Consider the following 144,179-nt stretch of genomic DNA (forward strand, 5'->3'; position numbering starts at 1 on the left):
AATTTTGCATATTTTTGAACTGTAAATAAATGACATACTGCATCTCTCTACAATGTCCTTATTGTATTCAATAATACATTTTGAGACTTACACAGGTTGACACATATAGCCATAGTTTGTTCCTTTTTTCACTGCTTTATAATAATCCATTGAACGAGTATATCACAGTGTGTTTGTTCTCCTCTTGAGGGACATTTTGATCATTTCCAGTCTGTTTATACAAGTATATTACATTGGTTGTTCTTGTTCGCATCCTCTTGTGCACGTATGTGAGGATTTCTCTAGGCTTTTTATCTAGGGTGGGGTTGTAGGGTAACGCTGTGTGTGCCGCTTGAATTTTTCTGGAGATGTCAAAGGTGGTACACTCTCTCCAGCAATGATGAGAGTTCCTGTTGCTTCACACTCTGGACAAGGTATTGTTAGAGTTGTTTCACTTTTGCCAGTAGTGATAGGCATGAAATGGTATCTCTTTGAGGTTTTATTCTGGTTTTTAATAAAAACAGTTTTTTTTTGTTTAGTTGCAGCGTGTGAACTCTTGGACTTCCCTGGTGGCTCAGATGGTAAAGAATCTGCCTACAATGCAGGAGACCCATGTCAGGAAGATCCCCTGGAGAAGGGGATGACTATCCACTCCAGTATTCTTGCCTGGAGAATCCCATGGACAGAGGAGCCTGGTGGGCTACAGTCCATGGGTTCGCAAAGAGTTGGACATGACTGAGCGACTAACTTTCACTTTCACACGTGAACTCTTGGTTGCGGCATGTGGGATCCAGTTTCCCGACCAACGATTGAATCCAGGCCGCCTGCACTGGGAGCTCAGAGTCTCAGCCACTGGACCACCAAGGAAGTCCCTCCTTGTGGTTTAAAATCCCATTTCCCTGATTATCAGTGAGATCTGCTTACAGCTCCTTTGCTGTGAGGTTTTCTTCTCCTGTGGCCAAGAGCAGGGCATAGCCCAGCTGTTTGAAGGTGGGGGGCAGACACAAGAGTTGGAAGGAACTGATAGCTTCAACAACATACAAAGGATGAATTTTGTTTTGTTATCCTGTGAGTATACAGTGGCTGCCTTGGCAGCAGGAGGGTCCACTGCCACTCTGTTGCTTGTCTATCTTTTCCTTATCACCCCTGCACTTCCCTCTCCAGCAAAGCTTCACTTTCCTAGTCGTCTATAACTAACCCGGAGTATTAGATGAGGCTTACTTGCCAAGGGCTGGGAAATCCTCGGCTCCACAGGTATGGTACCTGCATAGAAAGATCTTTATCTCCAATCAGTGAGCTTTGTTTGGGTATCAGTTCCAGGTTGGAGCCAATTTTGTGGGATAAGCCCTGCAAATCTTGACATTCCGCCTCTAGATTTTTTTAACAGCATGTAGGATCTCAGTTTCCCTGAAGAAGGATTGAATCTGCATCCTCTGCATTTGAAGCACAGAGTCTCAACCACTGGATAACCAAAAGAGTCTCTAAAAGCTAGGATTCTAAATACACTAGACTCATTGGAAAAGACCCTGATGCTTGGAAAGATAGAAGGCAGAAGGAAAAGGGGATGACAGAGGATGAGATGGTTGGATGGCATCACTGACTCAATGGACATGAGTCTGAGTAAACTCTGGGAGACGGTGAAGGATAGAGAAGCCTGGCATGCTGTAGTACATGGGGTCGCAAAGAGGCGGACACAACTGAGTGTAAACAACAACAACAGATACTCAATATTTCCTGGGAAGATGTGAAGACTTTCATGGAATTCTAACTCTTGGACAGTGTCACTTTTTTATACCTATAGATTTTTTAAAATTGTTATTTATTTAACCGGAGGATAATTGCTTGACAATATTGTGATCATTTTTGCCATACATCAACATGAATCGACTATAGGCATACATATGTGTCCCCTCCCTCCTGAACCACCCCTCCACTTTCCTCCTCACCCCATCCCTCTAGGTTGTCACAGAGCGCTGGCTTTGGGCTCCCTGCTTCATACATCAAACTCTCACTGGCTATTTTACGTATGGTAATGTATATGTTTCAATGCTGTGCTCTCAAATCGTCCCACTCTCTCCTTCTCCCACTCTGTCCAAAAGTCAGTTCTTTACGTCTGTGTCTCCTTTGCTGCCCTGCACGTGGGCTATACCTGTTGATTATATGACTCCCTTCCCCACTGACTGGGGCCATTTCTTTTTCACAGAGAAACAAAATGGTATTAAAATTTCTATCACTTCTTCTCTATCTTAATGTACAAACGCCATTAATGCCTTGTGAGTATAAAGGAATCTAGCTGGCATCTGGTCTTCTCATTTGGTCCAAGAACTCCCTTAAGTATGCCAGTTTCTTGACTTGTGGAATTCAAATTGGGCCCCAGCAAATTTTAAATAATGGCATGTCTTCTTCAGTACGCTGCATGAATATTCAAAACCACGAATGTGAAAACTTGAATGGTAAAGGTTTATTAAGCATGTTCACGTATTCTTTTTTAAAAAGAACTTCACTGAAATAAAATTTATGTACCATACAAATCACTCATTTAAAGTATGTAATTCAGGAAATTTCCTGGTAGTCTAGTGGTTAGAACTCGGCGTTTTCACTGCCAAGGGCTGGGTTCAATCCCTGGTTTGGGGACCTAAGATCCCACAAGCTGCACGGTGTGACCAAAATTAATAAATAAATAACGAGTACAATTCAGTGATTTTTAGTCTATACACAGAGTTGTTCAACCAACGTCAAAGTCCATTTTAGAGCATTTTTATCACATCAAAGAAAAACTTCATGCACTTTGGCCATCACTGCCCAGCCTCCATCTCTGTTCCCAGTTGTAAGCAACTGTTGATCTAATTTCTGTACCTACAGTTTTGCCTGTTCTGGACATTTCATACAAACAAATGACATGGCAATGTGTCATCTTTTGCACCTGGCTCCTTAGAGTAATGTTTTCAAGGCTCATTCAAGTTGAAGCCTGTAGAGCACATTCATCTGTTGATGGAAACGCATATTGTTTCCGCCTTTTGACTATTGTGAATAGTGAGTGCTACAATGAACATTCCTGTACAAGTTTTCACTTAAATACCTATTTCTAAGTCTTTGGGGTATATGCCTAGATGTGGAATTGCTAGGTCATGTGGCAGTTCTTGGGCTTCCCAGCTGGCACTAGTGGCAAAGAACCCACCTGCCAATGCAGGAGACATAGGAGACTTGAGTTCGATCTCTGGGTTGGGAAGATCCCTGGAGGAGGGAATGGCAATCCACTTCAGTATTCTTGCCTGGAGAATCCAATGGACAGAGAAGCCTGGCAAGCTACAGGACATAGGGTCACAAAGAGTCAGATATGACTGAAGTGACTTAGCACACACACACCCACGGTAATTCTTGGTTTAAATTTTTTAGGAACTACCAAATTGTTTTCCACAGCAGCTGAACCATTTTACATCCCCACCAGCAATGTGCAAGTGTACCATTCTCCCACATCCTTGCCAAAATTTGTTTTCTGTTTTTATTGTTATTTTTATTATGATAGCCACTCTAGTGGATGTGAAGTGGTATCTGATTACGATCTTGATTGGCGTTTCTCTAATGACTCATGACATTGAACATCTCATGTGCTTGTTGGCTGTTTGCAGATCTTTGGAGAAATGTCTATTCAAGTTCTTTGCTCGTGTTTTAATTGGGCTGTTTGGTTTTATACAGTTGAGTTGCATGTGTTCTTTCTGTAAACATTTTCTGAGCATAAATTTTGTGTGAGGCATGGGGGAGTTACATGGGAGGAGAAATACAAAGATGGATAAAGTAAGATCCCTACCTTCTAATTGCTTGCAGCAGAGATGTGAACAGTGAGTACCCCAGCACAGACCTGGCACTCGGAGAGTTCAGTGGAGAGAAGGAGACTGCACTTCTGGTGGAGCAATTTGGGGGCCCCATGGAAGGTGTGAGCCTGGGACCCCACATTGAAAGTGGGAAAATGGTAGAAATGACCTGGCCAAAGCTCAAAGATCCCCATGTGGCCCGCATGCTCAGTCATGTCCGACTCTGCCACGCTATGGACTGTAGCCTGCCATGCTCCTCTGTCCTTGGGATTCTCCAGGCAAGAATACTGGAGCAAGTTGCCATTTCCTCCTCCAGGGGATCTTCCAGGCCCAGGGATTGAACCTGCATCTCCTGCACTGGAAGGTGGATTCTTTACCACTGAGCCACCTGGGAAGCCCAAAGACCCCCAGGGAGATAGTAAATCCAGGAGAATGTTGGGGACAGAGGTGGGGGGAAGTATGTAGGGGAGGAGGGATACATGAATGAGATGATACACATTTAAAAATCGACAAGATGAGGAGAAGGAAATGACAACTCACTCCAGTATTCTTTCCTGGAAAATTCCATGGACAAAGGAGCCTGGCAGGCCAGTCCATGGGGTCACATGACTGAGCATCCACGCATAAGGGGGGGTGGAGGGAGATGGATTGGTAGCAATAAACAGGTAGAACTAAAACAAGAAAAAAATGGACAAGATGAAGCTACAGAACACAGAGTAACAACAACATGAATGGAAGTTTCGTCTGAGGATTTTAAGTGTTCGGAAACTGAGTACCAACCTATCAGGAAGTGTCCTCTGGATGCGGCAACAGAGCGGTTGTACCAGTTTGTGGTGGGGCTGCTATGACTCAGGTATGTGAGTGTGGCTGAGAAAAGGCTGCCTGAAGACCTTGGAGCCCAGAGAAGTCCTGTTTCCTACTAGGGGACTTCTGTCTTAGCACCTGGACCACTCTGCAGAGCCAGGATAACTGGTGGTCTGCCCCTGCCTCTGGGTCCCCTCTCTGTTTGTCTGAGCCCACTCTGTGAGCTGTCAGTCCTGGCCGGGCCTCAGCTTAGTGGTTTCTGGTCATGCCTCAGGTCACTTCCAACCCAGATGAAGGGCCAGGACTCCTGAGAAAAACCACAGTGGCCTCATTACCTTCCACCCCAGACCAGTGAGAGAGCTAGCTCCCAACTTGGAAAACTCTTTCCTCAGTTTGGGAAGGAAAATAGTGGTGCAAAGCAATAGCTCATGTGCCCTGAAGGCCTTCTCGGTGCCAAGCCTTGGGAGGAAACCAAGACTCAACCCTGATTTGCAGAAAGCCCTGGTCAAGCTGGGATCAACCACATAGAGGTGTAAACAGCAGCTGAATTCCCAAGGTTGCTCAGAACCGGCTGTCCCTCAGGACTGAGGGGTGTTCCTGATGACCTGGGAACAGTCTCTGGCCGTGAGCACTTTCCTAGGAGCATCTCTAGAGACTCGTGGGGAAAAGGTGCTGTATTTCATGTGAACATGTTTGATGTTGTGAGTGGGGTGCAGTCTGGGAGCTGGAGAAGTCACTGGAAACTGGAGCCGGCAGTGTTAGAGGCTTAGAAAGTACACCTGGCAACAGCCTTTGCAGTGTTCATACAGCAGTCATTTCCTCTGAGTGTCTGGCCTTCCGTCCCCTAAGGATGTGTGTCCTGGTCACCTTTGCATCCTCACTGCTCAGCATGGGGCATCAGCTTGTAGTGCTTGCCCTGTGATTTCTTCCTCTCTTGTCACAGGCAAAGATAGCATCCCATAAGGAGAAAATCTGCTATGGTCACTTACGGGTGAAATGTCACCTTCTTCATAGTGGCCCCAAAGGCCGGGCCATCCAAGTGCTTTTTGTTTAAATTGTAGTAAGATACACAAGTGGGGTTCCCCAGTGGTTCAGTGGTAAAGAATCTGCCTGCAATGCAGGAGACTTGGGTTCAATCCCTGGTTCGGGAAGATCGCCTGGAGGAAAGCATGGCAGCCCACTCCAGTAGTCTTGTCTGGAGACTTCCCATGGACAGGGGAGCCTGGAGGGATACAGTCCTCAGGATCATAAAAACTCAGACATGACTGAGGTGACTGAGCACACACACACACAGATACACGGTTCAGATCAGTTAAGTCACTCACTCAGTTGTGTCTGACTCTTTGTGACCCCATGGACTGCAGAACACTAACTCCTGGAGCCACGCAAACTCATGTCCATTGAGTTGGTGACGCCATCCAACCATCTCATCCTCTGTCGTCCCCTTCTCCTCCCACCTTCAATCTTTCTCAGCATCAGGTCCTTTCAAATGAGTCAGCTCTTCAAATCCAGTAGCCAAAGAATTCGAGTCTCAGCTTTAGCATCAATCCTTCCAATGAATATTCAGGACGGATTTCTTTTAAAATGGACTGGTTGGATCTCCTTACAGTCCAAGGGATTCCCAAGAGTCTTCTTTAACACCACAGTTCAAAAGCATCTATTCTTCAGCACTCAGTTTTCTTTACAGTCCAACTCTCGCATCCATAAAGGACCACTGGCAAAAACCATAGCCTTGACTACACGGACCTTCGTTGGCCAAGTAATGTCTCTGCTTTTTAATATGCTGTCTAGGTTGGTCATAGCTTTTCTTCCAAGGAGCAAGCCTCTTTTAATTTCCTGGCTGCACTCACCATCTTCAGTGATTTTGGAGCCCCCAAAAATAAAGTCTGTCACTGTTTCCCCATCTATTTGCCATGAAGTGATGGGACTGGATGCCATGATCTTAGTTTTTTGAATGTTGAGTTCTAAGCCAACTTTTTCACTGCCCTCTTTCACTTTCATCAAGAGATTCTTTCGTTCCTCTTCACTTTCTGCCATAAGGGTGGTGACATCTGCATATCTGAGGTTATTGATATTTCTCCTGACAATCTTGATTCCAGCTTGTGCTTCATCCAGCCCTGCATTTCTCATGATGTACTCTGCATATAAGTTAAATAAGCAGGGTGACAATATACAGCCTTGACATACTCCTTTCCCAATTTGGAACCAGGCTGTTGTTCCATGTCTGGTTCTAACTGTTGCTTCCTGACTTGCATACAGATCTCCCAGGAGGCATGTCAGGTGGTCTGGTATTCCCATCTCTTTCAGAATTTTCCACAGTTTGTTGTGATTCACACAGTTAAAGGCTTTGGCATAGTCAATAAAGCAGAAGTAGATATTTTTCCGGAACTCTCTTGCTTTTTTGATGATCCAGCGGATGTTGGCAATTTGATCTCTGGTTCCTCTGCCTTTTCTAAAACCAGCTTAAACATCTGGAAGTTTGCAGTTCATGTTCTGTTGAAGCCTGGCTTGGAGAATTTTGAGCATTACTTTACTAGCGTGTGAGATGAGTGCAATTGGGCGGTAGTTTGAGGATTCTTTGGCATTGCCTTTCTTTGGGATTGGAATGAAAACTGACCTTTTCCAGTCCTGTGGCCACTGCTGAGTTTTCCAAATTTGCTGGCATATTGAGTGCAGCACTTTTAGGATACACGAGTATGGTACAATTTACCATCTTGACCATTTATAAGTTTCCAGTTCAAAAAAATTTTTTTCTGACCGCCCTACATGGATTTGTGGTATTTTAGTTTCCTTACTTCCATCTCGGATTGAAACTGGGCCCTGGCAATGGGAGCATGGAGTCCTAACCACTGGACCACCAGGGAATTCCCAAGTTTACAGTTTAATAGCATTACACATATTCACATCGTTGTGCAATCAGTCTCTAGACTTTTTTGTCTTGCAGAACTGAAACTTTGTACCCATTAAATAAATTCCCATTTCCTTTCCCCGCATCCTGGCCTCCTAACCATTCTCTAACAACCAACATTCTACTTTCTGTCACCGTGAATATGATTACTCTAGGTACCTCGTATGAGTGGACTCATACAGTATTTGTCCTTTTGTGACTTGTCTATTTCACTGAGCATCATGTTCTCAAGGTTCATCCCTGTCGTAGTATGTCTCAGAATTTCTTGTCTTTGTAGGGTGGAATAATATTCCATTGTATGTCTATACCAAATTTTGTTTATCCACTCATCTGTCAATGGACATGTGGGTTTCTTTCACTTTATCAGTCAATCAGTCAGTCAGCTCAGTCGCTCAGTCTCTTTGCCACTCCATGGACTGCAGCACACCAGGTCTCCCTGTCCATCACCAACTCCTGGAGTTTACTCAAACTCATGTCCACTGAGTTGGTGATACCATCCAACTATCTCATCTTCTGTCATCCCCTTCTCCTCCTGCTTTCAATCTTTCCCAGCATTAGGGTCTTTTCCAATGAGTCAGTTCTTCACATTAGGTGGCCAAAGTACTGGAGTTTCAGCTTTAGCATCAGTCCTTCCAATGAATATTCAGGACTGATTTCCTTTAGGAAGGACTAGTTGGATCTCCTTGCTGTCAAAGGGACACTCAAGAGTCTTCTCCAACACCATAGTTCACCATCAATTCTTCGGCGCTCAGCTTTCTTTGTAGTCCAACTCTCACATCCATACATGACTACTGGGAAAACCATAGCTTTGACTAGACGGACCTTAGTTGGCAAAGTAATGTCTCTGCTTTTCAATATGCTGTCTAGGTTGGTTGTAACTTTTCTTGTGAATAGTGCTATGAACATAGGTTACAAATACCTCTTTGAGGCACTGCTTTATTTTTAAATTTTTATTTATTTTTTTGTATTTGGCTGTGTTGGGTCTTCATTGCGATGCTCGAACTTCTCATTGTGGTGACTTCTCTTGCTGCTGGTGGGCTTTAAAGCATGGGTTCAGTAATTGTGGCACAGGGGCTTAGTTGTCCCAAGGCATGTGGGATCTTCCCAGACCAGGGATTGAACCTGTGTCCCTTGCATTGGCAGGTGGATTCTTTACCACTGGACCACCAGAGAAGTCCTTGAGACCTGCTTTTAATTTTTTTGGATATATATAGAGAAGTAGAATTGCTGGATCATATGAAAATTCTATTTTTAATTTTTTGAGGGACCATACTTTTTCCATAATGGCTGCAGCGTTTTACATTCCAGCATGCAGCTGTTTACAATAGCACGCAGGTGTTCCAGTCTTTGAAATACCTGTTCTTCTAAGACTGAGGTGTGCTCTTTAAATAACTTATTTGAACTTAGAAATACAGAAACATTTTCTTTCTTTTCCTTTTTCATCTTCCCACCTCCCAGATTGTAGCTGGTGTGGTTGCAAATGAATCTGGTTTTTGGAGATCTTATACAATGAGAAAATACTAGAAATCCCAAGGCTGATTAAGGAATCTGCTTCAGGCTACAACACTCCACTGCCTGGGAGGGCCAAGTAGACTGGCCTGGGGAATCCTACAACTGTGTGCATGTTTCTGTAGTCCACCATCTCCTCCTCCCTTCCTCTTAAGCTGACAATGAACTGATCTGTGAAGTTTTTTTCTCCCATCCGTAAAGCACTACTTCTTCCCTTCTAAGAGAAGTAATTTCAAATGGACAGTTCTTCATTGAGAACCCAGATTGTGCACCCTTTTTATCCTGTGGCTCTCGGAGCTAAAACCTAGAATTGCGATTGAAACTTGTTCCTGAAACCTCCATCCCAGAGAGGGGATCCTGCTGGCCCCTCTCTCCAGAATGCGCTGCGTTGCATCTGGAGCAGGTAAGAAGGGATGGTTTCTGGCTTTCAGCTGGCCTCGGGAAGGTCCTCGGGGACAGACTCCAGGCGGTGGTGGAGCAGGAAGTCAGAGCAGCTGGAGGAACTCTGGTTAGGGAATCTCCCCCGGGGCCACAGCTTTTGCTCTGTCTAGTTCCTTCCGTGACAGCCGGATTCATTTCTTCACTCCCTGGCCAGGTTCTCTGTTTCCCCGGCTCACAGTCCAAGGTGGGCGGGGGTAGGGGGGTGGGGAGATGGCTTGAGGGGGCAGGGCAGGGGTGGGGGGAATCTCCCTCCGCTGCTTCAGGAATGCTGAGGGCAGCAAGTTGGACTCCAAAGGCTGTCATGAGAAAAGCATCTTCGGTCCCCTCCTGGGAATGTGGCAAAGATCCTCTAGCATCCATCTTGCTGTAGCGCCCAGAAAAGTCTGACAATGCTGTTGCCAAAGTCAGACCAAAGCCATAGAAAATGAAAAGTCAGATTCTGGACAATAGAAGCATCTATTTCTTCTTTCTCTTTTTCTTCTTCTCCTGAAAAAGATAAGCTTTCCATTGTCACTTCAAGACAGAAGAAAATGATGTGTTAGGGGTCCGATTCAACTTCTCTGTGTCTGCCTTAATGTTCATCTTTTACAAAATGTGGCTAACTTTTGTTTTTCTTTCTTGACTTTCCAAGCCTGGTGAGATACTCAGAGGGGTTGGGAGGCCAGCATCGGTGGAACAGCATCTATAGGTGCTTCACAAACTTTTCTCGTCTTTAGAACCTTATGTACTGGTGAGGTTGATTGGAGTAAAGTCTACCAAGGGCACGTGAATACAAAATTCCTTTGTCCTCATAATTCCTTTAGAAGCAATAGAGCAGGAAAACAACTGCTTTAATGCGCACAAGATTTGGGAAAGTTCCTTTTTATTGCATGGATGAGATGGCCACCAGGTAAGATGTGAAAAACACAAAGGTCATTCAGTCAACATTAACTGAGCGTCTAACTCTGTGCTTGGCTCTATTTGATCTGCTAGGACTAGGACGGTTGAGATGAATAAATAGGACGGTTGACCTCAGATGTACAAATAATTGCAACATAGCAGATTCCATGGGGTTACAAAGAGTCAGACAGGACTTTAGTGACTAAAACAAACAAAACAACAACAGATTTTTGTGTTATAATAAAAAGACATATATATTTGTTCTTTGCCCCCAGTTCCTGGCATAGAACTCTTAAAACCTTTGGAATTTCAGGAGTGAAGTGTCTTTTGTTATTCATAACAAGCCCCTTTCAACTAAGCCAGAGTTTATGCTAATGAGTTGACTCGAAGTTGGCAGTTAGATGGTTTCAAGGAGGGGGTTGGCCTTGCCTAGAGAGTTGGAAGTTTCAACTGCCATTCATCCCCTCCTACCAGCAACCTCTTGGGTAGGAAGAGGTGATGGAAATTGAATTCATCAGTGCCAATGATTTAGTCAATCTTGCCTACATAATAAAACCACCATAAAAGTTCTTTTTCTTTTTGGCCATACCATGTAGCTTGGGGGAATCTGAGTTCCCTGACCAGGGATCGAACCCCTCTGTAGTAGAAATACCGAGTCCTAACCATTGGACTGCCAAGGAATAAAAATTTTTTTTTTTTTTTAACTTTTTATTTTGTATGACTTCCCAGGTGGCACTAGTGGTGAAAAACCTGACTGCCAATGCAGGAGACATGGCTTCAGTCCCTGGATTGGGAAGATCCTCTGGAGAAGGAAATGGCAACCCACTCTGGTGTTCTTGCCTGGGAAACCCCATGGACAGAGGAGTCTGGCGGGCTACAATCCATGGGGTCGCAAAGAGCTGGACAGGACTGAGCTTCTGAGCAGGTTAGCCGATTAACAATGTTGTGGTAGTTTCAGGAGAATAGCCAAGGGTGAAAATTCTGGAACTATGAGATTTGGAGAGCCTTCAGGTGAGCGTACACCTTGAATGCTGGAAGGGCGGTGTGTCTGGAGAGGGTACCACCTTTCCCCTCTGCATCCTTCATCTGTGCAACCTTTTCATCTGGCTGTTGATTTGTATCCTTTATAATAAACTGTTATCTTAAGTACAGTGTTTACCTGAGTTATGAGTTCCAGCGAAGTAGCAACCCCAAGGGGGTGTTGCAGGAACCCCTGACTGTGGAGTCAGCTGGACAGATGTGTGGGTAACCCAGGGCTCCCATTTGCAGCTGGCATCTGAAGTGGGGGCAGTCTTGTGGGACTTAGCCTTTAACCTGCGGGTCTGTGGTCACCTTGAGAGGTGTCAGAATTGAAACTGAACTGTAGGATCCCCAGTTGGGGTCAGAGAGCTGAGAATTGCTTTGGAAAAACCAAACGGCATTACAAACAAGGCCTCTGTTCTTACCACCATGACTATCATTACTGCTAGGCTGAACCCTATGAAATTGCCTTTTTTGTAAGTAAAAATAATTGTCACAGCATTTTGATATAATTCAACCTAATGCCTTTTCTTCAGCATTTATAATTGGTAGCAGGCACAATACTGAGTGCTTTACGTGAGTCCGCTTGAATATTCCTCACAATATTCTTGAGATCAGTACTATTGTTATTCCCAGTTTATACTTGAGGAGACTGAGACTTCCAGAAGTTAAGGAAAAGGCCGAGGATAAATGGCCAGTGAGAGGCAGACCTGGTTTTGATCACAGGCTGTATGTCAGCAGACTCTGATATGCTCCTTTCCTTGGGCTGCCTTAGCAGAGTGTCACAGACTGGATGCTTTTTTTTTTTTTTTAATATTAGGAATGAGAGTAAACTTTAATAATAGTTCACTCGTTAAAAAGAGTAAATCTACGATGAGTACATTTCTTTGTGTACCTAATGAAAAAACACACAGGGACTTCCCTGTAGTCCAGTGGTTAAGAATCCGATCTGAAATGCAGGGGATCGAATGTTTGATCCCTGGTCTGGGAACTAAGATCCCACTTGCCACAGGGCAGTTAAGCTTGGGAGCATCCAGGAAAGATCCCACATGATGTAACAAAGATCCTGCATGCTGCAACTAAGATCTGACACAGCCAAATAAATAAATACAAATAAATATTAAAAAGAAAATATATACAATGAAGTGAAATTTAAATACATATACAAGGCGATTTTTTGTGCGCTAAATAAAACACATCATTTATAAATAAATGTACAGCATGTGGGATCTTAGTTCCCCAACCAGGGATCGAACCCATGCCCTCTGGAGGGGAAGCATGGAATCTTAACCATTGCACCATCAGGGAAATTCTTTTTATGCCTCTTTAAAAAATATATTTATTTATTTGGCTGCTCCAGGTCTTAGCTGTGGCATGTGAACTCTTAGTTTTGGCATGTGGGATCAAGTTCCCTGACCAGGAATCGCCCTCAGACCCCTTGCATCGGGAGTGTGGAGTCTTAGCCACCAGGGAAGTCCCCCTTTTATGTATTTTTGACCGAGAGGTTTATATTCTATATTAAATCATAAGATAAAAGAAGTTATAGATGGTTTTGGTTAAATGTATTCTCTCACAATTTCAGAGGCTAGAAATCTGAAATCAGGGTGTTGACAGGCTTGATTCCTTTTTGTTAGGCTCTGGGGGGAAATCTGCTCCTCCTTTCTTTCTCACTGTCCTTGCTGGCAATCCTTGGCATTCCCTGGCTTGTAGCCGTGTCCCTCCCATTTTCGCCTTTGTCATCACACAATCTTCTCCCCATAGGTTTCCATCTTTCTCAGAAGAACTCCAAGTGATTGGACTGAGGGTGTCCCTTCTTATAATACAAACTCATCATGATTACATTTGCAAAGCCCCTATTTCCAAATATGGTCACATTTACAGGAACCAGGGGGTTAGGGGAGAAGGAAATGACAACCCGCTCCCATATTCTTGCCTAGAGAGTCCCGTGGACAGAGGAGCCTGGTGGGCTGCTGTCCATGGGGTCGTACAGAGTCGGACATGACTGAATCGACTTAGCATGAGTGCATGCATTGAAGAAGGAAATGGCAACCCACTCCAGTATTCTTGCCTGGAGAATCCCAGGGACAGGGGAGCCTGGTGGGCTGCTGTCTATGGGATTGCACAGAGTTGGAGATGACTGAAGCGACTTAGCAGCAGCAGCAGGGGGTTAGGAGTTCAGCACGTTATTTTTTGGGGGGGTTGGGGGACACATTTTGATCCACACAACGTTGAGCTTCCATGGGGAATCTATGGCTTCAGGATGCTACATGCCTGTGTTGCTGCCAGGATTCCAACCTGCCCATTGGCCTCCTGGATCACACATGCCCTTTACAGAACCAGGCTAGCTGGGGTGCCAGCGTGGGTACAGGCAGAGGGCTGGAAAGGAGGAGCCAGGCTCCTTCTCTGTGGGGGAGGGGAGGTTGCAGAGGAATCCAGGTGGACCACCCAGGACGTGTGGGCAAGGCAAGGGGGCATTTTTCATGGCTGTTGTGAACACACATCTCTCCCTGCAGTATGGTTTAAATCACCTTGACAGGAAAACCTCAAACGTAGAATCTGAGCTGAAGATGCTTTGTTTTTCTTGCTAATCAGTTCTCTTGCTTTCGGTGAGTGGTTAGAAAGATTTCAACATTTGACAGCTGAAAAGCTTGTTGGAAGCTCTTGGAAGACATCTTGGGAATGCTCTACAGAAATGCAGCAAGTTAAATGAGAACTAGAGACCCAGTGAGTAGAATTCATGACTACATATCCTCAATACTTGTCCAAAGAGACAGGGAAATGTGTTAAGCACTGTTGTATGATAGAAACTGCAAGGCCCAGGAAGAGTCACGAGAGAGTACCTAGGACTGTGGTCACAGACAGCTCTGGCCTTGAATCCTGGGAGAACTGGGGAGTCCCCGGATGTTCATCTTGATCTTGGGGACCTGCCTGGAGTAGATCTTGTGTAAGAGTTCAGTACTTGAGGGAACCAGAGAGGAGACTCTCTCGTTGAGCAGACTGATAGAAGTTGGTTCTGTCCCATCTTTTTTGGCAAGTCACAAGGAGTTCACTTGAACTAACAAGTATCCATTTGGTGATACTTGGAAAGCACTTTGGTTTTCCCCCGGGTTCTCATGAAACATGGCCTCACGCATTTAAGCAAGTCATGCTTCTGAGGCCAAGCCAACAAAATGGTCAGACCACAGTCTCCAGCCTTCACATAGAAAGAAATTCTCCTCTGGTCATTTCAACAATGACTCAGTTACTAGGAGCCCAAATACTCCGGTAGATAGCCGCCATGTGCTATCTGTTAACACTGCCCTTCACCTTCTGGGCTTCTGCCCCAGGGCTGGCCACACAGACTCTTTTTCTTGGGCCAGACGGAGGTTTCTTAAGTGTGACTCAGACTGGAGATTAGGTCCAGGCAGAGGAGATAATTGTTTCTAGTCTGGTTTCTCCTTGGGAGGAGGAAGTTCCCGTTGGAACTTTGCTCAGACGTCAGCCTTTACGACTCTCCCCTCAGTTGCTCTCTCACGTTCCCCAGGTTTTGAGCCCTGGACCTTCTCATTCTGTGCTTCCCCACTCCCAGTTTCCGTCCAGAGTCCCAGCACCCACTTCTCTCCTGGGGGCCAGGGCTAATGTCCCACTTTCTGTTGGGAATGGAGTGTCAGCTCAAATGCAGTTTTTCTTAGATTCCCTGCTGGCTCGGCTGTTCCCACTTAGAAACGACCTGGCTCTGTCTGACTTACTTCACTTAGTATGATAATCTCTAGGTCTGATATTCAATGTCTTCTGAGCTTCCCAGGTGGTACAGTGGTAAAGAATCCACCTGCCAATGCAGAGATGCTAAAGATGCGGGTTTGGTCCCTGGGTTGGGGAGATCTCCTGGAGTAGAAAATGGTGACCCACTCCAGTACTCTTGTCTGGAAAATCCCATAAACAGAGGAGCCTGGTGGGCTACAGTCCATGCGTCTCAAGGAGTCGGACATGACTGAGCACAGCAGTGTATAATGGAAAATCATATGAATAACTACATCTAGGCCAGCTAGAAGTCCAATGTGCTCTCCATTGTGCCACACAGCCAGTTAAGGAAAAGCATATGAAAAAGAAGATATATAGGTGTGTATAACTGAATCACTGCTGTACACCTGCAACTTATGCAACATTGTAAATCAACTAGACTTCAATTTAAAAAATTTTGTAAGTTAAAAATAAAAACAGGGACTTCCCTCGAGATCCAGTGGTTAAGACTCTGTACTCCCAATGCACAGGGCACGGATTTGATCTCTGGTCAAGGAATTATTAATAGATCCCACATGCCACACAGTATGGCCCAAAGATAAAAAAAAAATAAAAGTAAATTAAAAAGTAAAAACAAAACTAAAAACAACCTGGCTTTTGACTCCAGAGGCTCCAGTCACTCGAGCCTAAGCCAGATCTTGTGGGCAATCAGCTGTTCGGTCTTACAGAGTTCTCCTACCTCCTAAACTCTCACTGTGTTATTTTCCAGTCTCACTGCCAGGCTGGCTCGCAGGCCCGTCACCGCTCAGCACCACAGCTTCCCTCCTGACCGCTCTCCTGGCTCCCAGCAGCTCAGAATTCTTACAACAACTTGATTGATGCTCTTAACTCCCCAACTCTGCTCCTGTCACTTCCCTGCAAAAAAAACCTCCCTGGGCTTCCCTCTTCTCTCCATCAAATGAAGCACCCCTTCCTCCTCCCAGAATGAAGGCTTCTTTTCAAAATGGGCCTTTTGTCATGGGGTTGCATGGCACTCCCTTCATATGTTGTTTCAGGCATGATGAGTATTATATTTGTTTTTCAACCCCTGGGCCTTTCCTGATCATTTAATTTATCCCTTGCAGCATCACGCTCTCACCCTCATCTCCATCTGTTGCATCACCAACCTGCAGGGCTTATCTCAGGTGCCTCCCCACCTCACTAAGACCTTATCACACCTGAGGTTAATCTGTGGTATATGCCCAGAAAGGTACATGTATTTGAACTTGCGTGCAAACTGTATGCTACTTGAGTCCCTGGGCCTAGTAGATGCCTGGTTTATCTGTTAACTGAGTGTGGACAAATGCTGGCTTTATGCTCCCCGCCCCGTCCCAGCCACTTCTGGCCCATTACAGCCTTGCTTTCTCTACTCTTTTTAATCAGACACAGGCAATAAATTTGGCATGGAAAGGACTACACCCGCAACCCCCCAACCAGCCCCCACTGATTTTATATTTTGTTGGAGGCAAAAGCAAATTTCCAAGATTCAGGTCAATACCAATTTCAAATTCTTTCTGCCAGTTGGAAAAGAAAACTTTGAAAAAGACATTTGACTTTTTTTCTTCAACTTGGGGAAAAATTTGAAAGCTGTTAGCCTTTCAAGGAAACAGGATACTTAAAAACAACAACAACAACAAAAACCCACCCACCAGCCTGGCTTTATGTAATTCAATCCTGTCAAGCTCATTTAATCTTTTGTGACAGAACAACAGACCTGGTAGATCGAGGGGGAAACAGTAGTTGGAATTTATCTTTGCTGCCTTCGAAACTTTTGATTCCTGGGTTCCACTCAATATGATTATTATTAAACTGCTTGAGAGGTTAGAGAGAACCAGTTCTAGCTAGGGGACAGAAGTGGCCTCCCTAGGGGGTCAGCCTTGAGCCCAGTTGCCCTAAACAGTGCCTGAAAGGGCCAGACAATGGAAAAAGGTAACGTATTCCAAGTCAGCATTAATCTCAAAGTGGAATTGGGGGTGTCAATGAATAATCAGCCAGAAAAGCAGCCTTGGCAGTTACTTAAATGATCAACAGAAGTGGGCAGGGTTGACTAGAATAGAGTTCACTTTTGGGGAGAAGAGCATCATTAATGTACCTATAGCTTAAGAACAGGAGACTGAAGTCAAGCAGTGCAATAGGTAGGAATCCTGCAGCCCTGAGCTTGCTCTGACTCAGTCCCCTTCCCAACTTCACAGCTAAAGATGGGAAAGAGAATTTGGATGACATTCAAGGAAGAGTCACAGAGGTAACTGAACTAAGGCCGGGACATGGGAATTGAAGACTTATACCAAAAAGTTAACTAAATTTTGTTTATTGAATTTAGAGACGGACAACCTTGTCAGGGCAACAACAAACAAGAATAGAAAAAGGTTTAAATTACAACATATGAGAATGAAATTAAATGTAGGGCAGACTTGCTTTATTGGAACAGATATCTCATAGGATGGTTGGAGGGTGCTAGGAGTTAACTGACAGGCACACCTGGAGAACCCCTGAAAATACGTCTCCACCTCATGTTGTTATATGAGGTTTACTTCAAAGCACAGTTGACTCTTGAATAACGTATGTTTTGAACTGTGCCAATCTACTTACACACAAATTTTTTTTCAGTAGTAAATTCCATAGTACTACACAATCCATGGTTGGTGGAATCAGTAGATGGGGGTTGGGGGAACAGAGGAACCATGGATACAGGGGGCTGATTATCAATTATACATGGATTTTTCACTACATGGAGGGTTGATCCTCTAACCCCCATGATGTTTGAGGGTCAACTGTACTTAAAATCCAAAATGGAAAATAAGAGATAGTCAGTGCCTCAGTGGCTTCAAGTTTAGTTATCATTTATACAAAGAAATTTAAACACTGAATAAAGCTATTTCTTAAGACGAGTGCTGGGGACACTAGCGGTGAGGCAGTACTTTCCTATGTGTGGATACATGGCAGAACTCATCTGTGGTGCAGCCAGACAACACACAGGTAATGGGGTTCTTTCTATTTCCCCACCTTTAGTACCAACAAGCCCATGATAAAGTATCTAATCTGGGAAGATGGTAACATGGGAAATGTGAGTGCAGGGCTCCCTAACCTACCAGTGTCCCTGAACACAAGCCCGTTCAAACATGTTTCATTACTGAGTGATATGGCAAAGAAAATAAGGACACAGTGTCTGTCCCAATAACACTGCTGATAACTAATGATCACACAGTCATTTGTATGTAAGTTGTCTTTAAATTTAATCACTCCTTTATAAAATCTCCCAATTAATTAGTAAAAGATGGCTTATTTGAATAGCCTAAAACATTGGCCGCTATTTAAACAAGACATTCTAAAAAAGAGAGCAATCACATAATAGTTTATAGTAATTTACAAGTGGATGGTATACATTTAGATACAGAGGTAGAAGTTCACTTTTACAACGTTTCACTAATACACATTTACCAAATTCAAGGCACAAAATAGTTTGCTTTACAAAAAAATACTGTAAAAATGTCATTTGCTGTTCTACAATGTGAATAAAACTTTCAAAAGAATCTTTACACCTTTCCGTATGTATTCCATAGTGTAAGATTTTTTCCCCCTTGCTAATCATAGTTGGCACAAAAACAGGGACGTTTTTAAGTGCACAAGTTCTCACTTTTAGAAACTGTTTCTTTGCAGAGCTGCTATGTATTCTAGATCAAAGTCCAACCAAAGAAATGAAACACAGCAACTGTCTTGGGAAAGGGCACTTTCTGTATGCAGCAAAATTCACAGGTAGAAAATCTATGATTTTTTTTTTTTTTGGATAAATAGGTCTCCGTAAGGAAAGACCTCAGATATACATTTTAAAATTCGACCAACAATTCGGTCGTTGTGACTTTAACAAAGAGACCTGATCACATGACTTTACTGTAACAATCAGACATCCTCTACTTCCAATTGATGGAGATTTCAAAATGCCTTTTTAAAAGGGCTGTATATATACACACACCATGAAAGAGCCACACAGGCTTTGCAAAGCTGAAACTTAGAAAACATGAGAAAATACAGCACTGTCAGTCCTTGAAGTTGCAAGGGTGTCAACTTGCTAGAGATTAATTACAAGAATTAATAAACTCTATGGGAATGAAGGAAAACAAACACATGAAACACAGTCATTATCATCTTGAGACTTCCTGTTCATTCCAAAAATAATAATAATAATGGTGGCCTGGCGACGTCACACAGCCGTTGTCTAAAAGACTGGACTGGTCTTAGGGTTCTGCCTGCAAAGGACCCCGTTGGCAACGACCTAAGCTCACTTCTGCTGATCACGATTTCCAAGTACTCTAGTCAGTTAATTTACACTTTATTTATTCTTGTAAAAAGCTGATTTGAAAAAAAAAACAAAAAAAACATGGATGTAGAATCCAGAGAGTATCAGTCAAGCTGATGTGGGTCGGACTAAGATATCCTGATCGTCTTCTGGTAGAAATGATATTCCATACAAAAAAGACCCTCAGATTCCGTTTTTCGCTTCGTTGTTGTTTGTGGCTTGTTTCCTTTGAGCGATAAAGGGGTACATACACTTGTCTGCTCCTAGGAACCGATACATGCACACAACTGCTTCAAAAGGGAGGATGCTGGAAAAGGAAGAGTCACAGTTAGCAAACGTGAGATATGGTGTGTTTGTTAAATTACAGGGTGGGTGTGGGAAGGCCCGCCGAGGGGGGAGGCCCTCACACTCACCTCTTCATGAAGGTCACGATGTACATGAGGCGGGGCGTGCAGATCATGGGCTGGTCGGTGAGGATGGCCTTCATGGCCTGCTTCACGCAGTAGTCGGGCTTCAGAGGGGGCAGGAAAGGCTCGATTTCTTTCCTGGGAGTTACACATTCAAGATTAAATTAAGAATTCACATAAAATATGGAAGGCTGGAAATACGTATCAAAACACCAAGGGTGATGTTACCTGAGCAATAGGATTTACAATCGGTTTTGTTCACTTCGTTGTGCTTTCACTGTATTTTCCAAATTTTCCTACTGTGAACATATTTTATTTGCATTGTCTGGAAAACAAGTTTTGTTTTGTTTTGTTTTTTTAATAAAAGAAAAGCAGAATTGGTCTGCTTTTCTGTAAAGTGAGAAAGTTGTGTTTTCAAAATGCCTTGGAATGTATTTCAAATTATTATTATTTTTTTCTTTCAATTGAAAAAAGAGAGGGTGTCTGACATAATAAACAGTAAACCCAAACAGGATGCCAAATTAGCATTAAGTGTAGTTCAAATGATGGTGTGTAAACACCGACATAAACCTTCCTGAGAGAAAGAAAATTCAGCTGTGTGCCTCCCTGGATGCCTGGAGAGGAAAAGCCCGGGGCTTTTTTGGGGGGTGGGGGGAGGAGTGAGAGGGGTGGTGTCTCTGAAATGAAGTGCACGGGAGACAGCCTACCTTCAGCTGAATTCATCCAGTTTCCCGTAGAAGTAACTTAACAGAATTTACCCCCCCCACTTTTCATTGTCCAGCCCCCAGAGCTTTGGACACCCGCTGTGATGCTAAATAGGAGACAGAGCTCCTCAGACTCTCTGCAACTGGTTCTTAAGTTTGTAAGAGGCAAAAGCCAAACCAACACACACACACACACACACACAGAAAAAGAGGTGGGGTCCAGTCCACTCCCAGTCTGGACCTGGACTCAGCCTGAGATTGAAATGATTCAAGCCACCTCCACTTACTTCACAGCAGGGCCAGGTTCAGGATGTGTCAAGATTGGCCCTGACCCACGGGGAACTGGCTCACTTATCTCACTTTGTCTTTCAAATTCATCTAAGCAAAGATCTCGCAGTGAGCATGTCTCCGCAAGTGTCCTCTTCGTGAGTCACGGCTTTGTTTATTCTGTGTAGCTCGAGTCAGATGTGACTTGACATGGCTATTCCCACGTGCCTCCTTTCAAAGTGTGGGGGTGTTTTATTTCATTTGTAGAAAATCTCAATGTTTCTTCTCATTCTGTCAGAGTGACTCTAGCTACAGACACTCTCTGCAAAAAGGAAGTTCCCAAATGTGGGAAGGGTCTTTTTGGAAGAAAGGCCACCCTCCTCAGTGGCAGTGACACTGTTCTGTATCCAAACCAAAGTCACATTTATGTGCAAACATGGATGTTAAGGGGCTTCCCAGGTGGTGCAGTGGTAAAGAACCCTCCTGCCAATGCAGAAGATGCAAGAGACGCGGGTTCAATCCCTGGGTTGGGCAGATCCCCTGGAGGGCATAGTAACCTGCTCCAGGATTCTTACCTGGAGGATCCCACGGACAGAGGAGCCTGGTGGGCTACAGTCCATAGGGTTGCAAAGAGTCGGACATGACTGAGGGACTGTGCACTAACTACATTGATGTTAAAGAAAGAAAATCACTTCCAAAGTAGTAGCTTCTAAGTAAAATCCTAGGTATTTGCTCCCTGAAGGACAGAGAGGTCGTTTCCTACTGATGCTCCTTGCCTTCTGCAAATTAATACCAGCCCTTGCTTGTCAATCACACATGCATCAACTTGACAAACCTTGACCAATGAAAACTACACGTGAGCTAAAATGTCAGCTGTGGAAGTGCTAGGCTGCTTACGGTTGGAGATCTGACTGATTTCACATAGTCTCCCAAGATGAAAAGATGGTTTGTTAGAACTGCTAATCGTCAGCATTGAGGCGGGTCCTTTACTGACCTGATTCGGCAGCCCCTGAACATGCCAGTGTCCACCAGGTAAGGGCAGACCAACGTTGTTTTAATTCCATCCTTCTCTGCGGCCTTTAACTCATGGCTCAGGGATTCATGAAAACCCACGACTCCAAATTTACTGGCGCAGTAGTCCTGGGGGCAAAGCACAGAGGGCAGAGGTACTCAGCATAGTGCACATTCCGGACCAAGCCCCAGGCTGCCCCGTTACTCAGGTTACAAGTCTGATACAAAAGGTTACAGGTGACTAAGCAAAAAAAAGGAGAGCATTCTAAAAGACGGGTATCTGATGTGGTTTGGTGCAGAAATAATATTTTCAAAGCAACAGCAGAAACAGATGAACACTTTTTGCCACATCAACGAAGTATCAGATTACTTTGGGGGAAGTTACCACAAAGGAGTCTATGAAAGCTAACAAGCTGGGGCTAAAAATGGAGAGAGGCTCACTTTGAAGTGTCTGGAAAATTTACAAATGGCCTCTTGTTCAGTAAAGGAGACTGAAAAACCAGTTTGTTTAAATTAATGCTAGGAGAACAAAGGAGACTAGAGCTGGAGTTATGAGCTGTTATGATCCAATTTTCTTTTTAAGGGCCAAGTGAAAATGGAAATGATAACTCCACCTTGTAAAACTTCAACTAGAACTCAACCTAAGGACTCACGGTATAGAAAAGAAGTTCTCCATTATCCAACTTTAAATGTAGGAATGGAAATGTACAATACAGAAGCCGTCCTTGCGCATCCTTTTGCATATTCGCATGGGCTGATGTTTCCTATTTTCTGCTACAGGCACCCGTGGGACAAACACGGAACAACACACACATGCATGCTTTGTAACTTGAAGTTGGTGAAGAACAGGGTCTGATTAAGCCCAGTTCCACAGACTTAACATGCGGACACCTCATACCCACCCTAACCATCTCATCTGATGAGATAACACAAGATAGCTCACTTTTGACAAGCTGACCAAAACAGAGTGTCAACCTTTAGCCTCATTTATCTGTTCTCTGGGGCACTGCCAGTGCCCTCCAGTCTCATCTTGACCCTGTGTCTTCCCACTGTCGTCAAGTAAAACTGCTAATGAGAATGGGGCCACACTGAGGACCGGCCCACCTACTCCTGCTGCTGCCGCTGGTCTGTCAAACTAGTGTAAGTTTATGGCAGAATATGTGCAGGTGGTGGGTGCTGGGGTGCACTCCACAAACAGCACACAGGTAGCTTCCAGGGGCTCGTAGGAAAATGAGGGCAGCAGGCATGCTTCTAGGACTGTAGTGTATTTGTGACGAGATGAACTGATTGAAAGAAGGAGATGCTTTATAATGACAAACCTCAACTCCAGCAGTGCTGAACAATCCCAAGGAACTCGCAACTGTCACAATATGACCATGATTAATCTCCAGCATGGTAGGAAGAAAAGCCTTAGTGGTCTGCAAGAAAAGGAAGACGTAAGCTTCAGAAATGACCTATGGATTTCACCTAAAAAACAAAAAAACAACGAAACCAAACCAAACCCCACCAACTCAAGATCATGAAACAAAGTTTTATCCATATAATGCTACATTCCCTAATTTGTTTTAAAATATTTCCCATTTATCAAAAACAGACGATCCCTGAAGCGTCCTGGTTCACTTAGCACCGTGTCATTGGCATGGCAAGCCTATCACAAGCCGTGACCCACAAGACTGTAACACAAGCGCTTTCGGGGACCATGTCCAGAGATGAAAAGAAAGCCATTAGGAGAGGCTCTTTATCACCTTTCAAGTGAGTTATCTGCTAATCTAAACTACTCCTGGGTCAGAGATCTTTTCATGCTTGTGACAGCTGAGTGCAGCATCTCATGGTCTGGGAGGGACCTCCCGCTGCCCACAAATAGGAGGCTCCTGTAATGTTTGCCTCATGACTACGTCTACTCAGCAACAGACCCATGAAGGCTGAGATATTCCAGCAGCATCTTCAAACATCCAAGCTGTATTATCAGAGTCTACTCACAGGAGGTAAAGTATTTTAGGTGTAAAGAAAGAGGGTAAAAGTACAGAATAGTTTTAATGAAAACTGTGTCCTAACGCTAACTTTACATGACAACAGCTCATGGCATCTGACTGACCCAGCTCTGCTGTGGGGTTTCCTGGGGAGTGTCTTTCCCGTGGAGGCAGGTGACCAGCCCTAGGGGGACAGAGCATGTGGCAGAAGCTCCAGGGCAGTGGACCCAGAGGTGGCATCCATTTCTCATTTCACTAAACTTCTCTTTTCCCTCTAGCTTTCATGCCTTCAAGACACAAAGCTGTAATTTTTCTTTTTTTAAATTACTTCAAATTGCTTAAGATAATCTATTAACTACTCCACTAGGCTCCCAACAGTTTTATAACCTGCTTCCTAAAAGAAAGCAGCAAAGAGCAATCCATCTACTGCTGAGTTATATCCCACTGCCAACACAGCTTCCCATGATTTATGAAGTTAAAAAAAAAGCCCAAACACTACCCAGTGGACTTAAAGAAGAGTTGCATTCCCTCCTCAGAGGATTTTCTGGTTAAGACATCACTGAATTTTTGCACACGTATATGATTTGCTCTGATAACTTTTGTGTGGACAAGATCAAACAGTCATTCCATTAATTTTGAAGTTTTTTCCATGTTCCAACCCGTGATGCATTGTCAGATGAAATTTTGTGAAGCAGCCCAAGGTCTTCCCCAGTCTGACTCCTGATCATCATATAACCCCTCGGTCCCCACTTATATCCATGGTGGGCTCTGCACTGTTGTTCCCTGAAAGTCGCTCAGTCATGTCCGACTCTGCAACCCCATGGAATTCTCCAGGCCACAATACTGGAGTGGGTAGCCCTTTCCTTCTCCAGGGGATCTTCCCAACCCAGGGATCGAACCCAGGTCTCCCTCATTGCAGGCGGATTCTTTACCAGCTGAGCCACAAGGGAAGACCAAGAATACTGGAGTGGGTAGCCTATTCCTTCTCCAGCGGACCTTCCCAACCCAGGAATCGAAGAGGTGTCTCCTGCATTGCAGGCAGATTCTTTATCAACTGAGCTACTAGGGAAGCCTGGGTCATGCTTATTCTCATCTGTACAGTTTTACCCGTGAACTCAACTCTTTTCTGACAATCTGCCCCCAAAGTCTTCTTATAAAACTCAAACTGTAATATCAATCACGTATTTACATAGCCTCTCATGCTTTTCAAAGTGCTTTATGTTAATTATGTCATCGGAGCCCCTTAAAAATTCTCTAACACAGGTAGTTAAGAGTGTTAAGTCTTCAATGTTATTCCACTCACCTTGACTTTGTCCATATAACCAGTATCATTCACTGTGACAAATAATTATATGTTCTGTGGTAATTTGGTTTTTTTAATTGTTTTCAGTTTACAGCACCTGCAAACTCTAGGCTTTATAACTTGTACATGAGCACTATATCACAGAATTACAATAAAGTAACATCACAGGGAAACTTATCTACATCAATCTAAACTAAAAACACATCCTTCAGTACTCATGCCTATGAGCCTTCTTTTAAATATCTGATTATAATCAATTGTTTCTAGATTAGCTCAAAAGTATAAAATTTAGTCTTGACGTTATTCAGAGATCACTTCTAAGTATTAATAGTTTCCCTCGTCTTGGAAGAGAAGGATAGATTTAGCATGAAGGTCCTATTTTTAAGTTAAGAAATTAGAAGGACTTGAGAGTAAATCCTAAGCGATTACACACAGTACAGAATACTAGCAGGAATCTGCTATGTGGTTATAACAAATCCGAGTCGCTGACCGTGGTCATCCCCAGCCTGTGTCCATGCTAACTCTACCAGGTGGCCAGCCCTCCCCAGAAACCCAGATGCCCAGTGGGCTGGCTCTAATAACTTCTCCATGTTGGTGCTTGCAGGTGTTAAAGGACTAATCCATATCCCAGCACATATGAAGGCAGGTAACTGTTTTAAGTTCCTCACTGTTTTTAACTTCTTGCAAGGTTCTAAAACGGATTCATGTCCCCTCTAGCCCTGCTGGAATTAACTTATTCCTTCAACCGGTATTTCTTGAACACCTATTACATGCAGGACCTGATTACGATCTGGCCAAGCAATGATGGGGAACACGTGAGCAGGTCTCATTCCTGTCTCTAAGCAGACTTTTATACTCAGATGGCACCAGTGGTAAAGAACCTGCCTGCCAATGCAGGAGACAGAGGAGATGTGGGTTCGATCCTTGGGTTGGAAAGATCTCCTAGAGAAGAGCATGGCAACTCACTCCACTATTCTTGCCTGGAGAATCCTGTGGACAGAGGAGCCTGACGGGTTTCAGTCCATGGGGTTGCAAATAGTTGGACATGACTGAAGCAACTTGGCATACTCACCAGCACCAAACTGTGTTACGTCAGTACAACAAATAGAAAACAGTTCTGGTTCATCCTTCACAAAAGTAGCGTGCTGCAGCTGCATATGCTAAAAAGTCTGATTTGAACCTGCTTCCCCTCCCACCCCACAAAGCAGTTTGGAGGGACATTTAAGCTGCTGGGTTTGTGCTTAAAGGAAATAAGAAAAAAGAACAAGAGAAACAAAAGGATCCAAATATAGCTATGTGACTAAAGTCTTTTCCAACTGTGTGTTGTAAACATATTTTTTAGGGAAACTGGCTTCATTTTAAGTAGCTAGTAAAGTGTGACACAGGTTTGTTTGTTTTAGTATGAAACTTTCTTTAGAGGGAGGGGTTGATTTTTTTTTTTAAAGGGGTGTGGCAAGTCAAAGATTCTTGTAAAATATGTGACTTCTTTTCCCCATCCAGGGACAAATTTGGCCTTCTATAGAAACAAAACCCAGTGTGTCATTATGCTTTTTTACCTTCCAAGGCAAAGGCCTATGTTCATCTAGAAAGGCTCACTACTTACAGGTCTAACACTACAGTTACTACAACTCCTAGCAGACCAGGGACAACACACCAGGCGCTGAGGAAACTGGGAGGGGAAGTGAGCCATTCAAGGGCTGGGTGGCCTTGGGACCCCTACTGATTGCCTTCCAAAGCTGGTGGCCACCACTCAGCTCCTCCTGGGTGCTGGGCGGAGGCAAGCCTGGGGGAAAAGCTTTCATACCAGGGCCGTTCAGGTTTCTTTTTAAACCCAAGTTTGCACGGCTCAGGCTGGAGCCTGATCCACGTGACTGAGCACTGAGGCTGTTAATCATTTCCTTTGCTGCCTGAATGGAGGCGAGCAATTACTGCCCAGGCGTTCTTTCCACAACCAAACCCCTGCCTTGTGTCTGGGGCGCATTACCACATACGCTTTGATCAACACGAAGCCTGGTCCTCATGTTAGGAATAAAAAAAAAAAAAGGCTGTAAATGGGTGGCGAGAAAGCATCGTGTTCTCAGGAACTTTCCAGAGTAACCCGACAAGTTTTCCTTTCTAATTACTCTTGCCCTCGACAGTCTGGTGGGTGACATCTGAGATAGCACATCATATTCTGTCCTTGACACGGTTTGACAGCACAAAGAAACCTGGCACTTTGTAATGAATTACTAATGTGCACAAATATCGTAGCACGCGTGAGGGGGGACCAGCAAGAGGCAAGGCGCTGGTTGCCATGACACCAGTCAGTTCAAGCTCAGGTTCGTGATCTTCAACTTTGTCTCAGACTCGTTAGAAGAACATAAAGAGCAAATCTGCGGCTCACACCCAAAAGGTTTGAGTGTAAATTCACGCACGGGCTGCTCACAGTGAATCTGAGAGGGGCAACTCAGAGAGCCTGCTGAACACCGCTGAAGGATGAATTATCAGGAGTTACCAGCTAGTCAAGGGATCTCTAAAGGAAGTACATTTCATCAGTCACCAGAGTTAGCAGGTCCCAACGGTAGCTGGCAAGGTTAGCCTGATGCTTAGCCTAAGCCTGACTGTGCTGATGGGGACTTCAGGTCCTATTTGGTGGTGATGGTATAATCGCTGAGTCTCTTTGTGATCCTATGGACTGTAGCCGGCCAGGCTCTTCTGTCCAGGCAAGAATACTGGAGTGGGTTGCCGTTTCTCTTCCCCATCCAGGGATCGAACCTGGGTCTCCTGCACTGTAGACAGATTCTTTACTGACTGAGCCACCAGGGAAGCCCGCACTCCAAGATCTGTCCTCTTATTCAAATGTCTGAGACACGGGGGAGGACATCTAGTTTGTTATCAGGAAAACGTGGTTGACTCTTGAGCAGGGCAGGGGTGGGGGGGCTGAGTCAGCAACCAGTATATACCAATTTGTATGTTCAGTGAGACAACTTAGAGTTGGAAGGGACCCAGTGGGATTAGTTTATCTGCAAAAGAGAAAACTTTTAGTAATGGACTCTGGCTAAAAAGTGTGATAAGAGACTTTTGATTACCTGTGTTGAATTTTATCACAAGACTCCAATATCATAACCTGCAACTGGCTGACAGGGTTGCTATGTGACTAAAAAGAAAAGAAAAGAAAGAAGAAGGATATTCAAATGGACACTGACATTGCTATGAAAACATGCTTCGCAAGTTTAATATCTCCATAGCTCCTCAGGGTTCCTCTTCAAAGCATTGGGACCTTTGAAAGATAACTGTAAAGGTCATATTTATAATATAAACAAGAACTTCTTAAACAGAAGTGTGACTGGACATAGACATGACATGTCATATCTTGAGAAATCTTTGAGTGTTAGGTTTACGCCAAATTAACTCCCAACAGTTCCAACCCTCCAGACCATTCTTGGTGCTCTTAATGACAGACTGCAATGCAGAGCCTGCAGCTGCACTGTCAGGACAAATTAACCTAAAGTTAAACAAAAGAGAATGTGAAGAAATGCGGTATCCGGCAAAGTCTGACTCGAGAAATTTCGAGATTGATGACATTTTAAAGGTATAGGTAAAACACTCAGAATATGTTTTCCATATTTGCGAGTTTTTCGAGGTTAATGGACACTGAGCGAGGAGCAAAGCTCATTTCTCACAGTAGGAAAAGGCTACATCCTCTATTTTTGTGCATTTACCTGACTGTCCTGCGGTTAATTCAAGAAAAGGCATCTTAAAAAAAAAATCATTTTGAAGTATTTCTCTCTCACCTGAATGTCCAAAAATAACACAGAAAACTTTCATTTCTAAGTGAAGTCGCTCAGTCGTGTTCGACTCTTTTAGACTTTATGGACTGTGGCTCGCCAGGCTCCTCAGTCCATGGGATTTTCCAGGCAAGAGTACTGGAGTGGGTTGCCATTTCCTTCTCCAGGGAGTCTTTCTGATCCAGGGATCAAACCGGTGTCTCTAGTGTCTCCTGCACTGGCAGGCGGGTTCTATACCACTGCGCCATCTAGGAATCCAACACAAATTCAGAAATTCATGTAATGCGATGACAGCCCTTTTTCCCCTTTCCTGTTTGGGTATGTTTGTAGAGACAAGAAAGATCTCCTGACAAACTGTGCAATAGAGTCTCAAAGATACTGAAGGCTGGAATGAGTCTCAGACTTAACAAGATCAAAGTCTCTATGTGCTTGATATAAAATATTCTCTCTTTAGCTATAGAGAATATGTCATAATCATCAAATTCCTATCAATGTTACATCTACTGTCCTTTTTCTGATTATTCTGAGCCCACAGGGATTGGTTTAACATTTAGAGGCATCAGCAGTTAATACCTAACACACATGCATGAGTCTACTCCTGCAGTTGCCCTGCAACCAAGAAGCTAATAAAAGAGCTGGGCTTTTCAAAGGAACACCTAGATGATGACACCATTAGTTATTCAGCAAAAATAAATGCTTCATTAACTTGCCTTCCCACTGTTAAAACATAGGATGGATCTAGCTTGAGGCAGGGATTCAGATATCAACATTCCCTGACACTTCAGAGTTCACTGTGCAGAAATGCCAGAAAGGAAAGGACTTAAAAACTCAATGTGTCTGGAAAGTACACTGGCCTTTACTGTCCAGAGACCACATAGTTCTGTCAATCACTTAACCTTCCTTGTTAATTGACCTCTCTTGGCTTAACTCATTTGGGAGACAAAAAGGAGATAGCCAAGATTTCTTAGCTCAAAAGTGTGATGATGGCTTATATCCAATCATTCATCCTTCGATTCCCACCACATGTTCAATACACAAGTCTTAACACTGAGGTATTACTTGCCTAAGACTCTCATAAATGACTCAGTAAGGTATCAACTCCATTAGCGCAGTTGCCAGCATCTGGTGAGCAGCAAAAATATCTGTTCATTAAACATTTATATGTTGTCACGACTGTGCCTTTTATAGTAAGATAATTTGAATCCATGCCTCTCATCTAGTAAAAAAAAATTACAATCATTTTTCTGTCTTTTACTTGAGTCCACAGATGCCCAGTGTGTTAAAAGAAACGATGAAAAAAAAAAAGAGCGAGACAATGAATGCTGCCCACTGGTTCCGAAATGCTACATTCCCTGACCCTCCCCCAGCTGAGTCCTAGATGATCAAAGGAGTATGCCATGAGCTCCAGTTCGCGCCCCTTCCCCGATTTAATAACTCTTTATAGAACAGTGAAAATCGCCCGAAAAATTGCAAATAGTCTGCTAACAACAGGTTGTCATTAATCCCTTTGCTTTGCTTTCACATCACCGAAAGTGTAATAAAGACAGATCTTCCCAAGGGCAGGGGCTTCAATTCTGCTCCAGAGACTGGTAACCACTTCCGGGAGGCTCATCCACAGGCACAAGGGCTCAGCCACTGCCTAGGTGGCAGGACGCCCCCCACCCCCACCCCACCCCCGCCGCCAAACCACAGCCCAGCAAGGCCCCCATGATCACTTTCTGTCATCTCTTGTACTTCATATGTGCAAAGAGTTCAAATTCTTCTCTACCTTCTAGGGTGCTTATTGTAGGAGTCTTTGTAAAAAATCAAATCTTTACCTAAACTCAAGGTACATCTCATCAAGAGCTTACTCCTAAAAACTTTCCTTATTCTTAGGCATGCACTGTAACAATTCAGAACTCACTCACTGTGTATGAGGGTCTATGAGGCACCTGTATTGTGCTAGGTATTGTTTAAAAACATCTTTGCAATCGCATGGACTGTAGCCTGCCAGACTCCTCTGCCGATGGGATTTACTAGGCAAGAATCCTGGAGTGGGTTGCCATCTCCTCCTCCAGGGGATCTTGCTAACCCAGGGATCAAACCCACACATCTTCTGCACTGGCAGGCAGATTCTTTACCACTGAGCAACCTGGGAAGCCCTTCTGAAACAAACTTAAGGATTGTAAAAGCCATGTTTTCTAGAAATCGGTTCTCAAACTACGCTATACATTGGAATCATCTGGGGAAGTTCCTTCTGATGCTGGGGCACACCCTGGACCAGTTATATCCTGGAGGGAGTCCAGCACCGGAGCCAGCGTTCCCCAGGTGACTCTGTTGTGCAGCTGCATTTGAGAGCCTAAGAAGAGAGTCATCTTGCCCTTAGCGCCACTGACATTTTGTGTTGGATGATGTTATGCTGTGGGAGGGCTGTCTTGTGCATTGTAGGATGTTAGGCAGTATCTCCGGCCTCTACCCACTAGATGCCAGAAATAACCGCACCAGTTCTGACCCAGGAAAATGTCTTTAGATGTGGCCAAATGCCCCTGGTGAGGAAGAGTCCCCATGAGAACCACTCTTTAGAAGGAATTCGCACATTAGTAAACTAGGTTCCATGTGGTCCAGTGATGATTTTTTCTGAGCTCTAATTCTCATACTGTCATCACATTTTCTAGCTTTGAAAGACATTCTAGACTTTAAAAAAAAAATCACAACTTAAATTCACAACTTATATTCAATCACTTGTTGATTGGGTTAGGCTCAAAAGCCCATTCTTTCTGGTTTACATGTCAAAACCTTCACCACTCTAGCACTCACTTCAGAAATACTGTTGAAGGTAAATAATGCTGACAATTTGCAGGGACCAGGAGTGGAGGAGGGGGATGCACAAGAGGCAAGGCCTCTGCCCTCCTGCAACTTGTTTTCAGTTGTTTTGGTCCTAGGCAGGAAGAACATAGCTCTTCAGCACACTGTGAAACTCCACCCTGGGCACAGCAACCAAGGGGAGGAGTGGGCAAGAGAGCATCTTTTAACAATGGCCTGGAACCACAAAAACAAAACAAACAAAATCCTAGACAAGGATGGACCCCAGCATCCATGGTCTGGCATTTTTCTAGTCTACAAAATTCCTAAAGGACTAACTAGCTCTGGGGAAAAAACATGCAGAGACTACTGAGAAGGTGGGAACGGAAATACACGCTCAAGAGCAGCTCCTCCACTAACTGTGGTGTGACAAGAACCACTTGGCATCTAAATCAAGGGCAGACCCTGACCCAGGAGGTCCGGGAGAGGCCTAAGCCTCCTAATGTGCAGCCTGGCAGGTAACACTACTGCTCTGGACCGCAGGCTGAGCAGAAGGTTGCAGTGTGAGCCAGCTAATGTCTACTCCAAATGTCAAGTGGCTTCAAATAGATTTCTCCTAGAAATTCAACAAAAAAGGCAGACTAATTTCTCTGCCCTCTCTCCTATCTGTGTTCTCTGAACCAGGGTATCTGGGGTTGAGAGGTCCTGTTCTTCACTCCACACATCCTTTCCCCAATAATGTTTTGTCAGACAAACACCAGTTCATATTGATGTCAAGAGCCCTGGGAGATTTGTATGGACAACGATGGGAGCTTATAGGTTGACTGTTTGGTTTGAATGTGTGTGTCCCTCCAAAATTCATGCTGAAACCTAATGCCCAATGTGATGTTGCTGGGTCATGAGGGTAGAGCCCTCATGAATGGGATATGTGCCCTTGTAAAAGAGACCCTTCCCCCTTCCACCATGTGATACAGCAAAGACAGCTGTCTAGAAACCAGGGAATGGGTCCTCACCAGACAACCCATCTCCCAGAGCCTTGACTTTGACCTCGTCCAGCCTCCAGAACTGTAAGCAAAAAGTTCCTGTTCTTTATATGCCCCTTAGTCCATGGTACTCTGCTCAAGGTGCCCAAATGGACTAAGACACCCCCATCCGCATTAGAACAAGCTCTCAAAAAGAGATCCAGAAGACTTCAAAATCCTTTCCCCTTATCTACAGAGCTTTGATGGCTTAGTTTTCAAGGCAAGGAATTTAGACCTTTTTAGCCTCAGTATTCACCTTTAAAAATTTTCCACATTTAGTTTTTGAGGTTTTCATGCTTTGATTAGCCTACGAGAAAACCCTAATAGGAAAAGAACTATTCCTTTAAAAATCAGATGCTTAGTCCACAAGTTGGGACACTATCAGCTGGCCAAAGCTGCACAATTTTGAGAATCCATGATTACATTTTCTAAGCAAAGCTCGTGGAGTTATCTGGAATTCTGATCTCATAAGATTATTATATAACAGAATAAAGGTTTTACATTTTCCAGGAGATAAGCCTAGAACAAACCAACAAAAACCAAAACTCAAATCACACTGTTAATTGACATTTCAGTACCAAGTATTTACAGAACTTTCTTCAGCCGGTCCATCTAGAAGAGCCCTTTTTATTCATTACTTTCTGTGTCTGTCAGTGCTGACCTGCAAATTAGGAAGAGAAGGAAGCTGGGTGGCTAAGGATATACCACACTCTCCTTAATGAAGTAACCACCTCAGCTACAGACGACAGAAAATTATGGAAAAACACATGAACTGGGCTTTAGTAATAAAATTGTAGTGTGGTACTGGTTCTTTATAATTTTACATGCTTATCTAATTTATGGAGCAGACTTTTGGGGATATTAGGGTTAATTAGTCATTGCTAAACTAACCATGCTAATAAAAAAAAAAAAAAAAGAACATTTAAAGGTGTATTCATACATTATACCACAGGGCACAAGCCTAAGTGACTCACAGGAGAATTTACCTTAGAACATGTGGCCTGGAGAAGTATCTGCAGAGCTACTACACTGAGGTCCTGGGCTTCCCTAGTGGCTTAGATGGTAAAGAATCTGCTTGCAATGTGGGAAGACCTTGGTTCGATCCCTGGGTCAGGAAGGATCCCCTGGAGAAGGGAATGGCTATACTCCAGTATTCTTGCCTGGAGAATTCCATGGACAGAGAAGTCTGATGAGCTACAGTCCGGGTCGCAAAGAGCCTGACATGACTGAGTGCTCACACACAAACTAAGGTCCTGGGCTGAGGGTCTAGGTCCTAGATTCTTCCTTCCCCAGTGGAGCCCTTACGCAAGTCCCATAGCCTCTCTCGGTTTGTCTCCTCATCCATAAAAATGTGGATAATGGCTCTACTTAATTGAGAGTTGCTGTGAGGAGCAAATGAGAGAAGAGCGTTCATGAAAGGGTTTTGTAAAATTTAAGCGCTATATAAAAGTACAGTAAATGCACCCAAGGCTAATCAAGCATATATTTATAGGGTACTTGGGTTAGAAGTGCTATCTATTTTTGGTTATGTTGTTTCTTCAAGTTCCTGCCAGTTCCAGGTTCTTACCATGTATGGTTCCCAGGCCCCCTGCCCTCCGGGCAGTGTCAGACCACACTTCCGGCAAAAACCCCGCACTGGACCACCAGAAGCGGTCTCACACACCCGGGGCTGAAAGCTGCCCGCCCTCTTCCTCCAGGATCCTGGGAGATGCTCAGAAACAACAGACACTTTCCAGTAACACTTCTCTTCCTCCAGAATCCTGGGAGATGCTCGGGAACCACACACACTTTCCGGTAACACCTCTTCCCTTCCTCCAGGATCCTGGGAGATGCTCAGAAACAACAGACACTTTCCAGTAACACCTCTTCTCTAATCCTTTTCTTCAGTTCTGTTCTAAGGGTCAGAGAACCACCGTTTCAAAATACAAATGACACTGCTTGATGAAGGGGAGTCCAGCAAATATAAAAATACTAAAAGTCAGTCTGAACTATTTAACAATAATTTATCAGACCTGAGGTTTCTCTTTCCAGAGAGATTACAGAACTATCCTCATTAAAGAGAACCTTGAGAAATCAGTAGGGGGCAGTATGTTAATTACAATTTGCAGGTGGGAAAAAATTCAGGCTTTGAATTTGAAGTTTTCACTTGTCCTCAAGCTACCCATGTGCTTACATAAGTTACACCACAAATATTTTCCCAGTTACACTGATTTGGGAAGTGTTATTTTGAGCCTCATTGTTTAGAGTAACACTGAGAAGCTGAACCGTGTTAATATTCAGCAATTCCAGTACTAAGCCATTTGAAGGCAAGGCAAGAAATTCACATTTTTATGCAAGCGGCAAATGAGAAACACTTTGGTTTCCACAAGCCCCCCAAAATGCCAGTGCTTCCAATTTTAACACTGCTGCCACCTTTCACACATCTTTGTGGGATCTTTGGAAGTTTCACCCACCAAGTCATGTTGTGTTTCCAAATGTGAATTCACTGTAAGTGGCTTGTCAGTTGGGCTCATTTGACAGCACTCAAGTTTGCGGCAGTAATTGCCCTTCCTTGTTCAATATTCTAGCAGCATTTGCTGCCGTGTTGGAAGTCTTATCATCATTATGAGAGGATATTTTTTTTTTTTTTTCTCCCCGTGGTTCACTTAATTTTAGCTTCAGAGCATTTAGGAAAATGGTCCCTGACAGGTGTGAACTTGAGTTTTGAGGGACTTGACAAATAAAGTGAAAAAGAAAAAGAAACACCCCGGGAGCAGGCCATGCTGGATAAGAGCAAGTAAAAGACAGTGGCATCCTTTTGTCAGAAGGCATGTCAGAAGGCATGCCCGCCGGTGCTGTGATGGCGTAAGCCTGTGCAAACCCAGAGGTCCAGGTGATGGGAACTGGCTGGCCAGGTATGGCAGGGTGAACGAGATTAGGTCCTAAGGCCATGCTCTGACAACAATTACTCTAAACAGTGGTGTCTGATCAGGGTTAGACCACAATCTGGGAGGTTCTCTGAGACAGCCCTATCATGGGGCCCAGCTGTATGCTTTACCTGTCTACTGTATATTTTCAAAGAAAGAATTAAAAGATTCCATCCTCTGAGTAACTTTCTGGTTATGCTTACAAGGGGTCTCTGCCTAGGTCAGTTGATAGAACTTTAAGAAGGGGTTAGTTCTTTGAATAGCCAACTACACCAGTAACTTCTGAGATAAGAAATCACTAATTAAACCAAGGGAGATTAACACATTTTAATCCGATCCCTGGAGTTACAGGCTCAAAACACTGGATTTAACCCCTGCAGCTGAGGCAGGGAACAGGTCCCTATTTCTTAAGGACTCTCAAGAGTTTGTCACACTCCAGAGATGAACAACAAAAGGCCCTTTATCTTGGAACAACTAGTGGCTCTGTGTGGGGAAGGAAGACATAAATTCACCCTGCCAGGACACCCCCTAGTGGAATTTCAGCATAGTACAATTTGGGGGTCCAAAACCATCCCCGGTGTTTTGGACTTAACACAGCCTCTGGAGCACTTTTCCAAGTCCAGAGGCTGTAGCTGCACCATCCACGGTCAGGAGCCTTCTTCCTCACTGAGCACTCCCACACAAGCGCACGAACCACACACATCATCTCTCCATCCAGTCACATAGGCAGATTGCCGGATTAGGCAGAGACAAGTTGCCTACTTATCATTTCAGTTTCTGAAAGAACTAGAACAAGAATTTTAGATGAATCTGCTATTAATATTCCTTAACTCAAGGGGGAAAAAAAAACATTAAAAAAGAGTTTCCTACTGAAAAAAAATTATTCCCCCTCCCTATTGAGGGTATTAAACTGCTTGGAAGGAGTTTTCCGATTGTCACATCTTACGTATGTTCAAATTACTCAAGTCAATTCACTAGAATTTGCCAAAGATCCTGAAAATCTGAAAAATGGTTAAGGTAAAGATAAATGTTGTTTTCAAACTGTGGTGCTGGAGAGGACTCTTGAAAGTTCCTCGGACTGCAAGGAGATCAAACCAGTCAATCCTAAAGGAAATCAACCCTGAATATTCACTGGAAGGACTGATGCTGAAGCTCCAATACTTTGGCCACCTGATACGAAGAGCTAACTCACTGGAAAAGACCCTGATGCTGGGAAAGACTGAAGGCAGGAGAACGGGTGATAGAGGATGAGATGGTTGGATGGCATCACCGGCTCAATGGACATGAGTCTGAGCAAGCTCCAGGAAATAGTGAAGGATAGGGAAGCCTGGCCTGCTGCAGTCCATGGGGTCCCAAAGAGTCGAAGACAACTCAGTGACTGAGCAACAACAAAAGACAAATGTAGAAGAGAATACACTGAGAATGTGAGCAGTTAAGCATTTAAGCACAGGGTCTGCAGCCACGCTCTGGGCCACGGTGACCTGATCCTGCAGCCAATCGAATGGCTGAGGACTCTGCCAGGTGCTCCCCACTCAGTCTTTCTGAAAAAGCTAGTCCGGCAGTGTCAGCATTAGCGCAGGTTAACGAATGCTGCCACTCTGACGTGCCCTGTAGGTTAATGTCTACTTGGGCAGATACTGGATAAAGCCCTGGATGTAGAAATAATGAAGGAGAAAAGAACATCAATTTTGCTTCCAAAAACCAAGATTAAACAGCACATAATCAAACAAGAGAGTGCCATTCCCTGAACAAGGAACATGCAACTATTCTATTTCACAAAGACTGCCCCCTTTGGTATATCAAGACCCTATGAAGTTAATGTGAAAAGATTTCAAATGTGTTCATTTTTCTTTCTCAGGAGTAGTGATACATTTTGTCTGAACTATTCAACTTTTGTCCCCGAGGAAGACGGGACCCAAATGGTAGGAGAGGTGAGTGTGCCGGCCCCTTCAGGCCCAGTGAGGCGATGGGCTTGGCAGGCAGGTGGAAATCGGCTTTGGAAGGCTGGAGCTGCCATGCTAACGAACCTGGACTTCACTCTGTGAACAATATGGTCACGCAAGGGCTTGGGGTAAGGTTCTAGTCAGCATAATCTTTAAGTAGGCATACGAGCAATTCAAGTCTGCTTAGGTACCCTCAGGTTGGCGAACAAAGGCTGGAAACAGGAAGAGAAGTTCACAGATTCTTTGCAGAGACCAGGCAAGAGGTGACGGAAGCACAGAGGAGGATGTGGCAATGGAAAGGAGAGGATCAAAGTACACAGTTTGGTGACCCACGAGTGTATGCAGGATGGAGGATTAAAGACATTGCTGATGTTTCCAGGCCTGGCATCTGCCACACACCAGGGGATTCAAGACGGGGCAAAGAGGAATCGCTTTCCATTTTGAGATTTGCTGGTTTTAGGGAATGCGTGGAAGAGGCAAGACAGTTGTATGAACTGGGAACTCTCAGAAATCACAGTCAAAGCCACTGAAATAAAGAGACTACCCAGCTTGAGGAGCACAGTGAGAAGCGGTCTGAGCATGCCATACTAGACAGCCCTCAGATCTTGGAAGCAGGGAGAAGAGAGAACTGGGAAGATGAGAGGAGAAGCAGGAGAAAGTGGGCTTATCATGGCAGCAAGAGCGCCAGCATCTCAAAGAGATGCTTGACGGGCTCACTTTCGGTAGAAAGGTCATGCCACACACTGGATGTGGCCATTAAATAAGTCCCTGCCATTTTCTCATATGACATCGGTTACTTGGCAGTTGTTTTCCAAACAACTGAGATAACCAGATTACAACATATATCAAAGGTGCTAGGAAGATTTTTGTAGGATGGTTCCCTGCTCACACCGGTTACTTATCATGTCATAGATGTTTATTTCTAGTAGCACTAGATTTGGGTCCAGCATGTAATGTATCAAATATAGACACTTGAGCTCAATGAGCACGTGATCTTATTTTATGTTAGGAAAGAAGGCTATGAAATGACCCTGATAGGAATGTACAGAGTTCCAGGTACCCAAGCAGTTGCTATCTAAGAGACATTTTACTCGGTTTTTAACTGTGACCATGAGAATAACATGAAGTATGCTGACCCTATGTCAGTTTACAATTCGGTCCAAGACACAAAAAGTTTATTGCAGAAGCTCAAAACATTTGATGTTTATGCATATGAATTTATTTAATAACAAAAGCCAGCTTTAGTACAGACTTGAAAATGCATTACGACTTTCACATTTTTAGTCGCTGTCCTAAGACAGGAAAACAATACTCTATAAAATATTTACCCTAAGAATTCTTAATATTACATTTTGGAGGAGGAAGTATCAGCTACATAGTTTTATAAGAATACTTTAGAAGTGATTTTTTTTTTAAATTCCAAATCCAAGAAGCCACAAACAAAACTAGATTTCTCTAACCAGAGGACAGAGGAATACAGTATTTGAGATTAAAAACCAATAAATCACGTAAGAACTTCAACATTAATGATTAGGGACCATTCATGAGATATTAGGTACAACCATAGCACTAATGTCTTTAAGTGCTACATTACTCAGATCTAACTGGTAGGCTTTTACTTTTCCTGGATGGATTTTAACTAAATAGACTTTAGACACTTGGATATAGATAAATGCCCAATTCAGTAATTAGTATTTTAAAACTGTGAAACCTTTTAAGTTAAGTGGTCTATTAATTAACTACCAATTATCTTGTCTGACTATCATATCAATAGAAGTAAATTACCGACTAGCAATTTGACAGATTTAGCCCTTTACCATGCAAAATTTCTTTAGAACATAAAAAGGCCTGGAGTTAAATGCTTTTGCTTCCCCCTTTTGGTTAATCGGGGATCAATTTGCTGCTCATGTATAAATGCCAAATGCAGCTCTTTGGTCAAAAAGGACCTACAGATAAATTCTGTCTTTTAGAAATGACAAGTTATGATTTTTTTTTTCCTTTTAAAGATTCCCTTTAAAAATAACAAGTGAAGCAAAATATTAATGTTTTTTGGAGAAACATGGGTTTGTAGCTCCTATGTGGAGGCCAGTTCTCCATATTTCAAAGGATACTAGAGAAGTATTTTCAAGTTTCTGCCTCTTACCCAGATACAGAGTGAGTCTGAATAGATATGGTTTCTCTGATTTATGCCAAAAGTCAAGAGCATTGTATTGCACACATTCCCATGTTCTTGTCCTAACTGAATCTTGCACAACAGATGATGCTGATTAAAACCTACCCACTAAATCTATTACTTCTTGACTGGTAACCAAGACAAGGTTCCGAGGAGAGCTGCTGGGCTAGAAGAACCCTGAGTATCATAGCTTTGTGAGCCCATGGACTGTAGCCTGCCAGGCTCCTTTGTCCATGGGATTCTTCAGGCAAGAATAGTAGAGTGGATTGCTGTTCCCTTCTCCAGGGGATCTTCCTGACCCAGAGATCAAATCTGGGTCTCCTGCATTGAGGGCAGATCTTTCACTGTCTAAGCCACCAAGTAAGCCCAGAGCAGACCGGAGGGCTGTGCAAAATAATGCTAAGTACTGCAAACACTTCTAATGGGTATGGAAATAGGTCCAAGGCTGAGAAGCAAGAAAGGAATTGCATCACAGACTTAGAGAATGAACTTATGGTTTCCAGGAATGGGGGAAGGATGGGGGGAAAGGATAGTTAAGGAGTATGGGATGGACATGTACACACTGCTGTATTTAAAATGCAAAACCAACAAGGACCTACTGTATAGCACATAGAACTCTGCTCAATGTAATGTGGCAGCCTGGATGGGAGGGGAGTTTGGGGGAGAATGGATACATGTACATGTATGGCTGAGTCTCTTTGCAGTCCATGTGAAACTATTACAACCTTGTTAATTGGCTACACTCCAGTATAAAAGTTTAAAAAAAAATCAAAAAAGAAATGAACCATGGCCAGAATCCTCTCCTTGAGGCTCAGCTAGAAACAGGAATGACTGCCATATATTCGAACTGAGCTGATTTAAACTTATCTATCAACCACCAGCCTTGCACCAACAAGCAGAGTCAATATACTATAGGAAAAAGCAAGCTTACAGGTGGGCCGGAGAATGGAAAAGTTGTGGATGAAAACAAAAGGAGAGACACGCGGTAACAAACATAAGATCCCTCACTTTGAGATCCTGTCAATCTTCCGCAGCTTGAATTAGTCCAACATAATGCTTACCTTTTGAAACTTCAGAAGCCAGACTCATGGGAGCATTCTCTGAGTAGGTGATCTTCTAAATATTTAAGCAGAAGCCTAGCCTCTACTATCAAACATTTACTAAGTGACTAAGAGTAGAGTTCTGTTCCTGGCAGAGGAAAACAAACAGAGGTCCGTAACAAGTTGCCTTCAGACAGCGTGCCATCTACCTGGGGCTCCGGGGGAGCAATGGATCAGGAGGTACCCCAGAGAGCACACAGCAGGCACAAAGGACGAGGACGACAACAAACAGCGCGAGAGATCAACAGAAAGAAGAGCTCAGTTATTCAGCTGCAGCTTCATCAGAAAACAAAGGGCTGGACAAGATGGTCTCTCAGGATCCTTGTGGCTCCAACACATCAAAACACGAGAAAAGGGCCAGAGTGAGGATGCAGGTCATAGGAAGAACCTGAGCTAGCTCTGAAAAGATGTCTAGAGCGGAGCAGACGGCCTTCCAGGCCGGGGGAGTGGTACAAGGGGTGGTTTGAAATCGGAGCACCCACAGTGAACATCCACTCGGTTTCTAGTTCATTGCCTATGACTGTAGAGCTGGGTCAGGATCAACACACTGCTGATTATGTTATGAACACAGACATCAACTGCTACTTAAAAAGTCTGGCTCAAGGTGACCTGTTCCAATCACTGAACGAGTCTTGGCTCAGATGATCCACTCTTTAAAATGTATGGGGCAACTACTTTTCCCCACCCGGATGCAGTAAAAAGACACTGTGCTAGTTACCTTTTTCTGGAAGGAAAGCAGCACATGACAGTACATCTTGGAACAGTTACCACGAACATTTTCACCTAAGGGGACTACTGGAAGGGAAGCTGAATTCAGGTGGTTCTTAGACTACTCGATGCCCTCCCCCAAAGAAATCACTATAAAATTATAGTAAGTTGTCTTCTAAATGTTGGCTTGCTAGATTTCTTCCTAAATGGTTTGTAAGTCTTGGCAAGAAGTCAGAAACTCCAACTCTTAAAATGAATTTTCTGACTCAATTTTGAAAATAAATTCTGAGGTTTAGATGCTTAAGGGAAAAACAGCTGGAGAATTCAGGAGCCTCCCATAGTTTAATATGAAGTGACGTCATTCCTGTCAAAGCATCCAAGAACTCCCTAAATTGTGCAGTTAAACAACATTTCCAAGCAAAGGAAGGACTCTGGGAAGGTGGCACATTCCTCATTGGTAGAGAGAGAGATTTGGTGCCACAAAAATTTTTCTGTTCAAAATTTAATTTCCTCCTTAGGTTAGAAAGTCTATCAACTGATGTGCATTTTTAAAGCTGAGGCTATGGATTTTTTATGCCTAAGATACTTGACTTGGCTCTCTTTTTATAGGATGTCTGACAAAAAGAAGCTTTCCTCTTACTAGTACCTAACTTCAGATTGTACAGGGTTTTTCTAAAAATCTGGTTATGTGTGACATTGTACAATTCAGCAAAATAATCAAGCAGGGCAATTGGGCACGGTGGTTAAACTTCAGAGTACTTTGTGGAGGTAAAGGTTCACAGTTTGGAAATGCATCATCTCAGAAGTGACTGGGAAAAAAAGAACAATCCTGGTGCCCATGGTTCATAACTAGTCAACTGATGGCTAGAGCTCTGTTTAAGAATGACAAATGGACTGAAATCAGATGCAGTTGCTAAGGCAGCCTCATCCTCACCAGGTTTTAAATATGAAAACTACAGTCTACCTGCAATTTATGTACATCTTTTATTTCAAGTGGTGGCTATTTGATTTACTCCAAATTATAAACACACAAGATTCCTGATGAACTGTGTTGCCAAGTTTATTCTCTTGCGCTGGCTTTTACCCACCTGATCAGCTGCCCCATTTCTGCGGCCCCCACGGGAACAGAATTTTTATTCAGTGTCCCATTCCCACTGCGCACCACACATACGCATCTACATGTGTGCACGCGCACACACAAAACACACTTGAAGCCCTCCAAACTGTATTTGGCAACCTTACGCGCTTAAAACATAGGTATGAGTTAGCGTCTATCATTTATACATTCATTTTTAGAGCTTTGGAAATGATTTAAAGCTCACGCTTGAATATACAACACTGAAATGAGCTTCTGCGGGGATCAGAGAAATGGCTTACTGTTCAAGGAGCAATGTTTCAACGAGTACTTCTAAAGCCAGATTAAGTTTTTAAGCAGTTGCTAAAAAATTAATGAGGTTTAATGTGACCTATTTAGGAGAAACAGTTCTTTATTGTGTTCTGTTAGAAGACTAATCCGCCTATGAGACAACAAATAAACAAAAATCCTATTTCCTTATCCCTTCTTTATTGGATCCCACCTGCCTACAAAAGTAAAAGGGGGTTAGAAGACCATAAAGTGGGTCAAGAGCGTACAGTTAAAGGGGAGAGCGTCACGCCTACTGTTAGAAAAGGTCAGCTGGCACACCGGGATAAGTTATGCCCCCGAGCAGAAGGCCCTCTCTCTCATCTATTTAGATGAGGTAATAGTTCTATGATGACTGGAGGCTGAAATGGTTCAAGTCCCTGTTTTGCCAGGTCTCAACCCCTCTGCCCCCTACAGAGGGACTCTGTGGTCCTTTCAGAGTGACTTCTTAGAGATATATCTTCTAAGCTGAGAAAGTTCTGAGATATGCCCCAATATGCCACAGACCCTGGGGATAGTCAGTGGATGGTAAGTGGCTGCCAGGGTGGCCTGACCACTCCCACCGGACCACAGATGCTGATCTCAGAATCTTTGGCGCTTTCTGAAATGTGGCTCAGCAGTAATTTGGAAGCCTAAACTCTGACTTTAGGAATTCATAAGAACAACTGATGTTTTACAAACTCAACAGAAAGTAAAATAAACAAACCCAGGGTTTTATACTCCCTCTTGTTATTTTTATGGCAATCTTTCAAACTAGTTCAAAATGTTCAGTCCTCTACCCTCTCCAGAAGTTCTGAATTGGGAGTGGGGGGCGGGGGGAGGAAAACAACCACTTAATAGTAACCAGCATACACTGTAATTCACCAGGGGGTGAAGAGAGAGTTGGAAGGAAGCTTTGTGGGTGAAAGAGTGCAGGTGGCTTTCAGGCTGGTACTGAAATCTCGCTCTTTCCCAACCTTCTTGCTGAGTATGGCCCAATAATAAAAACAAGGATGTTTATATTTACCCAGAAGTGTGCGTGGCAATTGACCATCATGGTTCTCTCAATGAGCTCATCGGGACATTCCAGGAGGTGATGCCCAGACACCACACCGGCGTTATTGACCAGGACAGAGACCTCACCGACTTCCTTCCGGACCCTTTCCGCTGTCAGGTACACGTTCTCCCTCTTTCCCACATCACAGGTGTAGGTAAAAACCTGCAAGTTACAGTGGGGCAGAATTTCTTCCTCACCATTCCCAGCTGTCCTCAGAAGTCCAGATGAAGGGAAAAAAAATGGAACAGAGAAGGGACAGGAGGGGGGGTGCAAAACATGAGTCACGTGGCCATAGTAGGACAAAGATCACACAAAACAAAAATACTACAGTGAGCTTCAAGTTTCTAACACCATAAGGCTTGCCAATGACTGCACTTACAGCTGCCTTCCTCCCTCTAGTCTTTGGGAATTATAGCAATTTACTGGATAACTTTGCTTAGGGGAAAATCATGTAATTGTGACCAGCCCAATACAAGTCAGACCTCATGGGACTGGCTTTCTGGAGCTAAAGACACCTGGAATGAACAGATCTCAGCCCAGAGAGTAACACCTCCTCCTCCCAAACACACACACACAGACTCCTCTTTGGGGGGAACAGTGGTCAGAAGCAGCTCTTACTCTATTTAGTCTGTCTGCGAGCCCCGAGGCTCACAAATCAAAACTGTAATTAATAATCTGAACTCAGCCAAAGTCCAGAAATGAACCGAATTTGTTACAACAAAGTGAGGATCACACTGATTGGTCCTATCTGGAGTAGCTAAAACCCCCAAGCAGCAGCCTTACATAAACTGAGTTGACAGGTAAATGTGTGATTTTCCTGTATAAGAACTCAATCTAAAAACCTGATCTCTTCTCTGGAAAACAACCACCTTTCTCTTTTAGGTTTGGGCAGGGAGCACAGAAATCTGTTTGCTACCCTCATACCAATGGAGATGTACCAGTTTTAACCTTTGATTTTCTGACATAAAAGACAGGTGCCAAAAATTTTGGTGACAAATGATCGATATCGGGGAGGGGTGGTGTACAAGTTAATTCTCCCAATATAATTCGGTGTTTTCTCTGGAAATGAAAAAACTGTCAAAAAGCAAGAGCCATTATCAAATCCAGACCGATACTTATGGTCGGTTATGTTTTCCACTTTGGCTTTTTTTTTTTTAAGTCTCAGACTCAGGTTAGTTAATAAATACCCAGAAATGCAGATTTCCTAAGGTTATCAAAAACATGGAATTAATTTTACAATAAGGCTTAAATCCTTCAAGCGTTTTCCCTTAAGAGGCCGGGTGTCTTTCAATCGGGCTGAGTATGTAACTCAAGCACTGACTTAACATCTCCGGTGCAACAATGTTAATTATTTTCCCGTGGCTAAACCTATAGTGAAATCATCAATGCTGCCCTCGTCTCAGCCCTTCAGACAGCAGTAACTTACGCGTATGTATCAATGAGAGAGTCTGAGAACAACTTCCCAAAGACACTAGTTTCTCCTTCCCAAACGAGACTGAGACATCTCTTTAGGATTCAAACCGGGGGTCCCAAGTTCCCTTGCCCTGCTTAGACTCTGAGGGCTTAGGAAAGCCCACAGTCTTCCCCAAAGGGACTGGACCTCCGTTAAGACCGGGCTTTGGCACACTTTCTCCCTTCTGATACAGAAGGGCTCATGCCCCTGATCAGGGGGCAAATTCCACTCGCGGAAGCCTGGGCTGCAGGGGGTAGGGTGCTCTTCCTCGAGAGCAGGACCGGCTGTGACAGTGGGGTTCCGGCGCCCTCAGGGGGAGGGCGCGGGGGTGGGAAGAGGCTTGACCCAACAATGCCGCGGGCGCCGGTCCGAGTTACCTTGCAGCGCCGCGGCGTCGGCCGCCTCCAGGTCGCGGTAGATGTGGCGCACCATGCCCGCCGTCTCCTCGTTGCTCTGGGTGTTGATGTCCCAGAGCACCAGCAGCGCCCGGCGTCGGGCGAACTCGAGCGCGAAGAGGCGGCCCAGGCCGCTGCCGGCGCCCGTAATGAGGCACACCTGGCCGGCCACGCTCTTCTCCTTGGGCCGCACCAACCAGCGCGCAGCGGCCAGCACGAACGCCCAAAGCACTTTGAAAGTGACCACGAAGAACTCCACCACGATGTTCATCGCGACGTCCCGGGGGAGCCCCAGTACGAGCCCAGCGCCTGCGTCCGCCCCCCTCCCCGAGCTGCCCCGGGGGCGCTGGTCAGAGCTGCTGGGACCCGAAGGCTGCGCCCCGCGCCCGCCCTCGGGGTGCCCGCCGGGCTGGAGTGCGCGGCGCCGCTCCCCGCTCGCGCGGGGCCACTCCCGCCCGGGCTCGGCGCGGTGGCCCCAGGCTGTGCCCGGCTCGGCGCCTCCTGCCGGCTGCCGCCCGCCGCTCCCGGAGCGCCCGCCCCGCCGGCCGGTCCCGCTGCAGCGGCGGTGACAGCCGCGAGTTAGGCGGCGCGCGCGGCTCTCATGGCCAAGGCGCCGCCGCGGGTCCCTCTCACTCCGGGCGAGGGGCGCGCGGCGAAGACGGCACGGGTCGGCCGGCCGCCGCGGGAGTTGTCAACTTGACCCAAGTTGCGAGAGGATGGGAGAGTGGGGTGCGGGGCAGCGGGAGCGCCGGGAAGAGGGGACTCGATCGGCGCCGGCGAGCGCTCCCCCCGGCTTGCGGCTGCCTTCGCGGTCTCGTGGACCCTGGCCCTGCGCCCCCCCGCGGCTGTCACTCGGGCACCGGGTTCCGCAGCGCAGCGCCGCTGGCGAGTCGCTGAGCCGCCAGCCGCCGCTGAGCGGGCTCCACGCTCCGCGATATATAACCCGCGACCGGGAAGAGCCGGCGGCGGCATCGGCCCTCCCCCAGCTCGGCCCTCCCCGCCCCCCGGGCGCACCCCGCCCCCGGCCCAGCCCCCCGCCCGCCCGCCCGCCCGCCGTCCGCCGAGCTGCGGCGGGGCAGCCCCTCTCACATGGCCGTGGCCGCAGCCTCCAGCCCTCCTTGCACCTCCCATCGCGGTTCACGCCCCCACCCCCACCCCGCCGTGGGTTGTCCCGACCTCCGCCCGCCAGGCCGGACAGTCGGCAGTGCCCGGGCTGTCCTCCTCCGGCCGTCCGGTCCTCGCTTTTCCCCCGTCTAAGTCACTTTCGTTAACCCAGGGGTTCTGGACGGCTCCGCCGGCGATCAGGCGCTGCGGAAGACAGCCCTGCTGTCTGGAGGAACGAAGACAAGGACCTCGGCAGCGCGGCAACTAGCGCGCCGGTCGGCTGCTGGTGTTAGCGAAGGGCCGGGAAGGCGGCCAAAAGCCGGGAGCAGCCTAGAATCGTAGCTGGCCCTTTGGATCGAAGGCCTAGAGGCTCCCCATTTACCCGGCTCGGACCACCACCGCCGCGCTTCCCTTCAGACGCTGACCGGCGTTGCCCTTTCGGCGGGCGGGCCTTGAACGTGATGCATGCCGGGATTTGTAGTTCGCGCCCCGCCGGCGTGTCGTTCGCATATATCACTGGGTAGAAGTCGAGCCATATCCTGTCGACGCAGCCTAAAGATTAGGACCCCGAATAGTCAAGGAATCGGCACTCTTTGCTCTCATCGTATCGATTAGTCTAGCCAATGCATTCATTTTTCCCATACACATTTAACCCGAAACTTGATCGTAAAGAGGCTGAGTCAGGCAGTTCTTGGTTCTGCGTCTGCGAGTCGAGCTCTTAGTTCCGAGTTCTTTTCTGGCTTATCTCGAGACACCTATGAGTCGTGGGGCTTCACGCTCGCTGTCTTTAAGTGGACAGCGCGCATGCGCCAACTTCCTCTTTCCCAGCTGGAACCATGGAGGGTGCAGAGTAAGTTTCTCCTCGTCGTCTCGAGTATCCTCCTCCATCCCCGAAACCAGAGCCCTCCAGTGTCTGTCTCCCTCGATCCGTCTGTAGCCTGTATCTTTGACAACATATCTGTGTGTTTGTGACGCGCTGTGACACTACTGGTGGTCTCAAGCTAAAATGGGATTCAGGAGGCCTTGGGGAGGAGGTCTTGGAGGTACCGGGAACAAGGTGTGAGAGCTGAATATATATGGGGTTGGCGGATTATCCAGTTCCTCGTTCTAGGAGGGAGGATCAGAACCTCTGAATTGGGTTCTTCCTTAGCTGGCTTTTGCCCTAACCGTCCCTGGTATCAGGCCTTTGCTTAAACATGTGGAACTTGAGGTTTGAACCGGGGTGGTGGTTGGTGGTTTGCGAGTCGCACTAATAGTCTAGGGATCAGTGTCTTGGGGCAGTCTTTTACTCTGTGTTTCGCTGTCGCTATTTTTGTTGTCTTGGGACCCCGGCACTGATTGTAGGTTAAATGGGAGTTTATTGTCTTTATGACTCGTTTTAAAGACAGTGGCCCTTGTTAGACGTAAAGATTACAGGCTAGCATACTAGAACAGTTGAAGGTACGTTGAGAGCGTGCTCAGTACTGAACGGGGAGTGATGTAGTGGTGTGGGCCTTTTAACTCTTTCTCTGTCTGCTGTTGTCAGAGAGAAGAAAAAGAAGGTTCCTGCTGTGCCAGAAACCCTTAAGAAAAAGCGGAAGAATTTCGCAGAGCTTAAGATCAAGCGACTGAGAAAGAAGTTTGCCCAAAAGATGGTAAGTAAACTTTTTGACGCACCAGTGAGGAAGAGGTCCTGTGATTGAAAATCAGTTGGATATTTTTAACAAGGCTTATTTCAGCTACTGTACCAGTGTGGTTAACTTTTAGAATGATGTTTTCTAATGAAGTTGGTGTCTTTCTCTTGGAATGTTAATATATATGGTGGTGAGAAAGTTTCAAGAGAAGAGTATTCTCTTAACTGGTATTGCTAATTGTGTTTGGGAGCCAAAAAGCAAATGAATAAGAATAATGTTGGTTTTTCAGCTTCGAAAGGCAAGGAGGAAGCTTATCTATGAAAAAGCTAAGCATTACCACAAGGAATACAGGCAGATGTACAGAACTGAAATTCGAATGGCTAGGATGGCACGAAAAGCCGGTAACTTCTATGTACCCGCGGAACCCAAATTGGCGTTTGTCATCAGGATCAGAGGGTAAGTTCAGTTTTTATTGCATTCTATTCTTAAAGGGAAAGCTGTCCACTCAGCAAAATTTCACATTTGTGGGGACCTTGGTTCTCATACACTGGAAAAGAAACTTGAATGGTAAGTGGAATGGGGTAGGGGAGTATTTTAGTGATGATAAGCCCTGTGCCCAAAGCATCTGTCCATTCTCTGAGCATTTGATTTCAGTGTCCTGGAGAATGACTTAAAAGAGATCTATACAAAAGGAAGTAATAAGAGCATTGGGGAAGTTTTTGAATATGAAAAATACATATCAAAAGACTGTTTCCTTGCAGGGGAGGCAAGTTGACAGGTGATAGAATACAGCTATAACTAAAGGAAAAAGTGGTCTTGTAACAGGAGATTATTCCTATTTGGGTGTGACGTGTTGCCCCAAAATGTTAGTTCCCTGTCTTTTTATTGTAAAAGTTTTGATAAAAGCTAAAGGAATTTTCTGTGTTTTTCCTTGCAGTATCAATGGTGTGAGCCCAAAGGTTCGAAAGGTGCTGCAGCTCCTTCGCCTCCGGCAGATCTTCAACGGCACCTTTGTGAAGCTCAACAAGGCGTCAATTAACATGCTGAGAATTGTGGAGCCATACATTGCATGGGGGTAGGTGTCTTTGACTTCTTTTTTGGTAAACGAATTATAGAGGTTTTGACAGTGATAGTCTTATTTAGTCACTATGTCTATTTTTCTTTTCATATTTAGGTACCCAAATCTGAAGTCTGTAAATGAATTGATTTACAAGCGTGGTTACGGCAAAATCAACAAAAAGCGAATTGCCCTGACAGACAACGCATTGATTGCTCGATCTCTTGGTAGGTTCTGCCTTTTTGGGGAAAGGTAATTATTATAAAATTTATTGTATCAGACAAGCTGTTTTTTGGTGTCTTGAGAATAGCCTGGCTATTCTTACTGTTTAAGAACCTTCCCTTATTCCGTATACTGTTTATGGGAAAAGGGAAGGTGTGATTTTACTGGCTTGAGCTGTATCTTTGTATGTAAAGCCTCATATTTCCTTCTTTGTTAATTTCACTCTTGATTTACCTTTAACTCTGTTACAGCCTATATATACTCTTTAATGCTTAAAATGTAATAGTCTCAAAATAAACAATTTTAATAATCTTAAATAATTTTAAACACGTTCAGGGAAATATGGAATCATCTGCATGGAGGATCTGATTCATGAGATCTATACCGTTGGAAAACGTTTCAAAGAAGCAAACAACTTCCTGTGGCCCTTTAAATTGTCTTCTCCACGAGGTGGAATGAAGAAAAAGACCACCCATTTTGTAGAAGGTGGAGATGCTGGCAACAGGGAAGACCAGATCAACAGGCTTATTAGAAGGATGAACTAAGGTGAGCAACTACATCCAGAAAGAAGTTTACTTAATGCTAGAGTAAATTGAGGAGAAGGCAGTGGCACCCCACTCAAGTACTCTTGCCTGGAAAATTCCATGGACGGAGGAGCCTGGTGGGCTGCAGTCCATGGGGTCGCTAAGAGTCGGACACGACTGAGCAACTTCGCTTTCACTTTTCACTTTCATGCATTGGAGAAGGAAATGGCAACCCACTCCAGCATTCTTGCTTGGAGAATCCCAGGGACGGGGGAGCCTGGTGGGCTGCTGTCTATGGGGTCGCACAGAGTCGGACAGACTGAAGCCACTTAGCAGCAGCAGCAGAGTATTGATCTAAATGCTGATAAGGATTTCATTGAGTTGGCATTTAGTGGGGGAAAATCAACCATGTAATATGATCACAGTTGATTTGGTTTTCCCTTTTGAGGACATTATGGAGAGAAGAAAAGGCCTGTTTCTTTTTTCTGTTTCCACTTTTAAGTAGGAAACAATTGGTATTGATAACTCCTGGTATATGTTAATTTTTAATTATTATGTTTAATGGGGTTTTTTTCTTTCCTTTCAGGTATCTACCAGGATTATTATTGTAATCTGGTTAATAAACAATCAAAACAAATTGAAATGTACTGTCTTGGTTGACTTTTATCTTTCCTTTGCAAATCTTGGTGCGAGAAGATTAAGTCAAATCAACAGCCTAGCCTCTTGGATGCAAAACTTAGGGTCCAGCCTTTGTCTTGTGAAAAACATTCCTTGGGTTTATTGAAAATTTTCCTGTACAAAAAACAATCCTGATTTTCCATTTTCAGTTGGCCAAACTGGGTCTAATCTAAGAAAGCCTATGTCACAGACTTTTGTGCAAGATAAAAAGTTCAGTTTACAGATTAAAAATGTTGCAGAAATTCCATTTTCTCAGGTTTTGACTTGCTTATAAAATGGTAATCTTAATGTCAGTTTTCTTCTTGCATTTCACTCTTATTTTTGCTTTGCATCTTCTACCCATACTTCAGTGAGTGTTTAATATTTCTACTATGTATTGTGTGTAACAAGAAGAAAGGAAATTTGTGCCTGTGAATGTAATTTATAAATAACACTCCCTACATAACATGGAATACATATAAGTAAAAAGTTTTACTATCCTCACTGATTGAGCCAAGGGTATGATGCAGTATGAATTTTTATAATATTGTACCAGAATCATTACTTTTTAGTATGTGAAAGTTAAGTATATTTAAATACAGTCTTGGGTCTTGAAAGCTGTTTATCTGTGAGTTTAGGGTCGATGAATCCTTGAAGGAAATTAAGAAGGTTGTTTATAACCAATGTTACATAATGAGTATCAGATATTTTGCAAGAAATTTAATGTTTTGGTAAACAGTTGGATCTATGTTTAAAAATCATTAATTTCTTGGTGGAGCATGAAAGTCTTAAGCTCTGAAATTACCTATTTCATTTTACTGCCTTGATAAGTAAATACACCTGATAGTCCCCAGTCTTTGCACATCCCAGTATCCTGAAAGGTTGAAATGGCTCAGAAGAAAACGCCTGGTTACTGTGACAGTGGTTCAGGTGGCGTTTGGCTAACTACCTTAGGCATGGGAGGGTGGGAGGGTGGAGGGAAACAATGTAGGATTTGCAATAGTAATAGGAATGGTGTTCTATGTGGGATGGTATTTTAACAATGCCTCTTATACAAAAAAAAAGCAGTTTGGGGTTCACAGCAAATTTCCCATGTATCTTCCTATGCCCAATACCCAGTCTCCCCCACTATCAACACTGAGGGGCATGTGTTACAGTCCTTGGATGTTGACACATCTCCCAAAGTAGCCAGGTTTTTGAAGCTGGTGAGGATAGGAAGATCCTAGATATATGGAGAGGAAAGAAACTGTTTGGGCTGTACAGGTCTTCTGCAGACAATCAATCCTAGAAATTCAACTCTCCACATAGTTTCCAAATGGGTTCAGAGGATAGGGAAGTGTGTGAGAGTTTGTAAGTGAGGAGGATACCATCTGCCTTCACAGGAGTGTAAGGACTAAAAACACATGAGAATATTTTGTGAACTGTTAGAACCTGCTGAAATGCAGCTTAATGCCTTATTTTACTTAAACTCACCCAAAATCTTTCACTTGCTATGAGATCACCAGAAAGCTAACCAGCCTCTTTGAAGAAACTCTGGGCACCCAGGTTCCACTTACGCAAAGATTGATCTCACGTAAGGACATTGCAGTTGTAGCCTTCAAAGCTCCAGCTTTATTATTATTAGGTCATCTCCTGGCTACCCTAGCCATAAAGTTTAACTGTCTGTTGCACTCACTGGCTTTTAGCAGTGTTACCCTGGTCTTGGCTTATCTTTGAGGGTTTCTTTGTGGTAAATGATTAAGAGTGCTGGCTCTGGAGCCAAACTGCTTGAATTCATATCCAGCTTCCACTTAATTGGGCTTCCCTTGTGGCTCAGCTGGTAAAGAATCTGCTAGCAATTGCCGGAGACCTGGGTTCGATCCCTGGGTTGGGAAGATCCCTGGAGAAGGGAAAGGCTACCTACTCCAGTATTCTGGCCTGGAGAATTCCATGGACTGTAAAGTCCATAGTGTCGCAAAGAGTCAGACACCACTGAATGACTTTCACTTTTCCACTTAATAATTTGAGTCATTAAATTACTTCATCTCTTGTTCCTTTGCAAAATAAGGGAAATAGTGGTAACTAATATAGAATTTTGGTGAAGATTAAAGTATGTCAGGTCATTAGTGCCTGGTCCAAAGTGCTAAGTAAATGCTATTTGCTCTGTAACTTCAGCATTGAGAGGGATGTACAAAGGAAAATAGCTCTGCTTTCATGTGTTAGTCTAATGGGCAAAATAGACTTAAAGATGGTGAGATAAGTGCTACACAAGGATGTCCCAAGATGTGACAGATTCTTATGTCCTTGGAAACCACCTCCTGGGGAAGATTGACAACTTTCTGCCCCTGCTGTTTTCGTTGACAAATTTGTTACCAGCCAGCCAAAATCTTACTCTAAGTCAGTCAACTTTTTAAGGTGGGCAGTTTTTTTTTTTTCCAATCCTACACAGTGCCTGACATAGTTTACACTAAGTACTTGTTTTCTATTACTATAAAAAATTACCACAAACTTAAGTGACTTAAAGCACAAATTGTCAGAAGTTCAAAATCAGTTTCACTGGGCTAAATCAAGTCAACACCCCTTCCTACCACCTTAAAGCTCTAGGGGAGAATCTGTTCCAATTTCCTCTTCCTCCGTCTTCAAAATATAGTCTCTGCTTCTGTCATTTCTGGCCCTTAACCTCCTGCCTCCCTCTTCTGTGGTCTCTTGTGATGAATGCTGGGCCACCTGGATATCCAGGATAATTCCGAAGCTCAAATCCCTTAATAAAAGGTAACATCTATAAAGTCTACATAAAGCAGCTTACTCAAAAGTTCTAGAAATTAGGGCAGGGAGATGTTTGAGAGGGCTTCTCCTTGATCCTTAGGCTTCTGTGATAGCTGAGTCTGCCTGCAATGTAGGAGACCCAGCTTCAATTCCTGGGTTCGGGAGATCCTCCAGAGAAGGGAATGGCAATCCACTCCAGTATTCTTGCCTGGAGAATCCCATGGACAGGAGCCTGGTGGAATCGCAAAGAGTCACAGACTGAGTGACTTACACACTCCTTGATCCTTAATTTATGACTCAGCTATATTTTCTTTTGTTCCTCAAATGATAAGCTTCTAATGTAGAGTCTTGGCACTTGGAATCTTATGTCTAGAACATTCAGCCACGAGATCTGTATACTTTTTTCATTTTGGAAAAAGATATCAGACACATCTCTTCATATATAAACTTTTTTGTATTTCATAGCATCTGTTACTATCAGAAATAAAAATTTCCATTTGTTAACTTGTTGCTTAACCCAGCCACTTCCATGTTTGAGTATAATCAGGTTTGAGTCTTAACCTCTGTTCTAGCAGTTAAAACAGTGCCTGGTGCCTTGCAAGGGCTTTGGTTTTTTAGATTGGCTCAAGCTTTTTAAGTAGCCATTTGATGATAGCCAAGGGGGGGGGGCAATAGCAGACTCAAAACATACCTTTTAATAGTAAGCATTTGACACATTAAGTATTAGTGTATATTTAATACACTGATATTGATATTAACCATCTGAGTGGGTGGTTCTCCACTGTCTGAGTGCAACCCCAGAACTGAATTCTTAATTGATTCAGAGGTAGGCCTAGGGTTTTTCCCTTCAAAGTCGCCATATGATTTTTAATGTGCAGCCTACTAAGTATACCACTTTTTTGTTCAGTAGCTCAGTTGTGTCCAACTCTGCAACTCTGTGGACTGCAGCATGCCAGGCTTCCCTGTCCTTCACCATCTCCCAGAGTTTGCTCAAACTCACATTGAGTCAATGATGCCTTCCAACCATCTCATCCTCTATCGTCCCCTTCTGCCTTCGTTCTTTCCCAGCATCAGGTGGCCAAAGTATTGGAACTTCAGCATCAGTTTTTCCAATGAATATTCAGGGTTGATTTCCTTTAGGATTGCCTGGTTTGATCTTGCTGTCCAAGGGACTCTGAAGAGTCTTCTCCAGCACTACAGTTAGAAGGCATCAATTTTTCAGCGCCCAGCCTTTTTTTATTGTCCAGCTCTCCCTTCGGTACATGACTACTGGAAAAACCATAGCTTTGCCTATACAGACCTTTGTAGGCCAAGTAACGTCTCTGCTTTTTAGTATGCTGTCTAGGCTTGTCATTACCTCATATTTAGTCAACGGACTAATAACCTTCCTGACCCCTGGGATCACACAACGAAGGGTTTAGGTTCCAGGTGTAATGTGAGTTGTAATGTGTAATGTGAGTCCTTAATCAGAGGAGCTAGGAAAGATTAGTATCGAGCTTAATGAAAACGGAAAAGTGGTATGCTGAGAGCAGTTTCAGCACTTCGGATTTTGTGGAATCTGAAGGGCTAAACTTGCAACCCCAGTGGAGAGGTCAAGAAATAGGATTTACAACAACTTGGTAAGAGCATATATAGGCTAAGTCAGGCTGCTAGGCTTCCCCGCCGAACCTTCTACCGAAGAACCTCGACAAAGGAGGCGTAGAACGCAGAATTCTTGAGGGCACGGTGAGGGAAACGAGAACTCGGGACGACTGAGTCACAGAGATTGGCTAGTCAGGTACTGCTGGTCTAGACTCATCAGTACTCTGGAGAGCCTGGTTAGTTTGAATCTTAAAATGCAACCCAGAGAGCCTCACCTCACCAACCTTGTCCAAGTGCCCACTACCCACTCCATCTATAGTACGTGGCACCACTTTAATGCCGCACTGACCTGCTGTCGGGACTGAGTCTCGTTTCCGCAGACTCCTCCCACCCCACCCCCTGCAGCCGTGATCTCGCAGGCGGCGGCACCCTAGAGTAGTTGTCCAGTAAGTCCTGGCTGCCTCCCGCCGCCCAAGCACCATCCTGGCGCGGCACCCTGACCCCGGCGGCACGCCCTCAGGTGACCGCCCTCCGGGAAGCTCCCGGCGCCTAGCAACGGGCGCGCGTAGCGGGCGGGCGGGGCGGCAGCCGTATCACCCGCATCCGGGCCCAGCAGGGCGGGGCTGAGCGGCGGGCGCGCCGCCCTCCAGAGCGTCGCCGGGCTGCCGGCCGCCGAGCATGTTCGCCCCAAGAGCGGCGCCCGAGCGAGCGTGCGGCCGCCCGCCCCGCCCCGCTGCCGCAGCTCGGCCCGTCCCGGCCGGGGGTTCGGCTCGGCGCCGGGCCGCCGCTGGCTCCAGCGCGGTTCGCTGCCCCCGCTGAAGCCGCTGCGGGAACCGCAGACCTGGGCGCCGCCGCCGCGGGCCGGGCCGGCAAAGAAGCTTCTCTCGTCTACGGCCGAGCTGCGGGGACAGTGAGTGCCACCGGTTCCGGTGCGGGGGGCCCTCCAGGGACCTCCCGGGGGTAGGAGTGGCCTAGAGTTAGGCCTGCAAGGGAGGTGGGTCGCTGAGGTCAGCTGGTCCGGCCCCCTCCCATCCAGGGGAACCAGCTTCCTGACGCACGTGGTCTCCTGATTCTCTTGGCGAGGGACTGGCGGGGGACCGGGCTTGAGGACCTGACGGAGGCTGCGGGCGGGGCCGGTGCAGAGACGTGCGAGTAAGATCGGGCGAAGAGACCTGCCTTTAGCATCGAGGCCTTCCCGCACTCCCAGCACACTCAGTGGGCCCTCGAGTGGACACACCCTTACGGGTTCGCCCTCCGACCCTCCTAGGGCTTAAACTGAAGAGGGGATTGAATGTGTTTCTATTTTCTTCGACTACTTTGGCATCTCCCTTCCTTCCCCAGCAGCACTTTGGATGCCGACCGTGTTAGTCACATAGCTCTGGCCCGCTTTTCATTGCCATTTTTCCTTGTCCCACTTATGATTTACCTATATAATTTGTGTAATTATTACTTTTTTTCCTCGAGGGATTAAAAATGCTAGAAAAAATTTGTGCGATGCAGGTAGTCTGTTCTGTCGTACTGGTCATCTCATTCTACAGCCTTCCTAGGGTCATAGACATGAAAACTGGAGCTTTTCCATATATAAATGAAAGTTTACAACCATTTTCAGGGCTTCCCTTGTGGTTCAGCTGGTAAAGAATCCGCCTGCAGTATGGGAGACCTGGGTTCAATCCCTGGGTTGGGAACATCCTCTGGAGGAGGGAGAGGCTACCCACTCCAGTGTTCTGGCCTAGAGAATTCCATGGACTGTATAGTTCATGGGGTTGCAAAGAGCTGGACACGACTGAGCAACTTTCACTCACTCACTCAGGGTATTATACTTTCTGAAGTGTAAGAATCCCTGTTTGTTATCTTTATTGACTTTTTATCTACATTGTTTTTTAAATTAATTTTTGTTGGATCATTTGGGCTTCCGTGGTGGATCAGACAGTAATGCATCTGCCTGCAATGCAGGAGACCTAGGTTTGATCCCTGGGTCAGGAAAATACCCTGGAGAGGGGAATGGCTACCCACTCCAGTATTCTTGCCTGGCGAATCGCATGGACAGAGGAGCCTATAGTTGCTTTACAATGTTTGTTGAGTTAGTTTCAGCTGAACAGCAAAGTGAATCAGCTATAAGTATACATATAAAAAGAGGGAATATAAAAAAAATAAGTATACATATATTCCCTCTTTTTTTGGATTTCCTTCCCATTTAGGTCGCTACAGAGCACTGAGTAGAGTTCCCTGTAGGTTCTTATTAGTTATCTATTCCATATACAGTATTAGTAGTGTATGTATGTCAATCCTAACCCCACAATTCACCCCATCTACATTTTTAATGGTGAGTTTAAATCTTACATTACATGGCATTTCTTCTAAAATACTTCTGACATTTTTTTTTCAAATTCTTATATTTTTGAAATTGCGTTATAATACAGTTGTATTTCTTATTCAAATAGCACTGAAGTATACAGACTTAAAGATGAAACCCCTTAGTTTCTACTCCTTTACTTTCCAACACTTCATAGAGTTAATTTAGTATTTATTCTTTCATTCTTTTTACACTTATGTTTTTGATCATTAATGAAATCATATGGATTCTTTTGAGAAATTACCTTTTTAAGAAGATATGGAGAATACCTTTCATATCAGTTTGCTTGCATTCTAAGTTGCTTGCATCATGTCCAACTCTTTATAACCCCATGGACTGTAGTCCACCAGGCTCCTCTATCCATGGGGAATCTCCAGGCAAGAATACTGGAGTGGGTTGCCATGCCCTCCTCCAGGGGATCTTCCCAACCCAGGCATCAAACCCACATTACATGTCTTACATCTTCTGTATTGGCAGGTGAATTCTTTACCACTGGCACCACCTGGGAAGCCCCTCATATCAGTTTACTTAGAGCTTCATTGAATATTTCATAGATGTGTCATATAGATGTATAATCATATGGTATAGATATATCATAATTTATGTAAACATCCTTAAGTTTGGTTCCAGTTTTTCTTTATCACAAACAATGCAATAGTGAACACTCTTACACATGGGAACAGTTTTATAAAGTGAATTCCTTGAAGCAGAATTGCTGGGTCAAATGTAATTAAAAAGACGTTGGTGGAATCTTGCTTTCCAAAATGTCTTTACTGATTTACATTTCCATAAACAGGCTGTGGTGAAAAAAAAAAAAAACAAACCTGTGTTTATTAGTATTTAAAAACAATAGCTCCCACTTATTGAGTGTTTATTACATGTCCAGCACGGTGCTGAGCACTTGGCATGCATTTAAAAATTTAATCCTCACTAACTCTGTGAGAGTCAGAGGCACTATTAATTTTTCCATGACCCTATGATTATGCAGCTTTTAAAGAGCAGAGCCAAGATTAGAATCCAGGTTCATTTAACTGCAAAGCTTGTGTTCTTTGTTGGGTCTGAATGCCTGGTCAGTAGTTGACAGGGAACTGTTTCATTGGGTGGTTTGAGGATTCAGTGAGATTATGTGTTTGGTGTTACAGTATTATTAATATGTAGTTTCTTGCTCTACTAATTCCTGTAGAATTGGACATGATTCCGTTTTTTGCATGATTCTGGTTTCCTCTGGATTATTTCCCTCTCTAGTCACTTTTCTGCATCCTCTTTATCTTCCTACCCATCATATATTTTAAGGGAGTCTGGCTTTCTTCTCCCTCGAAAATCTCCGTTGCAAATCTAGTCCAATCTTGTTCTCAATTCTCACCAGTAAATAGATAACTCTTAAAAACTTATCTCTAGGACTTCCCTGGTAGTCCAGTGGCTACAGTCCGCCCTCTCAATGCAGAGGGCCTGGGTTTGGTCAGGGAACTAAATCCCTCATGCTGCAAGTAAAAGATCTCAAATAGTGAGATGACAATGGGAGATCCCTCATGCTGCAACCAAGATCGAAGACCCCACATGCTGCAACCAAGACCCAGTGTGACCAGACAAGTAGATATTAAAAAACAAAGCAGAACTTCATCTCCGAACCAAACCTATAGCCCTCAATTTTCTGTAGCTTAGATCCACGTTATATATCTCCACCCACATGTCCTATACTCATTTTGTCTAAAACAGAGCTGCTTGGCGTCTTTGACTCTCCAGGGCTTTATTCACATCTTTTTCTTTTTTTTTAATGTGGACCATTTTTAAAGCATATATTGAATTTGTTACAATATTACTTTTTTTTTTTTAATGTTTTGATGTTTATGTCCATGAGGCATATCAGATCTTAACTCCCAATTGAACCCTCACCCCTTGCATTAGAAGGTGAAGTCTTAACTACCAAACTGCCAAGAAGTCCCCCTCCTTTCACATCTTCCCCATCAGGGCCTCTACCTGCATTTCAGCTGATCTAAATTCTATCTAAGTGTCATTTTCCAGTTTATTTCAAGTATTTTGTGAGCCCCCTCATGAAAATTATATCTCCCTGCTTTGAACTCTTCTAATGTGAGATAATGTATATATCTATCTGTCTAGCTCTCCTAAGACCTTAATGTGGCACTTTGCCTTATAGCTGTGTGAGTGGCTACTGTCTTTCCTTCCGGGCTGGAAATTCTGTGAAGGCAGAATCTCTAGTTCACCTTTGTATTTGTCATGCACGTAGCACTTTTATCGTGCATAGACTTGTAGATAGTATATGCTTAATGAACATGTTTAAGGAAGAGAGCTAATATATTCACCCTCGGGAATAAAAGATTGCATGTATTTGTGTGAGTGCTAAGACACTTCAGTCATGTCTGACTCTTTTCGACCACATGGACTATATAGCCCACTAGGTTCCTCTGTCTGTGAGATTCTCCAGGCAAGAATACTGGATTGGGTTGCCATGCCTTCCTCCAGGGGATCTTCCCAACCTAGGGATCTAACCCAAGTCTCTTATGTCTCCTGTATAGCAGGCAGATACTTTACCATCTGAGCCACCAGAGAAGCCCTATGTATTAGGGTATTGCTAGCTATAATGACAAATAGTCCCAAACATTTTTTATATAATGTAGAAATTCATTTCTTACAGGTCACTTCCAAGGCAGATGTTCCTGATCAGCAGGCAGCTTTTTTCCCATTGGTACTAGGATCAAGGCTTTTCCATTCATTAACTTCACTGTCGGTTTAAGTGCAGCCTGTGGGAGGGAAAGGAGGAAGTATGGAGGAAGCAGACCCAGGGGAATTCCCTGGTGGTCTAGTGGTTAGGGCACTGCACTCTTACTACAGAGGGCTCGGGTTCAGTCCCTGGTCAGGGAACTAAAATCCCACAAGCTGAATGGCTTCAAAAAAAAAAAAAAAAGGCAGGCCTGCTTCCTGTAAGCTTCTTGCAGAAAGTGTTACACATTGCATTCACCTGCATTCTAATCAAGGGTAGGTGGCCACTTTCTAGGAACAACTCTATTCTCCAGAGGAAAAAAGAACTTGGGGCATCCAGCCTTCTCTGCCACAGTTCATTTCTATTTATCAAAATCTGTGGGGCTTTGCTTGCAGATACCTTGCTCAAAAACAGAACAAAACTTGGGCTACCCTGGTGGTTCAGTGGTAAAGAATCTGCTTGCCAGATTAGGAGACACGGGTTCAATCCCTGCTCTGAGAAGATCCCACATGCAGCGGAACAACTGAGCCCCTGCGCTGAAACTGCTGAGCCCACGTGCCACAGCTACGGAAGCCCATGCGCCCCAGCGCCCGTGCTCTGCAACAAGAAGCCACTACAGAGAAGCCTGTGAACTGTAACTAGAGAGTAGCCCCCACTCCCCACAACTAGAGAAAGCCCGCACAACAAGGAAGACCCAGCACAGCCAACAATCAATAAATGATTAAAAAAAAAACCAAAGCAAAACTCTCCTACTGCCCTAATTTGGTTAGGTCAGCAAAAGCTCTGTTGTCCCACAAAATCTAAGCATAGATTTATCATCAGTGTGTATCATAATGAACTGTAATCGTTCATTTACTGTTCCCCTGAGTAGAGTGTACACTTTGCATCTTATTCATTTTTGTATTTCAACTCCTAACACAGTGACTGGCATTGTGGATACATAAGCAACTAGCTTTCTCAATAAATCCACAGCTTGCCTTTTTTTAAGTTCATTTGATTATTTTGGTTTAATCAAAGCTAAAAATAAAGGTAATATTACCATCTACTCTTTGATGTTGGGCTGTTTTCAGTCTTTTTGCTTTTCTGTTATAAAAAATTGTTGGATTTGACGTCCTTGAAGGTAAATATTTGCATGTATCATTGATCATTCCTTTAGGATAAACTGGAAGTGGGATTTCTGGGTCCAGCGTATATTAAAAAAAAAAAAATCGACCCCATGGACTGTAGCCTGCCAGGCTCCTCTGTCCATGGGATTCTCCAGGCAAGAATACTGGAGTGGGTTGCATTTCCTACTCCAGGGGAATCTTCCAGCCTAGGGATCGAACCTGGTCTCCTGCATTGCAGGCAGATTCTTTACCATCTGAGGCTCTTGGGAAGCCCAAAATATATAAAATTATAAAGACATAAGTATGGCTAGGTTGCTCTCTGGAAATATCACACTAACACTTACAGTGAAATCTTCTGAGAGTACCTGCTTCCTTGAACCCCATCTTACACTGTCTAGTAGTAGAGAAAAAAGTCTGTACTATTTTCAGGACAGAAGTCATAGCTCATTATGTTATTTTGCTTTTATTTGAATATTAGTGAGGTCAAACCTTTATTGGCCATGTATGGGTTTTTCTTTTTTTTTCCTGTAACGAGTTATCTGGTTTTTTAATTAACACACTGTCTTGGGCTTCACTTGCTTATTGACTTTTAAGTATCTTTACATACAAAAGAAATTAAATTCTTCAGTTCTTCATGTCATTGTTTGAAACATTTTTCTGGGAACTTCTGGCCAATGTGGCAGAGGAAGCGGACATGGAAGAGACTCCACTTGGCTTCCCTGTATTTCAAATGAGGGGTAAAGTGTATTAAGATCATTTATGGGCATGTGGCTGAGCTAGGAACCAAAAGGAGGAAATCCCCAGGTGGCAGAAATGAAGGAAAGCTCACACAGGAAGGCAGTGCTGAGCATCTGCTGGGAGCTGAGAGTCACAAAGGAGTCCTGTTCCAGTTACCATGACTGCATCACAAACTTCTCCAAAACGTAATGGTACAAAACAGCCCTTTATTGTGCTCACAGATGCTGTGGGACCGTGCCGGAATTTGGATATGGCGGCAACAGCTTGCCTCTGCTTCGCCATGTCTGGGGCCTCGCATGGAAGATTTGAAGGCTTAGGTCTGGGAACACCTGCAGGCAGGCTCACTCCTCCATCTGGTGGCTGATCCTGGCTGTGGACCGAGACCTTAGCTGTGGATATCACATGGAACCTTTCTATGGTGGCCTCTCCCTGTCACTTAGCTTCCTCACAAAATGGTTTTTGTTGTGAAGTCACATTATCACGTGGTTCAGGGACCACAGTAGAAGAAATTGGTGTATTGACTGACCTGATACCTCTGAAACCCAGGGCCAGGCACAGACCATTTGAGAGCATACGGAGAGATGTATAGCAGTTTCCACAGTTCAGGGAGCACTGTTGTCCTGGAGATAGCAATCTCTCTAAAGATGAGCTTGTAGGGGCTTCCCTGGTGACCCAGTGGTAGAGTCGCCTGCCAATGCAGAAGACGGGTATTGAATCTTTGGTCCGGAAAGATCCCACATGCCCCGGAGCAACTAAGCTGGTGTACCACATTAAACCTGTGCTCTCAAGTCCAGGGGCTACAACTACTGAAGCCTGGCAGCTCTGAAGCCCATGCTCCGCAACAAGAGAAGCCACCACGATGAAAAGCCCGTGCACCACAACTAGAGAGTAACCGCTGCTCGCTGCAGCTAGAGGAAAACCACGCAGCAAGGGAGACCCAGCACAGCCGAAAAAGCAAACAAACCAGAATCCCACCTTCCAATGCAGGGAACTCGGGTTCAATCCCTGGTAGCGGAACAAGGATCCCACATGCAGCTAAGCCTGCAAGCCACAACTAGAGAAGCCTACACACCACATTGGAGGCCCGGTAGAGCCCAAAACTTTTAAAAAATAAAAATGAGCTTGCAGTCAAAGGTTATAAATCATACAAGGAATCCACAAGACCCAGTGGATGCAGCAAATGGGAGATCTGTGCTGAAAAACTGAAAATAATACACATCTTGGAAAAAAATGTTACAGTATTTAAGGAGATGAAGGGATGAAAACCATAAGACAAGAATGGGACAGTGTGACTAAGAACAGGAAAAGATCTAAGACCGCACACTTAGCCAGAAGGGTAAAGCGGAAGAGTCACTGAGTCAAGCAGTGCCTCCTGGACTCCAGGTATTAATTGGTTCTTGACCTATAATAATAAGAATCATGATGATTATGATAATAGCAGTTATCATTTGTTTCTATATGTAAAAATACCTTCTGTCATCTGTACTGAGATTCTTGTTTGAGAATTAAAGCAGTGTACTGCTCATATTCTGCTGGACCATTGCCGAATAGTTCCTGTGTTACATCATCAGACTTGTGTGTATGTTCGTTCCCCCATCGTGTCCAGCTCTTTGCAACCCTGAGGACTATAGCCCATGAGGCTCCTCTGTCCATGGGATTCTCCAGGGAAGAATACTTGAGTGGGTAGCCATTTCCTTCTTCAGGGGATCTTTCCGACCCAGGGATCGAACCCTGGTCTCCCACAGTGCAAGCAGATTCTTTACCATCTGAGCTACCAGGGAAGCCCATTATATTATCAGACTTGGAGGGAAGTAATGACACGTTCTCATTTTTAAATTGTTACTTTGCCTTAGCCAGTGTGGCAGGCCTGCTAAGGTTTACTCACAGCGCCTATTCCTTCATCTTTCTAGTAAAAGGGCCCCTGATTTTTAAGCTGGGTACATCATGCCCAGAGCGGATGACATTTTTCATGACCCTTTACAGCTCAGCGTGTCCACGTGGCTAAGTTCTGACCAATGGGATATAAGTAGAATTGTGTGTATGACTTCCCAGAAGTAGCTTTAAAGAAAGGGAGAACGCCTCTCCCTTTTCCCTTCCTTCTCTCTGTAAGCTGGAGCTCAGTTTGGTATTTTTTCAGTTGTGGAGAATGCCTATCATATCCAAAGGTAGAAGAAGTCAGATAGTCAAGTCCTCATCTGCTTTTTCTTTGTTTTGAACGCTCACTACCATTCACCTGAACAATTGCAGTAATTTCCTCATTGACCTTCTCGTTCCCATCTGCCTTCTAATATTGCTCAAGTTAAAGCAACATTTAAAAATCTTTAGGCCTAATCCTTCAACAGCTCCCACTGTTAAAGCTGTGGCCTCCAAAATAGATGCATGAACCCCAAGATATAATCCATTTGAAAAGAGAATAGAATTCCTGTTGCATATATAATTTACGTTTCAGAAATTTCACCTAGTAAGTACTCAGTAAAGGCTTATTGAATGAATTAGAGGAGGGGCTGACCAACTCTAGTAAAATATATATAGTATATATTTTAGACTTTATGGGCCACTGTTGCAGCTACTCAGCCGGGCTTATTGTAGGCCAAAGGAAGCTGTAGAAAATAGGTAAATGAACGAACACTTGTTTCTTTGTTCCAATGCATATACTAAAACACGTAGCGGGCTATTGTATTTCATTCAACATATCCACAATTGTCATTTTAACATAAAATCAACATGAAAATTCTTAATGAGATATTTTTGCATTCGTGTAGTCTTTGAAATCGGGTGTGTATCTCTCACAGCACATTTCAGTTCCAACTGGCCACATTTCAAGTGCTCAGTAGCCACGTGGGTGATGTCTGATAGACAGCAGAGGTGCTGAACACACATCTTCTGCCTTTGAACGTGCCAACCTCATTCTGGTCTGTGGGCCCTTTGTACTCACTTTACGTGACGAGTGCTCTCACTCACTCATCATCTTCACACATCTCTGGCTACTTCCTGCCTGTTCAGATCTCAGCTCGAGATCACCTCATCTAGGAAGCCGCCTCTACCACCCCATCTGAAATATTCCTGCCCCTTGGCATACTACCGCAATGAATTCCAGTCAATCCTCATTATTCATGGATCCCATCATTGGCTAGTTCTCCCACTCATTAAAGCTTAATTTGTAATTCCAAAATCGATATTTGTGCATTCCTGCTCATTTGCAAATGTGCAGAGTGGCAAAAATTGGGGTTGGTTGACATGTAATTCCTAGTGGAGGTCAAACAAGGCAATGCTCTGTCTTGTTTCACCTCACACTACAAACAAGTGTCCTTTTCACTGTCTGCTGCTGCTGCTGCTAAGTCGCTTCAGTCGTGTCCAACTCTGGTGTGACCACATAGACAGCAGCCCACCAGGCTCCCCCATCCCTGGGATTCTCCAGGCAAGAACACTGGAGTGGGTTGCCATTTCCTTCTCCAATGCATGAAAGTGAAAAGTGAAAGTGAAGTCGCCCAGTCATGTCCGACTCTTCGCTACCCCACGGACTGAAGCCCACCAGGCTCCTCCGTCCATGGGATTTTCCAGGCAAGAGTACTGGAGTGGGGTGCCATCGCCTTCTCTGTTTCACTGTCTATTCAGGGTCATATTTTTCACACTATTGTGCTTTTTGTTGATTTCACTATATGTGTCGTACTCCAGTGCTGTATATTGTTCCTAAGTGCAGGAAGACCATGCTGCATCTTACAGAGAAAATATGTGTGTGTTAGAGAATCTTCTTCAGGCCTCAGTTTTGGTGCTATTGGTTGTGATTTCAGTGTTGATGCATCAACAATATATATATTAAACAAGGTGTCTTTAACAGAAGCATACTCAAAAGAATGTTGTGTATTGATGGGTTGATTTTTCTGTATGGTATAAGGTAAGGGTTCAACTTCATTCTTTTGCACTTGGAGATCCAGTTTTCCCAATGCCATTTGTTAAAGAGACTATCCTTCCCCTGTTGTGTATTCTTGGCACTCTTGTCAAAAATCAGTTTACTATATATGTATGGGTTTATTTCTGAAGTCTCTTCTGTTCCATTACCCTATATGTCTGTCTGTATGCTGGCGTTATATTGTTTTACTCACTTCAGCTTTGTGACATCTTTTGAAATCAGGAAGTTTGATGTCTTCAACTTTCATCTTCTTTTTCTGGATTATTTTGGTTATCTGGGGTCCTTTGTGGTTCCATATTAATTTTTATTTATTTAAATTGAACTATAGTTGATTTATAATATTACTTTCAAGTGTTCAGCAAAGTAACTCGGTTATACATATATATATATATATCTTTTTTCAGTTATTTTCCATTTTAATTTATTATAAGATATTGAATATAGTTCCCTGCACTATACAGTAAATCCTTATTGTATATATATGGTAATGTGCATGTGTTAATCCCATATTCCTAATTTTTCCCTCCCTCTTTTCCCCTTTGGTAACCATGATTTTTTTTTTTTCCTATGTCCGTGAGTCTGTTTCTTTTTTGTAACTACGTTCATCTGTACTTTTCTTTTAGATTCCACATAGAGTGATATTGCATAATATTTGTCTTTAACTTACTTTCACACTTAGTGTGATAATCTCTAGGTCTATTCGTGTTGCTGCAAATGGCATTCTTTCATTCTTTTTATGACTAAATAGTATTCCACTCTATGTAAGTTCCACAACTTCTTTATCCATTCCTCTTGTTAATGGGCATTTAGTTTGCTTCTGTGTCTTTGCTATTATACACACTGAGATCTTTTCTTTTCGAATTAGAGTTTTCTTTTCTTTTCGATTTAGTTTTCTCCAGATATATGCCCAGGAGTGAGATTGCTAGATCACATGGTAATTCTGTTTTTAGTTTTTTAAGGAGCCTGCATAACTGTCTTCCATAGTGGCTGTACCAATTTACATTCCCACTGACAGTATAGGAGGGTACCCTTATCTCCACACCCTCTCCAACATTTACTATTTGTAGACTTTTTGATGATGGCCACTCTGACCGGTGTGAGGTGATACCTCATTGTGGTTTTTATTTGCATTTCCCTAATAATTAGAGATGCTGAGCATCTTTTCATATGCATTTTGGCCACTTGTATGTCATCTTTGGAAAAATGCATACTTAGGTCTTCTTCCCATTTTATAATTGGATTGTTTGTCTTGTTGATATTGACTTGTCTGAGCTGTTTGTATATTTTGGAAATTAAGCCTTGTCAGTTGCATCATTTGCAAATATTTTCTCCCCGTCCATGGATTACCTTTTCATTTTGTTTATGGCTTCCTTGCTGTGTAAAAGCTTATAAGTTTGATTAGGTCCCATTTGTTTACTTTTGCTTTTGTTTCTATTGCCGTGGGAGACCGACTTAAACATTGCTACAAGTTATGTCAGAGAATGATTTGTCTACATTCTCTTTTCGGAGTTTTACAGGGTCATGTCTTATATTTAAGTCTTTAAGCCATATTTGGTTTATTTTTGTGAATGATCTGAGTGTTCAAACTTCATTGATTTACAATCCATATGAATTTTTGAATTGTTTTTACTATTTTGAATTGCTTTACATTGGAACTTTGATAAGGATTGCATTGAATCTGCAGATAGTTTGTTTTTAGTGTATAGAAATGCAAATGATTTTTGTTTCTTGATTTTGTATCCTGCAACGTTCCTGAATTCCTTTGTTAGTTCTAAGTTTTTTTTTTTCCTGGTAGAGTCTTCAGAGTTGTATATGATCATGCCATCTGAAAACAGGGACAGTTTTACTTTTTTCTTTCAAATCTGGTTGCCTTTTCTTTCTAATTGCTAAGGCTAGGACTGCCAGTGCCACGTTGAATGGAAGTTGTGAGACTGGGCATCACTACCTTATTCCTGATCTTAGAGGAAAGCATTCAATTTTTACCTTTGATTATGATGTTAACTGTGGGCTTTTCATGTATAGCCTTTTTTAATGTTGAGATAATTTCTCTCAGTTTCTTGTTTGTTCAAAGTTTTTATCATGAAAAGATGTTGAATTTTATCAAAAGTTTCATGCATCTATTGAGATGATCGTGTAATCTTTAAAAAATCTCTCATTTTGTAATGTGATATATCATTAGTCAATTTTGATATATCAAACCATCCTTGCATCTCAGAGACAAACTGCATTTGGTCATGGTGCATAATGGTAATATTTTTGAGAGAATCCTAAGCATTACATTGTCTTGTAGATTATTACTTGCTGTTGATGGAGAAAGAAATGGCAACCCACTTCAGTATTCTTGCTGGGAGATTTCTATGGACAAAGGAGCCTGGTGGCCTACAGTCCATGGGGTCGCAAAGAGTTGGACATGACTGAGTGACAACACACACTTGCTGTTGGATTTTAAACGTTTTATGTTGCCAAATACCTGTAACCTTGAATTTGAAAGGATTCATTAAAATATTTAGAAGAAAAAAGTCTTACAACTTATTTTAGCTATATTCTTGAAGGCCTCTTGCTTTAAATTCCCAAGGGTCTGTATTTACATGTTATAAGTAAACTTTTCATTTAAATCTATATTAATATTTACTTTACATGATGGAAAACAAATTATAAAAATGTAATTTCTGAAATACCTTTTTTTTTCCTTTTGTATTTTGTGTTGTGAATCTGATGCAGTATCTCACTTTCATCAGCACTGTTGAAAGAAGAAGAAAAAATGCCAGTGCTGTCTCCTGAAATCAAATGTGAGCCTTCTAATGTCACCAGAAATACCCTTGGTGGTGGTTTTCTTTTTGAGAGTAGTTGGAGGAAAGCAGTGTTAGAAACACAAAAGATGAGGAAAGGTAACTTCCATATTTACTTATTTTACTTAATAAAATATAGAAGTTGTGCCTCATTTACGTATTTACATATACCTTTTTAAGCAGTCAAGAGATGTTAAATAATTTCTGTAACATTTATGTAAGAAGGATAATACCTTAGGCTTATGGAAAAGAGAAATGGAAGCAGATTAGAAATAACTTACTGAAGGCATTTCTGTAAATCACGATAGAAACAAATTCTGAAGACCTAAGCTTGTTATCAGTGTAGTAGTATCTCTGTTGGATCATACTTCTTTTTGTACCTAGTGTTTATTTTTAAATACCTCGTGTTGTTTTTTATATTTAAAAAACCCAAAACTTTAGCGGAACCTTTTTGTATTAATAAATCTAACCAAAATTTTACTTTTTGAGTTATGTGGAAAGTATCTTATATCTTATAGTTGCTCACTAAAGACTAACCTGAGAACTGTCAAGCTGTATACGAATGTAAAGCTTCCCCCTTAATTTCAAACACAATTGTATTTCCTATTTACCCTGAATTCTGCCTTCCCCTTTATTGATGGAGATATAATTCTTGAAAACAGCAAAATTCAGACATTTTTTGTGTGTTGCTGTGTTTGTCAGTGTTGCCTCTAGTGTCCCAGGAAAGGTGCTCAGAAGACACCAGTGTGTCTGTTCTCCTACCTCCACATTTAATTGCTGAAAACAGACTCTATGATTTTTGATGAAGAGAAACTAATTTTTTTCCAAAAGAAAAAAATCAAAAATTGCAAAATAGCATTTTGAGCATATAACTCCAGTCCCATTAAATACTCTTTCTATTTCTGTGCTAGATTTACTTAGTAGAGAAAGCTTAAAAAATAATTCTCCAAGTTTAAAAATCATCCAAACCTTTAATCTCTTAATCTGTTTTTTCCACTCACTGTCATCATTTTGAATTTTGTTGTTGTTAACATTTTGACAACCTGTTTTACCAGTGATGTGCAAGGTCAGTCGAAGAAGCCATCTTGATACTTCAGATGTTGCTCTTTATACGTTTGGTGTGGAATTTTGCAGAGAGAAAATTGAAATCAGTGCCTGAAATGGAATTCTTTTCTCTCTCATTGCTAGCTCAGATAATCCTATATTTGTGCCTCTTGATTATCACACAAAAGTAGGAAGAAGGAAAGATTTAAAGTACCAGATACTATAAGACTCTTGAAAGTGTTTTTAAACTCTTTAAAAACTAATTTTATTAAATAAATTTAATAATTTCATAAATTTAAATAAATTAATTTGCTTTATAATTTTGTGTTATTTTCTACTGTACAGCAGAATGAATCAGCTATACATATCCATACATCTCCTCCCTTTTAGACATCCTTCCCATTCCAGTCGCCGCAGTGCACTAAGTAGAGTTCCCTGTGCTCTACACTATGTTTTCATTAGCTGTTTATTCTATGCTATGCTAAGTCACTTCAGTCGTGTCCGACTCTGTGCGACCCCATAGACGGCAGCCCACCAGGCTCCCCCTAGGGTATATGTGTCAATCCCAATCTCCCAACTGCTCCCACCCGCATGTTCTCCCTTGGTATCCATATATTTGTTCTCTGTGTCTGTGTCTCTGTTTTGCAAATAAGATCATCTATACCACTTTTCTAGATTCCACATATATATGTTAATATATGATATTTTTCTTTTTCTGACTTCACTCTGTATAGAGTCTCTAGGTCCATCCACATCTCTACAAATGACTGTTTTGTTCCTTTTTATGGCTGAGTTCCTTTTTATGCCATATAAAGGAATGTATAGCTGATTCCTTTTATGGCTGATGGACATTTAGGTTGCTTTAATGTCCTGACTATATACTGCTATGAGTATTGGGGTTCATTGTATCTTTTTGAATTATGGTTTTCTCTGGTTATGTGCCCAGTAGGGCGATTGCTGGTTCTTTTTTTAAGTTTTTTAAGGAAGCTCCATACTGTTTTCCATAGAGGCTGTATCAGTTTATACTCTCACCAACAGTGTAAGAGAGTTCCCTTTTCTCGATGACTTCTCCAGCATTTTTTGTTTGTAGATTTTTTTGATGGCCTTCTGACTACTGTGAGCTGATTCCTCATTGTAGTTTTGATTTGCATTTCTCTAATAATTAATGGTGTTGAGCATCTACTCATGTGTTTGTTGGCCATCTGTAGGTCTTCTTTGGAGAATAAGCTATTTTTCCATGTGAAGGTATCTAATGTTCTGGGAATTCTGGTTGACCAAAGTAATGAAGGCAGAGGACAGTGATGACTCTGGGAGATCTGTGAAGCTCTCCTTCCTTCTTCTAGTATTTAGCCCCATAATGAGCTCTTCTCTACTGTCCTTATTCTAGGAATTGAAAGATATTCTCTTGGGAAAGATGTTAGCTCAATTACAGTAGCTTAATTTTATTTTCTTAATGACTGATTTAGTGTAAAAGAAGTTATATACATTTAATCAAGAAATAATACAGATGGTTATAATACTATTTTAAATTAGAATACACCACAGCATTTGGTCTAGAAGAATTCAAAGAATGTGTCAAAATGCCATATTTACCAGGATTGCAAAATTGCCAAAAGAGTGTAAGTTCCACTCCACTAGAGTTTCGTAGAAGACTTCTGCATGCTGATACCGAGATGCCTCCTGTCAGGTAGGTTATTTCTACTTGATTTTCTTTTGTTGAATATTTATTTGAAGTAACACTAGTGAATACAGAGATTTTTCTGGCTAGTGAATCTTAACTCTTTCTTGACAACTTTTTTTTTTTTTTTGCATAAGGGATTTAATTTTTTAAAATCTCAATTAGCAATTTTTATTCAGTTTGACCAGTAGGTACTTTTTTTCTGTTTTCAAGTAACATTGCCAGAAAGAATTTAAGAACTAACTTTAAAAAAAAAAACAAAAAAAACCTTTTATTGCTCTAGCATAGATTGCTCATGAGAATATTGAAAGTTTTAACAATGTAAAAAAACATGGTCTCTACAATAGGAACCGGCTTCTGTACCCTGAATAGAAAACCTTATTTCATTTCTAGTTTGATTGAAGTGGTGTGAGGGGAAATTCTGAATGAGAATTCAGCCTAATGAAGACCTTGTATTGCCATCAGATGAAATGAGTTTGTCAACCAGAAAAGTCCCACTGACTTTGAATTCTGGCATTTAGAAATATTATTATGAATACCTTTCTTTCTACAAATCAGATAGCATTAAAAAAAAACTTCTTTCTCCAAAGGGACCTAAAAATTAGTAAGATAGTCTCATACCCCATTTGGTTCCTGCTTTTATTTATTTTTTCATGAAGTATGTGTTGAATGTGTAGTACTCATTCACTTTGCCAGCCTAAAAAAGATGAAGCATTTTCTTTTGTTGGATATTTATTTGTAGTAACACTGCTGAATGTAGAGGTTTTTCTGCCTAATGAATATAATTCTTTCTTGCCAGTTACTCTCTTTAGTGGAAAATGCAGATTTTCATATTTTCTCCTGCTGTAGTGAGCTTTAAAGACATCTAGTTATACATGGCACACACATAATTGGAATTTTAGAATATATATCTAGAATATATATGAGTTTTCAACTAGTGTTATTGGTCTTGTTAATTACTCTTGAAGTAAATTTTTATAATATAAAGAACTAGAATATACTAAAAATGAAAAGTTATAGTTTATATCTGAATTATGAAAATAAATAATTTGAATTTTGTAGAAAATCTGGAGAAAAAAATAAAAACAATTATTTGATAGCTTACCCATTTTAACATACCCATTTTTATTCTTAGAGCTTCTCTTCTATCATCCTCTATTTTCATGGATTTTTATTTGAGTTGTGATTTTAGTATAATTCCAATTTTTTATTCTGGCCCTTTTTACTTAATATTACATGTGTACAGTTTTTCCATATTACTACATAATCTTCAAACAGTCCTTACTGGCCACATTATAAAATATTTCTTTGTTAGATTCATAGTTTATTTAATTTTATTTAATTTTCCTGTCATTGCTTTGACTTTTTTCACTTTGTAAATGACACCATAAATGAACAATAACACACGTAAAGCTTTTGCCATTGTTTTTAATATCATCTGAGGACAGACTGTCAAGCTATAAAATATAAAAACCAAAATCATTCTTTCTGAAGTGAGGTTATAATGAAATAAGGCAGATAGTGAAGGACAGGGAAGCCTGGCATGCTGTAGTCCATGGGGTCACCAAGAGTTGAATGCAACTTAGCCTGAACAAATGCAGAATCAGAGAGGGTAGAAGAGAGACAGTGAGTTGCTAGTGGAGCAGATGGTAGCAGTTAAAGAGGATGGATGGCGGGGATGTAGAAAGAAGAGAGACCATTGAAAACATGCATGTGAAAGCTACTGAAGGACAGTGAGTTTCTTTTATTATCAAGATACCTGTTTCCCTGACACTCAGCTCACCCTTTGAGTAAAAGTGTGTAGGGCTGCACACTTGGCCTTGTCTCAGTACAGACCAGTCTTCTTTCAATCACATGACCATCTTAAAGAAACTGCAAACCCAGAAAGCATCCCCTGAATTAACCCATTTGATTTTTAGATTTTAAGTCTTCATTTGGCTTCCTACCTTTTTCATCGGATTTCAGTTCATTATTTTTTTCATTTACAATTTGGCTGTATGTGAAATGATTTCTTAATATTTTACATTAACTTGAGTGTGAATTTACTTACTTTAATGAAGAATAATTTGAATATATACATTCATGTTATGACAAGTGTTCTTCAGACACAGAATGGAAGAGTGGTGGCTAAGAACCATGCTGTTTACGAAGTGCTTCAGATCAGATCAGATCAGATCAGTCACTCAGACGTGTCCGACTCTTTGCGACCCCATGAATCGCAGCACACCAGGCCTCCCTGTCCATCACCAACTCCCGGAGTTCACCCAGACTCACATCCATCGAGTCAGTGATGCCATCCAGCCATCTCATCCTCTGTCGTCCCCTTCTCCTCTTGCCCCCAATCCCTCCCAGCATCAGAGTCTTTTCCAATGAGTCAATTCTTCGCATGAGGTGGCCAAAGTACTGGAGTTTCAGCTTTAGCATCATTCCTTCCAAAGAAATCCCAGGGCTGATCTTCAGAATGGACTGGTTGGATCTCCTTGCAGTCCAAGGGACTCTCAAGAGTCTTCTCCAACACCACAGTTAAAGAGCATCAATTCTTCGGCACTCAGCCTTCTTCACAGTCCAACTCTCACATCCATACATGACCACTGGAAAAACCATAGCCTTGACTAGACGAACCTTTGTTGGCAAAGTAATGTCTCTGGTTTTGAATATGCTATCTAGGTTGGTCATAACTTTGCTTCCAAGGAGTAAGCGTCTTTTAATTTCATGGCTGCAATCACCATCTGCAGTGATTTTGGAGCCCAGAAAAATAAAGTCTGACACTGTTTCCACTGTTTCCCCATCTATTTCCCATGAAGTGATGGGACTGGATGCCATGATCTTCGTTTTCTGAATGTTGAACTTTAAGCCAACTTTTTCACTCTCCACTTTCACTTTCATCAAGAGGCTTTTAGTTCCTCTTCACTTTCTGCCATAAGGGTGGTGTCATCTGCATATCTGAGGTTATTGATATTTCTCCCGGCGATCTTGATTCCAGCTTGTGTTTCTTCCAGCCCAGCGTTTGTGCTTGGTGGACGTAAATATTATTTCTTTTTCCTGTGTCTTTATTTTAGCCATTCTACTGAGAACATAGCAAGTTGCCTACAAGTATTTTATTCTCCTCTACATATTGCACAACGCCCTGTGAAAGGACAGTCTTGGCAAAGCAGGAAAGTACTCATTTTTGTCTGTCTTGTATACAATCCCTTACCCTTTAAAAAAAAAAATCTCTGTATATATGGATATTTGATTTTATACTCTGATAAAAGTTTAATGTGTTTTTAAGTTTCTTTAGTGATAAAATTTTTCAGTGAACTGCAAGATGATGTATTGTGGTAATGTAATTGAAAATAGTCCTAGAGGTGAAGTGCATTTAAAAGTTACAGTTGACTATTCTGCATATGATATGATAAACTGCCATCAGCTGTCATACTAGCAGACCTGAAGCAATGATTTGTAAGTTTAATTCCATTAAATTAATATTATGAAACTGACACAATATGACCTCTCAACTCACCAGTGTTATCTTTAAAAGTTCTATGCAGCCAAGCACAAGATATTTGTTCTGATATTTGATACTGTTTTTTTAAAAATGTATGTTCTGTGTTTTTTGAGGACGTGACGCTAGTGGTAAAGAGCCCATCTGCCAAGGCAGGAGATGTAGGAGACGCAGGTTCGATCCCTAAGTCAGGAAGATCCCCTGGAGAAGGGCATGGCAACCCACTCCAGTGTTCTTGCCTGGAGAATCTCCATGGATAGAAAAGCCTGGTGGGCTGTAGTCCATAGGGTCGCAAAGAATCAGACACAACTGAAGCGACTTAGCACAGGCATGCACAAAGCCCTTCACACTAAGAAGATTAATCATAGAATTTCAATTGTCTCTCAGAAGGTGCAAGAGAATCTGAGGAGTATCCTTTTTTTTTTTTTTTTTTTTCTGAGGAGTATCCTTAGGGACCACTAAAAGCTTATTACATAGCAATCAGTAAGGCTGGTCTTGAGTTCCAACCTCAGTGTAAATACTAGGTATACTTACCTCAACTGTACCCATATTTGATGTCTAGGAGAGGTGATGTTGCCATGGTAATAAGTTGCTCCGATACCTCCAAGCAGCCATGTAGGCTGACTTTGTTTAGTGTATTACATGGATTAAGAATGAATATATGTTTTGATTGGATAGAGGGGAAAAAAGTTATAGCTGGTTTGTAAGTTTAGTGTACTTACAAGAAATTTGGAATGCTTATGAGTTATCTTACCTACGGCCAATTTGATCATGATGTATTTCCTCTAATAACTTACTCGTTATCTAGGTTTATTTGTAGGAATAGAAGTTGATTATGACAAAATTCCAATTGTGGTAATTAATAGGTAAAAAGAGCACAAATAACTGATAGTTGGTATCTGGCTTAAAAAGAGTGAAAAGGCTGGCTTAAAACTCAACATTCAAAAAACATTGCATCCAGTCCCATCACTTCATGGCAAATAGATGGGGAAACAATGGAAACAGTGAGAGACTATTTTCTCGGGCTCCAAAATCACTGCAAATGGTGACTGCAGCCATGTAATTAAAAGATGCTTGCTCCTTGAAAAAAAAGCTATGACCAACCTAGACAGCATATTAAAAAGCAGAGACATTACTTTGCTGACCAAGTTCTGTCTAGTCAAAGTTATGGTTTTTCCAGTAGTCATGTATGGATGTGAGAGTTGGACCATGAAGTAAGCTGAGTGCTGAAGAATTGATGCTTTTGAACTGTGGTGATGGAGAAGACTTCTGAGAGTCCCTTGGACTGCAAGGAGATCCTAAAGGAAATCAGTCCTGAATATTCATTGGAAGAACTGATGCTGAAGCTGAAGCTCCGATCCTTTGACCACCTGATATGAAGAACTGACTCATGGGAAAAGACCCTGATGCTGGGAAAGATTGAAGGCAGGAGGAGGAGGGAATGACAGAGGATGAGATGGTTGGATGGTATCACCACCCGATGGACATGAGTTTGAGCAAGCTCCAGGAGTTGGTGATGGACAGGGAAGCCTGACGTGCTGCAGTCCATGGGGTCGCAAAGAGTTGACTGAGCGACTGAACTGAACTGAACTGGTATCTGGCATATCTAAATATTATGCTAATTAATCTTAAGTCCCTTCCTCTAGCATTCCCTGAATCATGATTAGTTATAAGTTCAGATAAAGGTGGGAAAAGGATGACATAGCACTCACCCGTTGGTAAAATTTGTTAGCAAAAACCAAGATACTAAGTTGGTTCATATCTGCCTCTGATGTGGTTATTTGTGATGGGAGGAGTTTCCTTCCTTTAATGTTTATTTAATTTTTATATGATGTCCTTCAACAAGTGAATTTCACTGAAAGCAAGCTTCTTGTCTCAAAGTATTTTAAAAAATTAATGTACCCTGGATTTATATAAAGTGAATTTATGAAAATATATAATTTTAGGTTAAAGAAGACTAAGCCCACATGTACTGTGACACCACTTCAGGAGAAATCAAAAGGTAAGCTGGATCATCTTTTTCTCCTACGACTTGTCTTATGAAGGGTGTGAAAATACTTATCTTTTTTAAAACTTCCTTTCTTTCCACTGACTTAATTGTCTTTGTTTTGTCAATTTTTCTTTTAAGCTGTGCTTGTTTTATCAACTTAAGTGCATGTTGTGTTCACTGTATACATGCCTTTATCATGTCATGTTGGAAGATGGAGCGAATAAACAGTACCTCTCAAAATGAGGAGGCACCTTGAGACCGAAAACCAAGGCAGACAGTGCCATTGAATCAATGGATCAGCTTATTATATGGTGACTTATTCACAGGGTGGGAGTTCCAGGGTGAACGACGACTGGAAACATCTGTAGCTGCACTCTGCATTACCGAGTGGCTGTTGGACAAATTTATAGTTAACCTAGCGTATGGGGGTATATGCTTAGAAACAGGAAGAACATTCCTAAGTCAAGATTTATGAATGGGTAACTATTCTCATGGGTGTCAGGAATATGTCAGGGAAGGTCTTCATCATTGTTTGGAGACCACCTGGTCCTTATGATTTGTTGTTGTTTAGTCACTAAGTCGTGTCTGATTCTTGCAGCCCCATGGACTGTACCCCGCCAGGCAATATGGAAAACAGTATGGAGGTTCCTCAAAAAAATTAAAAATAAAGCTACCATGTAATCCGTCAATCTCAGTACTGGATATATTTCCAAAAGAAATGAAATCCATATCTCAAAGAGATCTGAACTCACATATTCACTGCAGCATTATTCACAACAGCCAGGATATGGAAACAACCTAGGTGTCCATTGACAGATAAATGGATAAAGAAGATGCAGTGTATATATATATATACCCAATGGAATATTACTTTGACATAAAAAAATAAGGAAATCCTACCTTTGTAACAGTGTGGATGAACCCAGAACACTTTATACAAGTGAAATAAGTCAGATAGAGAAAGACAAATACCGCATGGTATCACTTATATGTAGAATTTTTTAAAATGTCAAACAGAGACAGGGTAGAATAGTGGTTATCAGTGAGTGGGGACTGAGGAAAATGGGGAGCTGTTTTGGAGATATAATGTACAGCATGGTGACTGAAGTTAGTAATACTATATGGTGTATTGAAGTTTGCTGAGCAAGTAGAATTTTAAGTGTTCTCATCTCCTCTGCTCCTCAAAAAGGTAAACAAGTAAGATGATTGATGTGTTAACTAACTTAATTATGATAATCATTTTACAATGTATATGTATATCAAGTCATCAGTGAGTGAGTGAGTGAGTGAGTGAGAGAGTTGCTCAGTGTTTGACTCATTGCGACCCTATGGACCATAGTCTGCCAGGCTCCTCAGTTTGTGGAATTCTCCAGGCAAGAGTGCTAGAGTGGGTTGCCATTTCCTTCTTCAGGGGATCTTCCCAACCCAGGGATCGAACCCAGGTCTCCTGCATTGTAGGCGGTTTCTTTACTGTCTTACCAGGGAAGCAAGTCATCAGTGGTATATTTTAAACATACACAATTTGTATCATATATGCCTCAATAAAATTGGTAAAATATGGAAAACTATATTATAGGATTAGTAAAATGAAAGATAGAGCATTATGAAAGTACCCAATTAAAGTGAAGAGAGAAAGATAATACAGAACAGAATATGCAAAGACAATATGTGATAAGATAAAACTACTTTACACATGTATAATTCTAATTCCAGATTAAGAGGAGCAAGAGAAAGTGAGACAAGCAGTATTTACTTACTGGCTGAGAATTTCCCAAATTGACTGAAAAATACCAAACAATGGATACAAAAATTCTATGAACCTCCAGCAGAATAGCAACAAAGAAAATCATAGTTAGTCACATTATAGTAAAAAGGCTAAATATTAAAAAAAAAAAAGAAAAAAGATAAGTTCTCTTCCGCAGAGCAATGGTAAGACATACAACTGACTTTCCAATGGAGACAATGGAAGCAAGAAGACAAAGCAGTGGTATTTTCAAGTGCTGAATGACAGTAACTGCCAAACTCAATTTGAATATACAATGAAAATATCCTTAAAAGTAAAAACAAAATAAAGACATTATTATTCAAATGGAAGTTGAAAGATTTAATTGTCAGTAGAGCTACACTAAAAGAAATATTAAAGAAATAATGATACAAGATGAAAGCATGACAACTTGTAAAGGAAAGAGAAGCAGTAGCAGTAGTATTTTCTTAAGAAGTTTAAAATATATGTAGAAATGAAATACAGTAATACCACAGAAGTGGGATGGGGCATACATGGAGTTAAAATGTTGTAAGCTCCTTGCATTATTTGAAATATAGTAATTAAGTTAAAGTAGATTGTAGGGACTTCCCCTTGGTGGTCCAATGGTTAAGACTCTATGCTTCCTGATGGGGGAGAAGATCCCACACACCACATAGCACAACCAAGAAATAAAATTTCTTTTAAAAAGTCAATTGTAATATGTCAAAGAGGTATGATAAAATCTGTATGATAACCACTAAAAGAAAAGGATACAAGTAACAAGATTATAGGGAAATAGAAAAGTAAAAAATATTTAATCATCTCAAAGCAAGAAAAGAGGAAAAAAAGAAATATGAAATAGGACAAATAGAAAACAACTAGTAATATTAAAATTAAACATACAATAAATACATTGGATATAAGTGGACTAAATATTTCAGCTAAAAACAAAACCCATCAGACTAATAAAAATAATTATATGCTGGTTATAAGAAGTGAAGTGAAGTGAAGTGAAGTGAAAGTCACTCAGTCACGTCCGACTCTTTGCGATCCCATGGACTATAGAGTCCATAGAATTCTCCAGGCCAGAATACTGGAGTGGGTAGCCTTTCCTTTTTCTCCAGGGGATTTTCTCAACCCAGGTTATAAGAAGCACACCTTAAAAGGGCAGGAAAGATCGAAAATAGAAGGATAGAAAAATATAAACCATGTAAATGGTAATTAAAAGAAAGCTTGTTATAGCTACACTAACATCAAACAAAATAAACTTCAAAGCAGGAAGTATTATGCACAGTAGAGTGATATTTCATAGTAATAGAAGGATTAATACAACAGAAGATTTAACCATCCTAAATTTGTATGCTCTGTTAACATAAAATACACAAAGATCAAAGGAATATAATGAAAAGGAAAGTAGACATTATAGGAGATTTTTAAACAAATATCAAATAAGACTGCAGTGGAATTAAACTAGAAATCAGTAATTAAAAATAATTGTAAAATCCCACAGAGGTTTGGGTATTAAGAAATGTACTTTTAAGTAACTTGTGAGTCAAAGGAGAAATACAGTGGAATTTACATATTAGTTTGAACTGAAGGATGATGAAAATATGATACGTCAAAACTCCTTGGGTATAGTAAAAACATAGCTTTTAGGGAAACTTAAAGCATGAAGTACCTGTATTAGAAAAGATGAAAGGCTTAATAAGCAATGATTTTAATATTAATCTCAAGAATTTAACAAAAGAACAGCATATTAAATTCAAAGAAAATGAAAAAGTAATCAAGAGCAAAAATCAACAAAGTAGAAAACAAATATTCAATCAGGAAAAATCAACAAGAGCCAAATGTTAGTTTTTTAAAAACATGAATAAAATTGATAAATGTCTAGCAAGACTGACAGGAGAGAGAGAGATTATCAGTATCATATAAAAAAAAGAAACCACAACCTAGCAGAATTGGCACTGGTAAATTCTTCCAGCATTTATATATTTATTTTTAATTGGAGGATAATTGCTTTACAACTGTTGTGTTGATTTCTGCCATACAGCAACACGAGTCAGTCATAAGTCTACGCATATCCCCTCCCTCTGGAGCCTCTTTCCCACCCACCCCTCATCCCACCCTTCTGGGTTGAGCTCCCTGTGCTATATCGCAGCTTCCCACTGGTCACCTGCTTTACACAAGGTAATGCATGTATGTTGATGCTGCTTTCTGTCTGTCCCACCCTCTCCTTTCCCCCCTGTGTCCTCTAGTCCTTCCCCTGCACCTGCATCTCTATTCCTGCCTGCAAATAGGTTCATCAGTACCATTCTTCTAGATTCCACATATGTTATGTGTTAATATCCGATATTCGTTTTTCTCTTTCTGACTTACTTCACTCTGTATAACAGGCTCTAGGTTCATCCACCTCAGTTCAGCTGACTCACATTCATTCCTTCTTATGACTGAGAAATATTCCATTGTATATATGTATCATAACTTCTTTATCCAACATTCAATTTTAAAAAGCTGTGTGATATAAATAATTCCAGAAAATAGGAAAAGAAGGAACACTTGAAGACCCATTTTATCAGGTCACTAACCTTGATTCTAAAACCTAGCTTTGACCTTATAAGAAACTTAAAATTATAGACCAATTTTTCTTAAGAAAATAGAAATAAAAATTCTAAACAAGACTTATCAATTCAAATTCAGTGATATATAAGAAGGATAATGCAACATACCATGTCAGATTTATCTAAGAAATGTGAGATTGATTTAACATTAGAAAAGCAATTGATGTCTATCATCTTGTTAATAGAATAAAGGAGAAACTGCATATGTTCTCTTTAATAATTGTAAAAGATATTTTAATAGGATTCAATATTCATGATTAAAAATAAATTTAGCAAACTATGAGTAGAAGGGAACTTTCTTAATTTGATAAAGATGGTCTTTAAAAAACCTACAGTAAACAGTACACTCAAACAACTAATGGGTCAAAGAAGAAGTCACAAGGGAATTTTGAAATATCTGGGAACAAATAAAAATTTAAAAATGCAACATACCTATAGATTGCAGCAAAAGCAATGTGCTGAGTGAAATTTATAGTGGCAAACACATTAAAAAAAAAAGGATCTTGAGTGAACCACATAAACTTACACCTCAAGGAATTAGAAAAAGAAGAATAAATTAAGCCCAAACTTAGCAGAAGGAAGAAAATAATAAACATTAGAGAAAAGACAAATGAGCTTCCTTGGTGACTCAGTGACAAGAATCTGCCTGCATTGCAGGAGATGCAGGATCGATCCCTGGGTTGGGAAGATCCCCTGGAGAAGGAAGTGGCAACTTATTCCGGTGTTCTTGCCTGGGAAATCCCATGAACAGAGGAGCCTGGTGGGCTACAGTCCATGGGGTTGCAACAGAGTGGGACATGACTCAGTGACTAAACAGCAAAAACAACAAAGTGAAACAGAACAGAAAACAAATCAACAGGACCAAGACTCAATTTTTAGAAAAGATAAAGTTGACAAATCCTCGGTTACACTAGAAAAAAACAGAGAAGACACAAATAGTTAAAATTTGGAATGAAAGAGGAGACATCATAACTGATTACAGAAATAAAAAGGATTATAAGAAGCTACTGTGAACAGTTATGTCAACAAATTGGGGAACCTAGAAAAAAATGGGTAAGTTCATAGAAACGTACAGCCTACCCAGACTGAATCATGAACAAGGGACAGGCTGTGCAGAGCTGTAGTAGAACTATTGAGGAGATTGAAGCAGTTATCAAATACATCCCACAAAAACAGTAAGTCCAGAAGTCTAGGATAAGAGGACTATAGTTTTAAAATTTGCACATTTGCTCATATCGTATTGGTTCACACTCACTAACAAAGCTATACTTAGCTCTAAAGCAAGCTGAGAAAGGTAATCTCTCCCTTTTAGCTGGCCTTGTCCTCAGCTAAAATTCTGTTTTGGAAAGAGTAAAAAGTTTTGAAAAGATCATTAGTAGTCTGCCATAATTCTTTTACGATTAAAATTTACAGCTTTCTCTTGCAGATATTTGGAAATGTAGTTAATTTTTACAATTTAATCTTCCAGTCATCCACCTTGATAAAGTCTCTTGTTATTTCTTGATTTATGTTTTATATTGTGTATATATATTAATATATGAAATATATAATTTTTAGTTCTTTATGTAGATTACCATATGTGAATGATGTCAGTTTTATTCTTTCTTTCCAAAGGTTTTTCCTACCCCCACCCAAGCTTTCATTTCTCTAATTTTACTAAGCTGACTAGGACCACCAATACAGTGGTGGATAGAAATGAAAAATAGGCATCTTTGACTTGTTTCTGATTTTAAAGGAAACTCCCTTAATGTTTTCTCATAAAGAATGATGTGTAGTGTATGTTTTGCGTAGATATCCTTTATCAAGATAAAGAAATTCTCTTTAATTTGCTCAGAGTTTTTTATTTTAAAAACAAATGAAAGTTTAATTTTATCAAACATTTTCTTCTGAATTGATTGAAATGATCTTGTGATTTTCTGTTTAATTTTCTAATGTGAAAAATGACATTTGTAGATTTTTTTTTAATGTTCAGCCAGTTTTACATCCCTGGGATACTCACATTTAAGGCATAATTCATTATCATTTTGTGTACTACCATATTTAACATTTTGCTAGGTTTTTAAAATCTATCTTAATGAGTGAGACTACCACTAATTTTCTCTTTGCCTGAATTCAGTGTCAAGATTATAATGCCTTCAAGAAATAAACTGGGGAGTATTCTACTTTTTCTTTTCTCTGAAGGATATGACCTAAAATTGGAATGATTTCTACCTTGAAAGTCTGATGGAGTTCATTTGTAAAATTATTTGGATCACTTGTTTTCTTTAGAGGAATTTTTTAATATTAATTCAATCATTTTAATTTTAGGACTCTTAAGGCATTGTAATTCTCCTTCCATCAATTTTGGTAAGTTATATTTTCTAGAATTTTGCAGTTTTGTCTACATTTTCAAATTTATTGGCATGAAGTTTAGTTTTTGTTCCATCTGTACTTCTCCTAATATTAGTTATTTAGGTCTTCTGTTTTTTTTCTTAATTAATTGAACCAGAGAATTTCCCTTTTTTATTAGTTTTTTCAAGGAAGAATTTTTATCTTTAAAAAAATTTTTCTTTTTGTAAGTTTGTTTTCTACTTCATTGAATTTTCTTTCCTGTATTACATCCTTCTTCCATATTCTTTTGGAGAAGGAAATGGCAACCCACTCCAGTATTCTTGCCTGGAAAACTTCATGGCCAGAAGAGCCTGGTGGGCTATATAATCCACAGGCTCGAAAAGAGTCACCCGCCACCGAGCGACTAAGCACATCCATATTCTTTGGGTTGTTCTTTTCCTAATGTATGTCTTATATTGAGCTTATTAATTTCAATCTTTTCTAAAACAGGAATTTTAAGGTATAAACCTTTCTATGTACAACTTTTGCTACATCACACAAGTTTTGTAATTTTTCTTTATCAGTTAGTTATAAGTATTTTTAATGTTTATTACAGTTTATTTTTGATGAGTGAATAGTTTAGAATGTGTATATATTTCTAAATATTTGAGAATCTTAGAATTTATTGTTAGTTTCCAATTTAATTGCATTGGTCTGTATGATACCAGTTCTTTGAATTGTTTTGAGGTTTGCTTAATGCTTGCTCAGTGCTCAGTCTCTCAGTTGTGTCCGGCTCTTTTTGACCCCATGGACTGTAGCCCTGTTTTCTCCTCTGTCCATGGGATTTTCCAGGAAAGAATACTGCAGTGGATTGTCATTTCCTTCTCCAATAATTCTTAGAATCTACTTTTTGCAGCCAGAGACTCTAAGTGTCCAGTTCATTGTACTGCTAAGAACTGGAATCCTGCTCAGCTCTTCCCCTCTACTCTTTCTCTGAAATTTCCACTCTAATTACACACTGAAATAAAACAAACAAAAATACCAACTGCATTGGAGAACTGAAGACAGTTTTTATTTTTGGCACTTGAAACTGCAGTTAAATAATAGTATTTTAAAGAAATATGGATCAGTCTATTACTATTAAAGCCTTGTATGTTTCTAAATAGAAGAATTTATACGTATTACATAGGAACTTTGAATGATGGATCTTGATTTAAATCCTGCCTCTAACAATTTCTAAACTCTTTTTTAAATCTGTAATCCAAGACAGTACTAGTTACTGACTTCATAGTATTGATGTGTAGATGATATAGATGAAAAATACTTGACATACAAGAGATCATTCAATTAATGTTATCTATTGTTATTGTTATTATTCTCCTTCTATAATAGAAACTTCATTATTGCTGTTTCAGTGAGTGACTTATTTTATAACTTTACTGTTTTACTTCACTTAACATTTATGAGAAATGGTTTTATTTGGAGATGATAACAAACTCTGATTTAGTTTTATATCATTAAATACCGGCATTGAGCATTTTTGAGTTCAATATTTTTTGGATGACTTGTCATCCCTGTGGCTCAGGCGGTGAAGAATCAGCCTGCAGTGCAGGAGACCCAGGTTCGATTCCTGGGTCAGGAAGATCCTGTGGAGAAGGGAATGGCAACCCACTCCAGTATTCTTGCCTGGAGAATCCTCATGGACAGAAGATCCTGGCGGGCTACAGTCCATGGGGTCACAAAGAGCTGGACAGGACTGAACGACTGAATGCTTTCACTTTGCCATCCCACTCACTTAGAAACTTAAGTGGCTTTCATCTCTACTTCAAAGAATGTGTTATATGAAGAACTGATGTTGCTGCTGCTAAGTCGCTTCAGTCGTGTCCGACTGTGTGACCCCATAGACGGCAGCCTAGCGGTGTTTAATGGTCATTTGAGGAAAAGATATTTCATTTGTACTCTAAAGAGAGTATCGTTCATGTGTGCTTAATTCAATTGTAATAAGTGTTTTTTGTTTGTTGTTTGTTTACAGGTTCTGGCTTCAGCGATCCTCTCGCTGGAGCATCATCTCAGTACTTACAGAGACTTTCCAACATGGCCGTTTTGGAGTATGACACCATTCGTCAAGAAACAAGCAAAAAATCTAAAAAGAGCAAGAAACGAGAGCTTCGAGACTGCTGATTATCATACACTATGATGCTTTCTTCACTGACTTTTAAAGTTTATATTTTTCCTTTCTTTTCTTTTTTGATATGTGATATGATGTGCAATGATTTACATAAAAATGGAAATGTAAATAGGAAATAAATGTTTTCTGTTATATATGAAATATATTGTATTTTGTTAGTCTCACAGAGACACTAAGATAATTATTTTTATAGTTGATACACATAAGCATAAGAAAAATTTTAGTCTGTCAATTTTATGCACATCAGTTACACCTTTGGATTCTATTTGATAAATGCTTTTTGAGTGTCTGTCTGTACGATGAGCTTTGCTAGAAGCTGCAACAGATACAAGAGTGAGTCTTTGTTTTGGGGGTTAGAAAGCACCCAGTGAGAGCCTCAACTTGTCCCTGCTTGAGTTTGGAAGCAGTTTTGAGATAAGTATTCAAGCAGATGAAAATGAGAATATTCGCTTTGTTTGCTGATAAAACTTGGAAAGGAAATGCTGCCTGAGATGTACGGCGGCAGTGGATTTCCTAACACTGAACATGAGAATTGAGCAAATGCACATCAGGTATCGCTGATGTGCGACAACCTCAGGCTCACCTGCTCAGTCAGGCCTTTACTGCCAGGCAGAACAAGGCATCGCTCCTGCATACATAAGGCATCCCTGAAGGGAAAGGGGATGGAAGAGAGACCCGCTGTACCTCTGTCGGGAGGAGGAAGGTCTAGGTCGAGAGGAGAAAACCTTCCTCGAGATAGCCTGAGGAAGGACTTGCCTGGCAGTCCAGTGGTTAAGACTTGACTTTTCAATGCAGGGGTGCTGGTTCAGTCCCCTGGAAATTTTTTCTTTCATTGCATCTTTGAGTATTCACTCTTTCTGTCCCATATTTTTGAATTCTCTACTTCAGGAACACCAAATATGCTTGAGATCATCTTTATCTGTTTTAAATATCTGGAGTACTAGAAACTTAAGATTTGTCAATATTTTTCTCTTTATTTTCCGATTAATCTGTGGGACTTTTTTCTCACCCAGCTGTGCTGGCCATTGATGATTTTAGCGTTTCTTTCAGGTCAAGAATTCGCCACTGTGTCCGGCAAGATGAGGGTATTATTTTCCCTTTCACAGACAGAGAAATTGTGATTTAATAACTTACCCAAGTTCCCAGAGCTCTCAGGTTCCACAGCCTGTATTTGAACCTGCGCTGTCCTGAATCCCATGTCCCTGCTTTCTCCATCACAGTACAGCTTCTTTGAAAATGTCATCTTGAATGTCCTTCCAGCTCAAAAAATGCTCATGGGCAGGTCCATACCTGCCCTACTCAGACTCAGCCATCAACAGCATCTAACTGATGGGCCATTTGTGTTGGGCACTTGAGAAGAGCTGTGTGAACAAAGTTCCTAATTCCTCCTTCTTCACTGCATTTAGGATGTGAAGCATCAGGGGAGAAAGAGTTTAACTTTCCCACCTCAGGAAATCAGGAGGAATATTATAAACCCTAAGGTATAGTTTAAAATTTAAATAATCACTGGCATCTTTGTAGTAATTTGTGGTTTATAAAGCACTTACAGTCACATGATCTCATTAGCGCCTTGAAAGATGAGGTTACATGGGGCTGTTATGTATGGACACTTTCACTGATGATGATAGTAGGGGGTTCCCATCGTGCCACATGGCTGCTGACAAGCAGCTCCACAACACCTGGTCATCAGGAACACTTTATAAAGCTCCTTTAGGTCCATTGTAGACCCACATAATCAGTCATAATTTCAAGTGCTTAACATGTATTTGTTTTTTCTATCCGGATTTTTCTCCTTTGAAAATAAGCGTGGACTGCCCATTGGAATTATGAACTAGCTCCTATTGGGATAGGTTTGGGGTGTTGAATAGATGACCACTGTCAGCAAATAGCCCTAACTGAACTAAGGTCTGCTTTAGAATAAATATTTGTGATTCCTCAAGCAGTTTTTACCTCTTAATGTACAGCTTTTTCAGAATGCTTATTATGGTCTGTATCCTGATTGATGCCTGTGTTTAAAGAAGTATAGAAATTGCCACCAGAACCTGATGATTCCACCAAACTGTTGAGCTAAACACAGGAAATGTGTGAGTTCACATTTACGGACACAACTTACTTTCCTCGGAATATAAGTGGACACCTATATAAAATGGACAGATGAGGGGAAGAATGCTTTTGATGCATGGAGTGTTTTTCTTGGGTCATTTGTTAATCTCATACTAAAGAGATATCAGCCTGTCATTTTTCTACAACTCCACAAACGAGAATAATCCAAGATAACATGCAAATGAAGAGAAACCAAAAACCTATCTCCCAAAAATGACCTGGTGAAACAATGCCATCAAGGAGCTCATCCTAAAGTTGATAACTCTGGGGGCTGTGACAGATTTGAAGTCTATGCTTATAGAGCATTGTTTTGGCAACAATAAAAAGATGGATGAAAAGAAAGGGCATTCTGACCCATGACAAGTCAATGTAATTTAATACAAATGTATTTTAGAAGATTAAGTGCATTCAAAAATTGATTTACATTTTTGAAGATTTGGCACATAAACTTGAAACAATTTCAGATGACTATCCACCCCCCAACTACCAATCCTATTTGGACTATCCCTCCTGAGATCCAGCCCAGGGTCAGGGAGGTGGCCTCAGGGGGCCAGACTGAAGCCCCACATGGCCAGTTGGTTGCTGGCTGTCACGTGTGTTGCTATCAGAGTGGACTTTAGATCTTCTAGTCACATAGTGAGTATCTTTGCCCAGCCAGATGGAGTTCTGAGAGTCAGGTTAGAATAGAGGCTAACACTTGGGGTCTGATGTCAGGCTGCACGCGTACCAAGTTGCTTCAGGTGTGTCTGACTCTTTGCAGCCCTATTGACTATAGCCCGCCAGGCTCCTCTATCTGTGGGATTCTCCAAGCGAATACTGGAGTGGGTTGCATGCCCTCCTCCAAGGGATACTCCTGACCCAGGAACTGAATTCACATCTCCCGGAAGCCCTGATATCAGGCTGCCTGGGGTCAAATCTCCACCCTGAAACTTGGTAGCTGTTTAACTGTGGTCAGGTTTCTTTGCTTCCCCAAGTGTCATCTGGAAAATTGAGATGTTAAAAAAAAAACACACATACAATAATACTAACACCTCCTTCTCGGGGGGTGTTGGGAGTGTTAAGGAAATAACGTGTATAAAGCTCTGAACCCCATGTCTGCCACTTGGAGTTTAATCTTTATTTTAATCCTTGAGGATGGTTCCCATCTTGGCGTGTGGGGAGGGCGGGTGTGGGAAACAGACGCCCTACAGAATAGCTCTGTAAGCCGAGAAGAGCTGATCAAACACTCTCCCCAATTTGGAAGGGGTTGAGTGAGATACAGTTACAAATTCCTGATTTTCTTTTCAATCTTGGCAGAAAGGGTATAATTTTAATAAGATGAAAGGGGGCTTGCAGGCTCCTGACAACAAAGAAAATCACCACTGTGTTTGAGCCTTCTCCGAATAGTCTTGAGGAACCCGATTAAGGAATCTGGAGTGAAGGGAGACCCTGGTGCTCCCCACTGAGACACGGTTTGCCCTTTGGGGTGCAGGGAGCAGAGAGGAACCCAACTGGAGTCCTCTTTTGATAACTGCTGAGGTTAAGATAGGGATGGTGGTGCAAGTGCGTTAAGACTTTTTCCAGTATTCCTGAGCTCTCCTGCCAGGCTGGCGGCTCTGATGTCTTAAGTGAAAGTGAAAGTGAAATTGCTCAGTCGTGTCCGACTCTTAGCGACCCCATGGACTGCAGCCCACCAGGCTCCTCCGTCCATGGGATTTTCCAGGCAAGAGTATGACCTGTTCACAACTGTGAACTTAGGGAAAAGTGAGTATGTCCCTACTCCGTTTTGGAAAGATAAGTAAATACTCATATCAGAGTTCAAATGTTGATACATATTCTCTTCAGTGAACTTTTACATTGGACGTTTTCTTTCCCCTTCACTTTCCAAGTAAAGAACAGCAATATCCAACTCATGTTATTTTGGTTCAAGAAAACAGCAGAGGGACTTCCCTGATGGTCCAGTGGTTAAGACTTCACCTTCCAATGCTGGGGGTTCGGGTTCTATCCCTGACTGGAGATCTAAGATCCCACATGGATTGAGCCCAAAAAAACAAAATACAAAACAGAGGCAATATTGTAAACAAATTCAATAAAGACTATAAATACGGTCCACATCAAAAAAAAAAAAAAGAAAACAGCAGAGAATCTGATTCCTTTACACACACTCCTGCCAGGCTGTCTCTTCCTTTCAGTGTTTTTCTTTTTTCTTTATTCACAGCTCTGTTGCCCGGTGTTTAACATGAATGCAAGAAAGACACATATGAACAATGCACTTGAAATTGTCTGTCATGAGTGACTTAACTATAGTATTCTGTTTCTGTCTTGAAAGCAGTTGTCTCCGCTCCCCACCCCCACTCCCTTAGTTGCCAAGGAAGTATTAATATTACTAGAAGTCTGAGAACAGTAAACTGTAAAAGTTGTTACCTGCTAAGAGGGAGTATGACATCTCCATGGAGACCTGTGAACTGAGGATGGATACAAAGCAGGTGACATTTACAGGATGCACAGATTAGTAATTACCATTGTTGTCTGCCCTTTTGATATCAGATACTAAACATTTAACCAACATTGTTTCATTTATTCCTCATAGCAGCCCAGTGAGCCAGGTATGATTGTTATCATTATTATTCTCATTTAATGACCTGGTTAACCACAACATCTAAATCAGACATCCTAGAGTGTGAAGTCAAGTTGCCTTAGGAAGCATTATTGCAAACAAAGTTAGTGGAGGTGATGGAATTCCAGCTGAGCTATTTTAAATCCTAAAAGATACATATTAGGGAAATAAGGAAGGACAGGGAAGCCTGGCATGCTGCAGTTCATGGGGTCACAAAGTGTCAGACACAATTTAGTGACTAAACAACAACAACCTAATATGTAGGATCTTACTTCTCCAACCAGGGATTGAACTTCTGCCCCCTGCATTCGCAGCACAGAGTCTTAACCACTGGACCACCAGAGAAGTCTCTTTTCCTGTTATGGTTTAAACCCAGCTTCATATCAATAAAAGTGGGGAAGAAAGCAAGAAGTATGATTTTCATGATCACTCTTTTTAGAAAAAAGTTTATCTTTCCAAATATTCAAGAGCATAATTACTCTGAGTCATGGCGAATTTCTGGCCATTGAATTCCCCACTAATGAAGGAGAGGAATCCTCTTTGTAATTATAGAGGCAACCCTTATAAGAAGTGTCTCTGGCAAGTGGAGGTGGGACTTTTGAATATTTCCTTTATCTTAAGGAAAGAAATTTTAAAAACACTTCAAGATAAAATAGATAAGAGAAAGAGTAAATTCATCGAGGTTTTTTTTTCTTTACTCTTTATCATTCAAATAACTTCCATGAGTTAGTGTGTGCCATGCAAAGAATTCACTGGAAAACTATTTGTGGCTATTTACAAGGTCATTCTATTTCATAATTGTAAGCTTTCAAATGGATGTTAATAATGAACTCCAGACGCCAAATAAAAAACTTACTGCATGTCATAACTCATAGGGCTTCCAGTGCATTCCAGTCTTTACATCCACTACTCAATTAATGATGCCATTAAGCAAGTTAGAAACTACGGCCAAAAAAAAAAAAACTTACTTTGAGGATGCTCTTTGGGATAATGCTAGGTCTGCTGAAAATTCCCTGGATGGAAAAAATAGTGGAAGTTCTGAAACCCCCAGGATATCTCCTCACAAAGTTTGAGTGATTTGGTGCTTTAATTTTATGTTTGGTTCCCTGAGCCTCTCCCAAAGGATGAGTTCTGTCCAGTCCTGGCTCCTGACCCACTCAGAAAGGTCCTCAGAGAAAGAATAAGTTTCTGGAATGAAAGAAAGACAGTTGCAATTCAACCTTTCTTCTCTGGTGATCAGCATGAGAGGTAGACCACAATGCATGTGTGCTAAATTGCTTCAATCATGTGCAGCTCTTTGCGACCCCATGGACCGTAGCCCACCAGGCTCCTCTGTCCATGGGATTCTCCAGGCAAGAATACTGGAGTGGGTTGCCATGCCCTTCTTCAGGGTATCTTCCAGACCCAGGGATCAAACCTGTGCCCCGTCCATCTCCTGCATTGGCAGTGCGTTCTTTGCCACCACTAGCGCCACCTAGGAAATTCAGTCCACAATACTCCTAACAGAACGATTTCATTTAAGGGACAAGAGGAGATGATGAAACAGAACTACAAAACCATAATTCCAATGCCAAGGAGAGAAAAAAATTAGCATCAATTTCCCACTTCGACCTCTTCTGTTTAAGAGTCTGAACTGCCTGAGGAATCACAGGGCTGGCCATTATCTTGAAAAAAGAATTTGTTAGGCGCATAATGATGTGCGTTCTCAACCATTTTGTGGATTTTGGTTTTCAATGCCCCTCTTTCACGTTCTCTCGAGTTTTTCCAGGCCAACATCTCTCCATCCTGCAGCCCTACACACGGCCAAATTCATTTGACATTGGATGACAAACTGCATTTGAATTTGCAAGGTTGAAAGGTCAAGGCTGTCCTCTGTGAGTCAACCAGGCTCCCTCCCAGTGTATCAGTCATGGGGCTCTGTTGGAATGTTCTCTGAGCTGCTGCCTTCTTCAGTTATCATGAATACCTAATTCAGAACTGACTTAGATTTCTAATTACTGGCTCCATCTGAAGGAAGGGATAAAATAATGCCAGGGGATTGACAAACCTCAGCGCCTGGTGCATGCTAAGTCACTTTAGCCGTGTCCGACTCTTTGCGACCCCATGGACTGTAGCCTGCCAGGCTCCTCTGTCCATGGGATTTCTCTATGCAAGAGTACTGGACAGGGTTGCCATTTCCTTCTTCAGGGGATCTTCCCAACCCAGGGATTGAACCCAGGTCTCCTGCATTGCAGACAGATTCTTTACCATCTGAACCACCAGGGAAGCAAAAAAATGAGGCTTTTTGGGAGGGGCAGGGGAAATGGGAGGGAGGTTCAAGAAGAAGGGGACATATGTGTACATACATCTGATTAACTTTGTTGTACAGCAGAAAGTGTAAAGCAATTATACTCCGATAAAAGTTTTTAAAATAAATTTCAAAAATGAGTTTTCATAGACCCTTAGTAGTATATCACAGATTATAAGTAAAATACTCAGGAAATTTTTTTCCAAATACTTATGAGCTCTAGCAGACAAACAACTGAAATGCTAATTCAAGTGATTTTTACATAGTCATTTATGGAGAACCTTTCAAGACATTTACTAGGTTGTACTAAGATCTCTTTCTTCAACTAAGTAGTTATTCACGCCTTCTTTTCTTTTTAGCCTATGGCACTGATTGCCCTAAATTAAATAGTTTTTCAGAAATGTCTGTTGATAATTTTGTCAAACATTATGATAGTCACCATGTGTAGTTTAGTTATTACATGTATATTAGAGTAATAATTCTATAATAAAAATTCCATAATTCAAACTTTCCCCTTCATTAAGTATTTAATAATTGCTACCATTTATTAAGCCCATATTTTATTAGGATGCTAAATGCTTTATATCCATCATTTAAAAAAATTTTTCACCAGCCCTGTGATGTCAGTATAAATATGATATTGCAGAAGGGATTCAGAGAAGTTAAGTAACTTGCCTCAGCTCACTCAGCAAGTAAGTGGCAGAGGTGAGATTCAAACACAAGTCCTCCTGATCCCAAAGCCAGGACTTTTAACCACTGTGATGTACCACATTCATGACATGGTTAAACTTGTGTCTGAATGGGTAGAATTTTTACTGACCATATCTATGCCCTCCAAGGTCTGGTCTCCATTCAGTCCTTCAGCAAATACTAACCCTGCCCTCATGGACATGTTACAATGAAAGGAGAACCAAGGTTAAAGTCAAAACAAAAGGTAATATAGCTGTGAAAAGAAAGGAAGCGAAAAGCAAAGGAGAAAAGGAAAGGTATACCCATTTGAATGCAGAGTTCCAAAGAATAGCAAGAAGAGATAAGAAAGCCTTCCTCAACGATCAATGCAAAGAAACAGAGGAAAAGAGTAAAATGGAAGACTAGAGATCTCTTCAAGAAAATTAGAGATCCAAGGGAACATTTCATGCAAAGATGGGCTCAATAAAGGACAGAAATGGTATGGACCTAACAGAAGCAGAAGATATTAAGAAGACGTGGCAAGAAGAACTGTAGAAAAACTCAGAAAATCACGATGGTGTGATCACTCACCTAGAGCCAGACATCCTGGAATGTGAAGCCAAGTGGGCCTTAGGAAGCATCACTATGAACAAAGCTAGTGGAGGTGATGATGGAATTCCAGTTGAGCTATTTCAAATCCTAAAAGATGATGCTGTGAAAGTGCTGCACTCAATATGTCAGCAAATTGGGAAAACTCAGCAGTGGCCACAGGACTGGAAAAGGTCAGTTTTCATTCCAATCCCAAAGAAAAGCAATGCCAAAGAATGCTCAAACTACCACACAATTGCAGTCATCTCACACGCTAGTAAAGTAATATCAAAATTCTCCAAGCCAGGCTTCAGCAATATGTGAACCATGAACTTCCTGATGTTCAAGCTGGTTTTAGAAAAGGCAGAGGAACCAGAGATCAAATTGCCAACATCTGCTGGATCATGGAAAAAGCAAGAGAGTTCCAGAAAAACATCTACTTCTGCTTTATTGACTATGCCAAAGTCTTTGACTGTGTGTACCACAATAAACTGTGGAAAATTCTGAAGGAGATGGGAATACCAGACCACCTGACCTGCCTCTTGAGAAATCTGTATGCAGGAAGCAACAATTAGAACTGGACATGGAACAACAGACTGGTTCCAAATAGGAAAAGGAGTACGTCAAGGCTGTATATTGTCACCCTGCTTATTTAACTTGTATGTCGAGTACATCATGAGAAACGCTGGGCTGGAAGAAGCATAAGCTGGAATCAAGATTGCAGGGAGAAATATCAATAACCTCAGATACACAGATGACACCACCCTTATGGCAGAAAGCGAAGAACTAAAGAATCTCTTGATGAAAGTGAAAGAGGAGAGTGAAAAAGTTGGCTTAAAGTTCAACATTCAGAAAACGAAGATCATGGAATCCAGTCCCATCACTTCATGGGAAATAGATGGGGAAACAGAGGAAACAGTGTCAGACTTTATTTTTCTGGGCTCCAAAATCACTGCAGATGGTGATTGCAGCCATGAAATTAAAAGACGCTTACTCCTTGGAAGGAAAGTTATGACCAACCTAGATAGCATATTAAATAGCAGAGACATTACTTTGCTAACAATGGTCCGTCTAGTCAAGGCTATGATTTTTCCAGTGGTCATGTATGGATGTGAGAGTTGGACTATGAAGAAAGCTGAGCACCGAAGAATTGATGCTTTTGAACTGAGATGTTGGAGAAGACTCTTGAGAGTCCCTTGGATAGCAAGAAGATCCAACCAGTCCATCCTAAAGGAGCTCAGTCCTGGGTGTTCATTGGAGGGACTGATGTTGAAGATGAAACTCCATACTTGACAGAGGATGAGATGGTTGGATGGCATCACTGACTCAATGGACATGGGTTTGGTAGACTCCAGTAGTTGATGATGGACAGGGAGGCCTGGTGTCCTGGGGTCGCAAAGAGTCGGACACGACTGAGTGACTGAACTGAACTGAACCTTAGGAAAGACTTGTTAGCAAGTTTATGAATCAGATTTTGATAGTCAAGTATACAACAAACCCCCAGATCCTGCTTGCTTTTCTTGGAATGTGAAAGTACTGACTAAAAGACTTCAGTTCAGTTCAGTCTTTCAGTCGTGTCCAACTCTTTGTGACCCCATGAACCGCAGCATGCCAGGCCTCCCTGTCCATCACCAACTCCCGGAGTTTACCCAAACTTATGTCCTTCGAGTTGGTGATGCCATCCAGCCATCTCATCCTGTGTCGTCCCCTTCTCCTCCTGCCCCCGATCCCTCCCAGAATCAGGGTCTTTTCCAATGAGTCAACTCTTCACATGAGGTGGCTAAAGTATTGGAGTTTCAGCTTTAGCATCAGTCTTTCCAATGAACACCCAGGACTGAGCTCCTTTAGAATGGACTGGTTGGATCTCCTTGCAGTCCAAGGGACTCTCAAGAGTCTTCTCCAACACCACAGTTAAAAAGCATCAATTCTTCGGTGCTCAGCTTTCTTCACAGTCCAACTCTCACATCCATACATGACCACTGGAAAAACCATAGCCTTGACTAGACAGACCTTTGTTGGCAAAGTAATGTCTCTGCTTTTTAACATGCTGTCTAGGTTGTTCATAACTGTCCTTCCAAGGAGTGAGCGTCTTTTAATTTCATGGCTGCAATCACCATCTGCAGTGATTTTGGAGCCCCAAAAAATAAAGTCTGACACTGTTTCCACTGTTTCCCCATGTATTTCCCACGAAGTGATGGGACCGGATACCATGATCTTCGTTTTCTGAATGTTGAGCTTTACGCCAACTTTTTCACTCTCCACTTTCACTTTCATTAGCAGTTGTTGTTCATACTTTTGTAGAAGGCAGAAGACTTTCATTAAAGTGATAATTATGGTGAATGTGCAAACATCTTATTTGTTCGTTTTTCCATTACATTTTTTTTTTTTTTTTTTGGCCATGGCTCAGGACATGTTGGATCTTCATTCCCTGACCAGGGTTGGAACCCACACCCTCTGCAATGGAAGCTCAGAGTCCCAACCACTAGATGCCCAGGCAAGTCCCTTATTCATTTTTTTGAATGCACACTTTAGTTCACACTTTAGTTAAAGTGAAAGAACCTAAACCTGTCCTTAAAAGGTTCAAATTATAGATCCTAATAAATTCGTTTTAATTGATCTGAATCTGTTCCTTGGATTTCCCTGGTGGCTCAGATGGTAAGGAATACATCTACAATGCGGGAACCCTGTGTTGGGAAGATCCCCTGAAGGAGGGCATGGCAACCCACTCCAGTATTTTTTCCAGGAAAATCTCCATGGACAGGGGAGCCTGGTGGGCTGTTTAGATACATTTCATATATGAAGATGTGGGAAATTCAATTCTTCACATAATTCTTGACAGTCTACCTGTACCATTTCGTGAGATGGATGCTGGAGATGTCTTTCTTTAGGGACTCATAGGTAGCAAATCAGGTATATGCAACGAGTCTGGAATGGAATTTTTTAAAGGATGGTTATGAACATTATGAGTCATATAAAAATGTTGGCTTGAGCACCATCATGCCAATATTTGGCACCAACAATGAGAGAATAATAATAAAAACATGAAATACTTTCCTTCCTTCTGCTTGCTTGAGTTTGATTTATTCTTCTTTCTTTAGTTTGTTATGTAGTTGAAAGTTACCTTATTGATTTGAAATCATGGTTTTTTTTCCCATTTTTAATTTTCTCATATAAGCATTTTGTGCTATCAGTTTCCCTCTAACAACCACTTTAACTATGTCCCTCTAGTTTGGGGATGTTGCAGTTTCTTTTTCATCTTAATAAAAATATTTTCTGATATGTCTTACTAATTCCTTTTTTAACCAAGGATTATTTACAGGGAGGTTGTTTAAGAAGTATTTATTGATGTTTCTGGATGTGATTCTGTTGATTTCTAGTTTTAAACTATTGTGGTCAGAGAACAGAATTTTTGAATAATTTTAATTTTTAAAAAATCATGGAAGCTCTTTTCAGGATATGGAAGCAACCTACATGTCTATCAACAGATGAATGGATAAAGAAGATATGGTAATATATACAATAGAATATTACTCAGCCATAAAAAGGAGAGAAGTTGGGTCATCTGTAGTGAGGTGGATGGACCTAGATTCTGTCCTATAGAGAGAAGTAAGTCATAAAGGGAAAAACAAATATCGTACATGAATGCATATATACAGAATCTAGAAAAATGGTACAGATGAACCTATTAGCAGGGCAGGAATGGAGAAGCAGCCATAGAGACAGACGTGTAGACACGGGGGGGACGAGGAAGTTAGGACGATTTGAGAGAGTAGGACGGACATGTATACTTCGTGTGGGAAGTAGATAGCTAGCAGGAAGCTGTCAGAAAGCACAGGATGCTCAACTCAGCGCTCTGTGATGACCTAGAGGAGTGGAATGAGGGGGTGGGAGGAAGGCTCAAGAGGGAGGGGATACATGTATACTTATAACTGATTCACTTTGTTGTACAGCAGAACCTAACACAGCACTGTAAAGGAATTATACTCCAATAATAAAATAAAATGAAAATCATGGAGGCTTTTCTATGACTCAGAATATGGTCTATCTTGGCATATGTTTCATAAGCATGACAGGTGACCATGTATTCATTCAGATGCTGTTGTTTAGCATGTTCTCTAAATGTCAGTTAGATCAACTTGCTTAGTAGTGTTGGTTAATACAGTCTTATTGATTTCCTGTCTATTGTCTATCAATTATTTAGAGAGAAGTTTCAAATTTTTCAATTATAATTGTGTGTGTATATATATATATATTTTCCTTTTTGTTCAGTTTATGCTTCAGGTATTTTGAAGCTCTGTTAGGTGCTTGCACACGGGGGATCATAATGTCTTTTTGATGAATTGACCATGTTGTCATGACGCAAGGTCTCCCTTTAACGTTGGCAATATTCCTTTTTTTTTTTGTCTGAAATCCACATCATCTGATATTAATGCACCCACTTCTGCTTCATTTCGAGTAGCAATTTCATGGCATATCTCTTTTTCCACTCTTTGACTTTGAACTAGTTTGTGTTTTCCTATCTTTCAAGTGGGTTTCTGGGACTTGCCTGGTGGTCCATTGGTTAAGACTTTGCCTTCCAATGTAGGGGTGCAGGTTTGATCCCTGGTTGGGGAGCTGAAATCCCACATGCCTTTTGGCCAAACACACACACACACACACAAAACAGGAGCAATACTGTAACAAATTCAATAAAGACTTAAAAAAATGGCCCACATTAAAAAAGAAAGCTCTAAAAAAGTACCAAAAAGTGAGTTCTGATGGAAAGTATTAATATATAGTTGGGTCTTGCTTTGTATCCAATCTGACAATCGTAGCCTTTGACTTTGGCCTTAGTGCTACACCTGTATCACTAAGAGGGCCTCTCTCTGGTCTCTTGCTTTTCTTCAATCTTTCTCATCAGCACCAGCCACAGGTCAGTGGTAAAGAGCTTGCAAGTGCAGAATTCTCCTGTGTCTTGTGGTCCTACCTACTCCAAACTGATCGGCTAGCCCACACTGGCTTTTAAGAATATGTCAAACTATTAAATAACGTCTTTCTACCCACTTGAATGGCAGCCACCTCTTCCTTCCTTACTTGGAACAATATTTGTGTCTCTACTGTGCCTTGTGACCTCAATTCCTTGATGTGTTCAAGAAAAGTTACGATTGTATAGATTATCTGCCATTTTCTCATTGTTGGGGAAGCTATGTTCTCTTGCATCCTAAGTGCAAGCTGAATCTTCCTGGAGAGTTTTAAGCAGCAAAGTGATGCTATCTGATTTATGAAACTGGAACCTATTATACAGAGTGAAGTAAGCCAGAAAGAAAAACACCAATACAGTATACTAATGCATATATATGGAATTTAGAAAGATGGAAACAGTAACCCTGTGTACGAGACAGCAAAAGAGACACCGATGTATAGATCAGTCTTATGGACTCTGTGGGAGAGGGAGAGGGTGGGGAGATTTGGGAAAATAGCATTGAAACATGTATAATATCATGTATGAAACGAGTCGCCAGTCCAGGTTCGATGCACAGTACTGGATGCTTGGGGCTGGTACACTGGGACGACCCAGAGGGAGGGGAGGGGAGGGAGGAGGGTGGAGGGTTCAGGATGGGGAATACGGGTATACCTGTGGCGGATTCATTTCGATATTTGGCAAAACTAATACAATATTGTAAAGTTTAAAAAAAAAATGTTTAGCTGAAAAAGCTCTCTCTGGCTGCTTTGTGCAGAACCCACTGAGGGCAGGTATGAGTGGAAGTGGGGAAACCATTGAGGAAGCAAGCAAAGCAGTTTAGTTATGAGAGTGGTGGCCCGCACAAGGGTGATGCCAGAGGAGAAAGAGGGATTTGAAACATAGTTTAGAAGTAAGTTGAGAGGATTTGATGATGGGTGAAGGGCAGAACTCAAGGATGGCTCCTAGGCTTTGTTTGACCAAAGGAGTAAATGTTGGGGCCATTTATTAATAGGAAAACAGATCTTGGGGTGGCAAGTCAAATTCTATGTTGGAGATGTGAAGCCCTCAATTAAGGAGAGGGGTCAAGTCAGAAGCTGGATACTCAAGTTCAGAGTTCAGAGGAGAGTTCTAGGTTGACCATGTTCCTGTAAGAGTTAACAGTGTAGAAATAATATTTATAAAGTCCTGGGACTGGCTGAGGTTGCTCAGGGAAAGGAGATGACAGAAGATGTAGCCCATTTGGCATAGGATGGAGGAGGGAGCATAAAGGAGACAGAGAAACAGTGGCCAGGGGCACAGAGGGAAAATTTTAATACAACCCCTGGAAGGAAGATTTTAATCTAGACTTGGTAGGAATCCATAAGTCACAAAAACATTTTTTCATTCAAGAGAAACTTCAGACAATGAAGCTCTATTCATTCATTTGCTTGTTAGGTAAATAAGACTGCTGATTGTTTTCGGAATCTTGGGCCCAGGCTCTTCCGGTGATCCCAGGCAGGAGTCGGCCACAGCTAGGAGGCATACGGGTGCTCTATAATAGGGTTTCTTATAGTTCCATGTGTCCCAGGTGGTTCAGTGGTTAAAAACCCGCTTGCCAAAGCAGGAGACACAGGAAATGCAAGTTTGATCCCTGGGCTGGGAAGATCCCCTGGAGAAGGAAATGGCAACCCACTCCAGTATTCTTGCCTGGAGAATGCTACAGACAGAGGAGCTTGGTGGGCTATAGTCCATGGCGGGTTGCAGAGAGTTGGACACGACTGAGCTACTGAGCACACAGCTGCATGCTGGGGTATCTGACCGAAACTCTATTAAACTTTGCAGGTAAGCTGCACGTGTCAGAGGCTTGATCCTCCTCTTTAAATTTTAGTCTCTCCCTCTGAGGCAGATGCTTCCTGGCTGCATCACAGATTCCTTCCTTGGTCTTTGCATGTGTTATTGTGAAATCTAATGCTTCTTCAGAGGAGACATGCTCTATTAAGTAAGAGAAATGTGGCTAAAGGAACATAATAATGAGGCTGGTTAGATGTTTTTGTTGATGGTGACCTTTCTACTTAACCCTGAGAATGTGTTGTTTTGAGTTTTAAAAATAAATCATAACTCTCACATTTCTTTCCTTTGACCTCTGAATCACATGCAGACTTGCACTATGTAACACAGGTTAGAGAGAAAAAAACGATTGGTATGAATCTGGATTATTTTTTTCCAGGCAGTTGAGAACAATATTATGCCCCTCTCAAACCTTCTGATTGAGACAATGAGACAGACTGGATGGAGCAGGGTGGGGTTTTTGTCTGAGAACACTAGTAGGATCCAGGTGCGCTCAGTCGTGTCCAGCTCTTTTGCAATCCTATGGACTGTAGCCCTCCAGGCTCCTCTGTCCATGGGATTCTCTGGGCGAGAATACTGGAGTGGGTTGCCATGTCTTTCTTCAGGGGATCTTCCCAACCCAGGGATCAAATCCATGTCTTCTATGTCTCCTGCATTGGTAGGCGAGCACGAAACACCATGAATTCTGCTTCTGTTTCCCAACGACTATAAAAGGCCACCGTTTCAACACACACCTAGTATACAACAGTCTATTCCAAGTACCTGTCAATAAACACATTAGAAATGAATTCTGTTTGGACTACCAGGCACTGCTCTACAGTCCAAGTTATCAGCTTTTCCCCCCTGAAGATAGGCATTTGAAACTCAATTTGATCTTTATCCCGTCCCTCGGCACCTAGAAAGTCATTTATTTTCAGACATTATTTTTGGTTAGTTTGAGTATCTCTGTCATCTTGTGCCATCATAAGGAGCTTGGTTCTCTCTGCTAACTCCAGTGAATGGACCACCATACCAGGCTGGTTACAGGTGGCATCCAGCAATTAATTTCCCAAGATGCTCTTCTTCACCCACTCTGTCTCTCCATTTCTGCCCAGGAGAGTGAGCCAGTGATGCGCCCCGTGGGACTGTAACGTAGACAGTAGGACCACAATGAGGGGCATTTTTCTCTTCTACAGAATCAAGATGCTTCACTCATTGTTTTGTGTATTGCTTCTCTTGGTGTTTTGTTTTGGTTTATTTGGCTTTTTTCTTAATCTCTGAGAAAAATATGAATAATTAAAAGCAAACTGTGATCACTAGCAAAAGTTTTATCACTTGGCTCTTTTTCTAGGAACCAAGAAAAGTTCTTTTTCAACTTCTTGGCTGAAGTTGGAATTTGAAAGAAAAAGCATTTCAGATTTTATGGAACTCAGATGTCCAGCTTGGTGGGGGGTGGGGAAAGGTGGGAAGAGCAATTTCCTGTCCCATCTCTTAAAAGCTCCTTGAGTTTGGCTTGAATGTTATGGAACCCTGTTGCTCTCTCCAACAGTGTGCAAATTCCCAGGGAGACAGAAGAAAGGGGGTCTTCTGGCTCCCCATTCTTGTTTCTGAACCGGTTCAAGTTGAAGGTCTTCTTGCCATCTGCGGGTGTTATTTTTGTTTTGTGTTGTGACAACACAGACTTGGAACTTTGCCCCTTTCTTTTGCTCACACATATGAGCATGTACACACACACACACACAACCACTTGAACAAGACAGGTGGGTGAGTTGCAGACTGAACATGTTTGATTGGAGTGGAGATAGACTTCAAGGCAGTACAACTTTACATTTAATATTAAACATCCTGGTTGTATTAGTCAGGATTCTCCTAAGAAACAGAACCAATAGGATGTGTGTGTGTGTGTGTGTGTGTGTGTGTGTGTGAGTATGTGTAGAGAGAGGAAGAGAGATTGATCTATATCTATAATCTATATCTATATCTTAATCTACCTATCTAGAGATTGATTTTAAGGAATTGGCTCATGTTGACCAGGTTGGCTGCAGGTTGACAAGTCCTAAGTCTGCAGTTTAAGTCTGAAGGCCAACAGAATGAAATGGAAGAAAGATCTCGTGGGGCAGTTCAACTGCAAAGGCCACCCACTGGCAGAATTTCCTCTTGTTGGGGTGTGTGTGAAGGTGTGTGTATGTCAGTTTTTTCTTCTAGTCAGATCTTCAACTGATTGAATGAGGCCCACCCACACTATGGTGGGCAATCTGCTTTCCTTGAAGTCCACCGACTTAAATGTTAGTCTATCCAAAACACCATCACAGGAACATCACAGAACAATGTTTAACCACATATCTGGGAACCTCATGGCCCAGACAAATTGACATAAAATTAATAGCCACCCCAGTTTTCAAGTCTTTTCCTAAAGCACTGAGTTGGTTAATATCCCAGTCTCTGCTCATGTCCCACCCCAAATGCCTGCTTTTTAACCCTCTGAAGTCTGGCCACCTCTCTTGCTTACTTGAATCTTCAGGGTCTCATCTTCCATGCCCAAAAGGCTTATCCATGTATTTCCTTGAACAAAAATTGTTTCCTCCCTTAGCTTACCGGGGCCAGATGGCAAGATGACCATTTTCCCCACTTAGTTACATGTATAAAATTGCAGTCCATGTAATGGCTATTTAAAAACCTTTTAGGATGTCCTCTTTTAAAGAAACTGAACAGTCATTTGCATTTAATAAAACTGTAATAATTTTTAAGGAGTCTATTAAAAGGAGAATTCCCTTGTACATTTAAAACATAATAGTGTATAAAGTTTGGTTCCCCTGCATTCTCTCAGAACACACTGATAATTTAAAAACACTGACAACTAAAGTTTGCCTTTTATCAAGCAAGAGTTCAAGGTGTGCAGCCTGAAAGCTCAAGTGCCCTCGTGTGCTTTGCTTCTGCACTGGGTCAGCTCTGCCTCATGCTCCCAGCTAAAAATACCTCACTCCTGGCCAACCCTAGAATGGCTGGGGATGTTAACTACTTAGAGGCAAAGATTTTTTTTTCCTATGATTTTGCATTTTTCATTATTACTCACATATATATGTATATGTGTGTATATATACATATATATATATATATATATATATATATATATATAAAGATGATAACAGCCAACACTTTTGAGCGCCTGCTCTGGGCCAGGGCCCTGCATTAAGTACAGTATATGCTTTACCTCACTCGATATTTACAAGTCACTCTTTTCAAAAAAATACATTTTATTAAAGTATGGTTGACTGACAGTGTTGTGCTAATTTCTATTTTTCAGCAAAGTGACTCAGTTATACATATATATGTTAGTTGCTCAGTCATGTCAAACTCTATGTGACCACATGGACTGTAGCCTGCCAGGCTCCTCTGTCCATGGGATTCTCCAGGCAAGAATACTGAAGTGGGTAGTCATTCCCTTTTCCAGGGGATCTTCCCGACCCAGGGATTGAACCTGGGTCTCCTGTTCTGCAGGTAGATACTTTACCAGCTAAGCCACCAGGGAAGCCCCATGCATATATACATATATAGATTCTTTTTCATATTATTTTCTATCATGGTTTATTATAGGATATTGAATATATTTCCCTGTGCTAAACAGTAAACCTTTTTTTTAATCCATTCTGTATATAATGGTCTGCATCTACTAATCCCAATCTCCCAGTACTTCCCTTCCCTTTGACAACCGCAGGTCTGTTCTCTATGCCTGTGAATCTGTTTCTCTTTCACACATAAGTTCATTTGTGTCAGGTTTTAGATCCTACATAAAAGTGATATGTAATACTTGTCTTTATCTGACGCACTTCAGTTACTAGGACAATCTCTAGGTCCATCCATGTTGCTGTAAATGGCATTATTTCCTTTTTTTGTATGACCGGTATTCCATTGCATATATGTACATGTGTGTGCATATATAAAGAAAGGCAATGCCAAAGAATGCTCAAACTACTGCACAATTGCACTCATCTCACACGCTAGTAAATTAATGCTCAAAATTCCAAGCCAGGTTTCAATAGTATGTGAACCGTGAAATTCCAGATGTTCAAGCTGGGTTTAGAAAAGGCTGAGGAAGCAGAGATCAAATTGCCAACATCTGCTGGATCATTGAAAAAGCAAGAGCATTCCAGAAAAACATCTATTTCTGCTTTATATGCCAAAGCCTTTGACTGTGTGGACCACAACAAACTCTGGAAAATTCTGAAAGAGATGGGAATACCAGACCACCTGATCTGCCTCCTGAGAAATCTGTATGCAGGTCAGGAAGCAACAGTTAGAACTGGACATGGAACAACAGACTGGTTCCCAATAGGAAAAGGAGTACGTCAAGGCTGTATATTGTCACCCTGCTTATTTAACTTATATGTAGAGTACATCATGAGAAATGCTGGGCTGGAAGAAGCACAGCTGGAATCAAGATTGCTGGGAGAAATATCAATAACCTCAGATATGCTGCTGACACAAACCTTATGGCAGAAAGCGAAGAACTAAAGAATCTCTTGATGAAAGTGAAAGAGGAGAATGAAAAAGTTGGCTTAAAGCTCAACATTCAGAAAACGAAGATCATGGCATCCAGTCCCATCACTTCATGGCAAATAGACGGGGAAACAGTGGAAACAGTGGCTGACTATTTTTTTGGGTTCCAAAATCACTGCAGATGGTGACTGTAGCTGTGAAATTAAAAGACACTTACTCCTCAGAAGAAAAGTTATGACCAACCTAGACAGCGTATTAAAAAGCAGAGACATTACTTTGCCAACAAAGGTCCATCTGTTAAAGCTACGATTTTTCCAGTAGTCACGTATGGATGTGAAAGCTGGACCATAAAGAAAGCTGAGTGCCGAAGAATTGATGCTTTTGAACTGTGGTGTCGGAGAAGACTTTTGAGAGTCCCTTGAACAGCAAGGAGATCCAACCAGTCCATCCTAAAGGAAATCAGTCCTGAAGACTCATTGGAAGGACTGATGTTGAAGCTGAAACTCCAATACTTTGGCCACCTGATGCGAAGAACTGACTCATTGGGAACGACTGATGCTGGGAAAGATTGAAGGCTGGGGGAGAAGGGGATGGCAGAGGATGAGATGGTTGGATGGCATCACCAACTCAGTGGACATGAGTTTGAGTAAACTCTGGGAGTTGGCGATGGACAGGGAGGCGTGGTGTGCTACAGTCCATAGCGTCGCAAAGAGTCAGACATGACTGAGCGACTGAACTGAACTGAAGTGAACTGATTTATATATACATATACACCACATCCTCTTTATCCATTCATCTGTCAATGGGCATTTAGATTACTTCCATTATCTGTCGTGAATAATGCTGCTCTGAACATTGAAGTGCATGTATCTTTTTGAATTAGTTTTGTCTAGATACATATGCCCAGAAGTGGGATAGCTGGATTGTATGGCAACTCTATTTTTAGTTTTTTGAGGCACCTCCATACTGTTCTCCACCGTGGCTACACCAATTTACATTCTCACCAACAGTGTTGTCTCCAACAGGTGAGTTGACTCTCCAACAGGTGAGTCTCCACACTCTTTCCAGTATTTGTTATTTAGATTTTTAAAATCACTCTTGTTAGGTACTTTTATCAGCTTCATTTTAAGGATGAGGAAATGGATATTTGACTACTGTTTACAAGGTCACACTGCTGTTAGATCTTGAAGCTGGGATTTGCATCCAAAAGGATCTGCCTCTAAACTAAGCCAATATACCAGGCTCTCTCTTAGCCAATGTGGCTACACTCCAGGATCTCTCTGATCATGCGCTGAGTATTCTGCTGGATTCTGCCTATAGCAAATCTGTTTTTGCAAAACTTTAGCAATTCAATCAGATCACATACTTAGCCACTTTGTAGCAATTTACAATAAAATTAAGAATTTTTTTTTCCTCCTGAATCCCTTTTTGCAAATCAACTTTAGTGTGTGGGAGGGATCCCCTCTGGAGGACACAGCTCTTAAGACTCCAGCCTGCGGAGTCTTGTGGAACAAAATTCTGCCTCTTTCAGCAGCTTGGGGCCAGTGTTGGCATTAGCATGGTGTTTTTAATGGCAAAGGTTGAGGCATCATTCTCCAAGGCTGCCACCTGCTCGCATGTCTCAGTGGGTGTTATCTGTCTTGTTCTGAGGGACTTTTAGAGAAGAAGATTCTTGGACAGCTTCCTCAGAAGTTATTCCAGAACTTTAGACTCTTAAGAGTCCTTTGGACTGCAAAGATATCAAACTGATCAATCCTAAAGGAAATCGACCTTGAATATTCACTACAAGGACTGATGCTGAAACTGGAGCTCCAGTAGTTTGGCCACCTGATGTGAAGAGTTGACTTATTGGAAAAATTCCTGATGTTGGGAAAGATTGAGGGCAAGAGGAGAAAGGGGAAACAGAAGATGAGATGGTTAGATAGCCTTACCGACTCAATGAACATGAATTTGAGCAAACTCCAGGAGATAGTGGAGAACAGAGGAGCGTAGCGTGTTGCAGTCTATGGGGTGGCAAAAAGTCAGGCTAGACTTAGCTACTAAACAAAGCAAAGTGAACAAGAATTATCAAAGTCAAGACAAATAGAAAAACATAAGATAGAACGACAAGAAGAACATCCAGACTATCACACCAGAGAGGACTTGTGATGATATCCCTGATATCTACAGAGAAGAGAAAAATGAGAATTGTCACTTGGTATTTCTCTTGTTGCCCCCGCAGTAGGGGGCACCCCGTGGTTTAGTTGCAATACTGTTGAGCTCCTTTGAGCTCTTGGGAGATTGAGAGGAGGCGAATGCATTGCACAGAAAGTATCTAGGCCGGAAGTGAATGATCCCAGTGTCGGGGATAAGAGCAGCCCTCTACTGCCCTGGAGAGAGAATACTGCCCACGATGGAGGTGGGGACCTGGGCCCACTGGACTGAGAAATTCAGCAGCCGCTCCAGCAGCATCACAATTCTCCTTCCCACCAAGAAGCATGGGAAGCTAGAGATCTGCAGGACACACTGAAGAGCAAGACGGCCTTCTGCTCAGCACATAGGAGACTAATCAAGAGCAATCAGAGCCCAAGAAAGCTGTAGTGACCACCGCAGCCTAAGGGTGGAGGGAGGCCCAGCTGGACCATGCTCCTCCCTTCTCCATGCAGATGTTGGTGAGGGAGGCTACCAGATGGGCAGGAGCAAATTAAATTTTAAAATTTCTCTAAATAGTTTCTTTTCCTTGTTATCCAAGTAAAACACAATGATTGCAAAGGAAAGAGTGAAGGAGGGAAGAAAAGGCAGGAAGAAAGAAGGAAGGAACGTAAGGAGTGGGGGGAAGGAAGGAAGACAGGAAGGCAGAAAAAAAAAGAAGGAAAGAAAAAAGGGGGTTGCCCCTGGGGGAAGCTGGATTGAAGGACATATGAGCCATATTGGCACCATTTTTTACAACTCCTGAATCTATAATCATTTCCAAATAAAAATGAAGAAGGAAATCCCATAATTCTACCCCACAGAAATCACCACCATTACTACTGCAGCATACCTCTTTGGTTACCTGTGCCTGTAAAATTTGTTATAATGAAACAAAGCATGATAAACTGAATGAGAGCTACTTACAGAGTAGGAGTTAAGTCACTTAGCAAATGTTTTGACTCTTTATAAAGTTTCCACTTTTCCTCCATGTAAAATGACATCTAGCTCTGAATTGAGAGGACCCCACCTGACATTAAAGACTGTTGCTTCAAATGGACAAAACCTCCATAAGCAGCCCGCTTAGGCAATTCTGCCTTAAAATGTGAATTTCTCTCTGGGTATCCTATCCTTCTCAGTTTCCCCCAGAAAATATTGCTTTGAGGCTGGGAAAACTTCCCATTTAGGGAGGAAACAGTACTTATACAAAAGCACCTAGTATAGCCAGTGAAGAATGACATAGCAAGAATAACAGGATTATAGAAAGAGATTTAAAAGAAACCCATCTCCTTAAAACAGAAGATAAAAAAGAAGATGTGGTGAGGGGTGTGTGGAATAGGCCTAAAAGAAGCCGAGATTATGTGCCACCTTAACATCTGAAACCAGAGGGCCTTGACTGGCCTCACCACAAGTTCCTCCCCATTCTGCTCCAGGAATAAAGTGCCTTAGCCAAGCCACCCTCCAGGGAACCAGCCACAGTGCCTGCTTATCCCAGGGTACTGGGCTTCCATTCCCTGGGCGCCCATAGAATTATTCAAACAAGTCAATCACATCCTCCCTTGGGAACCAGGCAGGCACCCCATCCTCTTGATTCTACAAAACCTGCCTCCACAGCCCCTGCTAATTCATTCTATTCCCAAGTGTGACTCACGGAGGGGTTCTGTGTGACGGAGTCCTCTTCCCCTGGGCTGTGAGTATAGGTGACTAATTAGGCCCTGCCCATCTCCTCTGTCCAGTGTTGCTATAGAGTGTTTGGCTCTCCCCCAAACCCTACGGCAGACCGGATCCTTCACCAACGGGTCAAAGAACCAGGGATCAAATCAGGGTGGGGTCTCCATCAGCTGTGGGAGTCTGACCCATCCAAAGAGTTTCATGGCCTTGGGCAACATGCTCCGTTTATCTGTGTGTGTCCCAATCATAAACCAGAAGCTGTTGGAGATTGTTGCATCACTTCTGTTTGCTTGATTTACTAACATTTCCTCCCTTTGTAGAGGAAATATCAACAAATCCAGGGTTTGCCTTTCAGGGGCGGCTCAGCCAGGGTGGGGAGAGCCTCTGCGGCAGCCTGCTGGCTGTGTGGGAGGCGGGGGCGGGAACCTCTAAGGGACAGCAGAGTAGCTAGCTGGGCTGCAGAGCTGGAAGTGACACATGAATACATCAGGGCCACAGGAGGAAGGCCGCTCATTATCCCTGAGTGTTCCTACTTCCTCATTAGTGAGGTTTTTCCACATTAAATGTGTAAAAGGGCATGATCACAGGCGTGCTTTGGAGTTCTAGGCATAGCTGAGTAATTCAGAACAGGCGTTTTCTATCCGAAGGGGCAAATAAAAGGAAAGGCTAGGAAAACAAGCTGCTGGGATTATCTTTCCTTCAAGAACCAAAGGAATGAGAGTAAATAACTTCACTAAAGAAGAAAATGTCCTCAGCTATGTTTGGGGATCATTAGTCTCATCCATCCTTTCAAAGACCTTCGTGTGTTTTTTTTGTGGGGGCGGAGTGTCTCCCTTTGATCGTTTACAATAACCCTACAAAGTATTCGTGCCCAGTCGCTCAGTCATGTCCGACTCTTTGTGACCCCATGGACTGTATCGTCTGCCAGGCTCCTCTGTCCATGGAGTTTTCTAGGCAAGAATACTGGAGTGGGTTGCCATTTCCTTCTCCAGGGGATCTTCCCGACCCAGGGATCAAGCTTGTATCTCCTGCGTCTCCTGTACTGGCAGGCAGATTCTTCACCGCAGTGCCACCTGGGAAGACAAAAACATTTTCCTGACTGGGAACTGAACCCAGGCCATGGCGGTGAGAGCACCGAATTCTAACCATTGGACTACAAGGTGGAGCAGCAACTTAATATTTGTTGAGGACAGTAGGAAGCAGCACAGACATTGTTCCTCTCAGATACCAGATAAGTTAACAGTATAAGCATAAGTAGAACTCCAGTTCCCTGCCACCATCCTACTACAAGGAATGCATGTGGTGCAGATTCCTTTGTAGACAGTGCCAATCACCACTGCGTCAGCGCCAGCAGGAAGAGATGTCATTGGGAAACAAGGAAGGCTGGTCCTCAGGCAGGGTCTCACGGACTGGTAGTGCCTTGGGGTCCCATGGGCCAAGAGATTCAGACGTGCAGTTTCAAAAACTGTTCAGGCCAAGGAGCGTACCTCCTGCTCACCAAACTTACAAAGACTGACACATCAACCAGATTTCCAACTGGTTAGTTCACGAGCTGATCCACGGCTGCCAAGTGATGTGGAAGTGTTTGTCATTTGTCCAGTTTTAAGATGCATTTCCCTCCTCGTGGTTTAACATTTCGGACACAGGTTTCATTCTACAAGCGCTGTCAGCCGACAGCAGCTCCAACATAGTTGCTGTTGCCTGCAAGGAGATGAATTTGGTTATTATTTCTTGTAATGTGCCTGGAAAACTGCAGCCATTCATACTTCAGCCAGCAAACCAGTGAGGACCTCTTAGGAGAAGGAATATGAGTCACGATTCTTTTGTTATTATTGTCATTTTGGGTTTTTCCCCTTTCTTTTTAAAATTTATTTTTTATTTTATTTTTTTGAGTCATTCTACTGACATCTACCTGGTAAGATCTAGAAAGCACTGGAACCAAAACCCTCCAAATTGGTGTTGACAGCTTGAGAAAATTGGAAGAAAATCTGAGTGGATTTCTTAGTAGAACACATTTTTTTTCTTTCTCATAACATTTTATTTTGAAAATTTTTAAACTTATGAAAAAGTTTTAAAAATTATTTGGTGAATACACGGATACTTTTCCCCCAGATTTTCTCATTGATATAATTTAGAGACATTTGCCTTGCCTCTCTATCTGTTTTGAGGGGTGTTTAATTGCTTGCTGGATCATTTTGAAAGCATGTATCTTTTAGGAACAAGGACATTCCTCTAGATAACCATATACTATTATCATATTCAAGAAATTTAACACTGATATCTTAATATTATCCAATATACAGCCCATGTTCACATTTCCAGTGGAACAAATAGGTTTATCAGTTTTATTCTCTTTTAAGAAATGCTATGTCACCTACATTGTTGAAAGGTAGAGGATGACTGTGTAGGAAATACCAGAGACATCAAAGACTTTGAATCTAAAAAGGATTCAGAGAATTAGACAGCAAATACAAAGAAGTCTTAGGAGGACATTTTGGCCATGTTATTTCCCTTCCATTTTTCTTCTCATGGATGCACAAGACTTGATGTATAGTAAAATCTGTGTCTTAGTAAGTCAGAAATCTTCTAAGTGATTACACACTGAAGTAATATGAAAGCGTCACATTCTAGTGTAATTGGCAGAATTGTTTTTTCTTTGTGGTAAAGCCCTGATGCTGAGAAAGATTGAAGGCAGGAGGAGAAGGGGATGACAGAGAATGAGATGGTGGGATGTCATCACTGACTCAATGGACATGAGTTTGAGCAAGCTCGGGGAGATAGTGAAGGACAGGGAAGCCTGGCGTGCTGCAGTCCATGGGGTCGCAGAGTCGGACTTGACTGAGAGACTAAGCAACAACAACAAAAAGAGGATGTAGCAGACAGCCTCTCAACTGTCTCCCCCCAACTCCACCACCCCTGGCCATAAAGACATGAGTACCTAGCCTGGGCTGAGCCAATGGGAGAATTCTAGGTTCTTGGATCCTGACCCAACTGGGGTTATTCAAAATCCTCCTCCAAAAATCAGTCATGTTCTCAAGGTGATGGAAGAGAGAAGCTCTGCAAATAGAAGCTCTTTCAAAGGGGTTTGTTATTTTTGAATTATGTATCTGGAGAGGCCAGTATGATTTGACTTTGCCGAGAGAGAGAGGGTGCTATTTCTTCAAAATAAAGGCAAGGATGGAGAGACAGAAGGAAATGGGTAGAGATGAGAAACAGGAAAAGAGAAGTCTGGTGGTGCTGGATCCTCTGTTCCTGAAGGGCCTCTGTCCCTGGTTTCTATAGAAACTCTTCCTTTGATATTATGAGGTAGATCCCACCCCTCTTTAAAAATCTGGCTTTAGTTGGTTTCTGCCACTTGCATCCAAAAGCCTCTTGACTAATGCAGCCATGGTATCCACTCTCCGAGCTAAACAACGGTCTCCGTGCACTGTCAGGGACACTCAGCAGTGCCTTTTGTTTGCTTACAACTCTGTAGTTTCCCTCTAACAGTTTTTGCCCACAAAGTATATTTATTTTTAAACAACTGAAAAGACAAACAGAAACTTTGCTCCTAGCCGGTATTCTTTTTATTTCACCACTGCTGAAATTTACACTGGTGCCTTCATTTACACACACAGAGGCCACATACACGTACTCACAGAGCACACAGATACAACATGTTACTAGGTCTAGATCACAGGTTTCAAGCTCAAATAATTAACAGGGGTGAAGCGTGTAATGTCAAATGAATGAGGAGAGGCAGATGGACAGTCTGGTAATACAAGGGGCGGTGGAAAGGCAGCAGCAAACTGAAAGGAGGGTGCCCTGTCTAAAGGCAGCTAAATTCAAAAGAGAACAGCAGCAGCAGCAGCACGCAGGTCAGAGTAACCAAGCCTGTGATTCGGGCTGCAGGCCGCCTTCTTGCAACTCCCATCCTACACTGTGATTACTTACCTCCCTCTCTTAGAGGACATTTGGTCATAAAGAACAGAGTTTCACTCAAGATAGCTCGTATAAGTGGCCATTGCTTAGAAGAGTAGAGCAGATAACTGATTGGACACAAGATACAAATTATTACCCAGCCTTGTGGGAAGAGGAGTGGGCACTGTCTCGTGCCAGGGTTTTTCTCTGTTTCTGATTACTGTCTGCATAGGGTCTTCAAAGCCTCGAGGGAGAGTTGACTGGCTGCTGGTCAACGGACCAGACATCCATCCCTTGTCTGATAGGCGTATGTTGGAAAGGAGGTCATGTACAATCTTGGGCACCTAAGCTCTGTCTTCAGCAGAGGCTCTGGATGGGGGTTAAGCTGGGGCTGGGCTGGGGCAGGCGGTTAAACCTCATACAGTGGCTTTGTCGCTTCAAGCATCAACTCCAAAATAAGTTCAGATTCAGGGCATTTGCTAACTTTGCATATTTTCTTAAAACTTTTTTCCAATCTGATAGAACATGTGGGACTCTTTAAAAAATTTTTTTGGGGCCATGCCTTGTAGCATGTGGAATCTTATTTCCCCAACCAAGGATCGAATCTATGCCTCCTGGATTGGAAGTACAGAATCTTAACCCCTGGACCACCAGGGAAGTCCCCATGTGGAACTTTTAATAGGGAGTATGTATGTATACGTACCGTCTGTTAGTCATCAGTGAACATTCTTCTGGACTTACACTGGGTCAGCTCTTACAGCCTCTTTTCTCTGTCCCCTTGGTGATCATACATCTCTCTTCTGCTTATCCCCACAATAGTCCTGCCTCATATTCTGCACAGATTAGTATAAAATGTCTAGTTTCTTCTACCTTAGGACAAACCTGAATATCATCTCTTAATTAATCTTTTCAAAGAGCCACTGCAATTATATCAGTCTTCTCCTGGGCATGTACTATGGTTCCCTACTGGTTTTTGGTCCTAGAAAAGTGAATTAACATCTCTGGATCTTGTACTTTATTATAAAATGGTACAATAATAGCAGTCTAGTAGAGCTATGGTCAGGACTACAGACAACGCCCATATGCCCGGGGCAGTGCCTGGCAGAGTACAGGTGTTCAATCAACGTTCGTTCATACTTCACATTTTGGTTCCCTTTCCTGAGTCCACATCATTTCCACAAAGACCTCAAGCTCCTTTAGAACATTCTCTTGCTTTCTTCCCCTTTATTACCTACAGCCTCGGAGCCTCTAGATGGAACAATCTGGCCCCCGGTACACACTCAATGAGGCTCAGGCAATGAAGCTAAAAAGTGAAAAATGAAAGTGTTAGTCACTCAGTTGTGTCCAACTTTTTGCAACCCCAAGGACTGTGGCCCACCAGGCTCTTCCAAAATGTGGCGAGACCAGTTATTAGAAGTGGAAGGGAGTGGGGCCCTGTGGCCAGGAAGCAGGTCACGAAACACAGGTCACTGTGTTTCGTCCAACCCAATGCCAGGGGCGGGGTGGGGGGCGAGGGAGAAGCCTATCGTTTCTGAGCCTGCAGGTTGACTCCTAGGCTCTAGTAACGTGCCCCCTGGTTTCCTGACCCTGCTCAAGGTCACACACACGTGTGACACCTTCCGTAGACTCATCACCCCAGGATGAGGACTTTGGACCCTTGTACCTCAACCGGGGTTTGATCCTTGAGTTGAGAAGATCCCCTGGAGAAGGAATGGCCACCCACTCCAGTATTCTTGCCTGGATAATTCCATGGACAGAAAGAGTGGGACATGACTGAGCTACTGACATACGCACTTCTCCTCCCAAGACAGGACGAGGAAACTGCATGGTGGAAGATGAAAGAGCAGTCAGTGTAAACTGCCGACAAGTCTGAGTTTGCATTGACAAATCGCCACTGTGGTTTGGCCCCCTGGATACCTGGTGTATTCAATGTCCTTCCTGGGTTACTCACTTGACTTCAAGGGCACTGTTGTAGGGACACCATGGAAATAAGGACAAAGGAACCTCTGCCACAGGGCCCAGGCTTCTGGACACCACGAAGAGCTGGGGCTCACCCAGGATGGATGTGGTTTGGGAATGGAAAGGTCTGGGTTATTCTGGTGCCCTGCTAGTGGTATGAGTACCCCTTACCATGCCCAGATTGTTCTGTCTTCGTCTTTTCAAATAGTTTTTTCAACTTCTGCTCCTTCCTTCACTGTTCAAGCCTTTTTTATGTCTCCTGTTTCAACTCCTCAGATAAGAGGATTTGAGTAATTTACAAGGTCATTTTCATTCCTGAAGGCAGTTTTGCCCCAAACCACATCACAGGTGGCCCCTAGGTCCTGAAAGGGTTACCCCAGATCTAGTGCCCACCTGATCCAATAAGCTGTGGCCAGGGTGGAGGGGTCCCAGGCAGCACGAAGGCACCCACGGGGACCACAGAGAGGGAGTGGGTTTGTGACTCAGGACTCCTTATTTCTACCCTCAGCCCACAAAAGACATCAAGAAATAGTCAATACTTACGGAAACTTGACTTCCCTGGTGGCTCAGATGGTAAAAGCGTCTGCCTACAAAGAGGGAGACCCAGGTTCGATCCCTGGGTCGGGAAGATCCCCTGGAGAAGGAAATGGCAACACGCTCCAGTAGTCTTACCTGGAAAATCCCATGGACGGAGGATTTTACTGCTTCCCCCTTTCAATTCAAGCTCCACAGTACTGCTAAAATGCTCTTTGTATATGCAGATTAAACCCCATCAAGAAAAAAAAACCTTGCATTGGTTTTCTATTACCTTCAAGCTGAAATCTTAACTCCTTGACATGGCATTCAAGAGCCTTATGATCTGCTTACAACCTTTCTCACTGGTCTCATCTTGAGACCACTTGCATTCTCCACTCCCCACAGTACACACCTACACACACACACGCCATGCATATAAACATCTTCTACGCTGCTGCTGCTGCTGCTAAGTCGCTTCAGTCATGTCCGACTCTGTGCGACCCCATAAACAGAAGCCCACCAGGCTCCCCCGTCCCTGGGATTCTCCAGGCAAGAACACTGGAGTGGGTTGCCATTTCCTTCTCCAATGCGTGAAAGTGAAAAGTGAAAGTGAAGTTGCTCAGTCGTGTCCGACTCCTAGCGACCCCATGGACTGCAGCCTACCAGGCTCCTCCATCCATGAGATTTGCCAGGCAAGAGTACTGGAGTGGGTTGCCATTGCCTTCTCTATGTCCAAATTTTGCAGGCCCCTGAATGTATGGTATCCTTCCATGTCTGGAGGCCTTTCTAGAATCCTTTGCCTTCTGTCTCTCTGGTTTAACTCCTATTCACACTTTGGGATTCAAGTTTCTCTCTCTTTTATAAAATAATTTTCTTTATTTATCTATTTATTTATTTGGCTGCCTTGGGTCTTAGCTGCAGCACAAGGAATCTTGGTTTTATTATTGGGGGCCTTTTGTTGCAGTGCAGGGACTCCCTAGATGTGGCCTGTGGGCTCTGGAGCATGCAGGCTCAGTAGCTGGAGCACATGGGGTTAGCTGCCTTGTGACATGTGGGAGCTTAATTCCCCGATGAGGAATCAAACCCTCGTCCCCTGCATTGCAAGGTGGATTCTTAACCATTGGAGCATCAGGCAAGTCCCAGGGTTTAAGTCTCTTAACAAAATCTTCCCCTATGGTTCAGAGTTGACTGGGACGCCTTCTGTCGTGGACCCATAACCTATGACCCCACCTGGAAAAACTCACCATACTTCTTTGTAACCATTGATGTACTTGTTATATTCTCTACTGAATTACAGATTCACGGGGGTCAGGAGCTATATTTTATTCACCATGATATCTTCCCATTTTGTGGGAGATCAAAGTTTTTTTGAATGAATGAATTGCCTCCAAAATAGGTTCCTGTCGCAAAAGCAATGACATGAAATTGAGAACAAAATCTTTGGAGTCTTGAGTCCCATCTCTTCCAGTCTCTAGCTGAGGGGCCTTGACCTCTGCGGGTCCTGCATTGCTTGTTGGGTAGAGTGAAGGGTTAGGGGTTGGGGGTGTGGCCTGAAGTCCTAGTCTCTGGGCTCTAGATTTCCAAGGACCTGTGTCCATGTAGGGCCAACCACAGAGCCTAAACAGACCTTCCTGGCTCAGGGCAGCTAGTCACCAGAGATAGGACAAGACGTTACTCCTTCCTCTCAGTATGAACGACATCGCCCAGTACTGCTTCTCTTTGGCATTTTTATGAAATAGTGCCTTGACTCAGTTTGTTTTCTGTAGTTGGCCTTTAAAAAGGACAAGCTTTGAACTTGGCAACTAGCAAAAAGGGAAAGAAATGGGACTCTGTCTACCCATCTATACTTTATCATTGTACCATGACTCTCACTACTGATTCCCTTTTCTTTTTAACTTTTCTTTTGAAATATTTTTAGATTTTTTCCACTTGATTTGGAATTTTTCTGGGCCCAGTAGTGTCCCAAGGGCTTTCTTCTTTTTCATGATCGTATAAAATTTCTGAAGGACCATGAAATAAATGGATCGCCCAAAGCGCATGTGTTCTAGACAAGGAGCAGTTAAAGCCACCCGTTGCCACGTCTGTTACCCAGAAAATGTTGAACTGAAGCCCAAGCAAGTGATTTCAGTTAGTTGTTGACTTCAAACCCATTGTCTTTCAAGTTTAATATTGGTCCGCCCGGTCACGGTGGCCAACAGCACTGAAGAGAAAATGAAGACGAGGTGGATTACTGGCCTCCAAGTGCCCCTTAAAGGCAAACGTTGCCTTTGATTTGTGTTTTTATGTGGCTATTCTCTGCCATTACGGTGTTCAATACCCCTTGCCCTGCTTGCCAGAGCTGAGTTATTGGTGGGGGAGTGTTCACTCCCCTTCTGAGGATAAGCTTTTAATCACCTACAAAGAGCAGTTGGCTGCCTCTAAAAACACTTCAATAAAGTGGGATTCAGCCGTCGGCCGGCTCAGCCCTTGTCGGCCCCAGGCTGCCTTGTGCCAAGATGCATCGAAGCCAGAAACGAAGGTCAAAAAGTTACTAAGGGTTGGCACGTTTTGCTGGCTGGCTTGTTTGGTAGATCCTTATTAAAACATAGGTGAAGGTTGGCCGGCTTCTTTATCGCTTTTATAAATACTGTCCTGTCCATTTTCATTCCTTTCTTCTCTGCCCACTTCTGCCGAGATGGTTGTGACGGGGGATGGACGAGCTGAATGCATCGGTACAGCTGTCAGCTTAGAACAGGGATTCCGGGCGTCCCACACGATTAGTGCTGATGGTGCACATCAAGGGGGTGGTGTTATGAGATCACCTGATGGTGCACATCAAGGGGGTGGTGTTATGAGATCACCTGGAAGCTGGCCAGATGGACCAGAACAGTTCTGCCTAAACCCTTCCCTGGAATCCCGCGCTTCTGGAGGGTTCCGAACAGCGGCTAAACTCTGCGTCCACTAGATGGCGCAGTGATACTGGGCTCGCGCATCCGGGCGAGTCTCTGGGTCTCCTACACGTAGTGTTCCGGGCTTGATCTCAAAGTTGGAGATCAGTTACGGCAGGGAGCTGGGGACAAACTTCCTGAAGTTCTATATCTTGGATCTATTTTTTCATATACCCATTGTGAAAACTGTGTGGATTTCGTAAAACTCTGGACAATAATTGATGATGAAAGTGTAAGTCACTCAGTCCTGTCCAACTCTTTGCACTCCCATGGACTATACAGTCCATGGAATTCTCTAGACCAGAATACTGGAGTGGGTAGCCGTTCCCTTCTCCAGGGGATCTTCCCAACCCAGGGATCAAACCCTGATCTCCCACATTGCAGGCGGATTCTTTACCAGCTGACCCACTGGGGTAGCCTCTTCCTTCTCCAGCAGATCTTCCCTACCAGGAATCCAGCTGGGGTCTCCTGCATTGTAGGCAGATTCTCTACCATCTGAGCTACCAGGGAAGCTCTAATTAATGATGAGGAATCATAATACCTAAAACACTTGATTGTGTAGGAGAAATGCCATATAAACGGGATCTAGCCATCTCTGATACTTAGAAAATGCATTCTAATAGTTTTGGGGGAAATATGTGGCTTAACTAACTCTTGTGTTATCCCAGGTAGTAAGTGCTTTATTGGCATTCATTCTGTTAATCTTTATAATAATTTATGTGTGCGCGCGCGTGTGTGTGTGTGTGTGCTCCGTCATTTTGGACTCTTTGTGACCCCATGGACTGTAGCCTGCCAGGTTCTTCTGTCCAAGGAATTTTCCAGACAAGAATACTGGAGCTGGTCGCCATCTCCTACTCCAAGAAATCTTCCTGACCTGGGGATCAAATGCAAATCCCTTTGTGTCTCCTGCCTTGGTAGGTGGATTCTTTACCACTGCACCACCGGGAAGCCTATAATAACTTTATGAGGGAAGTGCTATTAACATACTCATTTTACAGACAGGAACATTGAGGCACAGAGAGGTTATGTTACTTGTGTAAAGTCACAGAGCTAATAAGTGATGAAGCTGAGACCCAAACCTTGAGAGTTTCAGCTCCAAAGTTCATGCTCTTAGAGACTAGACTTCACAAAAGAGAATTCTAGGGAGCTCCGCCAAATAAGCTTTTATGCTCTCTCATGACAAAGGAAAAAGCTTAGGTTCTAAGCACCTTCCTCCCTATATCTTCTCTTTAACATTACTGCCCTTAGACATCAATGCTATGTGTCAGTGTATCTGTATTTTCATGTTCTGATTCTACAGCCAATGTTATTTATTGTCCTTACACAAATTGTGCTGCAATAGCATAATTTTTTGGCTTTCTATTTGGAACGTTGCTTTAAAAAATTTTTACTGATTTTCATTCTTTTTTTTTTTTTTTTTTTCCCCCACCCCTGATTTTCATTCTGACTTTCAGTTTCAGACAGGAAAATTAACATGCAAAGTCATTTCTCCACAAAAGGATGCTTAGGGAATTTACTCCTTTATTCATGCCTCCATTTATTCTGTGATGTTGACATAACGTGTGCAGTGTGCTTGGCCTGAGTTTAGAGCAATAACTCAGGCAAGTTTGCCGCCTCCACAGCACTCAGAGTTTGACATGGGGAACATTAACAGAGCTTCGAACAGTTAAGGGTGGGGGGCTGCCTAAGTCTTTGGGGCAGTGGGTCAGCCTTCACAGAGGACAGGATACTTGTGTGGAGGCATAAAGGAATAGCAGGAATCCTCTAGGTAAAAACACAGCATCCCTAGGGAGAAAGAACATGTCCCCAGTGCTTAGACACTGGAAGAGATAAGCCTGATAAATTCCCAGAGTCTGGTCACCAAAGATCCCCATGAATCAGTCAAAGATGGAACTTTATTCTCTAGCCTATGGAAAGCCACAGTGAGCTCTCCAGGAAGGAAATGATACCATTAGATTTGTGTTTTGGGCAGAAGACTCTGGTCTGAAGGATGGACTACAGGTTAGAGAGACAGCAGCCACAGGACTTGATAATGAAATGAATGCAGGGGCTGAGGGAGACGAAAGCATTCAACAAGAGGATAAGTGGGTGGGACTCCCATGGTGGTCCAGTGGTTAAGAATCCACCTGCCAATGCGGAGGACACATGTTTGATCCTTGGTCTGGGAAGATTCCATATGCCACGGGGTAACTAAGCCTGTGAGCCACAACTATTGAAGCCCGTGTGCTTCCCTCACCCTGCAATGAAGACCCAGCACAGCCTAAAGAAATAAATGAAAAAAAAAATTAAAAAAAAAAAAGGACAGTGGGTGAATGGGGTGCCATTAATCAATATGGAAACTGAAGGGCAATAAGCACATGCTCAAGAGGATACCTAAGTTTCATTTCAAATGTATTGCAGTTGAAGTGGACAGTGAAGTGTCTCTAAGGATCTGCACCCTGTGGGGAAAGTCAGGGATGGAATGGTAGAATTTGGAATTATCTGCACTTTGGTGGGGGTTTCCCAGGTGGCACTCGTGGTAAAGAACCCGCCTGCCAATGCAGGTTAGACCTAAGAGACACGGGTTTGATCCTTGGGTTGGGAAGATCCCCCGGAGGAGGGTATGGCAACCCACTGCAGTGCTCTTGCCTAGAGAATCCCATGGACAGAGGAGCCTGGTGGGCTGCAGTCCATAGGGTCACAAAGAGTCGGACACGACTGAAGCAACTTAGCACGTAGCACGCACAGTGGTGGAGGCTGAAACCGGGGGTGGGGGGTAGGGACTGTGGGGGGATGGATGTCCATTACAGCATCTGATAAAAAGTATGAACCATTTCATTCAGTTTCCCAGTGTTTAAGTATTTAATATTTCATAGATCTCTCTGTATTTTTTTTTTTCACCTCTCATCACAACGGCTCCAGGAGGTAAAGGGATTGGGGGCAAGAAGAGAAGGGGATGCCAGAGGATGAGATGGCTGGATGGCATCACTGACTCGATGGACGTGAGTCTCAGTGAACTCCGGGAGTTGGTGATGGACAGGGAGGCCTGGCATGCTGCGATTCATGGGGTCGCAAAGAGTCAGACACGACTGAGTGACTGATCTGATCTGATCTGATCTGTGCTAGCTCGTGGGAGAAATTAAACAGGAGATACTTTATTCCCCCAGTCTCAGGGGTTTTGTCATGGTTGTTGTTGTTTAGTAGCTAAGTTGTGCCTGACTCTTTGCAACCCCATGGACTGCAGCCTGCCAAGGCTCCTCTGTCTATGGAATTTCCTAGACAAGAATACTGGAGTGGGTTGCCATTTCCTTCTCCAGGGGATCTTCCCATCCCAGGGACTGAACCCATGTCCCATGCATTGGCAGTCAGACTCTTCTCCACTGAGCCACCAGGGAATCCCAAATCCAGTGACTTACAAACATTGACTTCTCCATCATATACTATGGAATGGACACAGCTCTGTGCTAAGCTGTGGACTCACTATGGGTTGACTTCTAGAATCTTCCTGTTTTGGGACCCGGGTTGCAGGAGCAACTCCCAACTGCAACATGCTGTCTTGTGGCAGAGATAAGAAACACGAGAGCCAAGCCATGCACTCTCCCTTCAGTCCACTCCTCGGAAATGGTGTGCATCGGGCCCCACTTGAATTTTATTGGACAAAGCAAGTCACATGGCCAAACCCAAAGGGTTGGGTCATAAGAAAAGAAGAGGTGAATGCTTGTGCAAAGTAATGATAGCTGCCAGAGGTAATCATTCTTTCACCAAATATTTACTGAGTGCCACCATTGTGCTGGAAATTGATCTGTGGAAATAGATCTGCTCCCTGCCCTCATGGAGATTACAATCTCACTTGGGACATAAATGATGAGACCAGAAATTGCAATAAAGGTAGAGCCCAGTCCCAGATTTCAGACCCCTCACAAGGGAGTGGAGGCTGCAGAGAACACAGGATGACAGCCAGAGGATGAATTACTCCAGAGTGTCATCTCTAATAAGGCCTAAACCATATTTCTCCCTGGATGGGGTAGGGAGAGGTTGAGAGATTCTGTTCTTGAAAATTCAATTCAGGTCTGAGACCTCATAAGGCCTTCTTTGCTGAGATAGTGTCAGGTAACCTGTCAGGTTACCTGCCTTGACATCCTTTGTCCCACCTGCCACCTGTAAACCCAGCCCCACCTCCCTTCCCAATCTGGCCAGGTCCTGAGTCAGAAAGCACTTAAATAGATCCAGCTTTGTATTTGGGTGCTGAGGATCAAGTTGTTGTTCAGTCGCTCAGTTGTGTCTGACTCTTTGCGACCCCATGGACTGCAGCATGCCAGGCGTCCCTGTCCTTCACAATCTCCGGGAGTTTGTTCATACTCATTTCCTTTGAGTCGGTGATGCCATCCAGTCATCTCATCCTCTGTCGCCCCCTTCTCCTGCCCTCAGTCTTTCCCAGTATCAGGCTCTTTGCATCAGGTTGCCAAAGGATTGGAGCTTCAGCTCCAGCATCAGTCCTTCCAATGAATATTCAGGGTTGATTTCCTTTGGGATTGACTGGTTTGATTGCCATGTTCCTAAGCTTTTTCTATAACCTTCCAGATTCATCCATACCATCATGCCCATACTTCTCTGACCCAACAACCCAAGACTCCAGCCCAGTGATTCCCTTCATACCTGTTGGGTCCTGAGTCCCAGGGTTCATAAACACCATCATTCCCTCAACACCTTCACAGAGGCTGTCTCTCTGAAGACTCTTTCCTGTGGGTGCCACTTCTGCAGGACTGGGAGACTGGGAAATGTTCTCCTTACTCCCCAGTGTGGCTTCCTGTACTCTGGTGTGGCACCTTATGCTCCTTTGAAACGAGAGATTCTTGATTGTACACATGTATATGGCCCCACCAGGGTCTAGGGAAGACCCTGGCAGAGACTGACTGCTACTTTTCTTCATATTCACTACTTAGTGTGACCAAAATGTTGTGCAAGGGACTTCATTGGTGGTCCAGTTTAAGAATCCACCTGTCAATGCAGGGGACACGGGTTTGATCCCTGGTCCAGGAAGATTCCACATGCCACGGAACAACTAAGTCTATGCACCACAGCCACTGAGCCCCTGTGCTCCAGAGCCTGGAACCACATCAAGAGACGCCACCAAGATGTGAAGTCCGTGCACTGTGACTAGAGAGTAGCTCCTGCTCACCGTGGCTAGAGAAAGCCCATGCGCAGCAATGAAAACCCAGCACAGCCAAAAATAAAAATAAATTAATACATTTAAAAAATACTATGCAAGTATCAAGAAGTGGGTTCGTGCACACAGGTGAAGACCCAGCGAGGGGATAGTTTTGAAATCTGGTAGTTCATGTGTTTCCATCAATGACTGGTTCAAATTTACCTTTCATATGAGTTCTTGGCATCAAGAACAATAAGCCTGAGTGTTGGGAATCCAAGGTCACAGGTGAATATAAATATATTCTAGAGAAATTACACAGGTCTAGTTAAGCTGAAATTAAGCCCGCCAAGTGGGGAAGTAGCTCAAGCACCCTTCTGCAAAGCTTTACTAAGATTTATTTGGAAAGTTATGGTCTCTCCTGAAATGAATCCACAGATTGCCTTGCTCTGATTACAAGAAGAACATTGAGGTCTTTATGAACAGTCATCGTTGGATTCCTGCCCTCCTTAAGGAGATTAATTAGGTAAATTTCATTACGGTAACACCAACTTTCTTGGAAAGAAACCATCCAACTTTAGAATGACTCTGAGTTTATATCTGGAAACTAAGCAATGTTAATGTTTACAGTTGAGAATGTGAAACATTAGGTTTTAATAGATGTTGATGTCATTCTTGGCATCCTGCGATGATATAAACTACTCTGCGAAGAGGTAACACATTGTTAAATGTAACCAAAATGCAAAGAAAGAAGTTGAAATGTACACACACAAGGTTCAATTCTGCCTCCCACTTTCCCACCCTGCAGCTGCCATCTGAGCTGAACCAGAAAGTGGCAGTTGGCACGCTCCATCTATCACAGATGTGTAGATAGAGAGATGAAGGAATCTCTCCCATTCTGTTTAGTGATTTGCTACTCTGGTATTTTTAAACAGGGCCAAAATGGCCAAGGAAAGAGAAATCAGTTTTAGTCCTGGTTCTGCCACTTACTTGTTGCATGACCTAGGACTGTGGTCCCTGTCCCTTGGCAGTTTCCCCATGCCCAAAGTGAGAAGTCTAGAATCCCTGGCCTCCAATGACCAGCATAGTACTCTGTTTCAAAGATCAACCTTCTGCCACTTGTGTAGGTTGCTGTATACCAATTTTTGACCACCCCCCTTAAACCCTAAGGGAATCTGTGAACTTAGGGGCTGACCTTAAACCCTGAAGTGGGCCCTTGTGTCCTTGAACTTGCCTCATGACAGCCAGGGGTTGGGACATTTCTGAGATGGCCTCAGACACAGACTGTATACAAACTTACTCGACCTCCCACCTCCCTCTGCCCTAAGTACAGTTTCCAAGGGGTGCGTGCCAAGTCACTTCAGTCATGTCCAACTCTGTGACCCTATGGGCTGCAGCCTGCCAGGCTCCTCTGTCTGTGGGATTCTCCAGGAAAGAATACTGGAGTGAGTTGCCACTTCCTCCTCTGGGGGATCTTCCTGACCCAGGGATCGAACCTGCATCTCTTACATCTCCTACATTGGCAGGCAGGTTCTTTACCACTAGCACTGGCAAGGCAAGCAGGGTGAGCTTCTTACACGTAATTGCTAAAGGAAGTTCAAATGTGCTCAGAAAATGAAATTTTGGGACACAGCACAGAATTTCTTCCTTAGAACTGGAGAGAGGGTCGTCTCTATGATTTTTGTTAGTGTCCTTAAAATCATTCCACATAACAGCCTCCCATAAGTAGGCTACTTTGGTAGGAGTTTGCAGGAGTGGCGGCTGCACGGCACAGGAGCGGCCAGAGGATATACCCCACGTCCAAGGTCAGGAGCAGCGGCTACACTTTCCTGGAGCAGTCGTGAAGAGATACCCCATGTCCAAGGTAAGAGAAACCCAAGTAAGATGGTAGGCGCTGAGAGAGGGCATCAGAGGGCAGACAGACTGAAATCACAATCACAGAAAACTAGCCAATCTGATCACATGGACCACGGCTTTGTCTAACTTAATGAAACTAAGCCATGCCGTGTGGGGCCACCCAAGACGGAGGGGTCATGGTGGAGAGTTCGGACAGAATGTGGTCCACTGGAGAAGGGAATGGCAAACCACTTCAATACTCTTGCCTTGAGAACCCCATGAATAGTGTGAAAATGCAAAAAGATAGGACACTGAAGGATGAACTCCCCAAGTCCAAGGTGCCCAATATGCTACTGGAGGTCAGTGGAGAAATAACCCCAGAAAGAATGAAGGGATGGAGCCAAAGCAAATAGAATACCCAGTTGTGGATGTGACTGGTGATAGAAGCAAGGTCCAATGCTGTAAAGAGGAATATTGCATAGGATGCTGGAATGTTAGGTCCCTGAATTAAGGCAAATTGGAAGTGGTCAAACAGGAGATGGCAAGAGTGAATGTCAACATTCTAGGAATCAGAGAACTAAAATGGACTGGAATGGGTGAATTTAACTCAGATGACCATTATATCTACTACTATGAGCAGGAATCCCTTAGAAGAAATAGAGTAGCCATCATGGTCAACAAGAGAGTCCAAAATGCAGTACTTGGATGCAGTTTCAAAAATGACAAAATGATCTCTGTTCATTTCCAAGGCAAACCATTCAATATCACAGTAATCCAAGTCTATGCCCCGACCAGTAATGCTGAAGAAGCTGAAGTTGAATGGTTCTATGTAGACCTACAAGACCTTTTAGAACTAACACCCAAAAAAAGATGTCCTTTTCATTATAGGGGACTGGAATGCAAAAGTAGGAAGTCAAGAAACACCTGGAGTAACAGGCAGGTTTGGCCTTAGAGTACAGAATGAAGCAAGGCAAAGGCTAACAGAGTTTTGCCAAGAGAATGCACTTGTCGTGGAAAACACCCTCTTCTAACAACATAAGAGAAGACTCTACACATGGACATCACCAGATGGCCAAGACCAAAATCAGATTGATTATATTCTTTGCAGCCAAAGATGGAGAAGCTCTATGCAGTCAGCAAAATAAGACCGGGAGCTGACTGTGGCTCAGATCATGAACTCCTTATTGCCAAATCTAGACTTAAATTGAAGAAAGTGGGGAAAACCACTAGACCATTCAGGTATGACCTAAATCAAATTCCTTATGAGTATACAGTGGAAGTGAGAAATAGATTTAAGGGACTAGATCTGATAGACAGAGTGCCTGATGAACTATGGAATGAGGTTTGTGACATTGTACAGAAGACAGGAATCAAGACCATCCTCAAGAAAAAGAAATGCAAAAAAGTGAAATGGCTGTCTGAGGAGGCCTTACAAATAGCTGTGAAAAGAAGAGAAGCAAAAAGCAAAGGAGAAAAGGAAAGATATACCCATTTGAATGCAGAGTTCCAAAGAATAGCAAGGAGAGATAAGACAGCCTTCCTCAGTGATCAATGCAAAGAAATAGAGGAAAACAATAGAATGGGAAAGACTAGAGATCTCTTCAAGAAAATTAGAGATCCAAGGGAACATTTCATGCAAAGATGGGCTCAATAAAGGACAGAAATGGTATGGACCTAACAGAAGCAGAAGATATTAAGAGGTGGCAAGAATACACAGAAGAACTGTACAAAAAAGAGCTTCACAACCCAGATAATCACAATGGTGTGATCACTCACCCAGAGCCAGACATCCTGGAATGTGAAGTCAAGTGGGCCTTAGGAAGCATCACTACGAACAAAACTAGTAAAGGGGATAGAACTCCAGTTGAGCTCAAGTTCAAATCCTAAAAGATGATGCTGTGAAAGTGCTGCACTCAATATGTCAGCAAATTGGGAAAACTCAGCAGTGGCCACAGGACTGGAAAAGGTTAGTTTTCATTCCAATCCCAAAGAAAGGCAATGCCAAAGAATGCTCAAACTACTGCACAATTGCACTTATCTCACACGCTAGTAAAGAAAAGCTCAAAATTCTCCAAGCCAGGCTTCAGCAATACATGAACCATGAACTTCCAGATGTTCAAGCTGGTTTTAGAAAAGGCAGAGGAACCAGAGATCAAATTGCCAACATCCGCTGGATCATCAAAAAAGCAAGAAAGTTCTAGAAAAACATCTGCTTTATTGACTATGCCAAAGCCTTTGACTGTGTGGATCACAATAAACTGTGGAAAATTCTAAAAGAGATGGGAATACCAGACCACCTGACCTGCCTCTTGAGAAATCTGTATGTAGGTCAGGAAACACAGTTAGAACTGGACATGGAACAATAGATTGGTTCCCAATAGGAAAAGGAGTACGTCAAGGCTGTATATTGTCACCCTGCTTATTTAACTTGTATGCAGAGTACATCATGAGAAACACTGGGCTGGAAGAAGAACAAGCTGGAATCAAGATTGCCGGGAGAAATATCAATAACCTTAGATATGCAGATGACACCACCCTTATGGCAGAATGTGAAGAAGAACTAAAAAGCCTCTTGATGAAAGTGAAAGTGGAGACTGAAAAAGTTGCCTAAAGCTCAACATTCAGAAAACAGAAGATCATGGCATCTGGTCCCATCACTTCATGGGAAATAGATGGGGAAACAGTGGAAACAGTGTCAGACTTTATTCTTGGGGGCTCCAAAATCACTGCAGATGGTGATTGCAGCCATGAAATTAAAAAACGCTTACTCCTTGGAAGAAAAGTTATGACCAACCTAGACAGCATATTCAAAAGCAGAGACATTACTTTGCCAACAAAGGTGCGTCTCGTCAAGGTTATGGTTTTTCCAGTGGTCATGTATGGATGTGAGAGTTGGACTATAAAAAAAGCTGAGTGCCGAAGAATTGATGCTTTTGAACTGTGGTGTTGGAGAAGACTCTTGAGAGTCCCTTGGACTGCAAGGAGATCCAACCAGTCCATCTTAAAGGAGATCAGTCCTGGGTGTTCATTGGAAGATCTGTTATTGAAGCTGAAACTCCAATACTTAGGGCCACCTGATGTGAAGAGCTAACTCATTTGAAAAGACCCTGATGTTGGGAAAGATTGAGGGCAGGAGGAGAAGGGGACGACAGAGGATGAGATGGTTGGATGGCATCACCGACTCAATGGACATGGGTTTGGGTGGACTCTGGAAGTTGGTGATGGACGGGGAGGCCTGGTGTGCTTGGTTTATGGGCTTGCAAAGAGTCAGACACGACTGAGTGACTGAACTGAACTGAACTGTCAGTTTCTAGCATGACTTGATTTTCCCTCAATTTGATTGTCTAGGGGAGCACTAGGGCCTGGTCAACCTTTTTGTAATGACCTGGTACTAAACTTGACTCCCTCATTCCCCAAGTTATAGGATGTATTTCTGAGGTCCTTCCTACATTATCTCTTATCTGTAATGCTGTGTACAACCAAAGCCCCCAAAACAGATTTGCTGAGGCCTGGAGAGTCCAAAGGGACCCACATACCAGGAGAGGGTCAGTCCTCCCAAGAAAGAAGGAATGTTGAGAATTTTTGCACTGACTGCACATACCCTCAAGATACCGTATTCTGTTCTGGATTCCACGAATTTAGAGCGATAGGAAAAAACAACACAAAAGTTCAGAGGTGAGCCGTGTGGTGATGAATAGATTGGAAAGTGTTACTTTATGTGTGAAGATGGCAAAAGTGGGTGCGTTCACTTTGGGGAGAGATAGCGGAGGAGGAGGATTGGGGGTCACTTTCAAGCACATAAGGATTATTTTATAAAGACCAGAGGACATTTGCTGTTCACAGAGGAAGAAACAGGAGAGGCAGACACGCGTTCAGGCCTGGGTGGATTCAGCTGAGGGGAGGAAGGCTAGTCTTAGTGGTCAAGACTGAGATGAGACCAAGAAGGCTGTCACATGCCCTCGTCTGGGAGCCTCTTGCTCATTAAGCTGAATTCTCTGACAGCAGCAGAGGGACTAGATGAGACATACACTCACCCCAGTAACTCTGCTTTTTCACCAAAGGACAACTAAAACCCGCCTACAGGCTTTCCAGGTGGCGCAGCGGTAAAGAATCCGCCTGCCAATGCAGGAGACACAAGAGATGAGGGTTCGAGCTCCGGGTCTGGAAGATCCCCCGGAGAAGGAAATGGCAACCCACACCAGGATTCTTGCCTGGAAAATCCCACAAACAGAGGAGCCTGGAGGGCTACCGTCCATGGGGTCGCAGAGAGTCGAATACCACTGAGCAAAGAGGCACGAGTGAGCACAGACTTACAGAAAACAGTACTGTGTGAAAGCAAGAGCATGAGAAGAAAAAGAAATGTTTTAACTGTCAGCTCCAGGAATTTTGAGTATGAGAGCTGGGGATAGGGCGGGGGTCTCAGAACCTGTGAACACCCAGTTTTGCTTCCCTCAGGTAGTTCTGAAACCACTGATAAGAATGAGCTGATTGTTATCTCAAGCTTCCAGGATTTTAGGATCCTATCACTGCTTTGGAAAGAGAATGTTTGTCTATAAACTCTAAAGGAACGACTTCTTCTGTTCCATAGGATGCTTGGAAAATGAGAACAGACAAGACTTTTCAAGGTCAAAGGTCTGAGCCAACAGTGAGAGTTGATTTGGCTGTGAGTTGCCTGATTTGTGGGCTTCCCAGGTGACTCAGATGGTAAAGATTTTGCCTGCAATGCAGGAGACCTGAGTTCGAGCCCTGGGTCAGGAAGATCCCCTGGAGAAGGGAATGGCAACCCATTCCAGCATGGAGAGAGAAGCCTGGTAGGCTACAGACAGAGGAGCCTGGTGGGCTACAGTCTGTGGGGTCACAAAGAATTGGGCGCAACTGAGCGACTAACACTTTCACTTGCCTGACTTGCAGTATGGCTAACTAGTTTCTGTGTCTGCATGTAATAATAGCTGATGCCACTCTGAGTTGTGTTTCTTGGCACTCTTGTGTCCTTAGTCACACAGCGATGGGTGGTGGGGTGGGCAATGGCTGGAGGACTCCTTCATCTGTGTTCCTGACCCCCATCATCGTCGCTAAGGACTGTGTCACTGCAGACCAGCCACCCAACTTTGAGACTTCCGTTTTCCCTGCCTGTAAGATGAAGCCATTACAATAGACCTAGAGTAGACCAAAACTAGAAACATGCGTGGGCCCTAAATGTCAGGCAATTTGTGATTAAATGTCCTATCGTTACCCTCCAAATGCTACTTGAACTCGTATTCATATTTATTGACATTACATTAAAATGAATACAAATATTTCTTTATATTAACTCACTTCTACTTATATAAATCTATTTAAAAGGTAACTGTGTATCTTACCATACAAGGACAGCTACCCCACTTGCCATAAATAGAAAGTAAATACAATGAAAACAAAACTAAGGTATTAAATTCTAGCTGGTAATGGCTGCTTGTCAAAGACTGAGCCCGAGGCTTGCCCTTATTAAAAAGGGAGATTAGAAAGTGTTAGAAAAATCTTAAAGATATATGAGTCCCAAACTAATACTTTCTCTTTAACAGAATCATGAGGGTTGAAAGAAACTTGACTTGGGTAAGAAAACTTTCTATTTTGATATAATTTCAAACTTTCCCCCAAAGGTGTAAGAATAGTGTAAAAAACTCCAGTACAGTTTTTATCCGCATTTACCAATTTTGAACATTGACCACATTTGCTTTATCATTTACACTTCTCTATATACATTTATAATGTTTTTTTTTTTTTCTGAATCACTGAATAGGTGCATGTACATGCCCTTTGTACTTCAGTATGTATTTCCTAAGAATAAGGATATTCTCTGTTATAACCATAGGGAAATAATCATATGCAGAAAATCTAATACGGCTGCAACATTTCTCGATAATTCGATTTTGTCGATTGATCCATTTATAGCATTTTTTCCCCCAGTATAATAGGCACTAGTTCAGATCACATTGTGCATTTAGTGGTCATTTCTCTTCAACCTTCTTTAATCTGAAACAGTTCCTCAGCCTTTTCTTTGCATTTCATTCTTGAAGAATGCAAGCTAGTCACTTAATAGATTGATCCTCAGTTGTCTGATGGTTCCTCTCATTAGATATGGAAAAGATGGGCATACTTTTTTTTGTTGGAGTGTAGTTGATTTGCAATGTTGTATTAGTTCCTACATACAGCAAAGTGAATCAGCCACACATATACATATATCCTCTCCTTTTTGGATTTTCTCTCCATTTAGGTCATCACAGAGCACTGAGTAGAGTTCCCTGTGCTCTAGTCAGTTCTCATAGTGATCTGTTTTATACATAGAAGGGAATGGCAATCCACTCCAGTATTCTTGCCTGGAGAATCCCATGGACAGAGGAGCCTGGCGGGCTACAGTCCATGGAATCGCAGAGTCGGACATGACTGAGTGACTTACACACACACAGTGTATATATGCCAATCCCAATCGCCCAATCCATCCCTCCCCCCAAGATGGGTATAATTCTGATTCTGAGCTATTTAATGCCATGTCCATGTTCTTATGATATAGTGTCTTTTATCCCAGCAAGAACCACCCACACCGACAGTGAGACTGAAAGAGATCATGTCCACTGTTCCTTTTCGGACCTTTTCGTTTATATTTCTGAAGAAAGCCAGATGCTGGTTTTAAGCAAGTCACATTATCTATAATGAATCACATCATCTGCAGTATTTCATGTTGTTTCTGGTGCTACCAGATGTTGAATAGACAGCCAAGAATCGAAAGAGAAGTTCTTCATCCCTTTCTCTGTCTCTGACAAGGGTTGGTAATGCCTTTTATTTGAGAGCCAGGCATGACTGGGGGAGAGAGAGTAAAGAGAGGGCAGGATGCATGAATTATATGCAGAGTGGATGATGGCAGCAGTAATTCCTGCTCAGTGTGAGCTCCTTTGTGAACCAAAATGGGAAATAAATAATGGGAGAGAAATGGCCCCTGGTGAGGAGCTATTTGGATCAGAATATAAGTCTTCACAAGCACTTATGGAAGCAGGCAACAGGTGGTAGCCAAGGAGTATGATTCAAGTCTGCTGCCTCCTCTGCTATATGAATTATCTAATATGTAGAATCAGAAAACCAACTCAAACTAGCATCAGTTCAGTTCAGTTCAGTTCAGTCGCTCAGTCGTGTCCGACTCTTTGCGACCCCATGAATCGCAGCACGCCAGGCCTCCCTGTCCATCACCAACTCCTGGAGTTCACTCAGACTCACGTCCATTGAGTCAGTGATACCATCCAGCCATCTCATCCTCTGTCATCCCCTTCTCCTCCTGCCCCCAATCCCTCCCAGCATCAGAGTCTTTTCTAATGAGTCAACTCTTCCCATGAGGTGGCCAAAGTACTGGAGTTTATAAAAATAATTTATCAGCTCACTGATTAGGCTTCAGGAATGGCTAGATCCAGGAGCTCAAATGATATCATAGGGAGTGTCTGTCAGTTCTGCTTTTTTCTATATTAGTTTCCTCCTCCATATGGATAGAAAACTGCCCCCAACTAACTTGCATATGAGTCCTCCAAAGTGGACTCTACCCTTTGCTGTCCACCTGAAACTATCACAACATTGTTAATCAGCCATACTTCAATACAAAGTAAAAAGCTAATAAAACAAAACAAAGTGGACTCTTAATGACCTGGATTGAGTCAAAAGCCCATTGTTGAGCCCATTATTGTATTTAAGAAAATGGGATATTCTAACTGGCCCAGGTTGTCCCATATACCTTACATTCACCAAGGAATCAAGGCATGTGATTGAGAATGCTACTAAGCGTCAAAGAGGCAGTTCACCCAAGGAAAGGATGTTATTCAAGGAAAAAAAAAATGAATGGATGTTCACTACAAAGTTGGGATGTACTACAGAGGATGAGTTAGTGAGCTCTCCCATGTTGTATGATGAAGAGTTGGTACAGTGTATTAGCTAAGAACCAGGCTTTGGGTCTGAATCCTTACTAAGTTCTATGGTCATAGGCAAGTTCTCTCTGAAGCCTGGTTTCTTCATCTGTAAAATGGAGAAAATACTTTACCAGATGATCAGAGTTCTTAGTTGCAAACAAGTATTCCTTGACTTAGTTCAAGCAGATAGAGATTTATTAAGAGACAGTAGATGAGCACATATATACAATGGAATATTAGCCGAAAAAGGAACAAAATTGTGCCATTAACACATGTCTAGAGTCTGTCATACAGAGTGAAGTAAATCAGAAAGAGAAAAACAAATACCGTATGTTAATGCATGTATGTGGAGTCTAGAAAAATGGTACAGACAAACTTATTCACAAAGCAGAAACAGAGACACAAGCACAGAGAACAAATATATGGACACCACGGTGAGAAAGAAGGGATAGGATGAATTGGGAGATTGGGATTATCAATTTTAAAATAAAGCTTTGTGAGTAATAATATAAAAAGATAGTAGATGGCTCATAGGATGTCAGAGGATCTAGAGAAATGGGCTCTGGGAGTACATTTCTGGGAATGTCTCCCAGAATGATTCTCTCTCGTGGACTTGATCGAGGCATTTCTGCTTCCATCCCACCATTCGAGGTGCAGTGGTGTGGAGGTTCTGTCTACCCCAGAAACATCATGCCTCCACTGGCAACTTTGCTGGCCAAGCAGAAGCCTCTTTGCCACACCGGTTTCTCTGCTCAGTTCACTCCTGAACCCAACTCTCTCAGGGGTGTGTCTGATCCCTGAAACTGTGTTGACATACAGGGTGGCTCTATGGTACGTGACTGGGGTGGGTCCATGCACAGGGCTTCTTTCTCAGCAGGGGCTCAATGCTTGATTTAATGGTCTGCTGCTGCTGCTGTCTTGAGATTCTGAGTGATCTTATATTTGAACTTGGCTTTGTGTGCGAAGTCTGATGGAGCGGTACAACAGTTGGGTGTGCAGAGAAGTGCTGGGCAGCAGTATATCAACATGTGGGCTCAGGTGTGAGGGACATGTGTGCCCTGAGTGGTTGGCTTGGATGCCCAGTGCCCTGGCCCAGTCTAGGGCACCGTGAAGTTCTCAGGTGGCAGGCGGGCAGGGCTTGGGTCCGAATCGGAGGTGGTGAATGCACCAGTGACAGCGAAACAAGGAGCAACTGTGGTGGCGGTGGCCACTGCCCGGGAGAAGGAAAGGGTTCCACGCGGGGCCAGGCAGGGGCTGGGTGCAAAGCAAGGTGGTGTGTGTCTTCTTGCAGCATCTGTACAGATAATAACACAGTGAATTGAATTGAATCTAGATTCTCCAGCCTTAAAACCAGGATGGGAACTGCTAGCACTTGGTAAGTTGTTACGAAATAAAAGCCACTGGACTTCCCTGGTGGGCCAGTGGTTGAGAATGCACCTGCCAACGCAAGAGACATGGGTTCAATCCCTGGTCCGAGAAGATCTCATATGCCACTGGGCAACTAGGTGCATGTGCCCCAACTACCGAGCCCCCGTGCCCCCGAGCCTGTGCTCCCCAATAGGAGAAGCCACTGCAATGAGAAGCCCTGTGCACCACAACTAAAGTCCCTGCGCAGCAACAAGGACCCAGCACAACCAAGAATAACTAATGAAACAAATAAAAATTAAAAAAATATAAAAGCCATGCACGTGTCAACATATACATGTAGACATTGCAATAAAGCATACTAGGAAGCAATCGGAATTCTTCAAAGAATTTAGAATCTCTGATTTTTAAAAATGCTGCAGCATCACAAAGCCAATGGCGACAGGGTTAGAGAGGAAAATAAAATTTTTAAGATTGTCATGTTTGATGGAAAAGAACATTCATTTCATGTAAAAGAACATTCTTTTCAGGCTCCTCCTCACAGAGGAGCCTGGCGGGCTATAGTCCATAGGGTTGCAAAGAGTTGGACATGACTGAGTGAGCATGCATGCATGCATTGAGGATGAACCAGTTATTAACAAGGAAGATAATTTTTATGATTCACTTTTCTTTGTATATGAAGACACTGTGAGGGAATGTATAAACAGGTGTGTTTTGAATTATGCACAAATCCTGGGACCGCTTTTGGCTTCCTGTATGATCTCAACAAGCGATAGGAATTGTCAAAGGAAACATCAATATGTCATTGTATAAATTTGCATTTAAAATTAAATTCAGACTTACACAAAACTGGTTTGTAAGAGGAGTTAAATCTTTTTTAGAAAATTTATTTTGTAAGAACCAGGTCTAGATGTACTAAAATTGGGATTCCAAATAATTTATCAAAAAATATATCCCAGTGTTGTCAGAAACTATAAACTACTCTTGCTCTGTGCTCAGTCATGTCTGACTCAGTGACATTTTGGACTGTAGCCTACCAGGCTCCTCTCTCCATGGGATTTTTCAGGCAAGAATACTGGAGTGGGTTGCCATTTTCTACTCCAGGGGCTCATCCCAACCCAGGGATTGAACCTGTGTCTTCTGTCTTGGCAGGCAAATTCTTTACCACTGAGTAAACAAAATTATTCTTAGCAACTCTAATAACAGTGGCATCAGAAAAGTCCTCAAAATTAAAAATTATGAAAAGCTACTTGTAATCTTAGCATTTGCTAAGAGCAGCTGACTTCATTTTGATTATATTGATTGAAAGCATGTTAAAAACATAAAATTTGAGAAGCTAATAAGTGAATTTTTAGAAAAACAAGTTAGAAAAGTCTTAAGATCAGTCAAGATACTACATTAATAAAGTATTTTCCTTGTAATATTTAAAATTAAGGCACATTTTTGCAATTTATAAATTTATATTCTTATTAATATATCACTATTTACCCCACGGTATGTTTTATGAGTAATAAAATATTTTTAAAGAAAACAGATTATATTTTGGTGCTTTTAACTTTACCTTTTACTCCTACTTTTTAATAAAGGACCTCACATTTTCAAATCTTACCAGGCCCCACAGGCTATGTAGTTGGCTCTGGTTATATGCCTATAACTTAGCTGTGAGTGAAGTTGGCAAGTAGAGTTTGGGGAGGTGGTTCCTATAAATATGTTGAGAAGGGCTTCCCAGGTGGCACAGTGGTAAGGAATCTGCCTGCCAATGCAGAAGACCTGGGTTCGATCCCTGGGTCAGGAAGATCCCCTGGAGGAGGAAGTGGCAACCTGCTCCAGTGTTCTAGAGAACTACTGAAGTATTTCTGGGAAATCCCATGGACAGAGGAGCCTGGTGGGCTATAGTCCATAGTGTTGCAAAGAGCTGGACATGACTGAGTGAGCATGCATGCGATGCATTGAGGAAGACTTCATAAAACAAGAAACCATCTAGTCAGAAATGACACATTATCAGCAATCCCATCTTATTTATTTTCTCTCTTGGTTTGGGTGGCCCCAGAAAAGCCTAAAAGAGGATTAGATCACAGCATTAATCCTGCCATTCAAAGCAGGCTCAGCAAATCCCAAAGGCCAGGGTGGCGCATTAAACTGAAACTGGCTGTCTTCTAGCTGTGTAAGGAGTGGTTTCCCTAACTACGCATGGCCCCCTGGCTCCAACTCAGTTTTCTCCATGCCTCTGGGCACCTGCATGCCTCCCAGAAGCTATTTTTGTTCATTGATGCTTTCCTAATGCTGCTTAATGCACAGAGTGGATGAACAGAAAATATTTACCTTTCTCAAAGGTAACTTCTTGATCTAAAAGGGTTAGTCATTTAGTCTGGCGCCATTTGTATGTTCATCGAATGACTAAGTAATCCTAGAATTCTCCACAAATACCCTGAGGAAGAGGAACAAGTTCTTCTAGATTGAGGACTGAACTTGAACCTGTAAATCAGAAAGCTCCTCTCTGAGACTTGGCCAAGATACACTCGCTGTCAGTGTGTGGGTCTTGCTTTTCTACTCCCCAAAGGACACCATGAATACATACATGTGTGGAAGGCCAGTTTCCTAAGATTAACCTCCTTGTGTCTCATTCCTGCCCACAGATGGAGCACCAAGCTCCCTGGGAAAGCCTGGTGGCTACAAAAGGAAGACTGACTGGTCTTGCCCCCATGGAAGGAGGCCACTGTGGCCCCATTTGTTAGTGTTTTAGAGGTGGCTGAGACCAGTTGCTCCAGTTTAGAGAGGAGAATCCTCGTTGGTTGGAGGTAAGAGTTGGGGGTCGCCTGAGTCCGGAGCTCATCTACGCCTTCCCCCACACTGCTTTCCCCCTGTCAACACCAAGAAAATAGCAGTCCAAGGGTAAGTATCAGTGGGCTTAGAGCATCCGTTCATCCTGCTCTATGGTGACTTCTTAGCCTGAAGCTTTCACAGCAGGGAATGTAAAGAAGGAAAGCTCAAGACCTGAATATAGCTACTTAGATTTACAACAGGATTGTTTTGGGGAAGTGGAACTGGGGTAGCTGTCAGAAACTTGCTTCAGGCTAAGATTGGGAAAGGAAGAAAGTGAATATGTATGCTATCTTTACATACGAAGGGGGAAAGCCATCTGACTTTGGCATCCCAAGAAATCTGTGTAGGTGTATGTGTTAATGTGTGAGTGTGTGCATATGTGTAGTGTACATACAGTGTGAGTGGCAGTTGTGGGATCACACTACTGAAAGAAGCCCCAGCGCCACCACTTACTAGTTGAGCCCTCTGAGCAAATCAAGTCCTGCCGTCTTTCTAGGCTTCAGATTCCTTAGTTGTAAAGTGGGAGAATTCTAGAAGCTCTGTCATGGGGACATTGTGAAGATTAAATGAGATTATCTGTGCAAAGCACTTGGAGCCATGCCTGGCTGTTGGTAAGTGCCCCATGGAGGTGTGCTGTTATTTCATCAGACAGAAGCTGTGACCCATCCTTCTCCAGCTGTTGGTTTTCCGGGATGCCTGCCCACCAGCTATGATGCCTCGCTGTGCACAGAGCTAACACCCTCCCCTCTGGATTGCATGCCAGCACTTTTGCACTTGAAAAGGACCAGCCCACCTAATAGGTTTCTTCCTTCATGGGGCGATACCTGGTTCCCCCACCCCCACCTCAAATGTGCCCCTGAAAAGGGTTGACAGGGTCAGATGTCCACCAACCACAGCTTCTCCTCTCACCCCTAAATGAAAAATATAGTCTCCTTCCCTCAATAAAGACTCTTAAAATTTTTTTTTAATTTTATTGCAGTATAGTTGATAAATGCCTTCCCAGGTGGCTCAGGGGTAAAGAATTCGCCAAATGCAGAAGAGACTCATGTTTGATCCTTTAGTCAGGAAGATCTCCTGGAAGAGGAAATGGCAACTCACTCCAGTATTTTTGCCTGGAAAATTCCATGGACAAAGGAGCCTGGCAGGCTGTAGTCCATGGGGGTGCAGAGAGTTGGACGCAACTGAATGCGCATGCACGCACGTAGTTGGTAAATAAGGACTTGTGTCTGAATTTTCCTATGAAATAAATGAGTTCTTAGGGCTTATTCCTTATAGTAGATTTTTTAAAATAAAAAGTGCCTTTTGTACAACTAGAACAAGATCACTTCATTGAATAGAAGGTTTTTTATCTATCCATAGTGTACAGCAAGCAATCTTGTCCCTTGATTCTTCTTTTTAATCACTTTATCAGCCTCCTGAATTTCCTGGCCTTTGTGCTCTGGAATTGTAGCTACTGAAATGTGTTGACGAATCCAGGCTGCAATGAACTGACTGGGCACCCAGAGTCCAACCCTTCTGAGGCTCCAGGTGGAGGGGGAACAGCAGAGGGCCAGAAGACCTGGGGGTCTATGGCTTCAGGGAAGATTCTAGCCTAAGGCAAGAGTTGACCTAATCACTAAAACAGGAAACCCTGAAGGGGCAAAAGCCCACATTGAAAGATAGGAGAGAACTATACATTTATAAGGGCTTCCCTGGTGGTGCTAGTGGTAAAGAACTGGCCTGCCAATGCAGGAGATGTATGAGACACAAGTTCAGGCCCTTCCCTGGGTCAGGAAGAGCCCTTGGAGGAGGGCATAGCAACCCATTCCAGTATTCTTGCCTGGAGCATCCCATAGACAGAGGAGCCTGGCGGGCTATATGGTCCGTAGGGCTGCAGAGTAAAGCGACTTAGCATGTTTATATATATGTATGCTGCTGCTGCTGCTGCTGAGTCGCTGCTTCAGTCGTGTCAGACTGTGTGACCCCATAGACGGCAGCCCACCAGGCTCCCTGTCCCTGGGATTCTCCAGGCAAGAACACTGGAGTGGGTTGCCATTTCCTTCTCCAATGCATGAAAGTGAAAATGAAAAGTGAAGTGAAGTCGCTCAATCGTGTCCGACCCTTAGCGATCCCATGGACTGCAGCCTCTAGGCTCCTCTGTCCATGGGATTTTCTAGGCAAGAGTACTGGAGTGGGGTGCCATTGCCTTCTCTGAAATAATTGTTATTGAGGTTTTTTTTTTTTAATGATAAAACACATGCCATATTGAAAATACAAATAGTACCAAGGTAGTCATGGTAAACATCTTGCTGAGAGCCCTCCTCTATTCGCTATGTCTGTGTTGGCCTGTTTACCCTACAAAATTTGAATCACGAGTCTATATCCTGTCTTTTTTTTTTAAAAAAAATAGCATTTATTGTAAGCACTTAAAAATGTCATTATAAAATATATGGAAAGCTGTTTAGGGGCTGTCCACTAGTCTGTTTTTGTTGGAAATTTAGGTTGTTTCCTATTTTCTGTCATTATAAATAGCTCTGCAAGGAAAGTTTTTGTACATAAATCTATGTCTGCCTCTCTGATTATTTCCTTAGGGAAGATGCCTGGAAGGGGAATTACTCAGAACTCTGGCCTCATAAATAAGAGAATTATGAAAAAGGGAAGGGGAAAATTCAATAAATTAAATGAATTGGGTTGCTTGACTCATTCTAACTGAGAAAATAAGAAACACCTGACCTCCTCTGGGGCTGAACTCATGGTTGCAGACATTACTCAGGGAAGTCGTGAGGCGTGGCAGAAAGAGGACCAATTAGGAGCCAACTCCGGGCCCACTTTGCTTCTCTTCACAGCCAGGAGCTCTGCAGCAGCCTCTGACGTGTTCTGCTTCCAGTTTTTCGTGTCAAGTGGGGACAGAATAACTGCCCTGCCTACTCTCCAAGAGGTCGTGAAGGGTCGCTGATGGAATCTATGTGAAGGGTTCCGCTAGGTGGGGGCGTGCTGCTTCTTCTGTGAAGTTGGTTTCAACTTTCCAAGGCTAGGCAGTAAAGAATCTCCCTCCAACCCAGGAGATGTGGGTTTGATCCCTGGGTCAGGAAGACCCCTCGGAGAAGGAAATGGCTACCCACTCCAGTATTCTTGCCTGGAGAATTCTGTGGACAGAAGAGCCTGGCGGGCTATAGTCTACGGGGTTGCAGAGTTGGAAACACCTGGGTAACCAACACTTTCTATTTCACTTTTACTTTCCAAGGATAAGTCAGTAACCTTTAACACTTTCTCCAGGCTCTTTACTATTAATAGCATATGTAATGTTGAATTACAGTGATATGTTTGTACTTCTGTTCCTCCAGCTGAGTCTGAGTCTTACTCAGATTTTCCCCCACTGGTGCTCAGCAGTGTGAGGCATGCAGGAGGTGCCCAATTTATGTTGACTAAAAGAAATTGTAAAGTGCTAAATGAATGTTATATCATCCATCAGCATTTATTAAACACCAATAATCTGTCTGAACTCAAGGTTCTCATGTGACAGTGTGGGTGTGCATGCGTGTTCGCTCCATCATGTCCAACTCTTTGCAACCCTATAGACTGTGGCCCACAAGGCTCCTCTGTCCATGGAATTTTCCAGGCAAGAATACTGAAGTGGGTAGCCATTTCCTTCTCCAGGGGATCTTCCTGACCCAGGAATCGAACAAGTGTCTCTTGTGTCTCCTGCATTGACAGGTGGGTTCTTTACCAGCTGAGCCACCAGGGAAGTCCCCACATGATGGTAAAACAAACATTTTAAAATTTCACGTACATTCACTAAGTGCCCAATTGTTGATGCAGCTGTGAAGTGCTGCAGGAGCCATAGCTGAGGTGGTGCTGCTCAGGAAGGCGTTCTTGGACCAGACCTGGGTTTCTGAGACATATTGGTCTTAGGTGAGGGGAGAATAAAAAGATGTTATCCCAGAAAGTGGGACTGTGTGAGCGAAGGTGGTCCAGTGCAGTGTCCTAAAATGGAGTCTGGTGTACAGTAGGGGACCTTCCCAGGTGTTGCTAGTGGTAAAGAACCCGCCTGCCAATGCAGGAGACGTAAGAAATGTGGATTCCATCCCTGTGTCGGGAAGATCCCCTGGAAGAGGGCATGGCAACCCAGTGTTCTTGCCTGAAGGATCCCATGGACAGAGTAGGCTGTGGGCTACAGTTCATGGAGTTGCAGAGTCAGACACAACTGAGCATGCACACACTCATGGAGCAGGGACCCCAGGAACACTTACTGAGTAAGTGAGTAAAGAAGACAGCTCAGCATTTTGAGAACAAGATGGCCAAATGTGCTTTTCAAAGGGACCATCTATATCATCAGTGCAAAATTAAGATGTCACCAGCAAATATTCCTGGAATGTCTAATCATCTCACCTGTTTCCCAATACAGGTACGAGTGCTGTTTAGTTAGTTTTCCTCCATGCTGTGTGTAAAGTCACCTTGGATCTTCAGCAGATCAGTGAGAAGGGATAGCTGCTCTGTCAGATCAGCTTCCGTGAGGAAGTGACCTGCAACCCTGAAGGGTCCTTCTGCTTAGCCCACTGTTCCCTCAGAGAGATTTTAAAAAGTCACTTTGTCCATTCTGTTCTGACTGATATGGTCCAAACCCTCGATGTAGAAGTCATATTGCTGGCCAAAGACTAAGAATCAGGGGTTGTAAGGCATTATCACAAAATCATCAGTAAATAGCCCAGTAATCACATCAGATCATATATTTTGCCTTTCAGCCTCTTACTTTAGGTAAGATATTCAAACTATCTGGAAAAACTGGGTCAAAGAGTGACATTTTTGAGTTAAAATTAGATTCAGCTGGAAAGCAGACAACCCCTCCCCACCCCCAAAAGAAGTTAAACAAGATAGTAGTCTGGCTTTCTCATATATAAGGTCGTCCAGGGTTTGTGGGTTGATCACATTGTCACCAGACAATACAAATTCTTTTCTACCATATCTTCTTCCTTCCCTTGGCTATGGCCTACTTCTTTATGTCCAGGATGCCTGTGCAATTTCAGCCATCTCAGCCACTTTCCAAACAGTGAAATGGAAGAAGGGAAGGGAGCAGGTGCAGTTTCTTCGTATTACAGAACCTCAGAGAAATTCCACAGCACACTCCTGCTTATGTCTCAGTCAGTTCAGTTCAGTTCAGTCACTCAGTTGTGTCTGACTCTTTGCGACCCCAAGGACTGCAGCATGCTAGGCCTCCCTGTCCATCACCAACTCCCAGAGTTCACTCAAACTCATGTCCATTGAATTGATGACGCCATCCAACCATCTCATCCTCTGTTGTCCCCTTCTCCTCTTGCCTTCAATCTTTCCCAGCATTAGGGTCTTTTCCAGTGAGTCAACTCTTCGCATGAGGTGGCCAAAGTATTGGAGTTTCAGCTTCGGCATCAGTCCTTCCAATGAATATTCAGGACTGATTTCCTGTAAGATGGACTGGTTGGATCTCCTTGCTATCCAAGGGACTCTCAAGAGTCTTCTCCAACACCACAGTTCAAAAGCATCAATTCTTTGGCCCTCAGCTTTCTTTATAGTCCAACTCTCACATCCATACATGACTAATGGAAAAACCATAGCTTTGACTAGACGGACCTTTGTTAGTAATGACTCTGCTTTTTAATATGTTGTCTAGGTTGGTCATAACTTTTCTTCCGAGGAGTAAGCATCTTTTAATTTTACGGCTGCAGTCACCATCTGCAGTGATTTTGGAGCCCCCAAAAATAAAGTCTGACACTGTTTCCACTGTTTCCCCATCTATTTGCCATGAAGTGATGGGACCAGATGCCACGATCTTAGTTTTCTGAATGTTAAGTTTTAAGCCAACTTTTTCACTCTCCACTTTCACTTTCATCAAGAAGCTTTTTAGTTTCTCTTCACTTTCTGCCATAAGGGTGGTGTCATCTGCATATCTGAGGTTATTGATATTTCTCCTGGCAATCTTGATTCCAGCTTGTGTTTCTTCCAATCCAGCGTTTCTCATGATGTACTCTGCATATAAGTTAAATAAGCAGGGTGACAATATACAGCCTTGACGTACTCCTTTTCGTATTTGGAACCAGTCTGTTGTTCCATGTCCAGTTCTAACTGTTGCTTCCTGACCTGCATACAGATTTCTCAAGGTCAGGTGGTCTGGTATTCCCATCTCTTTCAGAATTTTCCACAGTTTATTGTGATCCACACAGTCAAAGGCTTTGGCATAGTCAATAAAGCAGAAATAGATGTTTTTTTGGAACTCTCTTGCTTTTTCCATGATCCAACGGATGTTGGCAATTTGATCTCTGGTTCCTCTGCCTTTTCTAAAACCAGCTTGAACATCTGGAAGTTCACGATTCATGTATTGCTGAAGCCTTGCCTGGAGAAATATCAATGACCTCAGATATGCAGATGACACCACCCTTATGGCAGAAAGTGAAGAGGAACTAAAAAGCCGCTTGATGAAAGTAAAAGAGGAGAGTGAAAAATGTTGGCTTAGACCTCAACATTCAGAAAACTAAGATCATGGCATCTGGTCCCATCACTTCATAGGAAATAGATGGGGAAACAGTGGAAACAGTGTC

General features: G+C 42.7%; 3 protein-coding genes across 8 annotated transcripts; 2 read left to right on the top strand and 1 right to left on the bottom strand.

Annotated features, from left to right (window-relative positions):
- Window positions 1–18,327: 18,327 nt before the first annotated feature.
- On the bottom strand, window positions 18,328–46,037 carry RDH10 (retinol dehydrogenase 10). The gene is made up of 6 exons (XM_005907516.2): window positions 45,736–46,037; window positions 43,876–44,111; window positions 23,114–23,212; window positions 21,778–21,923; window positions 19,819–19,950; window positions 18,328–19,712 (listed from the first exon to the last, which is right to left on the bottom strand). Exons 1-6 carry the CDS (start codon window positions 46,022–46,024, stop codon window positions 19,589–19,591), a joined length of 1,026 nt encoding a protein of 341 aa, XP_005907578.1. The 5' UTR covers window positions 46,025–46,037; the 3' UTR covers window positions 18,328–19,588.
- Window positions 46,038–47,678: 1,641 nt separating this feature from the next.
- RPL7 (ribosomal protein L7) lies at window positions 47,679–50,920 on the top strand. Its single transcript, XM_005907515.3, has 7 exons — window positions 47,679–47,707; window positions 48,383–48,491; window positions 48,760–48,926; window positions 49,408–49,545; window positions 49,645–49,754; window positions 50,086–50,295; window positions 50,860–50,920. Exons 1-6 carry the CDS (start codon window positions 47,694–47,696, stop codon window positions 50,292–50,294), a joined length of 747 nt encoding a protein of 248 aa, XP_005907577.1. The 5' UTR covers window positions 47,679–47,693; the 3' UTR covers window position 50,295; window positions 50,860–50,920.
- A 4,939-nt stretch (window positions 50,921–55,859) lies between these two features.
- On the top strand, window positions 55,860–86,068 carry C14H8orf89 (chromosome 14 C8orf89 homolog). Of its 6 annotated transcripts, XM_070382259.1 has the most exons (8): window positions 56,028–56,166; window positions 62,394–63,555; window positions 68,804–68,970; window positions 71,449–71,602; window positions 74,653–74,746; window positions 77,022–77,079; window positions 83,737–83,775; window positions 85,772–86,068. In XM_070382259.1, exons 3-8 carry the CDS (start codon window positions 68,844–68,846, stop codon window positions 85,918–85,920), a joined length of 621 nt encoding a protein of 206 aa, XP_070238360.1. In that variant the 5' UTR covers window positions 56,028–56,166; window positions 62,394–63,555; window positions 68,804–68,843; the 3' UTR covers window positions 85,921–86,068. The 6 variants fall into 6 exon arrangements, with proteins under 6 accessions (XP_070238366.1, XP_070238360.1, XP_070238361.1 ...); XM_070382265.1 differs by lacking the exon at window positions 62,394–63,555 and having other exon boundaries at window positions 55,860–56,166; XM_070382260.1 differs by lacking the exon at window positions 62,394–63,555 and having other exon boundaries at window positions 56,029–56,166; window positions 68,821–68,970.
- The last annotated feature ends 58,111 nt before the right edge of the window (window positions 86,069–144,179 follow it).

The sequence above is a fragment of the Bos mutus genome, chromosome 14 (genome assembly GCF_027580195.1).
Source record: "Bos mutus isolate GX-2022 chromosome 14, NWIPB_WYAK_1.1, whole genome shotgun sequence".
NCBI lineage: Eukaryota > Metazoa > Chordata > Mammalia > Artiodactyla > Bovidae > Bos > Bos mutus.

Coding starts and splice junctions, on each gene's coding strand:
- C14H8orf89 (XM_070382265.1), top strand. CDS start 68,844: ATGCCAGTGCTGTCTCCTGAAATCAAATGTGAGCCTTCTAATGTCACC. Junction 71,603..74,652: donor ACCGAGATGCCTCCTGTCAG/GTAGGTTATTTC, acceptor TCTTTATTTTAG/CCATTCTACTGAGAACATAG. Junction 83,776..85,771: donor TTCTCCTTCCATCAATTTTG/GTAAGTTATATT, acceptor GTTTGTTTACAG/GTTCTGGCTTCAGCGATCCT.
- RDH10 (XM_005907516.2), bottom strand. CDS start 46,024: ATGAACATCGTGGTGGAGTTCTTCGTGGTCACTTTCAAAGTGCTTTGG. Junction 23,213..43,875: donor ATTGCCACGCACACTTCTGG/GTAAATATAAAC, acceptor CTTTTCTTGCAG/ACCACTAAGGCTTTTCTTCC. Junction 19,951..21,777: donor TTCAGGGGCTGCCGAATCAG/GTCAGTAAAGGA, acceptor TGTAACTCCCAG/GAAAGAAATCGAGCCTTTCC.
- RPL7 (XM_005907515.3), top strand. Junction 48,492..48,759: donor AGAAGTTTGCCCAAAAGATG/GTAAGTAAACTT, acceptor TTGGTTTTTCAG/CTTCGAAAGGCAAGGAGGAA. Junction 49,755..50,085: donor ATTGATTGCTCGATCTCTTG/GTAGGTTCTGCC, acceptor AAACACGTTCAG/GGAAATATGGAATCATCTGC.